The sequence below is a fragment of the Tubulanus polymorphus genome, chromosome 6 (genome assembly GCF_964204645.1).
Source record: "Tubulanus polymorphus chromosome 6, tnTubPoly1.2, whole genome shotgun sequence".
NCBI lineage: Eukaryota > Metazoa > Nemertea > Palaeonemertea > Tubulaniformes > Tubulanidae > Tubulanus > Tubulanus polymorphus.
The window spans coordinates 11,772,545-11,916,723 of record NC_134030.1 but is presented as its reverse complement, the minus strand read 5'-3'; the positions used below and the strand labels follow the sequence as shown (position 1 = coordinate 11,916,723).

Sequence of the window (144,179 nt, the reverse complement as noted above, 5' to 3'; positions counted from 1 at the left end):
TTGTGATCACTCAAAATTAACCATAAGTTTGAATTCTCACTGATCTACTACATCTCTATAACAAAAATGTATTTCATATCAGGCAATTAGCTTTGATCTGTGGTCAGTGGACAGCAGCTACGAAACATTTAAAACTACTACATTATCATTCCATCTATTCATGTATTTATAATATGATATGATATCTTCTTTGTTCAGTTTGAAAGTCTTGATCGTAAAAGTTTGACAAGTCTCGCATGTTGGTACCGATACGCACGTTCATGCGAGTGAAATGTGCACGTTACAGGCTCAAATGCGCACGTTACAATTACAAATGGAAACGTTGTTCGTTCAAAACCCTACGTAAAAATCATGCATTTTAGCGGAATTTCAAAGTTAGCTCGCTACATACAACAAAAATCGGACAAGACTTTTTCAAGCGACACATTTAAATGTAAGAGCTAGTAGTACCAACGAAGGATTCACTAAACATATAAATTACTTATGGGGGTTCTGGTTAGCACTGGTAACTGGTCAGTACTGGTCAAGCATTGGTCAAAACAAGTTTTAGATTAATGCCCACATCATATCTAGTTATTTGACACCAAACAACTTAATTGTTTGCAAACAAATAATTTACTATATGGTCAGTACTGGTCATGCATTGGTCAGTTAAAAGACCATGGTCCACGCCACATTTGTTACCAAACATGATTGGATTGTGTCGTTTCGAAAATTTATCTGTTGGGCAATTTATGGTCAGCCCTGGTTCGTTAGGTTCTTATTTTGCGGGCATTTTATCTCGAACCGACGAAAGACCGAATCACTAATTAATTCACCAGATCGTTAATTGCTGAAAATGAAGATTAGTGTTTAACTAATAGTCCTTGTCTGAACAAAATGTCTCTGGTATGGGTCCTATGGAATCATGTCCTTAACTGTACACCGTACTGTATCTTTGTACTGTATCTTTTTATGTTCACTACTACCGTAATTGACTATGATGTTTTCAAGTGGTCTTAAGTACCGCCAATAGCCGAAAGTCGTTGATTTATGTGAAATTTACATACAGCGCCACCCGTTGATAGTAAAACTAACCCGAGCAATACGGGTGTTAAATAGATACGCTAGCAAACCGGCATTCTCATAATGTATCTTTTCCCTGAGGAGGAATTACTTCCCCCAATATTTTCGTATAACCCGATTATATTGTTTCAGGGCGAACCCTAGTAGCAAACGCCTATTTTACGTATCCAACACTAAAAAGAAACACGCTACCCAGGAGAGAAACGCTACACTTACGTCTACGACTACGACTACGTACAGCCGGTACAGGGTTCCGACGGGTTGGCCATATCATTTTCAAAATGGCCCTGGAAATGTTATCTTGGCAAAAATTAATGGGGGCGCGGGCCGCTCCTATCTATATACCACTGACCTTTAGGTTGTCGAGGCGCTCTCACCACGCTGGACTGACTGCGAAACCGCGCGCCTGATACGGTTTGATACGCAAAAGGTTGAAAGCCTGTTTTGGTCGATGGCTAGTGACGTCATCAAGATCGCCTTTTTGTTACTCCCACAGCTAAACAACTCACTTTTAACGGTTAACCGCTGAATTTGAATTTTCTGTCAAGTGTATTCTTGCTGGCTGTTGATTAAAAGATTGTGAATCATGTTTTCCGAACGTGTTAAGCTTGTCTCCGGACCAGTTGGTGGGAATATTGGTTTGAAAAAAGAGGTAGATTGCAAGATTATAAAAAACTCACTGGGTAACACTGGTGAACGCCGCGAGGATCGTACACGGTGGTGCAGGCGAGGCGTCGCGACCGCGCGGCGGCAGGGCTTTTTAATTTTGGCTTTTGCCAGTTTTGGAGTCTTGTTATTGCCACCACGGCCACGTTACCACCACACTCACATTGTCGCTAGGCCTACTGTACTGCCACTACTTTACTTGCTTGCTACTTACTCGGCTAAATTAATTTGTCTTCATCCACGCTTACTTCCCCCCTCCCCCCCCCATGTTAAAAAGTAATTTCTGCCAACCGAACCACCAGTCGCAGTAGCCGTAGGCAGTATACTATAGTGCAGTAGTGGGTACCCAGTGGCATGCCATTGCCATGCCACTGGGTATAGGCCTATGTTGCCCGTACACAGTCACCACCTACTAGGCCTTAAATATTCCAACAACCATTCCAAATCCAGCAACAAAAAATAAACAATAAATTTTAAGGCCTCGAAACAGAAGAATGGTAGTTCCCTGTATTCAGAGTCAATGAAAATGTATTTCTTGTTGCAGATAGATAGCCTAACCAATTTCAGGATAAGTACTTTTCATTCCTTTATTTATATACGTAGCCTAACTGTTTAATCCTGGCCCTGGCCACTGAGGGTGTATGCATTAGGTCTGGTCCCAGTTTCACTGAGCTAGTTAGCCAACAATTAAGCTGAGAAATTTTGTTAAGTGGCAATTCAGGGGCAGATCAGGAGAGTATACAGGGGTGTACACCCCTTAAAACTTTTAAGTCGCAATGAAATTTAAAGGAAAAATTAAAAATATCAACAAGTATTTTTAAAAAGCTTATATTCCAAAACATGTTCTCTGTAGGCCTACTTCCAAAATATAGGTATTATGTTTTCTGATGATCTGGTGCCCTTTTGATTTTTAATTATATATGATACTGATATGTATGCCCTATTTTGGGCTGCACCCCTCCCTGAATCAGTCTGCCTGCAATTAAGAGGATGTTTATAGATAATTTGATTTAGAGGAATCTTTTAATTTAGTGCCTGATGTTAGGCCTTCCACAGCCTGGTAGAGGTGGTTTAGGTGAACAAGTTAGTCTTCACACTGCAGGACTTTTAGGTGAAGGTGAAACTGGCCCTTGTTTATGCATAGGCTACTGTGTGTGCACGCTTATCTTTATGCTTATTCAATTAGAATACCCATGTAGCTACCAAATAAGCACCGCTTCAGAGGATTTTAGAAATTTTCACTTCAATAACACTGTGTTCTATTTTTGGGCACTAGCTACTATTATGCACAATTTTTTCAATCAATTCTATCACATTGATATACATATATGTGTCACTTCTTTTGCATGTAGTAGGGTCTTACAGTAACCAGTGTGCTCTCTCACACCTCCCTGTGATATTGGCCTGAGACTGACAAATAATCTTTTTTGTAGCGTATTGGTCTCGTAGCAGACAGCATTTTAAAGTATGCTGGGCTAGATGGTGTAGGCTTATTTGAATGGACAAGGATCGTGTGCCCCGGAGGAACCATTGAAACATTGATGGAAGGTAATTTCTCGGTTCAGTACTGATTTATATTGTTCATTTTCATTGGGTTACTGATTAGTTGTATATTACAGAATTGAAAAAGGTGAAGATGCTGAATGTGGAACAACTAATCGTCCATGTTGGAACAAATAATATGACGCGTGATGTCCCGCTTGAGATTGTTCTGCGAAGACACGTTGAATTAATTCGATTGTTGCTCTATAAATGTACTGGGACCATCATTGTACCAGCTCTTTTTCCTCGATGTGATGAGTAAGTATCAAGAATAGATTTTTCTTGAAGTACTATATTTATGATCGATGTAATGATTTTTAAATTTCTTTCTTTTTTAAAGTTTCGATGCTGACACAAAAATATTTCATTACAATGAAATGCTGCACCGCGAATGCTTTACACTTGGTGTAAAGTTCGTTGATTTTCACTTCTCAAGAGATCTCCTTTCACCGTAAGTAATCGTTTAATCTTAATAAGCCCAGTAGGTTATGTGCATTTTTTCGCGATTTAAACTAACTTGTTTTTTTCTAAATTTTGTGATCTAGGACTGACTTGTTACACCCCAGCCGTAAGGGAAATCAGTTCATAAATAACAGGATAATGGAACTACTGCTATTGAAAAATGAAGATGAAATGTACGTAGAATTGCATTATTTTATCCAATTACCAGGTATGCAAACTACATAAATTTTATGATTGTACTGGAAATAATGAATGATTCTTAATCAGGTGCCCTCAATACTTTCCATATGAGATTGAAAAGATGCAAAGAAGTAGAGCAGTCCATCGACGAAAGGTAATCATTTAGCATTGATATCCTAGAAAATGAATGATTTGCAATTAGTTTTTATAACTTGAATACGAAACCACTTTATTCAAAATCCTTGCATTGAATTAATGAATCATATTGATAGCTGATAGCAAAAAACAAATTGAAGGATGATCAAGCAAGAGCATGGGATGATTCAACAATAGTGGTAAAGTTGTTTTCCTAAGTGATTTGTACGTGATTTATCTTTATAAAGTTAGATATATTTTAACAGTTTTTTGTATCCTTCAATCCAGTATAGCAGTTTTGACGTTGCGCATCATACAAGGAAACAATTCTGTTGTGAAGATCAAAGAGCCTTTTTCACATTCGACCAGGTACATATCATCTCAAGAACTTATGATTTAATATTAGTTTGGTCACTTTTATTTCACAATTACCTAAAGGCTGTGCATGCACAAATCTGTCTTTTTTTTCCAGTACATGACTAAAATTGATGTGGCTGGTGTTGCTATTTGTTTAAAGCCTCAATTATTTACTCCTTTTTATCAGACTAAGAACGTGAGTAATATGTTTCTCGAAATGAAATTATAGAAATTCATTGGTATTGGTATGATTTATGCTGTAAAGCTTTGTTTTCATATTCAGGGATGCTACAATAGAAGTTGTCACAATACTAAAAGATTTAACAGAAAAAGGAAGTCAGTGGAACATGTAAGTTTGATGCCCTTTCTGCGAGACGCGGGTTCATTTTTGTTATTTTTGCTTAGATGTTGAAGCAAAAACAGATTAATGTGCTCTTCCACATTAGGTTATTCATCCACAGACGGATCCTGCTGACTCGACATGTTTTTGCGGAGTTGAATTCACCAATTGGAAAGATCTTCTAGACCATGTTAGTTTAAACCATACTGAAATGTAAGTACAACATAATTCAATTAATTTAGTACCTACAAATCTAAATGACTTAATGCAAATGACTCAGAGATACCCATGTTTTATGTTAGGCCTATATGGGTAATTTCATACTCTATCTATTCATATGTCTAAAAAAAGTGAGTTGATAATGTGTATTTCAGGCGGACAATGGAGGAAGAAGGAAAGGACGCGGCTTGTGACAATTTCTCGGAAGGAACGATAGAGGAAGCAGAAAAGATGCAGGAAGATAGTTCGAAAGAAAGGATAGAAAGATTAAAGATGCAGGAAGATAGCTGGATGGAAAACAAAAAACAGCTAAGTATCACAGGTGGTGGAGGTATCGAACCAATCATAATTGATGATAGTGATGAGAATGATTCTGATGATGAACATGTATGTAGAAGAAATTTTAGTTACAATCCAACAGAAATGTGCCTCAATGACTATCAGTTTTTGAAAATTCCTCCTGTTATGCCATCAAAGGTCACGTCATTCAGAATTTGTGACATGTCTAATTCATGTCATTTGGCTGATGATGCCCCCACTATGCCCCACAAAAATCAGTTGGAGGACATAAAAGCACAGATGCAGTCAAGGATTGTCCGTGACCCTTCCATTAATATCCATGTGAGACTCGATACAGGCTGCTATTCTATTGATCAGATTAATAGGTTTCTTTTCTTACATTATGCTAAAACCAAACAACAAGATCTTTTTGCCATGAATCTTTGGGTAAATAGTAAGCCTTTAAGCCCCACTGATTCAGTCGATTGGGAACAGATTCAAGCATTTTCAAATATGCTCTTTTCCTTAAAACCCTCTCAACAATTTCCAGTTGGTAATAATAATAGCGTATCTGTATCAGAACTTCAGACGATGACTAATCAAAAATGGTTTGAAGGATCTGTGTTAAATGCTTTTGCATCTATGATAAATGAACAGTACTGTAATATTCATGCATTTATGATGCCACTTACATTTGATGCTAAGAAATATGTTTCAAATTTATATAAAAGATTCGGTCCTAATCCACTCATAAGTTGTGATAAACTAATTTTTTTCCTGCATGTTGGCACCCAAAACGATTTCGTATTTCTAAATTCTTATGGACATGTTGTTGCCAATCATTATGCACTAGCAGTTTTTTACCCAAAAAGTAACAAACTGTGTTATGCTGATACACTAGCATGGGATTGTCCAAGGGAATTTAAAAATCATTTAAGATCTGTTTTGAAAGGTTTGAATTGCCCTGATCCTGTTTATATCCACCTCCATGATCCTCATTTTGTTACTGAAAATTCAGTGCATGTATGTAGTAATAATTGTACTAGTTATTACCCACTCCAATCATGTTCATCTGTCTGTGGCCCTGCTACATTAATTGGTGCTTGCATTGCAACCTATTATGAAAAGGATATTTCAAGTGTATTTTCATCTCCCAATGAATTATCTTATCTTAAGAACATTTCTAACTATTCTGATTTTGTTAGATTGATATTGATTAATTGGCTTATGAAACATCTAATTGATATTACTCAACTCTTCTCAAAGTCATCTCAACCTACTGCTAATAGTACTACTTTCTCTAAGATATCACGATTATCTCGCAGACAGAGACATAAACGATCAACTGAGTCAAATAATACACTAGCTAGTTCTGAATTAAAGATGTCAGACTCTTATATTGCCCCTAAAAAAAGCAAATCAGTCTTAACTACAGCCAAATCTAAATCTACACCAATTTTGAATAATGAATCAACACTTGAATCTACACCAATTTCGAATTATGAATCTGCAGCAATTTTGACTAATGAATCAACACCAATTTCAAATAGTGAATCTGCACCAATTTTGACTAATGAATCAACACCTGAATCAACACCAATTTCGAATAGTGAATCTGCACCAATTTTGACTAATGAATCTACACCAATTTCGAATAGTGAATCTGCACCAATTTTGACTATTAAATCTACACCTGAATCTACACCAATTTCGAATAATGAATCTACACCTGAATCTACATCCTCAATTTTGAATCCTCAATCCTCATTAACTCTAAATTCAGCTGAACCATTAACTTCCCATATTAATGGTTCTAAAACTACTATCTCCCATCGCATCAGGAGAGGAAAGCATTATCTTGAAGTTGCTTTTCATTCAACTGGCAGTAAGACGAAGTATAAAAGTTTTCATTGTACAGACCAAGGTACAAATGACCAGGTAGCCATTGACACTATCAAGAAATACCTCAACAACCAGAATCCACTTAGTGATGAATGGGTTGAAAATGGGGAAGTAATGACTGGTGCTGACACAAAATATTATTTCGATAGATTCACTTTTGATTTTACAAAAACAGTTCGTCTGCATAAGAATGTGCGGCCTTCATTTGTTGGTAACCAGACAACGATGAAAGCTTCCTTAACATTAAAAAAGAATTGGCAAACCCATAGATTAGATAATAAATTTGAATTTATTGAGCCAATTGTTGAGGATACTTCTCAATTTGTGGCTGCAGAAATGCTCATAAAATGTTCGTCAAAGTCTTCAGTTTGTAAATCATCATGTGGATATTATCTTTCAAAGTTGAATATGTCCAGTAACATCACTAATTGTCCCTCATGTCAAATTGACGTTGTTTTAAATGATAAACAATGTATTCATTGCTCCATTACCATGTCTAACAAATGGAGGAAAAATGCTGATGGTGAAACACTTTGTTCCAACTGTTACAACTATAAGCTGAAGAATAAACGTGATCGTCCTGTGAAGTTAAGGCAGCAGTTTGAGCCAAAAAAATTAATTCACCCTCATTTTATGTGTTATTGGGCAACGAAACTTGTATTATTTAGTACTGATTTATCCAAGTGGAGAATCTTCAGCAAACCACTTAATGGTCAATATCATGACAATATTCCTTTACAAATTAAAAAGCGACCTAATTTATCTACTAGAGATAGATGGGATGAAAATAGAGTCATGATGAAAGCCACAGCAATGAAGGTTCTTTCTGCCACCAATGCTCACAATAACCTTCATGTATCAAATGTAAATGATGGCGCCGGTCATGACCATACCCTAGATCAAATTTCAAATAGATTGAAATATATTGATAAATCTTCGATAAAATTACATATGAAATCTCAAGACGAAATACCTATTCTAAGTTCTGATTGGAGAAATACTGAAAAATTATTAGAGGGTAACTATGAATCTGTCCTTTTATTTCAACGAGGGGATGCCACACTCAAACGTAATTATCACATTATTCTCTCTGATCCTCGTTCTCTGGAACATTTATCCAACTTTGGACAATCTGTCATTGGTATTGACGTGAAACATGATTTCAATTCGTGGAAATTCAAAACTTCATTTGTAACTTTTGCAGACAACAAAAATGAAGGACGTATTGCTGCTGCATCAATTAGTAGTGATGAAGGGGGGGCTACTCATGCAACTACCATCCAGTTAGTTCTAGCCAATACACCATGTAAAGACGAAAAATGTAATCATCCATCTGAATTCTATATATTTAATGATGGCAATGGTTTTTTCAGAATCAAGCCATGTTCATCAACATCTAGATTTTGTCCTTTTGTACAACATGATAAAGATGCAAGTCTAAAGCAAGGAGCATCTGACAATAATCTTAAATCAGTACTATGTAATTTTCATGTCCTGCAGTGTATTCGTCGCTTCATGAATGAAAATCAAGAACTTCGCTTATTTTGCAAGCCTCTAGAAACTGGTTTCAAATGCATTATGAGATCATGGGATGCTTCCTCTAGAACTGATATAGCCAATTCATTTATTAGTTTTATTGAGAATGATATTTCTTTAGACCTTATGTCGCAAGATACAAAAACATTATTTATTGATTACCTAAAGAAGAATTGGTTTAATTCCCAAATTTGGTCTGGGGCATTCAATGCTGAATCAATTTATCAGTCAGACCAATCTAACAGAAATAACCCTTTGCTATTAACTGATAATATTACTGAGCGCAAATTCAAACAAATAGATGATGTCTACTTAAGTGGACACCTAAATAAACTGATATCATCTTTTGTACGATTACTGTTTGAAAATGTTTTTAATGATGAGATCAAAGCGACAAATATGAACAATCTCCAATTTAAGCAACTTGACCAACGAGTTAAGAATATACGTCACCTTGAAAAGATAGAAAAGTGTTGCAAAAGAGCCTTTGATTTATTACAGAATAATGAGATTTTAAAATATGATGAAGAAACTAATTGGTTTGTTGTGAAGAGTTCTTCACGAAAGAACTTAAATAGGTTAGAAGATAATGATAATTTTTTCAATGGTGATACTCAATATACATTCAATCAGCTTGATGTTTTAGAAGAAAGATTCCCCGATAAAGTATCAATATCCGAGGAACATTCATATGACATTTCAAAAAAATGCCGAAGGTACATAGGAAATTTAGATTCAATATCCAGTCGTATCTTATTCAATTACGTTATTACAATCGTTCCTGAAAATTGTCTTTCATACGTAGATGGTAATTGCCATTTAATCAATTTGAAACTAGGTATATGTACTTGTGAAGCTTTTATAATGATTGGACAACCATATTTTTGCAAACATCTTTTTGCCTGTTTTGCCCAAAAAAACAATATAACCACAACGAAGGCTTTAATTGATGCATATAAATTCCACATTGTGGAGCCTCTGCCAACTTACAATTTTACTCGACAAAATATTTCTGTTTCATCTACCCTCATTGATAAGTTAAAAGATCATTCCCACATTGCTAGCTCGAATGATATCAATGCTGCTCGGAAAGGGCACATTCTAAGTATTTTACATAATGAAAGCCACTGTGGAATTAAGTTAATAAGCGGACGACCTGCCAAACGACAACCTCACAATATGGCTCATAGGCGTGCTGAGGGTCCAATCAAGGACAATCAGGTTGCCATAAACCTTCCTGAACTTGAAGTGATAGACCCTTACTGCCCTAAGGTTACAATGCCTAAAGATGCTGAGAATGCAAGACACGGAGGGCGAAAGATAATTAGACCTGCTAACAGAGGTGTATCCTTTTCTGCTATGGTTGAAAATGCTGCTATCAAACTAGGTAAAAAAGCTAAAATATCAGAAATTGAAACCATAGACTCCACTGATCCAGATCCTGGCAATGATATCGAATTTTCAGCAGATATTTTAAGTCAGAATAAATCATCCTTACCAAAAAAATCAAAAGATACCAAACCAAAAGATATTAAGTCAATACCAGTTGTTAAAAATGACTCGAAGTCTGTTTTATTTGAAAAAAGTATTGTCTGTTCCTTTTGTATTAAAGACAAAATAAATCCTCCATATCTTTGTTCATGTCGCAGGGAACTAGATAGGCACATATCCACTTCTCATTCATCTTTGAAACCTATCTCATGTGCTATTTGTTGGGCAGATGGGGTTATTAATTCATATGCAAGTGAAACATTCCTTCAAAAGCACATTCGTATTGAACATAATCATCATAAGAAAAAATCTATTGTAATCGATTATAATAATAGAGATGATTATCTCAACAGTTCTCCTATTACAGAAATCAATAATTCCAATTCTGAAAAAGAATTAGAAATTCTTATAGATCAACCTGGAAATGCAGGCCTCCAAAACCTAGCAAAATTGAAACTAGATAATCTTTTGTCATCAAAAGTTGAAAAAACCCCTTCTCAGTTAGTTGCTGAAACCTGCCCTGTCTGCCACAAAAAATGCAATGCTAATCCTAAGAAAAAGTCCACATTCTCAATTGAATGTGATAATTGCCATAGATGGTATCATTGGAAATGTGCTCCAATCAATGAGGCTCCTCCTGAACATATCAGGTGGTTTTGTTTTCATTGTGACCCGATTTCCTAAATAGTTTGTATAGAATATTATTGATCGGGTTTCGAATGAATCCCTGACATTAGAAATATTTTCATTTCCCATGGTGAACGTAGAAGCCTATAATGACCGTCACTTAGTCACCTATATATTTACTCGATTATATATAAGGTTAAGAAGCGATGTATATGCACTGGTGTTTATAGTGCTCTATTTCAGGTTTTTTCTTTCAGGAAAATATATTTTGTGAATAGATTACCGCTTGATTTTTTATGTTACAGGTTACTGCAAAATCATCAGTTATTGTGATGCGTGCCGATGTCTCTGGATGATTCTGACCATGTCTAGAACTTCAACATCCTTGACTTATCATCAATTGGCAGCAGTATACATACATGCATGTTCAGAGAGTGTATGAAGAGAGTGTATGGACACATCAACCTCGGTTCAAGGCTGTCCCTGATTAAATTGTATAATCCATATATAATATATATAGATTGGTCCCATTTTAACTTACTCAACTGCTTGAATGTCTTGTTTGTTATTCGTAAATTTTCACTTATTCATTGATTGTTTCTGTAGAATTTTATATGTGATATATAAACGTGGAAACCAGGGCCCATTGCACTATGAAAGACACTTGACATTTTTTTGGGACAGATCTTTCTATATGTTTATGTCCTCGAGGCATCTGAAGTTAAGAAAATTCCCTTTGAAAACTGGAAATGACATAATGAAATAAGTTGTGGAATGTTTACAAATGACAAAATGAATGAATTTTGCATTCCTAAGGCCCTATATATTTATTGCAGTTAGTCCTGTATGTCTTTTTTATCGCAATTTACTGTGGTTTATTCCTGTTTGTCCTGTATGTCTTTGTGATCGCGATCGCAATTCATTGGTTGCATTGTTTACTGTTAGTCCTGTATGTCTATCGCAATTAAGTTAGTCCTGTATGTCCTGTATGTCTTAGTTAATCGCAATTCATTGGTTGTTGAATTGTCTACTGTTAGTCCTGTATGTCCTGTGGTTTAGTCCTGTATGTCTTAGTTAATCGCAATTCGTTGGTTGAATTGTCTACTGTTAATCCTGTATGTCCTGTATGTCTATCGCAATTAAGTTAGTCCTGTTTGTCCTGTATGTCTTAGCTACGAGCAATTATCAAACTTGATAATTGCTCGTAGGTCTTAGTTAATCGCAATTCATTGGTTGCATGGTTTACTGTTAAAGCTGTATGTTCTGTATCTCTATCGCAATTTCATTGGTTGCATTGTTTACTGTTAAAGCTGTATGTTCTGTATCTCTATCGCAATTTCATTGGTTGAATTGTTAACAGTCCTCTGTATGTACATGTAAAAATAATTAAGGTTCTGACAACAGGTTTGTAAAGTAATCAGCTATCTGTTTTGTCTATCGTTGCTTAAATTGTTAACTGTTGTTTTAGAGTTCTGTATGTCTTTGTCGATCATTTTGTCTGCACTCAGGGGCGGATCCAGCATTTTGAAGGGGGGGGGGCAAATGAAAGCAACAACAGATGGCTGTAAGCCATTCCAGAGCAAGCACCGATAACGCGAAGACCCTTCCTAAAAATTTTTTGGAAAAATAGATGCAAGCAGGTGCATTCTGAGCATTACTTAATAGAAAGATTTCATTCGGTTTTTACTCAGTAACGCATAGATTTGCGGCTACATCGGTAAAAATAGAGGGGTGGATCCGCCACTGAATAGCTATTGTTTTGTGTAGGATTGTATCTGTGAATTAAGTAAAGTTACTTACTCCAGTCTGATGTTATTGCTTATTGCTCGTATTTTATTGTTTTAAGTGTGCGAATACTTTTCTTAGATTTATGGAGATCAGGATGACGAGGGTTCGATTTGAACCAACAAATAAACAAAAACATTCAAACCTCAAATTAATCCGTTTACTTGTCTTTATTTTTGGGGAACATTTTTTTACCTAGTTCAGATTTGATAACACAGTAGTCGCTTGTTCCAAAGCGATGTGCCGTTGAAGACAGACCTGAAGGTCTTTGCCGACAGCGATGCTATCCAGGATTTCAAAGGATGTGAAGAAGGTGCATCTTCGACAACCATAGTTTGCAGTTTTAACAATTTAAAACAATAATAGTTTCATTAAACAACTTAAAATTTAAAGATTTAGTGGACTTACTGTTTAACCAGGGCAGGGATTTCTCGCAACCGTACATGATATATACATACACTAGCAGTAAATACAATGTACTTCTAACCCTTATAAAACTTAAACTATTATTAGTTATTTTACAATTATTAAACGGCAACGTTGAAATGCGATGTGCGCTCAGAGCGGCCGTAGTGATTTTGGCGTATTGTGGGATTCGAACCGCTCGGAATTTGTACTAGTGACGTCACTCGCCATCGACCAAAACAGGCTTTCAACCTTTTGCGTTTGATACACGGGGTCGGCTCTCCACACCGGAAGTGTGCACGCGCACCATTCATGCGTTGCATGCAACACTCACCGAAAAATCACTCGCGCCTAAAAACCAAAAATGTTATAAGAGCCTAAGACGGGAGCCCTTTTTACAATTTTCGACTTATTAAGTCGAAATTCGACTTATAAGCCTCTGTTGAATTTCGAGATAATAAGTCGAAATTGTAAAAAAATTATCGCGTAGGCCTCTCTCTTCTCTATGTTACCTACTAGCCTAAGGCTAAGGGCTTCCGTGAGCCAGTTAAGGATGATGAATAATATTGCATTCGAGACCATTTTTACTACCTTCACCTATTGAATATCGTGCCTGCAATCAACTACGGCGTGCAGGCGAGCCGCTTCAAAAAAAAAAAGAAAACGTAGGCTACACGAAAGTTTAATGACGCGCCTTGGCTTGACTGTTGACACTTTTTGTGCCCAAGGCTTAAAATTACCCACCACCACCACCACCACGGTGACTGACTTTACCGATCCAGATTTTATTTGCGAGGGTCGCCGTCGCGGGATTCGAAACCACTTTAGTAGTTGTGATAAATCGATAAATGGAATCAACGCCTCATGTCAGTGAACGGTTCTCTCGTTCTTACTTCACCAGCGAAATAGGCCTACTGTAGGCGCCTATGCCAAGCAATTTTAATTAAAAAGAAGGCCAGGACGGAACCACGATGGACGTGATTCTACGTAAATATTCATACTGGCTTCAGGAAAATCCAGTTCTTACAAAATCAGTTTCTAGGTACGGTACGCAGAAAGTTTCTAATAATTTAGAATTGATTAAAAACTAACTATACTACTACTAGTTTACTACAGGTTTGGGTCACCTATCCACTGGGGGGGGGGGGGGGGTGGCTAGTTAGTTACCTAATCGTTGGTGGTAAGCTTTTTATAATCGGATGGGCTTATACCAACGTTAGGGATGACAAGGACCAAAACACGGTTGAAAAAAGTAACACTTCAAAAGTATACTTTCTATTCACTTCAGTCCACAATTAATGGCTTAATTCACAAACTAACACAGGTACCTTTCGAAATAATCCAATTTTATGTATGTTTCGAGTGGTTAGTCAACATTATTTTGAGAAATTAATTAATTTCTCCACCAATTTCGCCATTGGCCGCCATTTCTCTGTATTGCACATGTGGCATGATAAGACAAGGGGACCTACAAGGATTTATATAAAACTTCCGAGACGAAACGACAATTTTTATTTTTGATGGTTTTCCAACTTATATTTCAAATCTTCGTGTTTTCCATAATAAATAATGAAATAATAAATTCTGGTAAAAGAAAAATGTGAATAAGTGTTGATTTCTTAATTTTTTTCAATTTCGTCGTTTCGCTTCGTTAGTTTGTGCTGTTGTCCTCGCCTCAGTCCACAGGTGCCAGCACCTCCAGTAATTTTCAAAATGGCAGCTGTTGACCCGACGGAAATTTACTCTCACTTTACGGCCGATTTGCACATGGATTAAGATCGTCAGGTGAGGTGTTATAGGTATCAGACAAACTACGAATCTGTTGTGCGTCGATTACAACAAAAAATAGACGGATATCTTAAGAGACAATGAAATGCCAGGCAAATTACTCGTCAGTCAAATTGGCTGACGAAGATTTCATACAAAAATGACCTTCCCATTCCTGACTGTGGTTTGTGAAAATATCCGATTGTGAAACTAAACCACAGACAGGTTACTGACTAGGGGGGTGGCCATAGTGTTATTAAAGAATAGTGTTATGGTAAGGTTAGGTACATAACCATTAGGGACACCTAAACTGCAGTCATACCGCCAATTTGAGACGATATCCGGCAAAATATCGTTCAGAAGTCAATGACCGGATCCGGCAAAATAACCACTTCCTATCATAAATAGGCCTGGTACAGGTGACAAACATTAACCCTTTTACTTGGTTCTATGATTGTGGTGAGTCATTATTGGTTTTTAGCCAACTTGGGATTCTTTGACCCAGCGTTCCATAGGCATACGGGATATCGACAAATTAAAGTTCTTGAATTACTAGATGGCGCTAGTCAGAATTGGAATTTTGAACCTAAATCCGCCATGTTCTAGTTCATTTGCAATGAAAATCTCTCGCTTCAAGTTTTCATGAGCGATATTTTACCTGGTACTTTTCATATTTTATTATGAATCTACCAGTGTAGTCCTTCTAAAATCAATTTTATTTCATTATTTATCAGTGTAGCCTGCAATAAATTCCCCTTAAAGTCTTGAACTCAACAACAAAGTGATGTCACCCGGCACCAGTCTTTACTTCCGTTAGCTGCTTCGAGCGTCATCGCTAAATTTGTGATTTTGGGTAATTTTTTGACATTTTTAGTGGTATTGAGCGTTCGAAGTGAGGTTTTATCGAACGCAACACATTGTCAGGATATCATACTTATAGGATTGCGCGTGACGGTGTATAGTAGGCCTAAGTAAAATATCGCTAACTAAAAACTTGATGTGAGAGATTTTTATTGCAAATGAACTAAAACATGGCAGATTTAGGTTCCAATTTCCGGTTCTGACTAGCGCCATCAAACAGGAAATTCCAGAACTTGAATTTGTCGATATCCCATATTGCATTCACTTTTCGTTCATCCGTTCGTCCATCCGTAGACAAAATAAAGTTATTTTGAGGAGGCTAAAAGACGCTTAATGTAGGCCTTATGTCTTGATATGTGGTTTACAAATCTATCTACCGAGACATGTCTTCATCCCCAAAACTGGCCCTGTCAGATTCAAGATGGCCAACTGGCAGCCATTGTGTTTGCCAAAATCAGCACTTTTTACCCATTTTTGAAGTCGACAGAAATTTTGAAGATGCTTTCAGCGGTAACCTTGATTTTTAGCCCACTTGGGACTTAAGTCCCAGCAGGCTATTGCGATCACTTTTCGTCTATCATCCGTCCGACCGTCCATAGACGGAATCCTGATCCAGTTATTTTGGGAAGTTTTGAAGAAGCTTCTTAATCTATGTAATGTCTTGATATTTGGGTTACACATGTATCTATCCTAGACACATCTTCAGCCCAAAAAACTGGCTCTGTCAGAATCAAAATGGCCGACTGGCAGCCATTGTTGTTCGCCAAAATCAGCACTTTTCACACGTTTTTGAACTTTTTGAGGGAAATTTTGAAGACGCTTTTATCAATTGCCTTGATCTTTCGTATATAGCCTATTTGAATCCCCCCAGGGCCCATCATCGTAACAAAAATTTGGTCGGTTGGACTCAAAGTGGCCGTCCTATGACCTTTTAAGTGCCCAAAAATGTTAATTTTGGCCCGAATTCTGAGTCCTGTAGCTTCCTACTGGTTTGCCATTTCTCATTGCAATTGCTGATGGGTATTTTTTGGAAAAGGATGTTTTATTCCTGGGACAGGTATTTTTGATCAGCCAATTATGACGCAATTGTTGGCCATCTTGGTGTCATCAGTATTCATTCGTAGGTGGGAAAGGTTTTCGACATTTATATTGATACCTAAGCATATTTTGTTACCATAATGAATTAGAAAGTTGTAGCTTATAACGTGCTCTATGATTGTGGTGAGTTTCAAGGTCATTGGTTTTTGTATATGGCCACCAGGGGGCGTTGAATAATACAATATCTTAGTATTTCTATATTATATTTGTACCAATGCATATTTTGTTACCACAATCAATTGCAAAGTTGTAGCTCTTGACAAGGTTTATGATTGTGGTGAGTTTCAAGGTAATTAGTTATTATATATGGTCACCAGGGGCGTTGAATAATAGAATAATTTAGTATTTCCTTATTATATTGGTACCTAGGCATATTTTGTTACCATAATCAATTGCTAAATTGTAGCTCATGACATGTTCTATGATTGTGGTGAGTTTTAAGGTCAGTGGGTTTTGCATATGGTCACCAGGGGTGTTGAATATTCAAATTGTTAGATTGAGCATTTGAAACCACTTTCCAAGTGGGCATGGTGTCCCTGGACCCCTGATTTTGAGCAAAAATGGCTCAGAGCGCCTCTGCGCATCCAAAGAACCAAGATCGTAGTTGTTGATCCCACAGAATTTTGATTAAAACAATATAAGTGGTTGATTTTGCCAATCCTCAGCTTAATAGCATTAACCTATGATGATTATTAGGCCCATGACGTTTCGTTGAAGATTCCTCATTACCGGAGCTCTATACCTCATAACATCCAATAGGTGCTACGCGCACCTACAATGGGGGAATATTACTGGGAACATGCGGTCTTTCACTAACAGGAGAGTGTTGCACAAAACACAAGATCACTAGCAGTATCTGGCAGATTTTTGAGGGATCTGTATTCTCATTGCCACTACCCGCTACAGTAGAACTATACAACAAATCTATCATTGCCTTACTATTGAATTACAGTGCCACTATTGCTGCTGTAGGAGATCTGATAGCACAAATTATAGCCATAAAAAAGAATAGACGTTCATTTAAGATAAGGAGTACTGCTGCCTTTGCAATATTCGGGTAAGTCAATTTAAAGTTTCATTATGTTGGTAGGCTTCCCCTTTCAAAAATGTTGTTCCATTGTTGAAGTGTTTTTCATTGTCCATCAATAAGATGTTGTTTGAAGGCCCGACTTCCAGTACAGTAGGCCTACATTTATCTCGAGTAAAATTATCACCTTACTCTTAACACAAATATTTACGGTAAGTGCATTCCAACAAAATCTGAATTAAATTCCATTATCTTAAGATATCACCTCTAACAAAAAGGAACAGGCAAATGATTCAAGTGAGGGAGAGAGTGTTTTATGCAGGAGGAGTCAATTACAACTCGGCCCCCTGTCCACAGTCAATCGACACAACGCTCTTGTTATCCCATTGATTTTCAATAATGTGCCACTCAGACCTAGATTAATTTCTCAGAATTGCTGTATCAATAGGAGTCATTTTCAAATGGCTACCGCTCCATAACCATAAGAGATATAGCTTTTCCCAGTCAACATTTTTAGTTGGCCCGACGTCCAAAAAAGTCGGCAAGATTGTCAGCCCTTAGTCGGTGTCGCAGTCCTCCCGTCGTTGGGCGTGTTCATCGGGAAGTGGTCGGCCCGACTTCAGTTTTCGTCACTTTGCCGACGTTTTGCCGACTGCCTAATAGTATGTCCGTCAGTTCCCCGACCGTTTGCCAACCTCACCCGACCCTTTTCTGACCATACCCCGTCCATATTTGTCAATTCCCCGACCGTTTGCCAACATCATCCAACCCTTTTCTGACCATACCCCGTCCATATTTGTCGATTCCCCGACCATTTGCCAACCTCATCCGACCCTTTTCTGACCATACCCCGTCCATATTTGTCGATTCCCCGACTGTTTGCCAACGTCATCCAGCAACTGTAATGAGTTTGAGAAACCTCTTCCATAAGATACCTGAGACATCTATAGAGAATTACATGTACAACTTTTCCTTTAGTAGCAAGACAAAAATCAATACCTTATTTTAAACAGTTTTCATAGATTTTGAGATAAACTATAAAAGTAATAAAATAGAAATTTACTGTCGCCATTTTTCAACTTGATAACTCGCTGATCATATAATATTTATTTAATACCAAGTCGTTTGAAAAGCATTACTTCGATTGATAACAATGATTTTGAACTATCTTTAAGACATTATTAACAAATAAACAAAGCAATATCTGTATGATTAATGCCTGGATAATATGCACACATCATCTAAGTGTTTTTTAAGAATTTTAGAAAAATCCAAACTTTTACTTTCTATTTCTAAGTATCACATTATACAAAACTATATCCTTTCATACTACATAGATAATGGCATGATCTGTATTGAAGCAGGGGACATGCATATGAATTTTTATGTATACAGGTTTTAACTGCTGTTTAATTCTTTGCCAAGACTACAGAATTATTTGGATTTTAGCATGTTGAAGCCAAAGTTTGATGCATCCCCAATTCCCTCATTCACCGCTCAATCATTGTTGGAGTCTTTTATGAAAAGGGATCATCCGTACAGCTTCTAAAAATGTCACCAGTAAATAAGTCCTGACTGGATATCAACGAGTGAAGCTTCGGGAAGTGATAGGCCGGTAGGCCTATATCACACTCTTCGACGTTGTACCGTTTTAGAACATGCGCCAACATCATTTCCTCACGAAATTTCTCGATTGCTGTGACAAGCCTAAAAGAAATATAAACTGGTATAATAATTGTATTTATAAATTGTATCAACTTCATAGAGATCATAGTAATGAGTCAGTTTAGGTCTAGCTTAAGTCTATTCTTTTTGTCTGGGATCGCAATTTTTGGGGATATTTCTCATTTTCAGTCCAACGGCTTAGGCGGTAGCCTAGTAGTAGCTCAAAATGCCCTAAAACCTGATGATCTATCCATGATATCAGCTATTAAACCTGAGACAATCAATTTGTAATCATTACAACATTATAGTACTAATAACCTAATCATCATTTTAAGTGTTATTTTAGCAATAAAATGCATTGAATTTGATGTCGCTTCAAATAGGCCTTAAAATTGAAGCAGCTCAGCCGCAAATATGAAATACCATGTAAATACAATAACACTTACCGAACGTAACACTTGTAATAACACTTGTTACAACTAGAAGACTGATGAATAGCGATTTTGATAACCAAAGAATACGAACGAAAAAGCGAACAGAATGGAACCAAAATGGCGGCGGAAGATCTGCGCACCACGCCGGCCTCATTATAAACAAAACTTTCAACTCTTTATTCAGTTTAACAACCTTTTTTAATAACATATAATCAAACGTATATGTGTATCATTGATTAATAACTGAGGTATTGATATCGTCCTTATTTAAATAATTCACAAATGGGGCAAAAGAGGGCACCACCATCTTGGTCGGCATATGCTTAACGGGCCAACGTTGGCCCGACGACGAAAAGATGACCGTATCAAGAATTAATAATTTTGAAACAAAACTACCGGGTACGCTACACAAATACCTACAAAATATTTACTATCATATATTATGCTTAAATTAGAGCGAATGCATCAGAAATAAGTATTTGCCCCGCCGGGGTCGGCGTGGAAACGTCGGCCTGACGGCTAAGCCGACTCTTTGCCGACCCACGTCCAAATGCCGACTTGGTCTGACTCAATGCCGACGTCGGGCCGACTAGAAATGTTAACTGGGTTGTGTCCATCGAATGTTTGGTAGGTATTGTATTACCTTTCAAATGATGTACATGAACGCTTTCTGTTTAGGCTGTAGTTGGCCCAGTGGGGGTCATTATAGTTTTTTGACTCACTTTCACTTCCCGGAAAGAATATGCAAATACGTTTCTAATATCGGTGTTACTATACCTGTCAGTGATTTCAATCAATGTAATGGCAAAAAAGTTCATGACTACTTATCTGTAGTGAGAAATACTTTATTCTCTCTGGGCCCCTTGTGGGCAGTCACCTCCGCGTTCTTATTCAAGCCGTTTTGTACCAAAATTCTTGAATTGCAACATATAATTTTTGCAACATATAATTTTTGCGACGGCATTAAGTGGTTACAGTTAAAAATCCTCAGATGATAAAACGCTTTTATCAATTACCTTGATTGTTCGTATATATTTGTATCCCCAAGGGCTCATCGGCATGAGGAAAATTTGGTCGATCAGACTCAATATGGCTATTTTGGCCTAATTCTGAGTCCTGTAGCTTCCTAATGGTTTGCCATTTTTCATTGCAATTTGTGACGGGTATTCTTTGGAAAGGGATCTTTTATACCCGAGACAGGTATATTTGATCAGGCAATTATGACGCAATCGGCGGCCATCTTGGTGTCATCAGTACTCATTCGTAGGTGGAAAAAATTTTTCCACATTACATTGATGCTTAAGCATATTTTGTTACCACAATCAATTGGAAAGTTATAGCTCATGACATGGTCTATGTTCGTGGTGAGTTTCAAGGTCATTGGTTTTTGCATATGGCCACCAGTGGGCGTTGAACAATTCAATAATTTAGTATTTCTATATTATATTCGAACCTATTCATATTTTGTTACCACAATCAATTGGAAAGTTGTAGCTCATGACATGGTCTATGATTGTGGTGAGTTTCAAGGACATTAGTTATGCTATAATATGGACACTAGGGGAATAGTAGAATAATTTAATATTTCCTTAATATATTGGTACCTAGGCATATTTTGTTGCCATGATCAATTACAAGGTTGTAGCATATGTCATGTTCTATGATTATGGTGAGTTTCGAGGTCATTGGGCTTCGCATATGGTCACTAGAGGGCGTTGAATAGTAGAATAACTTAGTATTTCCATATCATAGGCCTATTGGTAACTAGGCATATTTTGTTACCACACTTAATTACAAAATTGTAGCAGCTGATAAGTTCTATGTCTATAATGATTGTGGTGAGTTTCAAAGTCATTGGATTTTTTCAAGTTCATTGGATGGGGCGTTGAATATTGAAATTGTTAGATTGTTGAGCATCTGAAACCACTTCCCAAGTGGGCATGGTGTCCCTGGACCCCTAGTTATATTTGTACCATGTAGCTAATGGGGACGCTTCGATTTCTTATTTGACATGTCATAGCGTTATTCAGATTTTCAGTAACTGGTCCACTTATTCATCAATTCTACATCTGGCTTGATCAATTGGTGCCTAAAAGAACAAAATACTCAAGTGTGTTGCGAGTACTCATCGATAGAATGATATTCGCCCCTCCGTACTTATTGCTTTTTTTCTACATCGTTGCAGTTTTGGAGGTAAGAATTCATTCTTTTGCAATGATAGATGTGAGTCGGTACTGATATCTGAAAAAAAAGAAAAATTTACTAATAAGATTTTTTATTAGCACTTCAGAAAATTCATCCATGACAATTATGGAAGGGAAATTACTTTTTCTCTAGCCGGCTAGTTGCCATCATGATTCATTGATTCTGTAATTATACATTTTGTTCATCCACTCGAAAGGTTTTCTAGAGAGCTTTCATATATCAACTGGTGATCTATCATGACCAAACTGAGGTAGTGATGTCATCCAAGACAGCTGACTGTGACTTAACTTAGTACCTGACCAAGATGGCTTAACACAATCCGTGCTGGCTACAAATATTATTCTTACTGCCGGTTCCATTACAAATATATTTGTAGCTGATTCTTCCTATTCACTGTCAGATATTTGCACCCCGGCTCAGGGGAAATTACACAGTTCCTGATTGGTTGGCAATGTTAACAAACTTGGCTTCATTTTCGATGTTCTTGATAAATCAATTTTGAGCTAAGGTTGACTATGTAATTACTCCAGTGCTGACCTACAAGTATATTTGTGCGGCACTTGGGGGTGGCACTGTATTATCAAGCCGACAGCCAATGTGTTAAATGCATTCACATCTTGTAGTGATATCTGTCTGAAAGTCTATTTAATATGATAACAAATATGTACTATGATAATTGTCCAAAAGTCCATCCAAGAATTATATTAGTAATTATGGTCGGAGACCAGGCATCGTAGCTGTTAAACATCCTGCCGTTCATCGAACAACACCAGTAGTATCTCTACTGCCATGGATATAAACCCATAACGCTGTATTGAACTGATAATCCGATAGAAAAATGCCCGTAATACGTCATTTACCTGTATCCATGATTCTAGCTATATGACCACCATAGCGTGTTGTATTTAGGTTCTCAAATTTATGATGAAATTGTGGAGGGTTTTAAGGCGACAAGAGGGCCTACCTGACATTGATTGGTTTATTGTCAGTTTTACATTGAAAGTAAGCCATAACTAAATAGCATGTTTTGTGGTTTATACTGACTGGCAGGGGATCTGTAAATTATTCATTGTCACTGCAGGGTTCGAAATAAAAACTTGCCTGGATTTTATTTCTTAAAAGCACAGTGCTAGTTAGAAATTTTCTCCATAAGAATAACAAGTAATGCCTTCATCACATTATCTCCGCAAACTGCGCCAATCAAAGATAATGTACTCCCAGGGAATTCCCCGAGTTTTACGATGTTAGTAGTATGGCGTTACGATGCTGTACCTATGCACGGCGAGGTGAGCGGCGTCCCTGCTCATGTATCAGTAACATAGGGGTGACAAACAAAATGAAAAAAATTTAATGAGAAACATGAGTTGTTCCTTGTGCGTCCACTACTGGTCAATTTTAGACATAGGTCACCGACCATATGGACTTAATGGTCCTCTTGTTTTTCTATTATCAAGGGACACAGTTCTAAATATGCCATAAGGAAAATCAAAGACACATTTTGGACTGCACTTAAGATGAATTGGAAAATTTGGACAGTATTTCAATATGTTAATGTTAACTACATTCCTCAGCAGGTAAGTGCATGTCACATTTTTAGTCCACCTGGGACATTAGTCCCAGTGGGCTATTGCGTTCACTTTTCATACGTCCGTAGATGGGATCCAGTTATTTTGGAAAGTTTTGAAGATGCTTCTATGGATTGTCTTGATCTTTGGTTTATACATATTTCTCTTTAGAGGGGCTTTCTCAGTGATGTCCTTTTCGAGAACATAGTATTGATTGTTCTGCCATGTGCTAATGACTCATTGAGAAAACCTGTGTATATCATCAAATTTGAACATGTTTACTGCACAGTGCACAATGATTTCATCTTCAGCTGTTTACATTATTGTAAATCAAAGAACAAATTGATTTTTGTGCTCAAGTAAAATGTTCTCAGTTGATTCTACCGGACCCATGGTCCTTTATTCAAGTTTTCTTGATCTTTTATGTATGTTTGTATCCCCATATGGTACATCAATCAACACAAGAAAAATTTGGTTGATCAGACACAAAATGGCCATCCTATGACCTTTTTATGCCCGAATTTCCAAGACCTGTAGCTTCAGAATGGTGTGGCATTTTTCACTGAAAGTTATCACAGGTATACTTTGGGAAGGGATCTTAAACATTTCAGACGGTTTTTTTGATCAGTCAAGCGTGACGCATTGGGCTGCCATCTTAGTGTCCATCAGGTAGGCCTATAATTTTTTGCCCACCCTACTTAGAACATATTCCCCAAAGCCCTGCATGTCATCATACTTACGTATCGCATCATATCGTCGTTTACAAAAATTATTCCTGACTTTTTTGTCAGCAATTTTTGCTTAAAGTTCTACAGCATTTGGTATATGGCTATATGTCTCTGGAAAACATAAATATGCAGTTAGTAGGTCATAACTCTGCCTTTACCTGCCTATTTATCGCTATTTAGAAATCTTTTTGTTACCTTCATGACGTAGTTGCGTTTGTCGTGTCGCCACTTATAACTTGTTGGTGGGAGTTCAGAGGAAGATTTGTCAAACGAATAAATACTTTAATCTTATTAATGCACAGTGTGAAATTTCGCTTTTTAGCCCACTTGGGACTTTAGTCCCAGCGGGCATTTGCGTTCACTTTTCGTCCGTCGTCTGTCCGTCCGTCCGTAGACGGAATCCAGTTATTTTGGGAAGTTTTGAAGATGCTTCAAGGTAATGTCTTGATATTTGGGTTACACATGTATCTACCCTAGACACATCTTCAGCCCAAAAACTGGCCCTGTCAGATTCAAGATGGTCGACTGGCAGCCATTGTTGTTCGCCAAAATCAGCACTTTTTACACATTTTTGAACTTATTGAGGGAGATTTTGAAGACGCTTTGATCAATTACCTCGATCTTTCAGATATAAGTGAATCCCCCCAGGGCCCATCAGCATAACAAAAATTGGGTCGATCGGATTCAAGATGGCCGTCCTATGACCTTTTTAGTGCCCAAAAATGTTAATTTTGGCCCGAATTCTGAGTCCTGTAGCTTCCTACTGGTTAACCATTTCTCATTGCAATTTGTGATGGGTATTCTTTGGAAAGGGATGTTTTATACCTGAGACAGGTATTTTTCATCAGCCAATTATGACGGCCATCTTGGTGTCAGCAGGCGGCCATCTTGGTGTCAGCAGTACTCATTCGTAAGTGGGAAAAAGTTTTTCCACATTATATTGATTTAAGCGTATTTTGTTACCACAATCATTTAGAAAGTTGTAGCTCATAACGTGTTCTATGTTTGTGTCTGCTGCAGAACTACAAATCTTTTATTTTTTCAAAGAATGTTAAAAGAACAACTGCCTACTTGGTCACTTAATGGATAGAGAAGAGGGAGAAACAAGGGATCATTTTTCCCTAATTCACAGGTATACTTACAAACTATTATTGGAACAATTAAATTATTGCTTTGTTCCTTTTCATTTCAGTATCGTGTGCTTTTTGCTAGCATGGTGTCTCTAGTGTGGAATATATACATTGCCAGTCAACGGATATGATCGAATAATTTGTATTGATGGGTTTGTTTGTCTTTGTACATAATTCGAAATAATATGAGGTACAATCAAGAAGGTGCTTTACAATAAAAAAGATTTATTTTCATTGAATTAAACGTGATTTTGTTTAGCCTGTTGTACTTCACTATGTTGACAACTTATTCAAATGACTTATAATTAGTTTATTGATCTGGAAATACAATTTAAGACTCAGAAAATAGAAACCACTTAACTAATACATTGACCTGTCTGATGCAGAGTCCATATGGATTACTGTTCCTCACAAAAAATAACATGTTAGGCCAAACAAAAAATGTATTCTGTTTCTGGTCAGTGAACGCGTCGATCTAGAACCCCCGCGTCAAAATTTTTTTTGGAAAACAAAAATCGACTCCGAAATTCGTGCACCGTTCGCTAGCGCCATCTAATCGCCAATGCCGTTTAAAACGCGGAAGTTTAGACCATCTATTCATTGCTATTGATTGATTGTGAATGAAAACCAAAAGCATATTGATATCGATATCAATTTTGGAAGGGCCGGCTACTATACGTCCGTTCGGACTTGTTTCTGTCGACTAATCCATCATACTTGACAGTCAAATGTAGGAACATAAAAAACCGCATCACAGCATCATTTTGTGCTAAAGGCCTGACTAGAATGCCACTGAAGGTATTCGTATCGATTACATTATGCAAATTTTGTCATGAAATACACATCCTATCCACCACAATAAACTATGTTGCAAAAATATATACACTAAACCTTGGCTAACAAAGTGCATTCCTACTTGCTAGGGTTTGATAACCGCCCGCTGAATCTCTCACCAAAACAAATCCTTGCCACAGGCCCTACATTTGTTCATTACAGGCTTTCACTCACTGTGGCAAGCGTGGAATCTTCCAACCAATGAAAACCACAATTACAAATCAAAATTGCGTTGCCCATATTTGACATTTTGGGCTTGTTTGACGTTGAGATGCTGTTTACAGCAGTGTTTTTAGGCCTCATAGTTATTGCGTTCACTTTTCGTTCGTCTGTCCGTAGACAAAATCCAGTTATTTTGGGAAGTTTTAAAGATGCTTCAATGTAATGCCTTGATATTTGGTTTACATATGTTTCTACCCTAGACACATTGTCAGCCCAAAAAACTGGTCCGGTCAGAATCAAGTTGGCCGACAGGCAACCATTGTTGTTCTCCAAAATCAGCACTTTTTACACATTTTCCAAGTTTCTGAAGGAAATTTTCAAGAGGCTTTGATCTATTACCTTGATCTTTCGTATATATTATTATCTCCAAAAGGGCCTATCAGCATGAGAAAAATTGGGATGATCAGACTCAAAATGGTTGCCCTATGTCCTTTTTGTGCCAAAAAATGTAAATTTTGTCCTGAATTCTGAGTCCTTTAGCCTCCTACTGATTTGCCAATTTTCATTGAAATTTTGTGATGGGTATTCTATGGGCAAGATATTTTTAATACATCAGAAGGTATTTTTTATCAGCCAATTGCCACGCTATTGGCAGCCATCGTATATGCCATCAGTACTCATTCGCAGGTGGAAAAAAGTTTTTTGAGGAAAATATCAAGAGGTTTAACTTATAGTCTTGATATTTGATGGTAATTAGCACTGTCATAAGATACATCCCCGCACATGGAATTGAAATCACCTAATTATTTTTCTTGCCACCAGGGAAGTTAAATATTGAAGGATATATAATTTGTCTATTTGTATTGGTACTTATGCATATTTTGTAACTGCAATCAATTGCAAAGTTGTAGCTCATGACATGTTCTATTATTGTTGTATTACGTACGCATGAAATTCAACTTTTCAACCCCCCTACCCCTGTATGCATAATCGGCCATTCATAAACATTAAGCATTACAGTACGCAATTGCACTTACTCTTCCCCCTCCCCTGATGCGCCTAGTTGTACATGAATGATCCTATATGGTCACCAGAGGCATTGAATAATTGAATAACTATGAACTAAAAATATAGTATTTGTCAATTGCAAATTTGTAGCTCGTAACATGTTCTATAATTGTGATGAGTTTCAATGTGTTTTTTTGCATATGGTTACCAGGGGGCGTTGAATACCGGGTAATACAATTACTTAGTATTTCTATATTATATTTGTACCTATGCATATTTTGTGACCACTATCAATTGTAAAGTTGTAGCTCATGAAATGTTCTATGAATGTTGTGATTTTCAAGGTCATCATTGGGTGCTGCATAATGGTCACCATGGGGCGTTGAATAGAAGAATAACTTAGTATTTTCACATTGTATTAGTACATAGGCATATTTTGTTACCACATTAGATTTCAAAATTGAAGCTCGTGACATGCTCTGTAATGTTGGTTAGTTTCAAGGTCATTGGTTGTTTTATATGATCACCAGGGGTCGTTGAATATTGAAATTGCTAGATTGTGAGCATTGTATCCCTTGACCCCTAGTTTGTTTGACGATTACAGGACTGTGAAGGAGGCATTTTACCTCAAAAATGAAAATAAGATTAGACCTCTCTCGTCTCCGTAAAAAAGTAAGGAAATCATTCTTATTTTTAGATTTCTCATTTTAAAAAGTTGATAAAAATGAAGACTAGGAATAAACTTTGACTGGCGTCAGATACATGCAGTTCACATAGTGAAATTTGCGTGACAATTAATCAGAGTGACCGCAATCTGCAATGCACTAACAACTTGCTCGACACTAAGTAGCACCCACAAACGCGAGTCAGAATCCAGGAAGAAAGACACTCTAAATATTTGGATGGATATATGAAAGCTGTGGGTACTGGAGTGTGTAATGGGTAGTGTAGTGTGATCGGTGTGCATTTGTGGCCAGCACACAGATCACATTGTTCATTGGGGTTTGGTCCAGGACTCACGAGATTTTCAACAACACGGAAGTAACGTGTAATAAATGATGACTTGAATTGCATGACTACCTACCACCCCTCATTATTGTTGGAAAACTAAATGTTCGGCACTGACTAAAAATTAGTAATAACATTTTAGAAATGGCCAGAATTTTAACTTAGGTTCTATCTCATTTTTATTTTACAATTGCGATTGGTATAATTTTTTTTAAAACGGCCGTTAAGGCTTCATGTTTCGTCTGCAATTCACTGCAAATAGTTACGCAACTACGCACATTTCAGTGTTTTTGGCTGCTGTACACTCAATCGGCACCGTTCGTGACTAGCTTCACTGCGGAATTATCACTAATTAACATCGCCATATCACATCATCAACTTATATTGTGCCTTAAAACCCTAACAGCCGAAATAGTTGAAATGCACACACGATTTCTATCATTGAAAATTGAGAGAGTGGCCATGTGTTTGCTGCTTCGCGTAAATCCCGCACGGTGGCGCACCCGCGCAGAGTGGGGCCGATACGAAACATTAATTCAGTGAATTAGACTATCCAATTAACTATCACTCAGTACATACAGTAGTGATGATTTCGGAAGGGTTGTATAGACATTAAAGCTAAGCTCAGGTCGACTTACGACCCGATCATCTCGTATAAACGGCCAGCGATTTTTTCATCGGAAACCTTTTCGACATAGGTTTACTTACATCCGCGGTGGATTGATCACAGACCCATCGTAAGACGAATCGCAAGGATAGAACAAGTTCTATTTCTACGACCCTATCAGATCGTCGAAGCCAATCAGCGACGAGTCATTCCTTCGTCACATTAGACTCGGTGATCAAGTCGTAGTCGACCTGTGCTCTTAAGGCTGGCTTTATGTCGACAAGCAACTCGACGCCATCCGACTCAACTGAGAGCAACCTATGGGCAGCCATCCCCGCCAAACAGACGCTAACGTCATCACGTGAAGGATAAACCCATAACGTGAAGGTGTGATTGCATAATACAAGACGCGACGTAAAAGAAATTACTCCACATTTCGGTTCGTTTATGTTTTTCACTACCAGTATTGGGGCAGCAAGCGCTAAACGGTCAAGATCTGATACTTGCTATTTCTACACACCACCTATACCTAAAAACCAAATATATAGATGGCGTTTGATTTAACTGTACACAGACAGAAGGATACGATATTATCAAAATACATGTATTACATATGTTTTATTCGAAACGAATTTCCTTAGTATCAAGATGGCGTTATGAAAGCCATCCTCATTTCAAGATTTCCAATCGATTAGAATTTAACGTTTACTCATTAAATCATGACAGCAATTTGTAAAACGTATTTTCATTTTATGTAATCAATGATATTATTGAATGACTCATTTGAAGATTTTAGCTGGACGAACGAAGTGACCTAACGGGAATTTATGCTCGGGGCTGATCTATTAAATAGTACTGAATACATGTAGCTACGCCATTCTTACATCTAAAAACAAACCAGGAAGCCAATGTAAGCTGGAATGGATGGGATGGGAGTCATTAGACCAAAAATATTTAGTTTGAGCGACGCTTCTTACAGCCACATTCTGGACTCTCGGGGGGGGGGGCGATTCAATTGGACACCACGCGGATGCCTCAACAAAGTAACAAAAAAATGTTCCCCGTATCGGAAAAATGAAAATATCGATGCGCTATAGCGCTCAAATCGACGTGAAAAGCACATTTCGACGCGAAAACGCCGTTCAGCGCAAGAAAAGCCGTTTTCTTATCAAGTTTTCTCCGTAACGGAAAAATGAAAATGTCGATGCGCAAAAGTGCTCGAATTGACGGGAAAAGCACATATTTCGACCCGAAAACGTCGTTCATCGCGCGAAAAGACGTTTTCTCATCTACTTTGTAGGCATTGTCGACGAGTAAAATCGGTCGACAATCGGGATTGCAGACATTGTCGACGAGTTAGAATCGGACGACAATCGGGGTTGTAGACATTGTCGACGAGTAAAATCGGTCGACAATCGGGGTTGTAGACATTGTCGACGAGTAGAATCGGCCGACATTTAGGATTGATAGATCTCTACTTTTACCTGTTCTGGAGTTGAGCCACACGTCCCTATGGCGTAATGTCGTAAGATTCAATCAGTCCAATATTGGCGGATTAATTCCAAATACCAGTCCAATGTGATAAGTCTCTGCTGGAACTATTTAATGCTATAGTGGACTTGAGCCAGAAGGTCGATATTCAGTAAATTCATCGTACGTATGATCCCAGAATTACGAGATTATTAGAAAGGGATTACGAGACTTATGTTTTTAACATGTCATAATCGTTTAAATTGATGGCCACCATTTAACCATGGACTCCACAACGTTTTAGAGTCCATGATTTCACCGAACACAAAATCGTCGCTAGGCTGGACGGACTGCATACGACAATTCCGCAACTGCGCCGTTCATACTTCAATAGCGGGAAAAATCGGATCCTAAAAACAAGCTTAAAAGAATGCTCCCGCCAAATATTGTACAAACAAGATTGGGATTATAATGTCAAATTATCCCCATGAAAAATGTGATGAAATTAAAAATGTCATTAAGGATTTCTTGTCACAAATCTCAATGTTCAGTGAAATGGCGGTGCGCAGTCGGAGACCCCTTTGGCGCGTAATCTCAAACTCTAGCGGTTACAGGTCAGTCGTCAGGAAAGATATTTAAAATATTTCAACGCAGGCTAAAATTACAAATAACGCTCTTTAACCTCAGCAGAGGTGGGAAATCTAGCTTAAACCACTTTCAAAATCTATAAAAATCGCAAATTTTTTTGACGCGCGGTTAAAAATATGCGGTCCTTGGTTTCACTGCATTCAAAAATTCCAAGAATCGCCAGCATATATCTGCATTTCATTTCCTTTAAAATGGTGTATTGATTAAGTTCATCGAGCAAAGGAATGCAGAGTTATTTGATATTCAATCTTAACTTATGTTTTAAAAATGAATGCAAATTATCGCAACAATGGGGACCTCGAGGGACCGCCACAAAACGGCGCCTAGAAACTGGACACTTCTTTAATAAAGATTATGATTTTATGTTGTGTTAATTTTGTCAAAGTTGTGAAAGTTGTACTTTGACAATAAAGTTTATATATATTTATATCGCTCATAGTCTCGTTTGTTGACTATGGCATTTATAATTGCCCAATTAGACCACCGTGTGATGATTAAACAGTCAATATGAATGGTATGTTACTATGTACGCATATGGGATGATACACAATTCCGGAGACGTGAGTGGCGCAATGAACACGTACACGGCTGTCTTGGTGGTATTTTTAGCTGTATCGCTTTTATCGTGTGCGGTATGTATATAATATCACATTTTAATAAACAAGATGTGTTCATTACTTAACATTTCTAGGTGAGTTAATGCATGCTAATGCCATATCGCAGTATCATAAATAACTCTGAAGTGCAAAAGTTCTACATACAAAGACAAACGGATATCTACGAGAATTTGTTTTGGCGAGGTCATTTCAAACCGGCGAACAACCTCTACGACATCACCGTATCAAAGTCCATAGTGAGACTCCACAACCCCTTCCTTGATCGACAAATTAGTTCCCGTCGACATCCAGTATCGCTATTGAGTATTTCAACTAGTTTGATCACATAGAAGTGCATAACTACATGGATCGAAGTACTACTAGAACTTTGAATTCATCATTGATCCTCTGGAAGGGGTGCTATTAATTGCAATTAGCAGAAGAAATCTAGATATCTGTTTAGTTGGAATTTGATTCGGCTGGTGTGCGAAAATATTTTTCATCGTGATAATTACCATACCCACATAATGTGCTGCACAAATTAATTTCTTTGCTGATAAAGGTCATCTTTATAATATATGCGGGACCTATCAACCGAATTATGCATATGCAATCAAATGTCTCCATACCACCAACAATTTTGGCGGTGGAGTATATGTCGGTATTTTGGAGAGATCTTTAATTAGTTCCATACCAAAGATGCTCCGTCGAGCCTTATCGAGCAGTTAGTGTTCCCTGGGTTCTAGGGCGGGTTTATGGCAAATTCTGTAACTTACAGAAACACGAGCACAGCAAGCTACACGTCAGTCTTTGAAAAGAAATACATTGCAGAAATTATTAGTTTAAAAGAAGACAAACTTGAAGTTTGGCAGTGGCTTGAAGCGGGTGTTTTTTGAGCAAAAAAGTTCAATTGACCAAAATCAATGTCGATGATAGAACAGGTTGAAAGGATGATGAATGTTATTGGTGGTACGTATCAGAGGAATCACATCAAAACCAAATAGGTTGGAACGACATATCACCACAGCACCGGAAATGGCCAGATACAGAAAAGAAATAGACATGATATCAGTCAGAAATATGAGTGCTCGTACGAGGAATAAGCACCATAGAGTTTCACAGGGCTTGAAATATAAGTCAATTTGGTTAAAAAATAAAATAATTTCATACTAGGAAATATGTTTTTGAGTGAGTCAAATGAATAACACAATATCATCACGAAGTTATGAGTACCAGAAGAAATCGAAGAAAGTAATTTGTCGTGTGTAGAAGTTAAGTTAAGTTAAGTTAAGTTTATTTACTCCACAATTATACAATTGCACAGAGCACAAAATTAATTTACAATAGACATTGCAACATTTAACATTAGAAATGTATTAAACATTTGCGTATATACAACGCCAATTTTTTAAGAGTTTGGCAATTTGAGTTAAACAAATCATACAACTTTACGTTATTGGGGAATCTCCAATAACGCTCCGGGATATATCTAGCTCTGGATTCCTGGAAGTACGGGCAGACGAGTAAAAAGTGATATTCAGAGAATGGAAAGCACAAAAAGTTACTAGTTATAGTTACATTTGTCATGTTGCCGGATGTTTGTGAGCCCTGGAGTTGGTGAATTCGGATACCCTTATTGCATTGGTCGTTGCATATTGAGAAAATAGGTCATTAAAGGAAGAAGTAAGAAAGAAGATGAAACGTTGTATATATTTACGTTTTTATAAGTTGGTTTAAATATGAATAACATGCAAATCAATGAATGAATTTTAAGCAGACACTATAGAATCAGGCAGAGTCTCGAATGCCCCCAGCCTAAACATCACCGTCACACGTGAAGTTACAGGTTCTGAGGTGAATACGTTGGATATAGATACGTGGCCGCAATTATGAATAATGTTAGACAAAATGTGTACGAAATTTTAAAAAAAGCCAACAATTGCAGCCCTATAGGCTTTCTTTCCCCTTGGTGGTCATGATTTGAGTCGCATCGACCCAATTCTAAATAGGGTTCTGCCCCTATTCTGCCCTATTTGTGTACCAAGTTAGAAAACAATCGATTGACAATTGCGACCTCTAGGCTGTTAACGTCGTTTTTCATGTCAGCCCCGGGGAGCTATAATTTGAATCGTGCCAATATTAGATAGGGCTATGCCCCAAGCGATGCTCAAATTGTGTGTACCAACTTGTCACCTTTTCATTTTGACCTTCTGATGGCAATAATTTGCTTGAATCGGATCTCCCGATTTTGAATGGCGTTCTGCTCTAAGTGATGCACTACTTGGGTACCGAGCTTGAAAAAATCGTTCTACAATAGCGGCCTCTAGGCTGATAACGTTCCTTGCGCGGGTATGGTTAACCCTAGATGTGGGTAAATCTATATGCCCCTTTCCGCTGAACCGGGGGAATAAAATGTTAGGCTGGGGTTGTTTTTAGACCGCGGCTGTTGGTTTCCATATTTCGTGTGTGCTTCGGTCTCATGTGTGTTTTGGTCTCCAGCCCCGGCACGAACCTTTGCCCGATTAGCCTGAGTGCACAGGTACATGCGTAGCTGTACGAAAATATGCGTTGCTAACATTGCCTGCTGTACAATCGCTGACACAACCTTCATGGATAACTCGTCGTTAATGTATTGTGGCTGATTCGGGCCTCAAAACTTTTGGTTTTCTCGCGAGAGAAAACAAAACATTTTTGTTTTCTCGCGCGAGAATTCAAAAAGTTTGGTTTTCTCGCGCGAGAATTCAAATCTTTTGGTTTTCTAGCGCGAGAAAACAAACCATTATAATTCAAAAAGTTTGGTTTCCTCAGGCCAATGTGAAAAATTTTTATCGTTGCTTTAGTCTTACTGAAAATTTTTTTAGTATGGCCCGAATCAGCCACCATATTAATGGGATAGCCCCAATCGAAATAAAACGTGATTTCTGATTGGCTAATAATGACATCAGCTGATCTGCGCGTGTACCTGCGGGGAATAAGAACATTCACCTATGGTCTTTAAAGAAAAGTCCGACGGCTCTTGACCAAAACGCTCTAAGTCCACTTTAACCAACTCCAGAGCCAAATACCATAAACAAATGTATCAACAAAATACATGCAACGGTATATTCCAAGACCCACACTCAATGAAGTTTCAAACGAAACCCTAATATCACTAACTCTTTCAAAGCTATCCAAAGAGTACTATTTTCTTTTTCTTAAACTGCAAATACTGATCATTCTCTATCTTATGTATTTGTTCCGCTCTCGTTTACTGCCAAAGTAAACCACGTTACGTTTTACTGAAACATCAGGAAAAGCCCGCTTAAGTGGTCTGGCAAACACACGACGTTTGACCTAAACGTCAAGCCCCAACTCGCTCAATTTGCTGCTCAAGTAAACGCTACTCAGGATACAAGGGGGATCCAGCGGTGGATCCTTTTTTTATCATTCATATTATGTCCGTTTGTGTAGGCCTAAATGGTACCTCTCTTGATGTTTTACACAGCCAATCGGGTTGATAACTCGCTGAACACCCTCTCGACAGGCTCTCGCCAAGATCAATACCATGATTATACAATGATTATTTCGTATTGAAAATGAAATAATCATTGTATAATCATGGAAAAATGAGTATTGCCGGCAATGAGAAAGAACCGGAAATTAGTAATCCGAATCTGGAAGCTCCGAATAAAGTGATAGCTTCATGCAGGTCAATGAATAAATTGGATATATGTATCAATAGATATGAAATAATTGACCTTAAGATTGTATCTACTTAGACTGCATTCAAAAGGAGGGGGATTTTTACCTACTTTGAAGAATTGGGGATTTTTACCCAGGGGATTATTGCGGAACGCGAAGTGAGAAGGCCTTAAGCTGACGGTGACTGTTTATATGTGTTTTCAGATACAAAGCCATCGTGTCGATGAGTTAATTGATGAAGATGAGTATAATGAAGAAACTGATGATGGGGAGTATGAGGATTATATTGATTACGATGAAGATTATGATGAAGATTATGAATATATTGACGAAACTGACATTGACGAGGTGATCGAGTCGGAGCAATCAATCGACGAAATTATCGTCAATGCTGCAAATTCAAGTAAATAAATTTGATAAATGACCATTCCTTTGAAAAATCACCAAAAAATTAGTTTTAAATCCCAAGGCCGAGTATTTCATCATGAGCCAGATAAAACTGATCCAATTAGCTTTGACAGCGTTTGTTGATAAGTATAGACTTCTTTTCATTTGACTTCCTTCAATTTCGACTTATTACGTCGAGTTTCGACTTATTATGTCGAAATTCGACAAAATAAGTCGAAATTGTGAAAAAATTATCTCGTATGTCATTTAGGGGCTTCCGTACCTAGGGTCTTTCGTAGTTAAAGGATTCAAATCGAACGACTTTCTTAAGACATCAAAAAAGAAACAGCTTGGGCGAAAACAAAGTTTACACCAGTGAACTCAAATAGTCTCCCTATATCTCTGGGCCCGATTTTATATACTGATATCAACTGAACCCTAGGGTCAGCCGAATTATAAATGAAGAGTTATCCCCCGGTTTAAATTGATTACCAGTGTATAAAACTGGCCCCTGGTGTTTAGGTTTCCGTGATATCTGATACACATATGACTTGAAAGACAAATGAGATATTTTCTATTACATGTCAATTGTTTAAAGGCACTGCAATGGACTTCATAGAAGATGAAAACACTGTTCTCGTAGAATACGATATATTGTATGATAAAGAAGAATGGAATAATATCGAAAATTTGTAAGTAGTGGATTATGCCCGCTACCAGTTTTGAACATTTTGGAAGATCTCTTCTGCGAATAGGGTGGACGCCCCTGCGAAATAACAGGCTGAATCTTCGAGACTGCTATCTTCAGCTCGAGAACACTAACAGGCGTATTTCATTCTGAAAATTTTTGTAAGCTCATAATACATGGCTATAAGTGTAAATCAAGCATAATCTTAATTTGCACATGGAATGTGTCGGGTATTCTGGTTCGCATTCAAAGTAATAATCCCTATATGGATGTTGCTGCTATTTGTAGACTCTAAGCCATGGTTTATTCTCAGAATACCCTTCACGATCATGAAGATTAAAGGTAGAAGCTCAGGCTCGTAGCGTGTGTGGGATGGGATTACGGGAACCACTAAAAATCCGATAAAGGTCCTCATATGAAAAATTAATTTTTTTTCCTTATGACATTGTGGCCCTATCATTAATATTCACTGTAGCTTGTACATTGTGATTTATTCTAATACGTCGTTTGTTTTGAAGTGGAAAGCTGTATGGTGAACAGAGAAGACGTTTGTTGAGGCAAAAACGCAAGGCCATTCATAATAAAAGATGGCCTGGCGCTGAAGTCCCGTACCTGATTTCAAATATATTTGGTACGTGTACGGTATATCATGTAAAACGTATGCGATGGTTTTTACCGAATTTTGATGATGTTACATCGCATTGTAGCGCAAGACGATGTAACGTTTAGGCCTAATTCTTGAAGTAACTCTCGTTCTTTTTAATCGAGGGTAAGCTGGATGATTAGAGTAAGGTACGGGTTCATGGTTAGTTTTATGGGTGAAGGTACGGTTTGGTAATTACCATAAGTATTAGAGTGGGGATTGGAAACATTCGAAGATCTCGATGCCTCAGTGGGCAGAGCACTACGATATCGAGTGCGTAGAGTCCGAAACTTCGCGATCACGGTATTAAATTTCCTTAAAGCTGGATAACTGACGCCATCGACATTCTCAAACATTGAATTTTCGTATTTCCGACTACAAAATATTTAAACTATTCTGTGCATGCGAAGGTACATTGTTAACAGGGTAATCGAAGTACACATACGTGATCTAAAGAATTCAAGGCTCTGTCAAACCCGTGAAAATTAGGATTGGATTCGAACACTATGCCTCAGAGGGTAGACTGATGTCTTCGTATAGGTTAGATGATAATCTCACAATTAATCGTTATAATAATGATTATATGAGATTTCTAAATTAAGTATAAACATGTCGTAATAAACATGTTAGACAGTCACTCAAACAGTAATCATTTCCCAAAGCTTAGCCTATGTTATTTTTCCATTAAACACGTTTCTACATTAAAAGACCCCGAAGACATAGTTGAAACAAGGAAGGCTATGAATGAATGGATGAAACACACTTGCATCCGCTTCCGAGAATCTAGAGATTCCGACGTAAATCGCATCATCATACAAAATGGTGGTGCATGTTCCTCGAAGGTTGGCATGTCTGGTGGTGACCAGGGGGTTAATCTAGCAAAAAAATGCAGAAAGGTATGTAAATATGTTGCGTTATACGAAGTTTCTTTCTACTATGACCTTATAGATTCACTGTTTATGGAAGTAACTTTATGGCATGAATATGACGGATTGAAGACGTCAACATTTGGCAACGCAATTATATCAATTGATATTCATGTCTATTATAATTTCGGTCTTGATTTCTTTCCAAATTCAATACGAGAAAACACGTGATATTCGAGCACGTTTCCCCGAAAGATAAGGGATATCGTTGATCGGATTTAATCAAAAGCAAAATAAAAAACATTGCGTGGCCCATAGTACAGGCTGTGAATTCGGTATACGGAAATAATGTCGCGGGAAAAAGTCCCAATTCGTTTAGTGGCAAAAATGTCCCAGCCATAATTCTTTTATAAATTCATTATACAGTTTGAAGTAAATCAGCTGATACTGATTAAACTGATCTTACTGACTAGATTTACATTTTGTTTTTCTAGAAGGGAGTTATAATGCATGAATTAGGCCATGCATTAGGTTGGCATCACGAGCACACTAGACCAGATAGAGACGAACACATTGAAGTTAAACTGGAAAATATTGCACCATCATTAATTAAACTTAATTTCCAACGTTATGACTGGAACGCAGTAAAGGATTACAGTGTTGGATATGACTATATGAGCGTCATGCACTATGGAGAACGGGTAGCTAGCATTTTTAGTCTGCTAAAAATGAACTAATGTACAAATGTCTTGCGGCCATGTGCTTTTTCGTATACCATATTAGTTGGCAAATGCAAGACGTGATTTACATGATAGATCCTCGACGTTTGTAAATTATGTGATTGAACATATGGATTACATCACGTGGACCTATAGTATGATTATGTTATAACCAATGAAAATTGTGAAATTATATCTCGTTTACTAACAATTTTCATAGTACTGCAGCGATATAATCATCGTGATGAGAATGGTTCATAGTTTGATATTCCTTTTTTGACAAGATACCGTCAATTCCTCGCATAATCTTGAATTAAATTTTTCAGGCATTTTCCACTAATGGTCAGAAGACAATAATAGCTAAACAATCTCAATACCAAGAAAAGATGGGCCAACGGAAGGGATTTAGTTTCAATGATGTAAAACTAGCAAACCTGATGTATAACTGTCATGGTATGCTATTAGAAATATATGGATTTATTGTTTATTCATTGCATGATATCTTATCCTTACCTTATTTCTCAAAACAAGGTCACTGTGGTGACAAGAAATGCCCAGAAAATGGATTTATTGACAAAAACTGTGTTTGCCAATGTCCCGGGCGTCCAACGAAGGTTTGTGGCACTACTGACAAAGACGGTTCCACAGGTAGTGTAGGAGGAACAACTAAACCTACGCAAGGTCCAAAGGGTAAGGAATCTTTAGTTATTCAGCACATGTCTCTCTGTCAATTAAATATTCATACATAATAATAATTCATAAATGAAACATACAATGTAGCTTTAATAGCCATCAAATAGAAAATGATATTCACCTTATGGATGAATATCTCATGGTATTCTTGATATCCATATGGAATGACGTTACACATGGCAATACCCAGTTTTCATCGATCTGGCATGTGCATTGGCATTTTATTCTTTCGAAAGGTCGGTTAACTAATTAACGTGGATACCATGATACGTTTCGATCTCAGACATTCAGAGGGTTTGTTGATGCAGCCGAATTAAATGAACATTGACCCTTCTCAAAACCAGAATTTATTTTTTCAATCAAAAATATATAAAAGACACGACGTTTCGATCTCACCCTAGAGATCATCGTCAGGTGTGAGATTAAGATTAAAAAGGGGGTATATATACAGAGGAGGACAGGTTAATTGAGAAAATTGGTGAGTGAGTAAATAATTAGTGTTTGGCAAGGCATGAAGTAATATACTTAGAAAGAAGGGAATTATGCGGAGAAAAGCCATTATTTAAATTGGTACTAATATCTGAGTGACGAATAATTAGGGCAGACTCAACTATGTGGCGTTTAGTGTGATTGCTGGAAGTATAAATAATTTCGGCTTTATCAAAATTAAAACGATGACCAGTGTTCCAAACGTGATTGGCTACGCCACTAGCCGGTTTTTGATTTATTATATCCTTTTTGTGTTCCGAAATTCGAGTTTTTAAATCACGACCAGTTTCTCCAAAGTAAATTTTATCACAGCCAAAACAAGGAATTTTGTAAACTCCGCAGTCCAAAGGTTTAGATTGATTGTTTTTAACCAAAGTCTTACTAATTTTGTTTTCATACGTGAAAATGATTTGTTTATCCAATAAAGGGAGAGAGTGACGAAAATTTTCCAAAACAGGTACATACGGAACTACAATGAACTCTGAAATGTGTTTTTTATTTTTCTGGAGGTTTAGAATTGAAGAAAGTACGTTTAGCCTTAGAAATAGCGATTTTCAAAATGTGATCAGGGTAAGCCAATTTTCTAAGAGAGTTGGATATATGTTCAAATTCAGCCGAAAGGAAGGTTTCATCGCAGATCCGTAGTGCACGGAGAAAGAGGCATTGAGCGAGACCAATTTTGATAGATTTAGCAGTAAACGAAAAGAAGTAAAGGTATGCCTCGGCGTTGATAGGTTTACGGTAGACTGAGAATATCAAATGAGAAAATTTATTATGAATTAGAACATCTAAAAACGGAATTTGGTCATTTTGTTCCCATTCAAAAGTGAATTTCAAAGATGGATATTGGGAGTTGATGAAGTCGATAAAAGAGGTAAGATCAAAATTATCAGAAACTAAGCACAGAATGTCATCAACATATCTAATCCAAAAGTTAGGTTTAGAGCCAGTGTACTTAGGGAGAATTTCGGATTCAAAGTGTTCAAGGAAAAGATTAGCCAAAATGGGCGATAATGGGTTACCCATAGCGAAACCGAAAATTTGTTCATAGAATTTGTCTTGGAATTGGAAATATAGATTGGTTGTACAGAGTTCCAAAAGTTCAAGTAAACATTCTACGGGAATTGGGAGATCAAGATTGGAGTCCGGGAGTTTTCTTCTTAAGAAATTGAGAGTTGGTTCCAATGGTTTATTTGTGAACAAGGAAACAGCGTCGAAAGATATAAATTTTTGTCCATTAGGTTTGAGATTTTTGAGTTTGTCTAAAAGATCCATATTGTGCCGAATGTGAGAATCAGAAAAAGTACCCAAAGCCGGAGAGAGTACTTTAGCCAGATATTTGGAGAGCCGATATGATGGAGAATTGATATTAGAAATGATCGGTCTTAAAGGTGAATTGGGTTTATGAATTTTGGGAAGACCATAAGCATAAGGAAGATTTGGAAGCCGAGAGTTAAATTTGGAGATAAAGTCCGAATGGTCAGGAAATTTCTTAGAGATGTTTTTTAAACCTAAATTAAAAGCTGATTGCATCTTTTTCAAAGGGTTGTTTTTGATGGATTTGTAGAAATTGGAATCACCGAAAACATTTTCAACACAATGAAAGCAAACATTTTAGAAACATTTCTCTAGGGTGAGATCGAAACATCGTGTCTTTTATATAATTTTGATTGAATAAATAAATTCTGGTTTTTAAATTCTTTTAATCTGTAAATAGTGGGATTTTATCTTATTATCCGTTCACCACGTTTGAGTGTGGTTATCGTTCTATTGACCCTTCTCCATTACACTTGTCATATCTATTCGTAGTGTGCAAAGATTATTCACGAAATTGTGCAAGATATGCAGCAATGGGTTACTGCAGTGGTAGTCATATCTCTTTCATGAAAAGGAGATGTAAAAAGACCTGCAAATTTTGCCCACGACCAACTTCCCGACCTTTAACCACGGAGGCGCCACGCACTACAAGACGACCTGCTATTATAACTACGAGACAACCAGGTATTGACGTTCATGTAAAATTCATTGGATTGAATAGTAAGGAACAACAATGATTGTATGACTTTGGCATTTTAGTTGTAAACAGATGTGAAAATGTCCATCCACAGTGCTCAAACTGGGCAAGCAAAGGCTTCTGTAATGGCAGGTATGCCATATACATGAAAAAATCATGCAAAAAATCGTGCAATCACTGTTCTGAAAGTGAGAGGTCAAAAGGTGAATATCACATAAGTACTTCACGGATGATTACATATATATTTTGTCGGATTAATTCACCTTTATTCAATGAATTATTCAGATTGTGTGGATGGTAACTATAACTGTGCAGCATGGGCAAAAAGGGGTGAATGTAAGAATAATCCAGCATATATGTTGTTTTACTGCCGCAAGTCTTGCAATGTCTGTAGAAAAACGCAGGTTGAAGTCATCCAAGGCAAAGGCCAAGGTAGGACAGATGCAATTCAGTGTCATTATCATTATTTCAAAATTGATTTTATATTCTTGGTCTTTGGCACTTCAGCGCTTAGGGTATAGCCACATCTGACTATTACGTTAACTTTTCGTCCATCATTTCATCCTTGATTAGAAGGAATCATGTTACTTTGAAAAGTCTTCAGCACCCTTTGGATGATACACAATCTAATGAATCTATTTGTCACATTGAATTGACACATCTGTCTGCAAGGGAAACATTTTAAATGAAATGAAATGCAGATATTTTCCGATGATTCTTGGATTTTTTTGAACGCAACGATTAAGAGCAGTGACGATGTGAAACCAAGGACCGCATATTCTAACCGCGCGTCAAAAAAATTGCGACTTTTATTAATTTTGAAATATCTTAGTGGTTATGAAAGCTAGATTTTCCACTTTTACTTAGGTTAAAGAGCGTTATTTGTAAGTTTAGCCTGCGTTGAAATATTTTAAATATCTTTCCTGACGACTGATCTGTAACCGCTAGAGTTTGAGATTACGTGCCAAAGGGGTCTCCGACAGCGCACCGCCATTTCACTGAACATTGAGATTTGTGACAAGAAATCTTTAATGACATTTGATTTTATCACATTTTTCATGGGGATATTTTGACATTATAATCCCAATCTTGTTTGTACAATATTTGGCGGGAGCATTCGTTTAAGGGATCCGGTTTTTTCTGCTATTGAAGTTTGAACGGCGCAGTTTTGGAATTGTCGTATGCAGTCCGTCCAGCCTAGCGTTGGTTTTGTGTTCGGTGAAATCATGGACTCTAAAACGTTGTGGAGTCCATGGTGAAATGTTGGCAATCAATTTAAACGCTCATGATATGTTACAAACATAAGTCTCTCTCGTAATCCCTCATTCTGGGATCGTACGATGAATTTATTGAATATCGACCTTCTTGTTGGAAAACATGACCAGAAAACCTTACTGATATCAAATTCCAATATCAATTTCAATTTCAATTTCAATTTATTCATCATAAATCCAAAGTATTAGATTGTGAATGAAGAAAACAACAATAACAACAAACAGACAAAAAACAAAAATGTGTGACACAAAGATGTGCACTAACAGAAAAATAATAAAAGGAGAGAGAAGTAATACAATGTCTAATATATATATATATATATATATATATATATATATATATATATATATATATATATATATATATATATATATATATATATATATATATATATATATATATATATATATATATACATATACATATATATACATATATATACATATATATACATATATATACATATATATATATATATATATATATATATATATATATATATATATATATATATATATATATACATATATACATACATACATACATACATACATACATACATACATACATACATACATACATACATACATACATACATACATACATACATACATACATACATACATACATACATACATACATACATACATACATACATACATACATACATACATACATACATACATACATACATACATACATACATACATACATACATACATACATACATACATACATACATACATACATACATACATACATACATACATACATACATACATACATACATACATACATACATACATACATACATACATACATACATACATACATACATACATACATACATACATACATACATATACAATATTATTTAAGTGATATTTACAAGCCCATGATATATGAATTTCGCAATATGTAAGAAGATTGGTTTATTGGGATTAGTAAAGGCCGAAAGAAAAGTGTCTAGGTTTAGATTTACAATATCATATTTAGTTCTTAAATTATCCTGCAGTTTACAATAAAAAAGAAAATGGGATTCATCGCCGACAGCGTTACAGTGAGGGCAAATACGATTTGGTTGAGCGATGCCGAGTCTCCTTCCTTTTACAATTATAAGGTAATGACATGACATTCGAAGTTTTGCTATTGCTGATTTTAGAGAGTGGTCTTTTAAGAATAATAAATATGGTTCTAGCTGAAATTTAGATTTCATAGGTCTATAAAAGTTATACCGGCTGTGAGTTGGATCATTGATCTCTGAATTCCAAAAAATAAGAAAACCCTGCTATCATGAATATCATGTATGTCCCCCATTTAATATTCTGTTTTAGAGGGTCAACATCCATTTTTGCAATATTCAACTAAGCCACATATTCAAAAACATATCAAAACCTTGATTTTGTGCTATAGTCTCCAACCATGAGCGGTACATTCTGTTCAAACGCAAAGATAGGCTCTCAACTAGGTCACCTTTGCAATCAGCTCAGAAAGTCCTTTCAAGAAATCCTTTAATTTCCGACGCTATAAAACTCGTACTCCTCAAAGCACTCAAAGTCTATTTTCAACCATATGAAAATAAAGATAACGATTAACCTTAAGAAGCAATATTGCTAACTACAAACCAGTATAAAATTGTATGTTTGCCATTTCCTTTCCCAAATCTCAATGTTCGGTGAAATGGCGGTGCGCAGTGTGGGAGACCCCTTTGGCGCGTTATCTCAAACTGTATCGATTACAGGTCAGCCGTCAGGAAAGATACTTTAAAAATTTCAACGCAGGCCAAAACTGCAAATAACGATCTTTAGCTTCAGTAATAATGGGACATATATCTTTAATAGATATTTCAAAATCTATAAAAAACGCAATTTTTTAGACGTACGGTTGAAATATGCGGTCCTTAGTTTCACGTCGTCACTGCTCTTAATTGTTGCGTTCAAAAAAATCCAAGAATCACTGGCAAATATCTGCATTTTTTTTCCTTTAAAATAGTGTATTAATTAAGTTCATCGACCATGGGACAGTAGAGCTATTTGATATTCAATCAAAACATTTTTTTAAATGAGCGCAAATTATCGCAACAATGGGACCTCGAGGGACCGCCACAAAATGGCGCCTAGAAACTGGAAACTTCTTTATTGAGATTGGAGTCTTGCTTCAACTCAGACAAATTAGAAATCGCGATGGAGATCCCGTAGCGTCCTGAAACTTGTCCAGATTTCATGCAACGTTAATCGTTTTTGATAAATTGAATTCTGTCAATCGGTCGCCTAAATTCTGAAAACGTCCGGTTTTTGCATGTTTTTTTTCGGGTTTTATAGATTTTGAGACGGCCCCCACCTGGATCGAATCACGTTGAAAAAATAGTTCTGCTAGTCTACTCACGCTCATGGTTGCATAGTTTTCTTTTGCAACATGATTATTTCATTTGTTCCTGATCTTGAATGAGTTGTATTATGATCATTTAAGCCTAAAGTAGACATTTTTCACAAATTTGGTTTTGTTTGATTGCGCATTAACACGACGCTACTTCACTATCTTCGAGTTATTCATTACCGAGAATATCAAGCAATATGTCGTGATATTGCTTAGTTTTCTAGTAAGTTATCCTCAATGAAGGAATTGAATGTTGATATGCCCAATAAGTTGTACTTACGAGCGCACGTGCTGAAATTTCCGATTTAAAAGTCATATTTCTCAGTTAAGGCTGAACTAAAATTCGAATCAATGCCATATTTTATCATTTGTGAATGTATTGCTTTATAGAATAACTTTTACACGATATTCGATTTATTGGCATGCGCCCTTTAAATCAGTTGCGGAGGGCGCGTTGAATAGTTGAATTGTATTTGGTGACATGATATGTTTTTTTGTGAGGACCAACTGTCCCTGGACCCCTAGCCCCTCTTGAGAAATTATATCGTGATGCTTGTTTTATCATATGAACGCACACTCATACTGCCAAATGCTGAGCGTAAGTATTGCAGCTATCAATGTATACCCCTTCTTGGCCGAAGACTGTCGTGGATCTGACGACATAGATTCCCCTTATGGGAAAATCTTAAGTTAATATCCGGGGTTAACTTTTTCGACATGGTGATAGAATGTCGAATCCTGAGCGTAAAAGTTTTTTGAACGTGTCGTCTATTGTCGAATGCGTGACATAGGGGGTCAGAATATACTCGGTAGCTTCATTAATGCTGCCTCCGCCAGACTTGCATGTAACTAATGAAGCATTAGTAACTTAATATTACCCCCATGTTCGCATAATCAGTCGATTGTCTAGTCTCTTCCTTGAAGCTGCATTCCTACTTTTCAGAATGGTCCCTATTCACATGAAAGACAAGTTTTGCGCCAAACCTTTATTTCTTATCTTTTATGTAGGCCTCTACATACACCAGTATTATATCAATTTTTTATTCATATTTCTTTAAAAAGGTGCATGTGATGACAAAGAACGGTTTTGCTCAGTGTGGGCACGTCGAGGAGAATGTCGGCGGAACCCAGCTTATATGATAATGAATTGTAAAAAATCGTGCAATTCGTGTGGACAAGGTAACAATGAAAATCATATAATGCATATAATATTATACATATTATATTATGGATATTATATGCATTATAATATGCATATCATATTATGCAATTATATACGTGTATTATATGTATATGTGGTTTTAATGTGAGGAAGCCCGTGATCTTTTCATCAAAGAATACCAGTGTATTATCGTCAAAACTATCATTGATCTTAGAGGCTGATTGCACGAGTGGTTTGGAAGTGATTTCAACTCAACGCTTCGTACTCGCGCGTAATGCACTGAACTATTGATTGCCCTCCCCAAAATACGATATTTCCAAAAAAAACTCGCAAACCTACCAGTGATAAGTTACCCTGTATATTATGAATTGGCTCCATAACTCAATCCAACAACAGCGCTGTTAATGCGATACTAGGTTCATGTAATTTTAGGTTTTGAATACAATGTATATGTCTTACTCGGGGATATAATCTAAGATTATGCAAACTGTTTATTGGTGAAAAATAGTTTTATTTAATCACTTGTTGCCTTTTCAAAGATGGACGAAAATGTTTTGAGTGTGAAAGATGCAAAAGCGTGCCGGAAAGTAGGCCTATGGGAAATACTCCATGCATCCCAATTTTCCAATACTTCTGTTGGAGGATGCCTAGATCAACCGCTATGGCCCCTATGATCAGTTTCAGAATTGCTATCCAAAGCAGTACTGGATACGCTCCTGATGGCATTTAGTGCTAGCAGACCCAGGTATGGCTATATACAGTGATTAATGAGCTTTGGGTCAAGAACATTTTACTTATCGTGCCCAGGGCCCAGTTGTACAGTCGTGACCTAAAGTCAAAAGTGGTCTCAAAGCGGGTCGTCAGTTAATAGATTGCCAAGACCTACGTAGACTTGCCATAAATCATTCGCATCTGTCCCTCGATCTCCATCCGAAAGACAGATTTCCAGCGTTTAAATCATAATTAATGTGATCGGATACAATATACGAACTTGAGAGGTATCTCGTAGCTGCACTCGCAGAAATTACGAGTTCAATAATACTAAGTTTGTTTTCTCAGTTCTTTCCGATCTTGAAAACTTATGAAAACGCCAAAGATGACTTATTTTCCTCCCGATTGCCTCCATTGCGATCACATCCAAAAACAAAAGAAATGTCGAAAAACGAGTGAAACTACGATGTGAAAAATAATGATTTGAATTCGCTCAAAAATAACTTTCTAAGAAATTAATCCAATTTACTTATATTCGTCGTTTATGTATACTGTAAAGTCGTCGATAGTTCGAAACACATTTGCGGTCGGAAATTTAAGTCATCTTTAAAACGTTTACTGCTAATTCACATTCCAAAAAGTATCGCATGGTAGTTTCTGCTAATGCCACGCCAAAAAGAAATCCGATTTCTCGGGCGGGGCAATCACCAAAATGGGTAGGTAGGGATATTTCTTTTTTACAAGAAAATTCGGGATTCTTCTGACAGTGGGTAGGCTGCCGTAAATCATTTTTTACAGGACCAGATTTCCAGTTAAAAATATGACTAGCAGGTAGAAGACCACGATGATAAAAGGAAGTAAAGGTTTTTGTACGATAAACTATAAAAAAAACTATTATTTTGAACATATTTCACATGTTAAAACTATTTACGAAAAGAAAGAAAAAACACCAACATTTTGAATAGGCATATGATATATGTAATACGGAATTCCTGGAATTTTACAATCTAAGGTCGCCATCAATGTCTGATTGACTAAGTTGTCTGGGCACAGATGTACCATTTCCAGAATCAAATTGTTAAATCCGATGTAATGAAATATTTTTATGATATCGATCTCAGTGCCAACATCACGATTTGATTAAACAGAAAAGAATATTTACTAGAATGGAGAGCTTTGTAGTCTGTCGGCTAGATATATATCTTTGAAATAAAATCATTTCATCCAGAATTTTTAAATAGTGTAGGTGAGCAATTTTGTTTTATTTCGAAAATAGTTATTTGAAATGAAAAAATATCGGGTCGAACGGGCTGGAGAAACGGGTTTTCTCTTGGTGTGACCTAAAGGTCCTTTATTCACGAAGCAATTGTATTTCATAAGTTACGAGTTTAGCCAACTGGAAGCTTTTGTTTCGATCATCTCGTGATTATTTGTCTTTTTGTAGCTTTAACTAATTTTTCATTATCTAGGAATAAACACTTATTCTCTTACATTCTACGTAATTCAATGTTCTATATTTTGAAGCTGCCTCGGCGCGGTGCATAGATTATCAGACGAACTGTGTCTACTGGAAAAACCGTGGTTTTTGTCGAGCCGGACGATACATTTCTTACATGACGACTAACTGCAGGGCATCGTGTAACTTGTGTGTCAAATCGGCACTATCACCAGTCAATCCTGATAAAATAACAGGTCAATTTAGAAAATAGTCATCCGATTCCTGTGGCCTATAGCCTAATTAAGCAAAAATCTGTAACCAACTGCTGACAATGAACCAAAGTAAGGCCTTTTCCGCTTTTTATTCTAGGCCGATGTAAGGACAAAAATAACTATTGCTCGTCTTGGGCAAGGAGAGGAGAATGTAGCAGAAATCCAACGTATATGAGTAAGAATTGTAGAGCATCGTGTCGATTATGCACCCGTGTTAACCAAGGAAGACAAGCGGCTCCTGCAACGACCCATCATTTGAGTAAGTAGATCATGCATTGCGGTCACCTCCGATAATGCGTGAATACACTGTTAATATGTGTAATCGGCTCATTCCGGAGAAGTATTCGTACGAATAGAACTTAAGTTAATTTTCTCCTCTTCTAATCAAAAATGAGAAGCAATAGCTAGATTTCCGTAACAAATTTTAGGAAATAATACTTGGAAATACAGTTAAATGCTTTCATTTTTAGATACCGCTAACAGGTGTTACGATATTCACCGGCAATGCAGTCAATACGTGTCTATGAGATATTGCTACGATTATCGTTACAGTGCATTCATGCGACTTAATTGTCGAAAATCATGTGGTTTCTGTAGATAGGAAAATAAATCAATCGTGATACATGTAGTCGGTCGTCCAACTTTTATCCTTGCGGTCTTTAAATTGGCTTTTCACATCGACATACGTTCAGTCGTACAAGTTGGGCCCAATATAATTTATTCGACTTCAACGATGTACGACTTGTCAGTAGTGGAGTATTTGGGAATTCTTACGAAATGCACGACATCGAAGTTAGTTCAATATTGACATCGACTGCTTCATAGCCGCCGATCACGTTTGATAGATAGGCTAGGGCGTAATGAAATCAATACACTACGTGAGACAACATTAGGTGTTCATTTCGCGTCGTCTAAATGCCGTAGAATATCGGTATGATACATTCCAGAGCTGTGACTTAAGACGTATTGTATTAAATAAAGAAATGGGACTACATTACGTGGCGTTTATACGACATACGAGTTAAAGACAGATCTTTATGGTTATTGGAGAAGAAATAAAACGGGATTTTAAAATTTGTGCGAGGTTGACTGTATATTCTGTCTTCAACGAGTACTTACTGATACATCGGCCACCTTCCCTGCATTCGCTGCTTTAATAATTCTGATGACATTGGATCCCTGGCGAGAGAACATGTCCGTGGTGCACAAACCCAAATAAGAAAACGTTTGGACTGCCGAATATTGAATGATAATTAATAATTCTTTTGATATTATGTCTCATAAACTGAATAATATCTGTCTGGTTTTATGTTGCTCGATATCGGTATTTTTACAGGTGAACTATTTTCGTTTGTATGTGGATATATTTACCATATAAGTCTGTATGACTTTAGTGATGCATAAATAATAATAATAAGAAGAATAATAATGATAATGATAATAACAATAATAATATAACTATATTAAGAGACAATGCCCAAGTCGGATCCGATCAATTCGGATGTATTTGTGACATCATATATGAAATACATAACATTCAACATTTCTAAGGTACCACAAGATCCGACTTCAGCGAAGTCAACTGTACATTCTAAATCACCCTAAGGAACTTCTCTATATCCATTGAATCCAGACTCTAGCTATTAATCGACACGATCCTTATCCTACGTATGTTTTCTACTCCTCCACTTGTATACACCTGATAATGACCATTCCCAATTGAACTGCTGGATTGAACTACTCTCTGAAGATTCTGGAATCCTTTTGTAGAAAGAACCAGCATTCCTTAAATTATGGCTCTATTGCTCGTGGCTCCCTTAGATTTGGCAAGGAACAAGCAACCCAATGTTATAGCCGATCGCTAGGCCTACCGTTTTTTGTTACAAATAATTTCGCCCAAATGAATCGCCATTCAAAAATAATTTTGAAAGCTTATTTGCTGAACCTTGGAGTAATCATCGGACATGTCAAATGATTACTCCAAGGTTCAACTTACTTTTTCTTCCAACCCTCTTGTCGGGACGTGTTATGAGGGTTAACATCACTGAAAGAACACCTCTTCTCCGCGTACAAGTAAAATAAACTTTGGACAGCTAGTAATAATATTCAAAAGCAGGCCCGTAGCGTTGGTATATAGGGACGCGTATATGCTTCAACGATTGGTCCTTACGTTCGTTCGTCCATTCTAACAACTTTATCTGCAGTTATTAGAAAAATTCCCATGAGCTGAACGAGACGCACGTGGTTTAAACTAATGCCTCGCCTAACTCTAGGTCCATTGGTAGGGGTTCAACCTGACCAAATTGTGTTCAACTTACTTCCCCATTTTTGTATTTATTTATTTATTTATTTCAGAAATAAATTGCAACAATGTGTACAATGTTATTGTTAATACATAATGTTGTAATATAAAACTGGGGTTTCAGAAAAAGCAAGGCTTGTATAAACTGAAACCCTGAAAAGGAATGTTAAATATATAAAATGTAGTAGTTGGCTAATAAACTGCTGTTTTAAATTAACTGCGATAAATACAGAGATTTACGAGAAAATACACTAGTATGCTAAATAAATATAAAGCAGCTTAAGAAGGATCAGCAAAAGAGGACAATCAATTAATAAGTGGATATATAATGGCGTTTCATATTTGATTTGAAAATATTCAAACTTTTACTGGTTTTTATTGACTGACTAATTTGATTCCAAAGTTTTGGACCCTTTACTCTCAATGAAAACTTTTTAACATTAGTACGGTAATGACTTAAGCGAAGGTTAGTCCTCGATCTGGTATGATGATTATGAATTGATGCATTTAACTCAAAAAGATCAGCGAACGTGCGAGGTAGAAGGTTGTGGGAATGACAATACACAAACTGCCCAACAAGAAGATTGTTTATATCATGGAGTTTTAAGATCTGAGTGGCTTTAAATAACGGGCCTGTATGTTCTAGGTAGTAACTTTTGCTGATGATTCTTATCACTCTTTTTTGAAGTTTGAATAACTTACCTAGAGCAGAATCGGAGTTGTTGCCCCAAACAATATTGCAATAAAATAGGTGAGGGTAGATAAGACTGTAATACAGTTGTCTTAGTACATTACATGGTAAAAGTTTTGATAATTTGTAGATGATACCAATATTTTTGGCTACCGTCGTTGAGATAATACTTATGTGTTTTTTTCCAGTTTAGTTTTTCATCAATTTGAACGCCTAAGAATTTTGTGTCTTGAACCCTGGATAGGGGTTTACCATCTATAGACAAGTTCATTTGAATATTACAAGGCCTTCTATTAAAAACAATGTAATACGTTTTTTTTAAAGATTTAACGATAATTTGTTTGCTTTAAACCAATCTACAAGTTTAGCTAATTCTGTGTTTATAATGAGTTCAAGATGGCTCGGATTTGAGTGGCTTTTGAAAATATTGGAATCATCAGCAAACAACACATACTGGAAAATTGGAGATTGAAGCATTAACGCAATCATTTATGTATAGTAGAAATAGAATTGGGCCTAAGACAGAACCTTGTGGCACTCCGAGACTAATTGGACTAAGAGAAGAAGTATGTTTATCAATAACAACTGCCTGTTTTCTGTCCGACAAGTAACTTTTAAACCACAAAAGAGGTAAGCCTCTGATACCATAGTGATCCAATTTGTTAGATAATATTTTGTGATCTATAGTATCAAAGGCTTTTGACAAGTCTAGAAATATTCCAATTGTAGTCTCACCTTTATCCATACTTTCAGTAATTTTATCAGAAATAGTTGCAACTGCTAGGGACGTAGAATAGTGTTTTCTGAAACCAAACTGATACTCACTGAGAATTCCATATTTTTCTAGAAAACTAGATAAAGGAGTAAATATTATTTTTTTCTAGAATTTTGCTAAAGTACGTGAGTAGTGAAATAGGCCTATAATTACTGAAAATATCGTCTTCTCCCGATTTGTACAAAGGTTTTACCCTGGCAATTTTTAAAGCAATAGGAACAACACCCGTAACCATACTGCGATTGGATACATGAGCTAACGGAACAGAAATCCGATCAATGACTTGTTTGATGACACGTTGGCTTATGTCATCATGACCACAACTATCTTTGAGTTTGAAAGCTTTGGCAATATTTTGGATTTCGAGACTGTTAGTCGGTAAAAAGAATAAATTTTCGGCAAGAGGATGTCCAAGATAGAAGCTGGGATCATGTTGGGAGGGTGGTTGTCTTGAGCAAGTGACTTGCCAATATTTGTATAATAGTTGTTAAATCCGTTACTAATATCTGCAGGGCTACTAAGCGTGGTTGAATTTGTTTTAAAGACTAAGGGGTATGAAGCTCTATTACAAGTGGTTTGATTGTTAGAAATTAGCCCACCAATAATTTTCCAGGTATCTTTAGGGCTTTTACATTTTTGAAATAAACCTTCATAAAACTTCTTTTTTGACGTTTTAATACACATGTTAAGAATATTTTTGTATCTCGTATACTTGCTCTTGTTTTGAGGCGAGCTGTTAAGTAAGAACCTTTTAAATAATTTATCTTTACGTTTTACTGAGTCTTACAATCCAGAAGTCATCCAAGGATACTTAGTGTCCTTGTACTTAGAGAAGTTCCTCGTTATAATTGGGAAACATTCTTCGTACAAAATATTGAACTTCTCAAAAAACCTATCGTAAGCTGCATTTGCATCATTTGTATTTAAAACATCAGTCCAATCACAAGTTATTAATTTTCTCCTGAAAGATGTAATGGTTTCTTCGCAGATTTTTCGATAACTTATTTTCTTATTCTTAGTAACTTTGCAAGGGTTTTTCTTGGAGGAAATACTCGTAAAAATAGGCAAGTGATCCGATATGTCTGTGAGTAAAATACCATTATTGAAGGTGAAATCAAGATAACAATTAGTAAATATATTATCAATCGAAGATGAAGAGACATCCGTTATACGCGTAGGGTTATCAATGAGAGGTATGAATGAGTTCGCTGTTAAGCTAGTTAGAAAGTTTTCTGTGGGTAGGTGGGAATCTGATTGCAGAAGATCAATGTTAAAGTCACCTAGTATAAAACATTTTTGTGATGATCCGTTTATCTTGTCTAGTAAGCTGGAGAATTCGGATTGAAAATCATTTAGACTGCGACCAGGTGGTCGATAAATTACACCAATTAGGAATTTTGAGTTAATAGGACATAATTTCTGCGAAAACGCTTTCAAAATTTGTACTAGCGATCATCAAGTCCGGGCGACTTTTGAAATTGAAAATATTGTGGAGATATAAGGCGACGCCACCGCGTATGCACGTACAAAAAAAAAACTAACTTGAAAGTGTATTGACGCCTTGAAGAAAAATGATAATAACGCGGTGCCGTCTTAAACCCGGCCGCAGTCGAACCCAGTTTCCTGCCTTCAGATCACAGATCAGAGTGTATTGTAGATTTATTCAAATGAAACTCAGCCTAACAGCAAAAATGAAATCAACCGTGAAAGAACTCAAAGATTGTAGGATCTGTGCCATTGATACACTTTATTCATTTAGAGCAATAATTCGTATGATGGATCTGTATGTGAACCCACATAAGTTCATTTAACGAAGTATCAGTTCAAAAAAAAAAGAAAAAGGTTGCAACAGTCCGCGCGTATCGGCCCGGTTATTGGTCTAATAGAATAATGAAGTGGAGAGGCACGATCGGGGCCATGTATCAGGTAAAGCCATGTTTCAGACCCTCAGGTACCCTCTAATATCTGTTAGCTTTCGCTTGACGCATCATTGATGACTACTCTGACGTCACGTGCATAACCTCTATGCGACGCCCTGATTACTATTAAATTGATAAATGATATTAAATGTGCTCAATTAGAATACCAGGACGTTTAATTATCATTGTAAAATCTATAATCAAATTACGCAAATCTTGCATAAGATAAGATCAAAAACTTGCCGTCTAAATTTGAAATTGACCGCTATATAGACGAAAAAATTCAATGCTGAATCCATTACTACAAGAAACAAGCCGGTTTTTCTTATATAGTTGTTTTCTGCATATATTGTTTGCTACAACATTCGATCGACAAATGGCAAGGTTTCACAAATAGTAAAAATCAGTAAAATCGCAGTCACCGTTCTATTAGCACGTTGACTACTAGTTCTCACGGAATCGACGTATAATATATCAGCTCGGGGTCGATTTGAAGATCAGCAACTCTAAAAACAAAATCTCCATATTGACCTCTGAATCTGAGATTTCTGACGACGAAAAACAAGCAACAAACGAACAGAAATACCAGGTCACAGGATGCGAGGAACATCAAAAGTTTGACGGAAATCAGTGATTCCTTTTCGGCACACGAAGATATTCAGTGTGTTGTTGACAAAGCCAATAAGGATCCAAGAGCCGATTCCATAGACGTATATACGATGTACTTAAATATAATGGTCGGTGATATCGAAGGACAAGTGATGTTTTCCATCTACTTGACTGTCGTTCTAGTGTAGCACATTCGCCAACATCCTTAGAATTGTTCAGCGAGTATACTGATTCATTTCCACTTCATTGATGTACCACAGGTCATACTCTACCCGTTAGGATCACACACGCACAAGATACCAATAGCTCTTGGTTGATGACAAATTAAATTATGTTGAAAAACCAATGAGAAGATTCGTGGAGTAGCCGCGTTAACCGGGTTTAGAATAAATAACGAGACGAGTAGCACTTTAAAGGTTAACTATTTATTTGACGACTCATTCACCTGATGAAGCTTCTACACATTAGTAGCGAAAGCTCGTGCGTCAAATAAATAGTTAACCTTTAAAGTGCTACTCGTCTCGTTATTTGTTGAAAATGCAGATACCCGGGTGTGTATAAATTGAATTGCAATGCAATTTCTAAATAAGTCGAGATTATACGAATAGACTCGCTGAATTACGTTCATATAAAATGTCCACATACATTCGTAACATTTAAGCTGGGCAGCTGGAAGTGACAGAGAACGCTCATTTTTAATATAGCTGCAAAGTGGCGATAACGGGTTAACTGCAATCATGATTCCGAATAGGAAGCAATGTACCCTTATTTGATTGATGTGTCCAAATCGTAGTCGTTGTAAGTGAAATGATTTTTCCGCATGGTAGTTCGTAACTTCGTCTTGAAATTGCAAAACAAATTTCAAGAACCTGCCGCCATCAACACAATGGTGGGCCGTTCTAATGTACAAGGTCCCAGAGAAATCGCGACATAGTCCGGTCTCTTTATCGTTTTGAAATGTAAATAAAAAATAAAATCGAAAATCGAAAAATGTACGTATGTTAGAGCCCACATTGTGACTAAATTCACTTCTAGTTTTTTCTTGTTATTTGGTACCGGTGACAATATATCATTTGAAAACGTGAATATGCAGTCAGTAGGTCATAACTCGGGTCTTTCCTTGCCATTTTATATCAATATTTGGAAATTTCACTACACCGATGAGTTATCCCAATTTAACTACGCCATGTTTTACCCTGACCCAATTTTATGTACGTTATAAGGTAGCAAACGAGAGAATTATTACAATTCCGTTAATCTAAATGGAAATGTTTACTTTTTGATGTTCTCATCCGGTGCATTCACATCCAGTTGAAGTTAATCGCAATTACAAACTTACAATGAAATTCAATTCAATTCTGTTCAGCAAAATTCTTCCAATGATAACGTCATGATACTAGCATTAAGAAGTCGGCATTATCGCTTAAAAGCTTATCGTGCGTAATTTTGCAATTTTGGCAGATCTTGGCAACCTATCGATTAGATTGAAAGTTTGCAAATGCATGATAGCAAAATACTTTATCGAAATTTAAGGTACAAAATCTATATACCGGTACATCTTATTTTGACCACCTTGTATGAAACAGTTCTTCTGTTGGAAACATGTTTTTCGACTGCATGTTTTTGCCGTATTCACGTACAAAACTGTTTTGGGTTTGTGTTCCAGTGTGTGCTGCACTCAAAAACAAAGCGTAATAACACGAATATTTTTCCCCCAAATTTTTTTACATATTTTCTGAAAGTCGAAATGGATTTTTCGCTCCACCATGTAGGCACATCTCCATGACTAGATATTGTGCCGACAATTCGTTGAAATGTGCGGACTTTTAAAGAATCTATTTGAAATCTCATCGGATCCGGTTGCTTATCCATTTTGTACTTTGTAAACTGCTTTCAAATTAATGGGAAGTTGGGGGTGAGAGAAAATAAGTAGAGGGGAACGGGCGGTTATCTTCCAGTTAACTGTATCTTAACCATATTACAGGTTAAACACATGTCTCAAATATGGATTATCTTAATGACATATTATCACGGTACTAGTCTACTGTTTTGAATAACATTATCATTAAGATATGTATATCCCGATGTGCAATAATTGATTTCGCGTTTTCTGGTTGGTTAGGGGGAAAATAATGCATAAAATGACACCATTAAAAATCCGTATTAACATTATGTAAATGCATCTCAAATGAGGCATCACGGTGGAATAATGGCCTTACCACTCTTTCGAAGCTTGGAGTCTGATCAACCGCCGGCAATTATCGGTTTTGCTGCGCATTAATGCAGGGCAGTTTGAATTAGCGTTTCGACCGTTTAAGCAGGGATACATTTATTTCAATAAATTGCCTACCACTGATAAATGATGGAGCAGATACGGAGGAGAGGTCAATGACAGGCCTATTAAAGTAGCGAGCGCTGCGATAGATTTTGCCTTTATTCGCCGGTCATTCAATCATTCAATTCGTTCGTAATGACTAATCTGTTTTTATCGGCCAGCTTGAAAGACAACTTTAAACGTTGAACTTAGTTAACATCCGCATAACCAACCTCATATTTTGTTCTTAACGTTGACCTGTTTATACTGAGCCGTATATGCATAGAATCATGATAGTGGCAAAAATTATTACAACGGGACGTAAGTCTTACAACCGACAAACTAAACAAAAACAAAATTATTAAAGTCCCTTCCAAACTAAACGTTGGGCCTAATTCAGCCCATCGCGAATTGGTAACAAAATTTATTTGAATTCGTTCCGCTGAGTACGATTTGGAACAGCCATGGTACCAATTTCTGGAAAACACACACACGCAAAAATTTAGTCTAATTTAGCCTGGGTTCGGTATTTTAGGTCGCTCCAAATTAGACCGGTCTTAAATGGACCCTACCAATAGAACGGACTATTTGCATGTGCAAACTTGGTCCGGTTCAAATTTAGACCGTTCTAAGAAATGTCGTCGTGTGAACGCGCCTTATTCCTACGATCCCATCAAAACAAACGTTTTATATTCTATGGCCACAACTTTAGTATTCAAATCAAAGTATTCAAATCAAATGCTGTTTCAAATCATGTTTCTTCGCCTTGGATATCGCCAATGAATTCTTTCGTACTGGTACACAGGATTGTTGAAAACATTGCATGTGCAATGTCGGCACATTTTGATCATGACGGGAAATAATATTCCTAGCTATTTTCATCGATAAGACATCAAAACAAGACCAAATAAAAAATAAATATATTTATTCGATATAGATTGTTTTGACTTTTTTACCTGGGACCCAGCGCACCAAAGTTCAACCATATTCGAAGAAGTGGCTTGTCGAGTACATTAACGAGATAAGGGCAATGATACAGGTGGTTTTTGAAACGTGATTGGTATCGGCGATTTTTCAAGATCGTCGACCATGGTCGCTTGAAAAATTATCCTCATGTGGGCATTAATGTATCTAGCCATAGATTAAAACACACAACTCATAAATTCTAACAATCAACAAGATATCTATAACAAAACTTTAAAAATCATTATTCTTCAAAAGGAAGGCAACAATAATGCTTTCGACGTTAAATATGTACACTCAAATTAACCCATGACAGGACTTGACATGTTCCCCACCGCGACTGCAGCAAGTCAGTTTAAACTGCCTGGCCATTGCGGAAAATATGAAATATTCTATCCAAAGTGGTTTTTGGTATGACAGTAACACAAACATACCCACACTCTTGATTATACTCTGCAAAATTATTTCTGCAGTGTTTGTTTCCATGCGGGAAAGTTAAGAAAAGATTTATTGGCATTCAAAAACGTAAATGTGTAATGTAATTTGCGCAACTTTAACGTTTCTTTAGTTCACGAGCTAAGGAGATTACTATTGGATTTCACACAAATGCATTAGCACATTATATTTCTTAAATATTCTCGACAAATATTTCATTCTCTGTATAAGATGGAAGTCGACTGAAGTTACGTACAAATAGAATATTAGAAAATACATATATACATTTATATACACAATATATTCTCGAAGAAACATTATACTTTCTAGAGCTGAAAGAAAATATATGGCCTACTACACATGTTTATGTACTCCCTATGCCTGGCATAAAAAAGTACGCCATGAAATGTCTAGGTGGATTTCGTGAGGCACACCGTACGCTGTAATCATTTGTTCCAATAGAGCCTCGTGAAAAAGAATTTTTTATCTCCATATTTGCAATACTTCGGCACTTCGTTTATCCGGTAAATTTGCATAGAGAGATCTGTAAATGTTTCTAAGAGTTACGGTTTGTCTCATGCATTTCACGCAAGATGAAACAAGTGTTCGATATGGGCAGGTCGTATGATATTAATGCCCCATATTTACATTGTACTAGATACTGATTGTTAATTTGACACAAGTTTTTATAAATGCCATCAACCCATTTAAAACGTAAGTAACATTAGTTTCAGTGAGTCACTTAAACAAACTATCAAATTTGCCTTAAACGTCATACTGCCAATTTTCTACACGCCTAAATATTATTCCGTAGAGCATCACTTTTTCCATATCAACGCTTTTCGCAGCTTTGTATCATACACTTTCTGACAAATTAATGCCGTCGTCATCTATCCTGGCACTAACATAAACACATCATAAGTCATTCAGTGATAGGTTAGTTCGCATTGACCCTTTTCGCTGAAGAGTAGCTTCTTTTACGGTCATTTTGTCTTTTTGGAGTGTTCCTGTAAGGACGGACGCCAGGGAATTATTACTGACATATTTTTTGGTCAAGTTCATTCCCATTTGTGAAGCAGGGTCCACTGAGTACAAATTCTGGTGCTGCGTGCGATCAATTTTCTCGTTCAGTCTATTATGTTTCTTTTCTAGAGCATGTTCCCGCATATTTTGTATATAGATATACAACAAAACCGATAATATAGCACCCAGTGCAAAGGCTATAATACCTACGATGACTAAATGAAAAATTTTGAAAGGGCCTTTTTCTTCGGCTTGCACTTCTTCCATTCCAATGTCGATTTCCCCTAAGATAAGGAGACATTTTCGTTATTAGTCTATAAACTACTAGAAGTTTAGTGTAAACTATCGACAAAACAAGAACGGCTCAAGTATAAAATATGGAAAAGTAGTCCAATGGCCTTTTTACCTGACGTATCGATACGCACAATGCTGACCAAAGATCTGCCATCTTAACATTCCCGACATACCGGCACTCCCGACATACCGGAACTCCCGACATACCGCCACCCCCGACACACCGGCTGGGATCATGGGGCGTTTGGTTCCTAATATTCTCCTGTACATAGGTGCTGGGATCGTGAGGCGTTTGATTCCTAATATTCCCCTGTACATAGGTACTGGGATCGTGGGGTGTTTGGTTCCTAATATTCCCCTGTACAGGGATGCCGGGATCGTGGGGCGTTCGGTTCCTAATAATCCCCTGTAGAGAGGTTCTTGGTTCGTGGTATGTCGAATGTCGGGTATGTCGGATTGCCAGTATGTCGGAATGTCGGGATTACTGACGTTATAATTTAAATACAGAACTATAAACCGAATCACTCATTCATTTTGTCTTAAGCTTCCGCAATGAGGGACTATATTACCATATTTTATACTTGATCCACAAGAACAACGTACCGCATTGTCTTGATTGAATGCCATCACCGAGGCATTCATTATTGATAGGATTTTGTATGTGGCAGTGCCTACGCCTTTGTTGTTGACCATCGACGCATGCAGTCCATTCTGTCCATTCGCGCCAACCAGCATTGAAATTGTTGCAGGATGGCATCAAACAAGCCTCTTCACTATGATCACTTCCTATGCAAGGTAAGGTAAACTGTTTGCCGGATACACTCCCAAGACATTGTCTCCTTCTGTATCGAACACCTCTTCCACATGACGCTGAACATGAACTCATCTCTGACCAACATGACCACACACCTGGAAATGGGCGGTGACATGTACTTGTGTTATGTGCCATAATATCGAATAGCATAATGCTCACAATTTACCTTGACAGGAATGCGTATTACAAACTTTTGATTGGGCGTTTGCACCATCACAATCTTTTCCATTGCCACTGGGTTCGGGATTCGCGCACCTACGTTCCCTAAACATAAGTCCACCACCACACATCACGTTACAAGGTGTCCATACCGACCAAGCTGACCATTTTCCATCAATATTAACTGCTTGTTTTGCTGGAAAAAAAACCATTTCAAAATTCGCAACCACTGCAAAATGCCAGAATTTAACATTATTGATGTTCGTTGATAGATTTATTGAACTTCTATAAGATTATGTGTTATGAGAGCGTATTGCACCTATTTTCCGTATATATCAGTGTAAGGCTGAAATCCAATGACACCTTGTTTCTCCTAATCGGTCGGGTCATTTTGTAAACTGAAACTAATATTCGTAATTATAGTTTATTTCTATAACTGCCAGGTAAGCTTGATATTATCTTTAAAAAAAGAAATGTAGATAAATGTAATAGATAGACGTCCGGTTGGGTCAACTTTTAACCTCAGCAGAATGGAGAAACAAGATATCATTTTTAGCTTAAACTGTAGATGGGTGAAGCAAAACCTACGGAAACTATCAACAAAACATATACACTTAAGGAGTTACAACAGCCTTAGATTTATCACATGAGTCGGAATAACCCGATTGGTAGTCAATCAGCAATGCGTCAGTCAGGGAAATAAACAATAAAAAGATTATACAAAGTCTGAATTAGATTTAGAATTCGAGAATATCGAGAAAATAACTCGACTAAATATCGGCAAAACATTTTATCAATGGTAAACGATTTCATGTTGAGATACAACTGGAAAAAAATTCTCTTTTTTTATAAACGATGTCCCCGACGCTTCCGTAATTAAAATCCTGTGTTTTAAAATCAAGCCATCGTGTTTCATCTTCGATATTGCCGCGTGCCGCGGAAAGCGTGTAAACTTACTGTCATCAATCTTATCATTGCAATTATCGACGTCCTTTGCACAGAAGCGCGACTCCCATCGCGGGTGACTAATGTATAGCATATTACTTTCAGGAATGTTTGCCTTGCATATATATCGGAAGCGTTGATGGTACGTCCCTTCTGCGGTGATATTATATGGTAACCATTGCGTCCATGGAGTGATCTTCTTATGCTCTACAAAAATTCATTCAAAAATTTAGTTGGCATAAATAGGGACTATGTTATGATTCTAACGTTTGGAGATGTCATATGACAGTGATTACAATTATCGGATATCAAGGCTATAAATAGGCATATAGAACTCATGCATATATTCCCTCAAACAACTTTTCCCCTAAATGACCTCTGATTGCGTAAGAATCGACTCATCAAAAAGGCGGTTGGTTAAGATCCTTTCTCAACGTATACCAAGTTACCTCCAGTTTCGATGTTATAGAGGAAAATAGCCATTTTAGCATAAAACGCCACAAGGCGTTCTCACAATCTTTCTTCCGAGCGATCTAATTTGTCATGATTGGCCGTAGGGGGATACATATACATAGCATAAAAGGTTAAGATCAAATTTTTGTCCCTTGAAAACTTCAAATGTGCATAAAATGCAGATTGTGGCGAACAACGATGGCCGACAGTGGGCTATCTTGCTTTTCATCGGGTTGATATTTACGTTTTAGATTTATCTAATTAGATACGCGTTCATTTTGTATATAATGTATGCTTTTTACCTGGGCACAATTCGGTATTACAGTTTTCCCATTGTATATTATTTCCAGGGCAGTATTTTCCTCCGTGTTTCGGGGTAGGCATGTCACATGTTCTATTGCGAGATCGTATACCACCTCCACAGCGTTTGCTACATTTCTTCCATTCCGACCAGGCAGACCAACCTCCAGGAATTGGAGCAGGTGTTGGTACTATACAATGAAAACATCATTTCACGAAGTTATATCCACATGCATATATATTGCATATATAACACATAAAAATTGTTCACGTAAAGGCACAATGAAGAGTATTTACCAGGACAAGGTGCTAGGGCACAATGCTGTTCATCTTTAGCAATTCCAAAACATGTCTTCCCGCCAAAGGCAGGTTTTGGGCTGCTGCAAGTTCTCTGCCTCGTTCTAAGTGATATACCACAAGTTTGGGAGCAGGCTGACCACGATGACCAATCGGTCCAAGAACCATCGACTAAAATTTAAGTAAAATCACAGTAATAGTCACACGGGAGTCAATTGAAGAATTAATTACCTCCACCTCATTGAAGTCTTTTTTTCAAATGGTAAGCGATGGCGAAGCAAAAAGTACTTAATCAGAATATAGGGCCTTGTCAACCTAAAAGTTCTGATGAATTATTTGATATGATTTTAAGATGACTGTGTTTACAATATCCGAAGAACGGCGGAAATGTCCCACAATTGAAAACCCTTGGAAAATTTAACGTTAGTTGTGTACTTTTCAATTCATCGCATTTTGGTGATCAGATTCTGGTGAATTCCACTTACTGTGGAGGTTACCCCGCTGCAATACAAAACAATTGTACGGTTACTGGCCTAGAAGTCTTACTTGTACAGTTGGACACCTCTATCCTATGACCGGGACAGTCATTTCCTCCGTTTCTTGGCGTGGGACTAGAACAAGTCCTTTCACGGCACAAACATTGACTACGGCCTTTTTGATGACAAATATTCCAGTGGGCCCAATGTCCCCATCCACCATGAACTAGACAAATTTAATGAAATAGATTTAAGTCAATCATCATTAACAAGCTCATTGTATTACAAATATTACTACGTACCAACTTCGTCCAGCGTTGGGCATTGTAAGATAGGTTGATGCCAATAGTGTAAATCTGTATGTCCATTAGGCGGTGGTGTACATATCCTATTTACATTATCCCATCCACAGTATGGATCCATTGCCTTTTCGCACGCACTGAATACAACAAATGAATACAATAATTGATTCCAGAAAATTTTGTAATGAATATCAGAGGCCGGATTATGGATCAGTTTTAACTAATAATCCGACGATACTTTAAAAACGCAAGTAAGTTTAACAGATCTCAAAATTCGTCCTCGCATTATCATAATAAAAATCGTACATTCTGGTATTCCACCTGTGGCAGCGTTGAACTGGTACTTTCATCACCTCATCATTGGTAGTAACATACAACATTCCCTGTAATATCGTATGGGTGTAGATAGATTTCAATTAGGCCATCTGATTAATTCAACACTTATCTTATATAAACAAATTATTTCTTATCACTGTATCCACTCATATCCTTACCTTTTCTTTGGAAATGATCATATTTGTTATGACTTTTGGTTTATAATCAGGAGTGAGATTGATTTCTTCAGCAAGACAGAATTGCTCTTCGTCGAGATATTTAACATACTTCCGGATTGTTCCGCCGAGACTAGCAGCGAAGAGTACAGTAACGACCTGATGGTGTTTAGCATGTACGTGATCAACGACGATTTTGCTATATCTAAAAACAATTAATAAAGTGATTGTATTTTAAATAGTTTCCAATGCCCATCCTGATGGCACAGAATGTTCAACCATTTCCGCTTAAACGAATGTTTTTGTTATCCTATGATAATCATTCATTTGTTAACAATTGTGAAATCATCATGTCGTATAAATCTTGTCTATGATATTTTTTTGTATCTACCAAAAACTTCGGTTTGATCTCGTTCCTCGATATGATATGTATCTATTACCTGTCATGTTCCATGACGAGTTCAGGTCTCTGATTTGTAGGTTGAATAGCTTCATTCATCATTTGGTACTTTTGTGCGTTAATCAACATGTGCTGCATTTGCAAAGAGCGATTCAGGACACGCCGTGCTTCACACTGAAATCGAAATTAGTCGTGTTTTACGGTACACCTGAAATTTATCAGATACGCGAGAAACGTTTTACCTTATAGGATAATAATACCTGCCAAGCATACAAACGTTAATACTGAACAATTTTCGCGTTAGCGAAGTCCATATTGTCGTCGACCACTAACAATTCCACCGAACGTGGTAAAATTTCAATGCATTGCGTTTATGCAATGTAATTTAAAATAAAGTTGTTATTAATTAAGAGTTTATTCTTATTACTTCGATTTTTGGCCCTCTAGTTCTATTGTGCTGGTACATCATCGGCTGTGGCTTATTGGCTATACCGCGCGGGGACAGTGGTGAGATCAGTCGAAACATTAATTACATCAAACCTTGCAACAAGCCCGCTTAATAGCCCGTGCCTAATTAGAGAGCGCGGTCACACGCAAACCAATCACTCGATACTAAACAATGCCCAAACAAAGTGAAGTGAGTCATTTCCGGTGCCAGTTGCAATTCAAACGCAATCATTTGTCTGGTGCTAAAATTTGGCTCGGGCCTAGTCCGACGTTTTTGGTCGGGCCATACGAACATCACGTCTAACGCGCAGGGCAACAAAACACTTGGTCTTAACACTGACCTGGGCTCCCTCTGGATGACTATTGCGGTGTCTTTGCCACGGCATTCCTGGTGCTCCGGGATACTTAAATGGACCGCTAAATGTAGCATCTAAACTAGTCATGTTGTAAACGCACACAGCTCCACCTAGCAAACCATTCCTGAAACAATTCCACGTTACTACATGACAGCAGGTTTATAATGTGATAACTGATTTTTGACATCTTTCTTACCTTTCAATAGTAAAAAGAACATATATGAGCTGTTTATCTTCAGAATAGTATGAACTCTGGACATGGTCAAAATTGTATGGAAATCGGCCTGGAAGCGAGCAGTTTAGTCGTCCTTTACGGTACGTCGTCCAATTATTTTCGAGAAGTAAATTCCCACCAGGATCATGCTACAAAATAATTCCAAGTTTAACGTCAAAATGTCGAAGTATAACATCAAATCATTTAACAACGTCAATATGAAAGAGATCGTGACACTATAGCCGCGATCACACAGAGACGATTTGGCCCAGGCCAAGGAAATTGGCACGGATCAGGGCCGAGTCAAGAGAATTCATCCTCGCTTGCCAGAACTCGAACTCGCTTCCACCAGCCCCCTGGCCTCACGAAGCGTGATTTTATTACTGGCGCTGTTGCGCATGACGTCATACATCGATTTGCGAAATACTTCCTTGTGCGGTAAAACGTTCGCTGATTGGTCCATTTAACAGGAAAGCCAACAGAAGCCCAACGTCGTTTGTTACAAGCGCTGTGATTGGTACGACTGGATTGTGGTCGGCTAGTAACGACTCCAACGACTCGTGAGGTCAAGGGGTTCGGGGAACAGCTTTAGCGTAGTGGGTTCGAATCCCTTGACGGGTGAAGATGAGTGAATTGAACTCGTCCACACGCAAACCACGCGATACAAATAATGCTTACAAAAGTGAAGTGAGTCACTTACGGAACCAGTGCAATTCAAGCGCAATGATTTGACCCATGAAAATTTGGCTTGGGTCTGGTCCAATGTTTTGATGCCAAATTGTCCCGGGCCAAACATCCACGTTCCCATTGGATATACATGTTCAGGGCCTTAACTGGGCATAGCTCAAAAGTTCTTGGGCGATCGCAGCTTATAAGTGCAAACCAAATGCATCTTTAGGGGATTAAAAGTTTTTTCTTAATTCCAGCAAAGCAAATTTGAGGCCCTTCGCGTGACGAACATATACTTAACCACGACGGTATACCTACCTTACAAACTCTTGCTACTCGAGAATACACTTTCTACAACAAGAAGAGATTAAGCTTTTGAAATTATAAGTGCAACACGATACACAATGCGAAATGTGGAGCACCATATGATACTAACCTTTTCGCACGTTTGTTCAAGGGCTACCTCTTGGAAGAATATATAGATATAATCACCGATTTCATGAGCCGATACAAAATTTGGTTCTAGAAAATATCAATGAATGGTTTATGAAAAAAAGTTTTGAAGTGCATGTGTATATGCTAACAGGTACCGTAATTATCCTCCCGGTAGAAAAAATCCTAGCGAATGTAGCTTGCACTGCATATTGCTTGCTAAAAGTCACAGAATAATGTCATAATATGAAATTTTGTAATGATTTAAATTACCGAATTCAATCAACCGATCAATCGTGCCCCTAGAATAGGAATTGTGCCTGAACAATATACTGAAATTGAACTTCGGTGTTCGTATTGTACATGTAATGGGCATAATTTCTGTCATCTGAAGTTAATGAAGTAGTGTAAAGAAATTTTGAATCTATCTATGTAAGTTTTTTTAAACATAAGAAATTGTGTTTATTAAAAATGTTAGATAAATCAAATGGGATTTTTACCATGGGGATTTTTACCTACACTCGCTCTGAAGCATTAAGAACATTTCGCAATAATAGAGATGAAAAAATCATCTTCTTCTGGTTTTTCTTTTCTTTTTCTCAAAGTTGGATATATGTACACGTAGTCTCATGAGTAAGTTATATCAAGGAATAAGTAGGTATAAGACCTACATAATTCTCACCATTAAGCCATTTCGTATTGTATTGCATTGTTCGTAGTGGTTTCGAGGGTCCCATGGTTCTATATATCGCGGGATCCCGGGCAGTAAAATCTGTGTAGGTTGCACTGTAAAGGTTTCCCTCGTCGGTCATCAGTACAGTTATGTTATGCGAAGGGTTTAGAGGGCACTTTCCTTGACCTTTAGTTTCCTCCAGAACTGTTCCTAAATCTGAAATCTGAATAATGTATAACCATAAATTATATATTTGTCAAAAATTTGAAGGTAAGGAAGCTCTCGTCGGTGAAAAAAGCCAATATTCGTAATATCAATAGGCCTATTAAACACATGGATGATTTAATACAAGTTAAATTTTCCCGGTTGACGGTCTTCATAACATTTTGAATTCCCAATTTATTTGATAAACTTTATTACAGTGATGAAAAATAAAAATGTATTATATGTACCATTCTCCATGTGCACGTCGGTGAGAATGCAAAAGTCCCACATGTAAATACTCTATTTTCTCGAACTATTAGGGTCCGAATATAGTTCTGGCATTTATCCTAGAATAAAAGATTAGGTTGGAGATGTGAAGGCAGTTACGCGCGTACATGTGGCATCATAACATTAGGATAGGGGATGGAGCGTTAATCCTTCCAGCCGTAATACGTAATTTCTATTACCTTATCTTGACCTCTGTTAATGCAATATTCAATCGTACCATCGTCTGCCGGCCAGTTTGTGACTTGAAGCGGTTTCAATGAATCGATTGATAAGCGCACTATATAATTTCTGAAATATGTAAATATGAATTGAACTCTGGTGGATACGAACCATTCGAGCAATTTCTCATCTTGCGATGCAGTAATCACTTTTCTTTAAATTACAATGGTTATGATGGATGCATCTGCTTTTACATTCGTTAATTCTATCTTTTCTATCCAATCCGCTGATCGTGACGATTTGCTGTTTCCCTTATTGATAGGAGAGAAGCTAGAGTAGAACTCTGGCGCCTCAACGATTAGAACCCATGAGCTGTGATCGACCGCTACGATCACTCGGCTCCTCAAGTTGTCTCATAAATTCAGTTTGAATGCATTCTTAGATAATGTAGCAAATTCGGGTAAGCAATCATTATATATGCGTTATAGATACGATGCGAAGGGAAATCGGATATCTAATGTACCTTGCTCCTACGATGATCTGTGATCCGGGAATGTCGAATGAAAGTGGAACGTATCCATCAATGTGGTTAAGTGAGAAGCGCGTCACGTCATTGAAACGATCTGAAATCACGAGGACAATCACAACGTAACTGATAAGATTGTTTTCAAATTTCAGATCGCCGGTCAATTCTATAGCAAAGCTATTTTGCTTTAATATACTTGCATCTTTAACCAACTAGAACTATTTGATATTTTGTTTATTTAGGGAGTAATTGATTCATCCCCTCTAACTATATGATAGAAAACTGACCGGTTAAGCATATTTGGAAACTGTCGCCTGCCGTTCCAACACATGTCAGTGTGTTTATCACTATTCTTTCAAATTGTATATAACTTGTAAGATTCAGAAGAATCTCGTCAAGTCAGCATTAGATGTGTGTGTCTGAGGTTCAGTTTTCCATATTTCCGTAACCTTATTTAACTTATTGTACGTATATATGTTACTACGTATATTAGGTTGCAAAAATACGAATATCATGTTATCCCTCGTTAAAAACACGAGTTTTTCGTGTTCATAAAAGGTTTGAAATACTTCTGATGTATCCTTGAAATGTGAAGTTTATAGACAAATGTAGTTTAACACATTCAGTCAACACTTACTTGTTCGTTTCCCAGGATAATTACCTAACTCTTCAATGCAGTTCTCTCTCAGACTAATATAATTGCTCCATATTGGACATGTTCACGTTGCTCGAAGGCCAAACCAACTTTACGGATATTTCCCTCTATGATATCTCATAGAATTTGGGATTGGTTATGATTTCATGAAGGAACTTAAATATAGTTTTCTTTTTGTTAAGCATGCACCAGATACGATATATATGAAAACCTTGAATGCAAAGGTTTTCTATTCTAAAAACGAACTTTTCGATCGAAGAGAACAAAACTATACGTACATATACGTATACCAAAAATAGCAAAAGATAACAACTGGTATTTCCACAGCGAGCTACGTAACACGTAACAAGCTGGCCAGGCTATGACTTATCCTGATAAAAACTTCGTAACGTTGTTCTTAACGTAGCATTCGTTATTATAGTAAACACAAATAAAGAAACCCCATGATTATGCTATAACGCACAACTTGCAAGGCTGGTTATAAGAAAATATTCACTTATTTTCGTAATGTTTACGAAAATGTGATAGCTCGACTGCATGATGACTTACGTTTGTTGAATCTAATATTGAACAACAGGCATCCCCGGTCAAAATCATTTGGTGATTTGTTTAACCAAAATGGACCTTCTACGGCTATATAGTTTTGACACATGTAAATATGGAATTTTACAAACTAAAACCAAATCTTTCAATCATTCAAACAACTATATACTAGCACATGGTAGAAAAGCGTTAAAAATACGTATATACTGCTCTAAAACCATTTTACAGTAAAAAGGTGGACCTTTTCCGGATTATGGATGGTTCGGGCGAACCATTCCACGAAGAACCATTAAACGATGACCAATGTCGAATTTATAGTAAAAACGTGACAACGTGATGATAGATCAATAAGTTAGTGAGTTATGTATAAGAAGAAATTAAAAGCGAAAATCCCACGATTGATAATTAAGTGAAATAAAAAACTGGAATATCTAGAATATCTTCATCGGATCATGTTGAATGGTGAATACAGAGAAAGCGATAAACATCGAACTGTAATTCAATAGATATTGTGTATATCAGTATCATTATGTAATGTGTATGTAAGTATAGCACTACCATTAGAAATTACAATTTTTATAATGACATCAGAGTTGGTTAAGTGTTTCGGTTGACACTTGATTTTTGGAGTTGTACAGTGTGCGTACGTGTGTGTATATATAGGCCTATTTCCATGAACAATCTGTGTTGGTCTATTTACACCGTGGCTAACGTATGACAAAAGTACCCTAATCATTACTGAGAATTAATCATTCCAGCCTTGCAAAGACGAAATGACAGTTTACCTGTAGGCCTAGTAGCACATTTGAAAGTTCGCTGAAAATACGATTCTTCGTCGAGCTTGGCGCTTCATTATCATGCAGTAAGACGTGGCCACGCGTATTTCGATTGAAAGTGATAATGAATTATGATATAGGCCATAGAGAAGCGCGAGTAATAACAAATTAGCTACCGTAATTATTGGTACGAAACAACAAAACAATAGTATGATTAGATCATATAGCCATTGCACTATAGTTAGCCCTATGTGTCTCGTGTACGGACCTTTAATAATATGCATATGCATTATATATGCCAATATTGTCAATACCTAAACGAAATGTCCGTACATATAGATAAAAGTCTGATAATAGGTCTACTGATAGACCTATAGAAGGAAACTAAACTTTACACGACGCACGGATATTTTTCGCTCAGAGAATAATAAAATGGGCACTGAACCCTCGACACGATCTGAAGTGTGGCCAGCGAAAAAGATTTCTAGAGATAATCGAAAGACTACCGGTATATTGTCAATGGAGTAGAAACAATTTGTGTCGACCGGTGCGTTCATGAAGAAAATTTGGTTTTAACGGAAACTCTGAGCAGAATCCCTTGCGTGGTTTGTCATTATTGAAAAAAATACGTGTTTCCAATATAATTGATAACATTCCTGATTATTACAGGAGTTCAGACCTCCTGCTTCTGCGTTCACTCGGTATCAAACTGAGAGCAGTTCAAAGGACTTTTATTTATGCCTGGTAATTGTAATGTCAGACATGGGACGCATTCATCAACCATATTACAGCCCGCCTCATTTTTCAGCGAATGCATCTATCTTTAGAAGTCGTAATCATTTTCTCAGAGGTATTAACGTATACATATATAAATATCGTCTTATCCGAATCTGACCAATTGAGATAAAGTTTACCTATTCACTTCAATATACTTGAACACATATTCGTATCACAAATGCCGTGCAAGTTTAAGAGTAAGTTCGATCACAATGATTGGTAATACTGAAATAGATAACCACCATGACTACTTACCATCAAATTCTACTATCCTAAAATCATTGGCATCGTGAGCCGTGCTTATCGTGCATATGATGAGGAGAGTGAAAATGATACGAATATAATAATGCCGGATCATGATTTCCAGTGATCCCGTTCTGGCTGCATCTTCGTAGTTCTACTGAAATGATAATGAAAATACGTTTCGAAGTTACAGTAGTGTGTGGAGGCGAGCTCGTGCGCATTGTTAGCCGATATTCAAAACTATCGCTTGTCAATAAAACTCAATGAATTTCAACAATTTCTGCATTCAAATCATTTTTATAGATGGTAATTGTGATACGTAAGATAATCACATAATCTTGTTATATAACGCCCATCGTTTTGAAAAAAAAATCAAACGCAACAAAGCAACTTGCGTTTAGCAGACCTCAAGGTCAATGTTAGATAAGTGGATATTATATCTACACAATAAGATTTACATCTATGCATGATGACCAATCATAGTGACCCTAAGCGACCTTAACCTGAGATCTGTAAGTACCTGTATCATCTAACGATAATTTCAAGTAGCAATTGCAGCACATCTATATAAGACTACTGGTCATCTAAATGTTGTGTATAGTATACGTACACCAGCCATCGTATTACGTATACTACATTTGTAATACGGTATCCTGTTTTTACCCTGGAATACTGCCAGGAAGATTAGAAAATAAGATTGTTATCGTTCTCCTAAACGGTACTTATGCAACGTAGCCTTGACTTGTTTTACGAGGACAACTATTGAAAACGTTCGAGATGGATGTTGTTGCATGATTTTGCAAATATGAACTTTGCGAAATACCCCTGAATTGAAAAGGTATACAAGATTCCTAAGTATATTACTATTTGTAACAGTAGGATGACAACTTGAAGAAAACCGTAATGTTAGACCCTAGTAATATCACACCATCTACACGCCCAGATAGGGTTCTTTTGACCTTATTAAGCTCTGGACCATTTTATGCTCTGTTAGCTTACCTCGGTGATGATGACAAAATTTTGAAAAAAAAATTCAAATTGAATCGAATTTGTTTGTATTGAGCTAATATAAATCTTGCCCTGTCTTAAAAATCAGAATCCATTCTTGTGATTGCTCATGTTTTTGTTACCAAGCTGTACTTTTCGCTGGGAAATGGTTGCAGTGTTTCGAAATACACTTCTGTGTGATTGGCGGCAATTCGACTGCTTATTAATTTACTGACTCTTAATCACTCATGATTGATCATTAATTGGTATGTAATCCATTAAATTGAGATTATGACATCAAAATCCTACATGCGTGTAATCTCTCCCCCAGTCATTTCGATTTTTTTTCGGTTCTATCGATTTTGTCATGGGGCTCTCAACGGAATGATTGTTTGCAGATCAAAATCCAATCATCCTCTCATCTGTGATGTTTCAACAACTTGATGGCGGGGATACCGACTCCAATCTATAAATGGTCCGACAACATGCGAGTAATTTGTGTACGGCTTTACGACTGACTGATAGGTTTGCACAACCCACAAGATGATGCCTCCAAAATCAGCAAATATCTTTAAGAACTGAGACACACTACGTCAACTAAATACACTTGAAAATGTGTTGTCGTTTTTCCTTAACGATTACCTTCATGTAAAAGAAAATAACGTATATATTGTCGGGTTCTGTCTCCAAACATAGGGACCATAGATTGTCGTTGAACCTCGATAAGGCTTATTTATAAATACTTTTATTATTATCATTTACTATCATTATTTATTTACTTACAGAGCGCCGTACTAATTGTAGTTAATCACGGCGCTTTACATGACATATATAAACAAAAGGATCATTAGGATACAATAAAATATATCGTGATAATAATAAGTAGAAGCAGATAATCACACTTTAAGATGATTAACGGGTGTTTCTATAGCGGACTGCCTGCATCGCTGACTATAGCCTTCATGGATTTTTGCTGATCCTGGTAAAAACTACGTATTAAACTTAGCATTAGTTGTTGTCATAGTAAACATGAATAAATGATGACCAAAGTGGACAAATAGACACCCTACTATTGTCAAATATATTGTTTGAATATAACGCTGATTATAGTACGCCGGTATATCATGTATTTCAGTCGCATAAAATCGGACGTTGCAATTTGATTTATTATATAGTTAGCATACTGTTACGGTAAACCTTGCGTTCTTTTGGGATCAAGTACAATTCACCGACTTGAAAAAAGGCTGGAGTTAGAATAATTCGGATTTCAGAAAACTACGACTTGAGAATTAGTTTCTGTAAACGGAAAAATTAATTCAACAAGAAATGATTTGAAAAAACTACATTTTCGGGTTTCGGTTTATCTTTCTATTCTAATACAATAACCACATCACTAGAATAACGACTGTTCACATGTATCGTCGATTCAAGCCAAGGACAGAGGTCGGACCATTCATCCGAAATAAACCATTATCCGACTTTCGCCGATCCGACTAACGTGCGGTTTTACTATAATGGTTTTGAGCCATTTTAAAGAAGCACCGATAAGGCTACGTATTAAATCCTACATAATGTTGACCTCAAGCGGAGTTCTATTCCATCAAACTACTTAATATGCAGCCGGAATTCATGTCTTATGTAGCATCCGGCAGAATCAACTTAACTCATTAACAACACGCATAGGGCCTAGAATACGGGTTGTCTTAAGATTAAGAAACAATTCTTTCTCTATATAATTCAGCTTTCTGCGGCATACGTTCTTCGATTAGCGAAAAACTTTATTCATGAAATTGATAACAAGATTACCGCTGGAATTCTTAAATTCCGTTTTCTCAAAAAGATATATAGCAGAGCATTATAGGATTCACTTTACGAAAGAATACAGAACGGTTTACTTTTTGAAGAATTAGAAGCTGACACCATCCCGATCGTTCTGCTATTGATTTTGTTATTCGATTGAAAATATGAATACGATTACTTACAATTATGTTTACGATGTCCTAGCTTTTCCGATCCTAACACAGTACTGCGTTGAATCGTTACGTGTTGTCAGTAAAGCGTACACATGAGAGCTTATAAGACAGGTTCTCTAAAGAGAAAGGTCATAACACAAAACAGAGAAGGCCTACTACCTGAAATAAATGATTACCGTGTTCAAAGGTCTATATCGACCGAGTATAATTTTCGTGACTATTCGCATTCAAACAAAAGATCGTGTTCATTCAGTCATATAGGGCTGGCGGCGGACTCGTTGCAAATGGTATACGATCTGACCCGACGGCGGTTTTCGGGCCTTCCTTGTGCAACCCTCCATTTGAAAATTGGAATTCGGGCTCCTTTTCGTGATGCAATGAATATTTGTTGCTCATAGCTTACGTATAGTAGAACTCTGACCTTTTTCACTATGTTCCAAATAAAAGGCCGTCTAATGTATTACAAAATGCTCAAACTAATGATTCGATGTTTCGTTTACTTTTCAATGTTCAATGTTCATTCTTGTTCCTGTCTTTGAATCCTGATTCTCTCTTTTTGTGGAATATATATTATGGCCCGATATATATTTGTTTCTTAAGAATGCGTTCCCGGGAATGCGTTAAATCGGGTTGGTTCTTTTTAAGTGACACGGAATCCAATTTTTTGTTAATGATAGGGCATTATATGAATAATTGAAGTTGCTGTTGATATATTTGATTTCATTTTTATGTCAATCAATTTCATATATTTGTTTGATTCAACGTTGACATTTCTTGGAAAAACCTCAGTGAATTTGGCGTTGGGCCATTTCAAAACAATTCTTCCTTGGGATCTTTTATCATATACGAAACGCTGATCGAAAGGAATTAATAATTTTCTCAGTACCTGGAAAACAAGAAAGACAATTAACCTGTATGATTCAGCAGGCTAGATGGATAACCATTGATAAACACCGTGTTTATGGGGATAATCTGTAGAGAAACTCACAATAAAGACGAAATATTCACGCAAGCAGGAAAAATAGGATAGATCCCACAATAAGCTGTAGGGATCTGTAGATTGTGGGATTCTCTACGGAAAAATATGTAATCCTGAAGATGACTATTGGGATGAAGTCGAAACGTCGAATAAACTATACTTCTAGTCAAGGACTATATAAATTTCTTCGTTATTGATGTGGGATTCTCTACAGGCTACCCCAGTGTTCCTCCTAATCCGCTTAATATCTCTCAAATCAGTCGATTTCTAATCGCCATGATAAAAATTTACTTTCCCTTAATTATACTAGATAATATCATACTAATGAAGCTGAACAATTTTTACATTTAGCCAACACACTTCTTGTATATAAAGTCGATATACGTGCGTCTAAAACAGAGAGGATGTCGGTAGAACATTTTTTGACGGCTGTCTGTAGTAGCTCAGGTATTTATTACAGTTGTGCAATTATACAACATCATCTGTTGATACATTTCAAATAAAAGATCTAAAGCTGTTTATAGCTCATAATGGAAAACGAACGAATGCACAACTGGATAATTCCACTGCATGCGCGTGTGCGTTATATGAATCATCTCAGATTCCCAGACCAGCCACCCTGTGTAGACACAATTCCTAATTCTTGTGTGACCATCATCATCCTTTGTGAAAGGCGGATCGAAGCGTCGGTATCAATTGAAATAAAAAAAGTTATTATTTTAAAGTATATTCATCGTGGCAGCTATCCCCTTAGTATATTTTTGGAAGAACACTAAGAAAATAAAGGCTTAGAGCGTGAATTCTATTAGAAGCTACGATGAGTGGTGAATTACGATATCTCATGTGTTCTGTATCTCACAGAATTTCATTTTCTGCATCTTTTTTCGTGGAGAGTTGCACCTGAGGCTGTCTATCATAATCATAAAATGATTCAAGAAAATAGTAAAAACTTTAAAAGATTTGTATATTTCTTTATATATTCATTTCCCTTTGATAAGCGCTTGAATTTACGTGATAAAATAATTCCTCAATTGATAACATTCATCCACGCACATCCCCATGTTAGCCTTGCTTGCCGTCTAATCAACATTTTCTGCTATCACGGTACGCAATAAAGCCATATTTTGGCTTGTTTTGAAGAAGAATGATAATAGAAGGTGATCTATGAAGTCTCCCAATGAAGCGCAAAACTTGTTCAGCTTAAAATTATGTCCTTTTTATCACAAATAACACGACATGTATACTGAAATAGCCTGCCAGTCCCACTCCAATCGGAAATACCACAGTCGTTACTATCCAATAATAGGCGACAATGCGCGCGCACGATCCGACCCGAAATTGGTAATGAAAATTGTAGTCGATGAGTTATGCTTATGTATTATAATCATGATATATTGATATGATTAATATGAGTATTAATAAGTTATAATACACCTTTGCTACATGCTACACATATTTTGATATCCCATGGAGGGAACAGGGTAGAAATACTAAATAGGACCCCTCTTGTTCCATTTAAGTTTCCACTTGAAATCTTAGAACGATTTTAGAAAAATAAAAGGAATCAATTGTATTTAATCGAAACCAAATGACATTAAAAGAAGGAACAACTTTTGTAATAGATCGAAAATCAGATGACATCAAATACGTAGATTAAAAGACACCATATCCGCACGAATTATTTTTTTCATAGGGGCTTGCAGTTTTTGGCGGAATTTCAGACGACGGATTCACATTTAAAGCCTAGGCATAAAGCCTATAGTTTCTTTTATCAGCGAACCCATTTGAACGATTTTTCCTTACTGAGTTCTGCAGCAATTATGGTTTATATGAAATCCTGAATCCAAGACCGTAGAAAATATGCCCATTCGATGGGCCGGGGCCTCGGCTTCGCCTCAGTTCACGAGAAACATTTCAGTAAAACTAATTGAGCCCCAGTGCAGTCCCGGGAGTGCAGTACGGTTTATCAAGGTGTACCAGTATGGGCCTGCAATATTCGGATTATTGACTAGTGTATAGCCTAACGGTGCGCTTTGCCGGGGAGGAGGGGCAGCTTGCCTACTGACAAAGCGTCCTAAGATTTGCGTGAGACTCGTTTTGAGAGCATTCTTCATCTACATGTCTCCAGATTGTGGCAAATATTCACGTTTGATGAGAAAGCTGTAAAATAGCGGAGGTAGCATCATACATTATTTTCACTAAGCTGAAAATTTTCTTCGATGAGAGAGGCAGGGCCGAAACCCCAGAGGCAGGCGTCTCCGTGTCCCTGCAACCAAACTACCAAGTACAGCAAAAATCCACGACTACTCGAATGCGCTTTGTGGAAGTGCCGGTTCATATAATAAGATAAGATAAGATAAGATAACTTTATTCATCCTGACAATGTCGTGAAAAACATGCATTAATGCGCTTAATGTAAAAAACGAAGTATTTAGGCCTACAGAACATAGGCCAACGCCTATCTTTAATATTCATTAATAATTTCGGGTCCTTCGTATTCAATAACCCGATAACTCGGTGTTGAATTTTCGCAAATAAGTTAGGCTTCTTCTCAGCTAGGTGTGAGAATGACAGATCGTTATATAATGACCTAATTCACCAAAATTACCGTTTACATATTGTACATAGCCTTTCTTCTTTCTTATTCGTATCCTTCTCAATCGATAAAAATGATTATTGGTACGGTATCGTTATGGTGGCTGATAAGGACCATAGCGTAAAATTCCTGGTATGTAAATGAGGGCGCCAGAACGCCAGAACGCCAAAACGAAAAAAACGTCCAATTTTCTCTAAGAGTTCGTTTTGGCGCGCCAAAACAAAGAAAATTCCGTTTTGGCGCCCCCGCCAAAACGAACTTTCATTTTGGCGCCCCCGCCAAAACAATGAAAAACGTCCAATTTTCTCTGAAAGTTCGTTTTGGCGCGCCAAAACGGAGAAAATTCCGTTTTGGCGCCCCCGCCAAAACAACGAAAAACGTCCAATTTTCTCTAAAAGTTCGTTTTGGCGCGCCAAAACGGAGAAAATTCCGTTTTGGCGCCCCCACCAAAACGAACTTTAAACCACGTAAAATAATTCTATATATACGTAAAATATTTTCATATATGCAAATTTATGCAAATTACACACAAGATCAACGCGCCAAATTGAAAAATAATTTTACCGTGGTTGAATGCTTGTTTTGGCGGGGCGCCAAAACGAAAATAACCGCGCCAAAACGGAATTTTCTCCGTTTTGGCGCACCAAAACGAACTTTCAGAGAAAATTGGACGTTTTTCGTTGTTTTGGTGGGGCGCCAAAACGAAAGTTGTTTTTAGCGGGGGCGCCCTCATTAACATACCAGGAATTTTACGCTATGGCCCTTATCAGCCACCATAGTATCGTAGCAAATAGTGACAGTATTTTGGTGGTAACTCAATAAGGTATTTTTCAAACTCAAATATCTTTTAATCATTCTATAATTAAAAAGGATGTCTTTGGTAGCCAATTCATCCCGCTACTGTTGAATAAGTCGATCTTTAAGGAATTTTCATAGTAATTTAACATCCCCTACTGGATCATAGATCATCCATACCCAGTACGTAATCGAAGTTGCAATCATGTTTTAATCCATTTGGAACTAATTAGCTGGTTTTTCTATAGGCCTATAGATTGAACAGAATATGCATAGGGTACATTATCTTAATGATCAAATCATTTTAACCGTTATTAACCAAACGTAAGTTTTATCTGAATGTTTAATTGTAATCTACCTGTAGGCCTTCGGGATCGTCCTGGGGACATTCCATTAAGAAACATTTTTGGAGGTTAATTCAGTTTGTAACTCGGAATGAACTGATTTTCTCAGTTAACAGCGATTTTTTGGGAGTTTAATTCCGAATTTGTTTCCCGGAATAAACTAGTCTTCTCAGTTAAAATCGAATTTTGGAGGTTTGTTCCGAGTTTGTAGGCTGAGGATATCGGAATGAAACTAGTTTCTCAGTTTGTGATTTTGCACTCGGAATTAACCTCCAAAAAATTAATCCAGTTGATAGGATTAGCTTTAATTGAAAATTATTCTGCAAAAAAGAAAATTACATGTAATAATTAGAAAGCATGTTTGTATTTTCTTTTAAAAATGTGTATTGACATAGAATCTGTAATTTCTTTTTCTAAAGTAGTATTCCGTAATATGGGTCATTTGATTTTAAAGGAGTTGACCTTTAATTGAGTATGAAAATGTTCTGAAGCAATATCATTTGAGTTTCTTAGTGTTAGTCTGAAATTTATGAAAACATCCCGAGGCTTTTTTTAATATGAATAGGTACATGAATTGTCCAATAAACAATTTAGCTATATCATCCAGTTTCAGTAATTTCAAAGATATAAACAAATTTTTTAACAGATATATCCCTAGGGGACGCTTCCGTATACCTGTTTCACCATAGTACAAACAGAAGTTGTCAATTTCTGATTAGACTGGTTGTCTGCACCACGTTGAGACCGATAACCAGTCTAGTCGTAAGTTAGACTGGTTGCCTATCATATAGACTGGTTGCCTGTCCCATTCAATATGAAGGTAGAGACCGGTAACCAGTCTACCAAGTAAACCGAAGTTCGCCGAACCCCTTGACCTCACGAGTCGTTGGAGTCGTTCCTAGCCGACCAGAATCCGGTCGTACCCAATCACAGCGCTTGTAACAAACGACTTTAGGCTTCTATTGGTTTTCCCGTTAAATAGACCAATCAGCAAAAGTTTTACTGAACAAGGAAGTATTTCACAAATCGATATATGACGTCATGCGCAACAGCGCCAGTATTGCCAGGAGGCTGGTGGAAGCGAGTTCGGGAGTCAATTCAGTTCAATTCAATTCAATTCATACTTTATTGATCCTTGTCGAAACATTACAACATCAGATATACAACAATAAAGTGAACACATTACAATTACAGTTACAAACAAGAGAGACAAGTTGAAAAGGAGAAGAAAGAGAGAAAAAAAAGAAAAAAACATATGTAACAAAAATACGATTTACAAGTAATGAAAAAAGGAACATTTACACGTTCATGATTCGAGCGATTCCCGTTTAATGAAGATATTATTCATAAATTTATTAATTATAGGAAAAATTTCTGTGTCGCCACGACCGTAAGACATAATACATTGAAATTGAGTATCTTCCGAAAGGTCCAGGAAATCAGTAAATTTTGATAATTTTGAAAAACATTTAGCACGTAGATCGCCGTAAACCGCACGTTCTATGACGAAGTGGAATTCCGACTCTACTTCGCCAGATTGGCAGATCTGACATGTCCTTTTTTCTGCGGGTAGTTTCGGATATTAATATCGGCCTGTTTCAATACTGAGCGAGTGGGCACTAATGCGTAATTTTGAGAAGTTCCTACGGGTGGCAGAGTTTGAACAGCGTAAATAATTTTCTGCTCCGAAGTGGGTTTTAAATAATCTATACGTGCGTAGCTTAGGGTTTGCATCAGAATCATTAATCTTCGATAGCCATTCACACATGTACCAGTTACAGAGAGTTCTATTGAGAATCTTAATAGCTTGTGTTAATAACTTAATAACTGGTGTTTTAGTGCCCTGATTTTCCCATAAATGATCAAGATGTACATGATACAAAAGAGTTTTCATAGGCTTGGGCCATGAGTTTACCTGGTCAGTTAGTTTTAAGTTGTCCAGATAGGCTTTTTTGACCATGGAGTTACAGTCTAATTTACAAATACGTAGCCAGTACTTAACAGATTGGCTTAAACAAGTGAAAAGAAGAGGGAATTGACTGCTAAATTAGAGGATTTCCTACCTACACTTAAAAGGTATTTAGCAAACTTAATTGCAATTTTTTTGACTGGACTTGAATCACATAATTGATTCAAGTTGCAGACTGTTTTACAGTTTATATCTATTTATATCTAGAGGGCTCCAAACCTCAGAACAATAGCGTAAAATGGGAAGGACTAGACAGTCGAAAAGTTTGTAAGCTTGTCCAATGTTTTTTCTGATGTTGATTGTTCTGAGGTTGAAGGACGCTTTATAGGCCTGGGTGATAAGTCTGCTACAGGCATCCTTAAAATTTCCAGATGCAGAAAATACAATACCGAGGTAGCAATATGATTTGACACAATTAATTTCTTTGACAAATTTGTTTCTGGTAATCAGTTTTCCACCTCTGTTAAATATAATGATTTTGGTTTTCTCCAAGTTGACTGATAGACCCCATTTATGACAATATTGTTTGAGTCGGTCAAGAGCTTTTTGGAGTCCAGAGGATGAGGTGGAAAGGATTACAAGATCATCAGCGTTCATTAGACACGACAGTGGTATGTCGTGCAAGTTAACAGGATCACAATCATTAAAAATACCCGGTAGGTCGCTGGTGAAAAGGTTAAATAATAAAGGACTCAACACGCATCCCTGTTTAACCCCAAAAGTTGAAATTATTGGTTCTGAACAACAACCATTGCTTTTGACAGAGTACCATACTTCGGTATACATGTTACGAAGTAATGATAGCAGGTTTCCACCAATATTCATTGTCAGTAGTTTATATATAAGGGCATTGCGAGGTCACAGGAAATCACAGTCGTCGGTCTGCCCAGGTAGCTCAACTGGTAGAGCAGTCGTCCGGCAAACGAAAGGTCCGTGGTTCGAGTCCCGGTCTAGGTGGTGGACTGTGCTTTTCCCGATGCCCCTAACTCTAATGCCTTCTGACAGGTGGGAGTTAGCCTGCTTTCCCGTTGCCCGTGCTCTAGTGGGGAACTGAAAAGAATAAATCTCGATTAACTGTTTCGGTGGGTTAATCTGAAGAACACATTTGTCCTTAATAATATTCAAATTGGTTCCCCGATTCTCACTACGTGGCGCTGCGGACATACGGAAGAAATCAGTTTGGCTTTGGTCTTCCTCGCTGTCGGAAGTGCTTTTACTGTTGTGGTGGTTCACAGTTTGGCATTGTTCTGCGACCGTGTGTACTTATGTTGAACTGTGTGGCTTCCTTTTTGTAGTTTGGAGCCTGTCGTCTGGGGTATTCCACTGTGTGTGGAATAGGGGATAGTCCACTGTGTGTGGATGGCCAATGTGTTTGGACTTTGAGAATTTTTGATTGCCCACTTCGGTGGTCGGATCCAATGTGTTTGGACAAATTCTATAGATACGTATATTTTGATTGCCCACTTTGGTGGTCGGATCCAATGTGTTTGGACAAATTTTGAGGCTACTGTGTGTGGCTCTTCACTCTGTGTGGACTAGAGGATGTGTGCCTTGCAGGACTATGTGTCCTGTTGCCTACTGTGTGCGGGCTGGGGGTCTGTGTGCCCCGGAGTCCGCTGTGTGTGAGAAAAGATTGGAAGAATCGTTACGTTCAAATAAAGAGTGATAATGAATAAGTGGATTTTAGGGCAGGGAAAACTCGAGCAGAGATAACTCGAGAGGTCAGGGTTGTTGGTTCTCCATAGTTAATGTGTGTTTCGGTATAGTACGTCCCACTATTGTGAGATTTATCCGCCAGGGAGTTCGCCTATTATTTCGGTTTTCTGATCCGTTCCGGTGATTTTATTTAGCGCATTTTCGTTTCCGTGGGGAGTTAAGTCGCGCTCAACGCCTGATTTAGTTTGCTCCGTTCGTGCGGGACGTGTGTCTAATACCTTACATTTTGCAGTTTTACGCGAGCACTCAGACCTTAGCATTTTCATATTTCTTGTTTACGCAGCTTCGTGTTGCGTTTGCCCTTGTATTCCACGGGGTTTTTTGTTGGTCAATTTGTCTTTTACCGTTTTCCGAGGTGGAAATGAAATTGCAAAAGATTTTGGCGTCTAAAACCTGTCGATTGTTTACGCTGGTAATAAAGTTAGGTCGTTGATCAGTTTCAATGTGTTGTTTATATTGCGTCCTGTTTTCAATTCTCTAGCCGCGGTCCTCTTAGTGTCAGTTGTCATGGCTTCGGTCATGTTGGCTGGGGGGTTGGTTGAGTATACTCCTTTTAGTTGCCTTGGGAATTGGTACGATCTGTTTTGAAGGTGTGGATTCTATTCTCGACGATTATGGTTACCGTTGGGTAACTATTGAGGGGTTGCTTTTCCTTCCCTCTGGTCATGTGTCCGCGGTTGATGATGCTTACAAACCATTGTACGTGTACATTTGAGCGTCTAGGGAGGTTCAGTCCCGTAAGGCTTTTACATACGATCTCAATATTGCTTCTGTGACTGTGCGATTGCCGTTTGATCTAATGTTTAACTCCCCTTTTATGGTTTGGGTTTGGGTTTTGGGATGTTAGTTTTGGGGTTTTATGGCTTGTCTATTCGGAGTGTTTGGTGCGTCGCTTGGGCAGTACCGGTTTTTCCCCATATCTATAGGCCTATATTTCTGTAGTATGCCCGCACAACACGGAGTGAGAATATTATACTATTCTCAGTACGTGGCGCTGCGGACATACGGAAGAAATCAGTTTGGCTTTGGTTGAGTTGGTTAGGCCAGCTGTGCTGTTGAGTTGAGTTTATTAGTCCAGGGGCCGGTTCCATAGTCATGGCTTAGACTTAAGACTAGTCTAAGACTATTTTAGTTATATAGCTAATCTAACAGCTTAAGACCAGTCTTAAGATTTAAGACCACTTTTGGACTTAAGTCTCGACTATGGAACCGGCTCCAGGGGAGTCAGAAAAAAAAAACTTTATTGTAGGTTGTCGCTCCATTGTGCGAGCATGCTGCGGTCCCGGTAGAGGTTGCCTAGTGACCATGGGGATGGAAGGAAGAATGAACATCTAAGCTTCATGTAACTTCTACATATTTAACAGAAACAACATCTTCCTGCCATCTAACTTAGCAGGACAATGTTAAATAATACACAGGGATTCTTCTGAATATTGCTTCAACAACAACGATCTTCCCTAAGAAAATCTGTGAGTGTTTAAAAAGTGAAATCTTTCATTTGTGGGAAATCAACCAAGCAACTTAGCAACCACCAGTCAGCAACCATTTCAGACAAGGGAAACCACGGCAACTAAGGTTAAGGGCTGTGACGAAAAAGGGCAAATACATGAAGAAGCTCTGAAGTTTGCTGAGAGTCTAGCAGAACTGGACAGTGATTGTGATTCAACACTAGAAGAAGATGATGAATGGGGAAACTATGTACCGTGCTCTGAATGTAACCGTCTGTTTAATTTTGAAAACGAGATCGTCCAGTGTTCCAAGTGCGGTCAGTCAATTTGTAATAACTGCTCCAATGCAGCTGAAAATGCTGAGAATCTGCCGGTTAAATATCTGTGTAGTCGATGTTTGACTGATTTTCAAACTGAGCAGAAATTTCAAGAGATGGAGACCATTAAATTGGAGATAAAGAACATGAGATAAATATTCTTTAACGCTATAGAAATTTTAGAATCCCGGGTTACCAAAATACATCAAGAAGTTTCTGCAAAAGAAAGCTATAAAACAAATAAATGCATAGCTGACATCAGAGAAAAAATCGAGACTCATAGCAGGCTATTGGATACGAACTCAAAAATCTCGATATTCTTTCAAATCAAATTAAGCAGATTGAGAGTGAAAATATGGTCTTCAAGAAATCTACCCATAAAATGGAAGCTGGATTTAACACTTCAACAAAAACATTGACTGAGGAAATCAGTGTTTCAAATAGCTCTTCCAATGATGACAGACGGTCACACATTATCATATATAACATACCTGAATCAGATAATAAGATTATTTGTGACGACACTTCTCGGGTGGAAAGATTTCTGAATGGTATCATTAAAATTGGTGCAGCCAACTTAAGAGACATCAGAAGAATTGGCAATAAAAATCAAACGAGACCACGTCCCATAAGAGTGATATTTACCAATGTAAATGATCGGGTTCAATGCGTAGAGAATTACATAAAATTAAAAAGGACCGAACCTGCAACACTCAATGGGATCCAGTTAGCTAAGAACAGAACAAAACAGGAGCAACAACAGCATGTCAAGAAGAAGAGTGGAACCCAACTACAGCATGGATGTGTACCAGAACAGAACAATTTATCAAAAACGACACTTAATTTATAATATTCATGCTATATCTAAATATTGATATCACATTTTTTATCAATGTGGAAATAACTGAGAAAAACTTATTTAGATAACTTGAGTATTGATAACTAATCTCAAAAGTCTTTCTCTAAAAAACTATTAGAACTTATTAACTATAAATAGATAACTTTACTATTCTTTAAAATCTAAACTCGAAATGATACTGATAGATTATTGATATCAATATTTCTAACTAGTCGTGTAATGTTACAATACTTGGCAACCATTCTAACTGATCTAAAGAACATTTAACACCCATCTTTAAGATGTGCTAGGTGCAGATCAAACTATGAGCATTGAGAAATATTTTAAATATCACTTAAATTTATGTAAATTACCAAACGAGCCGGACACCAATAGGCCTCAACAGGCCTCCATAAGTCCGTGATATTGATGATGATGATGATGATGATGATGAGGGTCTGCCCAGGCTGACCCCTGGCAAGCGAGGATGTTATTTGACATCGAAAATGTACCGGTAACCAGTCTAGTCGTAAGTAGGACCTCGAACATAAAATCTGCTCAACCCGATACGAATTAACTACCAGGTATCCATCAAAAACAAGATGCCGATTCAGAAGGAGACCTGGCTTCCTACTTATGAGGAATTAGAATTCCCTGAAATAAATGTTTCTACACCTGGATTAAGGGCTGCTTCATATCATTTCGGGAAATATTGTGACGGCCAAAGCAAGGTAAAAATATAGCAGTGACAGTGAGCTGGAAGAATCCCAATCAAATTCAATCAATCAAATTTATTTAGCCTACGTTGTTTAAATCTAGCAAAAGTAAGCTGCCAAACGGTCTTGATCTCCATGCAAAAAAGAATGGTCTGTCTGCAGCTGGACATCCACCATACTGTCTGTGAAAACCTCATGCAATGTTTTGATCTGATGTTCGTTGATATCAGTGTCCAAGTCAGTTACTAATGTCTATTTATTAATTGATGAGACCTGTTTTTCTGGGATATTTTGCTTACTTTTTGGGGCACATACCTCATTTATGTCTTAACAGAATGCCAAAAATCGCGGACAACAACTGAATATCCGATATTATTCCAGTTCTGTACCGATTAGATGGATTGGCAAAAAGACTCCTTAAGTCCAGTTGAATGAGAGAGAAAATCCTCCATTTTGTGAAATTTCTTGGATTTGAACATTGTTACCATGCCTACGCCACCCTGATTTAGTTGTTGAGACCCCACAAGAAAAATAACTTCATTTTGTAGGCATGGTGACAATGTAAAAATTCAAGAAATTTCACAAAATGGAGGATTTTCTCTCTCATTCAACTGGACTTAAGGAATCTTTTTGCCAATCCATCTAATTGGTACAGAACTGGAATAATATCGGATATTCAGTTGTTGTCCGCGATTTTGGGCATTCTGTTAAGACATAAATGAGGTATGTATCCTAAAAAGTAAGCAAAATATCCCAGAAAAACAGGTCTCATCCATTAATAAATAGACATTAGTAGGCTACGCACACAGGGGTTTGGCGATGGGCTTGGATTTTATTTCCGGGTTGTTGATAATCTCGCGAGAATGGCGCTAAATATGAACTGCGAATAAATTCAAAATATCACGGAAATACCTTGTGTTTATATTGTTTATTTTTCCGCTATAAAGTTCTGATAAACAATTGGTCGTTAAGAATCATTATCAGACGGTTGTCACGCTTTACTATATATATATATAAAATAACAAGGGATGAAACGCAGTTCAAGTCGTGCCAGCCAGAAAGTTGGGACAGTCACGTGACTTCACGCTTCTTAATTGACTGAATGCAAACCTGAAGCTTCTAAGATGGAAACTATGATACGAAAAATATTTGAGGATAATTTACATTCGAATGCATTTTTAGCCCACTTGGGACTTAAGTCCCAGCGGGCTATTGCGTTCACTTTTCGTACGTCCGTCCGTTTGTCCGTCCTTAGACGGAATCCAGTTATTTTGGGAAGTTTTGAAGACGCTTCAAGGTAATGTCTTGATATTTGGGTTACACATGTATCTACCCTAGACACATCTTCAGCCCTAAAACTGGCCCTGTCAGAATCAAGATGGCCGACTGGCAGCCATTGTTTTTCGCCAAAATCAGCACTTTTTACACATTTTTGAACTTTTTGTGGGAAATTTTGAAGACGCTTTGATCTTTCGGATATATGTGAATCCCCCCAGGGCCCATCAACATAACAAAAATTGGGTCGGTCGGACTCAAGATGGCCGTCCTATGACCTTTTTAGTGCCCAAAAATGTTAATTTTGGCCCGAATTCTGAGTCCTGTAGCTTCCTACTGGTTTGCCATTTCTCATTACAATTTGTGATGGGTATTCTTTGGAAAGGGATGTTTTATACCTGAGACAGGTATTCTTCATCAGCCAATTATGACGCAATTGGCAGCCATCTTGGTGTCACCAGTACTCATTCGTAAGTGGGAAAAATTTTTACCACATTATATTGATACCTAAGCGTATTTTGCTACCACAATCAATTAGAAAGTTGTAGCTCATAACGTGTTCTATGATTGTGGTGAGTTTCAAGGTAATTGGATTTCGTATATGGCCACCAGGGGGCGTTGAATAATACAATATCTTAGCATTTCTTTATTATATTCGTACCTATGCATATTTTGTAACCACAATCAATTGGAAAGTTGTAGCTCATGACATCAACTATGATTGTTGCGAGTTTTAAGGACATAAGTTTTTCTATATGGTCAACCAGGGGGCGTTGAATAGTAGAATTACTTAGTATTTCCTTATTATAGGGCCTATTGGTACCTAGGCATATTTTGTTACCATGATCAATTGCAAAGTTGTAGTTCATGACATGTTCTATGATTGTGTTGAGTTTCGATATCATTGGGTTTTGAATATGGTCACCAGGGGGCGTTGAATAGTAGAATGACTTAGCATTTCCATATTAAATTGGTAACGAGGCATATTTTGTTATCACAATCAATTACAAAATCGTAGCTGCTGACATGTTCTATGATTGTGGTGAGTTTCAAGGTCATTGGTTTTTGTAAATGGTCACCAGAGGGCGTTGAATGTTGAAATTGTTAGATTGTTGAGCATTTGAAACCACTTCCCAAGTGGGCATGGTGTCCCTGGACCCCTAGTTTGTCTATGAATTATATATTTGATCATAATTTATTCGTTATAAGGTTTTAATTCCATTGAATCATAATCTGACAATTGATATTGGTCTGTGAATATGTTAACTTTTCATGTTAAAGTTTTAAATGTGATGACATCATCACAATGTCACGTGACTGTCCCAACTTTCTGGCTGGCACAACTCTGAAGGCGTTTCATCCCTTGTGATTTTATATAGAGCGTCACGACCGTCTGATGATGATCCTTAACGACCAATTGTTTATCGGAACCTTATAGCGGATAAATAAACAATATAAACACAAGGTATTTCCATGATATTTTGAATTTATTCGCAGTTCATATTTAGCGCCATTCTCGCGAGATTATCAACAACCCGGAAATAAAATCCAAGCCCATCGCCAAACCCCTGTGGGCTACTGCTGTCCGTCAACTATGTCAGTCAGTGTCAGAGACACCTCTGTCCGTGGAAAGTTGAAATTGCGTACTTGGCTGTACGGTGATTTCCACAGGTTAGGAGTATGTTGGCGCATGCGTAATACAATAAAATTCTGACTTGCAATATTGGGATTCAAAACCAAACGAAAAAAAATCAGGTGGTATAATCCAGTGATTTACCCACAGAGCCACAGAAAACAACTGCAGGGTTGATGAAAGTTAATTTACATATAGCCTCACAGGTGTGTTTGAAGCAATTTTTGATGGCTGCGGCCAAATAGGCCTACCAATTTTGGACAGTTTCGAAATATTGCCGCAGCAAATTTACTTAATTTCTTCAAAAATGTGGTATTCAAAGAAAAAAAAATGTCATTCAGTAAATTATTGCCACAGCTTTCCCCGCTGCACTTCCAACGCCACTACCTCACCTAACCCTATTCTTTTACGCATGCGCGTAAGTAGATTATTGACGCATGTGCAGAGGAAACTCGTGTACGGTTAACCTGCTGAGATCAGCAACGGGTAACAACTTCGTTATTTAATCAGTTCTAAATCTAGCTAAAGTAAGCTGTCAAACGACCTTGATCTACCCTACCAAAAAGACACATCTGCGCCCGTGCGACGTTTTGATTGGTAATTTCATTAATAATCTATTGATCTACCTTTATTATGCACCGATTTATTCAGTAAGGAATTTGCATTCAGAAATTAACAACAATTTTTTGCCTCTAGGGGTAACAGGTCAAAATCCCCCTGGTAAATATCCCCCAGTAAAAATCCCCTAGGTTGGCGATATATAACTTAGTGGTATGAAAAATTTATAATTTGGGTATGGAAAAGGTATGGAAAATGATATTGGCCAACCCGCGGGAACCCTGCTAAATCCGTATTTTGCTAGTACAATATAAACTTACGGAACTTTGAAGTCACGAATTAAAAAGATTTTTCATAAACAACGCCCTTGTTCCAAACAAACTCTAGCTTTCAAGGTAAACCATACTTTGCCCATGGGCAATTCATTGTATATGGTCACCACATGGCATTGAATATTGAAGATTAGATTGTTGAGCATTTGAAACCTACTTTCCAAATGGGCATGGTGTCTCTGGACCCCTAGTTTCATTGGCAAATCATTTTTCAGTAAAACTATACCATGCACTCATTGGGGATGCCAATATATTTGATGACTTGTTTGATAAAATTTCCATTTCGGAGCCAAAAAATCCAGTTCAAAGTACATTGAAAATGAACTAATTTTCTCTATCTATACCCGAGTGCATTGTTGCATCATCTGGGGTGTGCCGGTACACCATTAGAAAAATGTAGCCCATGACATTTTTTATGATTGTGGCGAGTTACAAGGTTTCAGTATATGTTCACCAGGAGGATTGGATATTGAAATCATTAGATTGTAGTGGACATGGTGTTCTTGAACACCTAGTTAAGTTTAATCTTAATTGGTAAATGAAAATGGTTACAAATGTTATATTTAGGAGTTTATGTTGTGTGTCTCCGAGGAAAATGACCCGAGAAAATGTATCAAAGAAGGAAAAGAAGTTACACGCTGTGGTATTGAATTCTTCCATAAACTCAGAAACAATTGCATGGAAGAGTTCACCTCATACATGACATGTTTAGATGTGAAAAGTAAAGATCTCCATCCCAAATAGTAAGTTCAGATAAGTAACTGATTTTGAAGTTTTCTTTGGAAATTTTGTAAGCATTTACGTGTTACATGAAATATTAGGGCAATCAAATCATAGAGATCATCATCTAGGTGTCAATGAATTTGAAGAGTCATGTCTGATAATTTTAAGTCTGTTGGTTTGGTTGGACTCTAGAACTATTCTTATGTCAGCAAATGAACAATTTTCTCGATTTTCAAACTCAAACGGAGTCTCAAACATAAGTTTTAATAACAAAAACCCAGTGATAATAGATATCAACAATTCAGCATATGCTAGTCAGGGTACAGAAGTAGTCGTTTCCCTCAGATTCAACTTGTCCAGGCTTGACTGTTAGACTTTTGGCACAGGTTTTTCCTTCAGCAGTCCGTTAGAAATAGGAAAATAGAGTTGAGTTTTAAAACTTGCTTGTTTTATTCTGTTTAACTTTTAGTTTCATATCATTTAACCCTTTAACCGGCAAGTATTTTTCGGCCTATGAGAGATTTTGGACCTTGCAAGGGAAAAACTTAATAACTCAGTAGATGTGAGGGATAACCCAATACTGTATGTTTTTTATGAAAGCTCTTTTCACATGCTTTCAAATGATACCATGTTTGCGAACTTTGGGAGTTACCTTCAGGGTCTGATCCCAAGGTCACACATCCCAAGGTCATCCAGATTTTTGGGCCAGCCATAATAAAAAACTGTCATGAGATTCATCCCAATATGAATTATCATCAGAATCTTTCATTACTATGTCCAAAATATCAGCCAAACTCACTAGAGAACGTCTTTAGTGCATTGGCCATTACTACTAACGATATTCTCAATTTTGGAAATCTGACCCACGTGACATGTGGTTTCCATACCCCCTTCTACATGCCAAATGTATGATATATCACTTTCCAACCTTTTTAGACATTGTAGGCCGTCTGGTGTCGCCATCTGCTGATAGGAAAATGAGTTAGAATGCTTCACTGAAATCAATACTTGACTATTCTATTCACTATAGCTGGTCTATTCAAATCGGTCGCTAGCGACCGATTGCCAGTTAAAGGGTTAATGGAGTTAAATTAATTAACTCTGCGAAACTGGACCCTGTTAAATCTCTGTAACTCATAACACTAACTAACATTGATCGCATCCTCTGACTTCTGACTATTGTGGAACTGCTTTGTCAACGCAAATACTTTTGCAGGCAAAAACATATCTTTACCTATCCATTGCAAAAAATGGAATTTAAGTCTAATGCAGGTGTCAATGAATGACCTGAACCCCCGGTTGAGGCATTCGATTATTTCTATTTTCAATATGTCAGGCATACGACAAGGATTCACAGACATGGCTTACTGGTCAGACGAGCATACTATCACAATAAGACTTTGGTCGGTTTTTGTGCTCCGAGGCATTGAACATCTATACGTCAACTGCCAACAGAGATATAAGGCATTCAATGTTCTTACAGTCATTTCTTACAGAGGAATCGACATCGACCGGTCTCACTAATTATGTGTTAACAACCGACAACGAGTGTCAATGGGTCCGGTGCATCAAAAAGCGGCAATTCATATAAGCATTCTAGATTACAGATTATTATAATGCAGCTCTTATAATGCAGCGCCAAGAACTGCGGGTAATTGACGGCTGACCTATAATGTGAACCAGGTGTGCCACAGGTTATTTATATCACCTACAGTCCGACATTTATTCAATTTCATTAATATTCCGTCAGTACAGGATACAACATTGATACGGAAGTTCAAAAATCCGTTTCGTTAGGCAGTCTATTAAAAAACAATAATGAATTGATTCATGTACGGCAGGCAAATAGCATCGTATGGACATCGTATTGATCGTATGCCTGTCAATTGCCTCAACCAGGGGGTTCAGGTCATTCATTGACGCCTGCATAAAAGGTAAAACATTCCATAAAATTGGAGCTGCTGAGGCAAAGGTGATCATAAAATTGAGTGTTAAATGAGACAGAATTTAGTAAAATCGAATTTTAGATTGTAAGGATCGGGTAGTATATAATGTGATTAGATCACAAATGAAACAACCAAATTTTTTACAATTCATAGCTATTCATCTACACTGCTGTGCTTGCCGTGCCAACTCCTTCATCGCTGCTTTGCACAATATAGCTTTGAATATAGCTCTTTATTCAATCATGATCTATTTCTCATTTATGTTTCAGTTGTAGAAAGTCGCAGTCACTATACGACAAATGCGTTCTTGATAAGTTGGGATTGGAGAAACCGCCAGCCGGATACTTCGCGAAGATTCGCGTTCATGAAACTAAACGTGCAAAGCCATCACTGCCTCCACTCGATTTACCCGTGCCGACCCCAGGGCCACCCAGTCGAGAAAGTTTGAGTGAACAACCCACACCTAAATCCCTTGCCCATGGAACACGTCATGTGCTTTGAATATTTGTAGTGTTAGAAAGATGTGGACTTAAATTGTTAGGGATGGTCTTGGAAATGTAGATAGTTGATAATGATTTAAATGTGAACGTGGAGTTTATAGTGACCGAAATGATCTAGGCCTATAAGTACCTATTTTATGATTTTTGATCGAATTATCTACCTTTTGTGGTTGCTATTCGCTCAGTTTCAAAATTTACATCTGTTTCTCTGTTAGGGCCACCCTAGCTTTTAATTCGTACGGTATTTTGATGTGGTTAACATTTTTTTGCGCAAGTTGTTTATCTCAATTGGCTTAGGTCTAAATCAAATCATACATATGATGTAGTGTGAATTTGTAAATTAAATATAGAAATGGTTATTATATTAATTCATCGATTTATTTCTCTTCTGTTGACTCCCCCTATTTTAGACACTTGCATACAGTTGACTCTGCCTTATTTGGTAGCAATAGGTCAGTAAATATTTTGAAAAATCCAGTTGACCAGATTCCGAGTTAAGAACGGAAATTTTAGTTGAATTGAGTGATGAATTGACTGATTTGAGTGGTTTACCCAGTTGGGTGGTACTTAGTAGGGAATAGTCTACTGTAACAGATCGAATCATGAGAAATTGATGCCAGGTCAGAGCCGTCGGAGCCGCCCCACATTTTTGCTTAACCAAAAATTTTTTAATGCTTTTTCATAAGCTCGATGTACCGAGTAGCAGCTCGTTCTTTGTACTAGGTGGTTGCTCACGACTTCTCATGCTTGTGAATGAGACCGTGAAATGGCCCCAAAACGCATCTCCGGTGATTGAATTTTCAAAATTATTCTGGGGGAGAGCCCCCACACCCATTTGGAAATAAGCCTTGCCACTGAAAAATCCCTTCCGACGGCTTTGCAAGTGAAAACAACCATTGATTTAAATATATAGTTACTATTTGATGATAGACTTAGAAGGTGCTGAGCTCGCTGTACAACTGTTTTCGTCATAGGTCCTAGAATTGAAGGAATACAGTTCGTTTGAATAATCTATAAAATTCTGCCCATCTCTAAAATTCACTGCTTTCCGAGGCCTGCGACGAACCCTGGCAGTTGAATCATTTGCAGTTTCCAGGAAAACTTTAACTAGGCCACGTGCGAGGCGCGCTTTTCATATACATGTGCAGATAAATACACCAATAGCAGCAAGTCTGCAACGAGCACGTGTGTGAACCATGAATATACGTAAAAGGGTATGTGTTCTTCCTAAACGAAGTTTAGTTCCAACAACAAATAACTAAATTGATAAATAACCAATGGATTCCGATGAAGTTCAATGGGGTTAGAGCTTTCATTACTGCATTGAATGTTTTAAAGTTCCGAGGAGAAACTAAGCCTCGTTTGGAAGTTATTTTGTACCAAAGGAAAAAAATTTCTTATGCGATAACAAAATGGACTTCCCTAAAGCGAAAGTCCCTCAATATATTCTTTATATATCTGGCCAGCTGTGGGGCTTATGCTCAGCTCACGATAGTACATGACGACTGTCACAAAAGATTTTCCAGAATTGGAGTTTTCTTTCAGATGCGCTTGTTGAAACAGGCATGAGCAAATTGTAATCAGCTTTGATGTACTGTCAACAGGACACACAAACTGTTTGAAAAGTTAGCCACCAGGTATCAGCATTTTGAAATGAATAAGCCCAAGTACATGCATAATTCTATGAGATTTATTCAGCACCAAAAAGTTAAAATATAAAAATATTTTTTTTTGGTTAAAACATGTAGTCCCAGTCCATCCTCGAGATTAATGCAAGTATCAATTAAGCATCAGAACATAGGTGAACAATTAAGGGACTGGATAATACATACACACATATACGTTAATCATATATTGTGACAATCCTCATCATTTCTAATTGCATTAGGATAAATAAAACGAAGGAAATGATTTAATCCCATCATTGGTCTATTGAAAAAGGACACATCTAAAATATGAAGTGCCCGAGTACTTGGACGCATCATTCCAGAATTGATTCCTCTTCATTTTCCGAGGAAAAAATACATGAAAATTGTATCCAAATTTTTTAAAAAGCGGAATTCATTGGCTATCTCTGAACCCCTCCTCGGCATGGGCCTGATTTGTAGAAACTACTAGGTCCAGGGACACCATGCCCACTTGGGAAGTGGTTTCAAATGCTCAGCAATCTAACGATTTCAATATTCAACGCCCCCTGGTGACCATACACAAAAACCAATGACGCTGAACCTCACCACAATCATAGAACATGTCATGAGCTACAACTTAGCAATTGATCATGGTAACAAAATATACCTAGGTACCAATATAATAAGGAAATCTAAGTTATTCTACTATTCATCGCCCCCCTGAAAACCGCACAGAATAACAAATGACCTTGAAACTCATGACAATCATAACAGGCGCGGATCCAGAGGGGTGGGGTTTAACCCAAATATCTGTACATTACATTGAAGCGTCTTTAAAACTTCCCAAAATAACTGGATCCCTTCTACGGATGGACGAACGGCTGAAAAGTGAAGGCAATAGCCTGCAGGGACTAAAGTCCCAAAGTGGGTTGAAAACCACTGTACCATGAGATTTTAAACGAGGTTGACTGTATGCAGTATTACAGTGGCCCCTTTTTAATTTGGACCATTTGAAACCAATGAACATCAATTAATAAAAGCAAAATCTTTGGAAAACAACATATCTTTTTTTACATTAAAATAGGTAAAAGTAGGAAAAGGTGTAGACTGTACATAATATCTGGATTAGCCAAAAATTCAGATTCAACTGATCTGGATTAAGCAGGGTTGACTTAGGCCTACTGATTATAGGCCTACACCTTTTTTTTCCATATTAAACTTCGTTTTAATTCAAATTTCGTATTACATTATAGCACATTGCCTGAGCACCAAGGATTTTAATCATCCCATGAATGTTTTCTCTTTTTATTGATTCCTAGTCAAATATGTTCATATGCCGGTAGTCTGTATTCATCACCATAGAGAGCTCTGTATCTACAGGAAAACCAGAACAGTAGAAATGCCCATTTCTTTTTTCCACCTTTTTTTTCCATATTAAACTTCGTTTTAATTCAAATTTCGTATTACATTATAGCACATTGCCTGAGCACCAAGGATTTTAATCATCCCAAGAATGTTTTCTCTTTTTATTGATTCCTAGTCAAATATGTTCATATGCCGGTAGTCTGTATTCATCACCATAGAGAGCTCTGTATCTACAGGAAAACCAGAACAGTAGAAATGCCCATTTCTTTTTTCCACCTTTTTTTTCCATATTAAACTTCGTTTTAATTCAAATTTCGTATTACATTATAGCACATTGCCTGAGCACCAAGGATTTTAATCATCCCACGAATGTTTTCTCTTTTTATTGATTCCTAGTCAAATATGTTCATATGCCGGTAGTCTGTATTCATCACCATAGAGAGCTCTGTATCTACGGGAAAACCAGAACAGTAGAAATGCCCATTTCCACGCCATGAAGCACCATATACTTGCGAGGTAATAATTATGACCGTTTGGATGCAGATCTGAAAATAAAATTGAAACTTTATCAATCCAGTATACACACAACCAATAACTAGGGGTCAGGGGACACCATGCCCACTTGGGAAGTGGTTTCAAATGCTCAACAATCTAACAATTTCAATATTCAATGCCCCCTGGTGACCATATACAAAAACCAATGACCTTGAAACTCCCCACAATCATAGAATCTGTCAGCAGCTATGATTTTGTAATTGATTGTGATTACAAAATATGCTTCGTTACCAAATTAGTAAGGAAATACCAAGTTATTCTTCTATTCAACGCCCCCTGGTGACCATGAAACTCACCACAATCATAGAACATGTCATGATCTACAACTTTGCAATTTATCATGGTAACCAAATATCTCTAGGTACCAATGTAATAAGGAAATATCAAGTTCTTCTACTTTCAATGCCCCCTGGTGACCATATAGAATAACTTATGTCCTTGAAACTCACCACAATCATAGAACATGTCATGAACTACAACTTTGCAATTGATCATGGTAACAATATATCCCTAGGTACCAATCTAATAAGGAAATACCAAGTTCTTCTACTATTAAACGCCCCCTGGTGACCATATAGAATAACTTATGTCCTCGCAACTCACCACAATCATAGACGATGTCATGAGCTACAACTTTGTAATTGATTGTGGTAACGAAATATGCGTAGGTACAAATATAATATAGAAATACTAAGTTTTTGTATTATTCAATGCCCCCTGGTGGCCATATACAAAAACCAATGACCTTGAAACTCACCAAAATCATAGAAAACGTTATGAGCTACAAGTTTCCAATACATTGTGGCAACACAATATGCTTAGGTATCGATCGATATAATGTGGAAAAACTTTTTCCCACCTACGAATGAGTACTGATGACGCCAAGATGGCTGCCAATTGCGCCATAATTGGCTGATCAAAAATATATGTCTCAGGTACAAAACATCCCTTTCCAAAGAATACCCATCACAAATTGCAATGAGAAATGGCAAACCAGTAGGAAGCTGCAGGACTCAGAATTTGGGCCAAAATTTACATTTTTGGCCACTAAAAAGGTCATAGGATGGCCATCTTCAGTCAGATCAACCCAATTTTTCTTATGCTGATGGGCCCTTGGGGGGTACAAATATACACAAACAATCAAGGTTATTGATAAAAGCGTCTTCAAAATTTCCCTCGAAAACTTTGAAAATGTGTAAAAGGTGCTGATATTGGCGAACAACAATGGCTGCCAGTCGGCCATCTTGAATCTGATAGGGCCAGTTTTTTGCCTGAAGATGTTTCTAGGGTAGATACATGTATAAACCAAATATCAAGACATTACCTTGAAGCGTCTTCAAAACTTCCCAAAATAACTGGATTCCGTCTACGGTCAGACGGACGAAAAGTGAACGCAATAGCCCGCTGGGACTAAACTCCCAAGTGGGCTAAAAAGCCGGTATCAGTTCATATGTTTACAGCCCCTTCCTGTGTCTTGACATTTGAAATTGGTAAATTACATGCTGCTAGGTTTCAAGGACTTCAGGTTGTTCCAGTAAGATGTAACACGGACTATGATTTACCCGGTATCATGAAAGTGAAACTTTAGGTGCACGCACAGGCCAATCCCCAAACATATCTGATATTGGGATGATAATGTATGGCATCATTTCAAATCATCAAATTAGGGGTACCCGGAAGATTTGGCCCCATTTCCCAGTGGCGGATCCCCCTTTTTTTCGACCAAATGACCTTTGAATTTTGCCCTTAAAATTGGTGAAATTTTGAGCATATTTCATTGCATGTTTAAATCGGAAAATTGCTCAGAATACACCTAGATGCGGGTAATTTTTAAAAAGTTTTCTTTGGGAGGACCCCAAGACCCCCACTTTTGAACGGTGATGGTTATGTTACCTAACGGGCCACGAACACATATTAGTAGTTACCCAATATTCAATGAGCATCCCTCTTTTCCCATAAGTTAGATTCAACCCTGTTTCCTATAGGTCTAGGAACACCACACCCACTTGGTGAAATCCTTAACATTCTGACAAATCAATATTCAACTCCACCTGATAAATAGACGTAATTGACGCTGCTCGAAAGCATTGGGTGTAATTGACACCGTTCGAATGGATCAGCGTGAACAATGAAGATGGTTGAATTTTTCCTTAAATCTTACCTCTTGCGATTTTTCTTTTCATATTCTGGTCGGGTTCTGAGATATGTGTAAATTCGTTGTGAAAATGGGGGGGGGGGGTAGGGTGGGTCCGTGGACATCGACAACCAAATCAGACCGTAAAAGCGTCTAGGAGTATTGTTTTGTCGATCTCTGGTATAGCCTATTGCACTATAGCCTACAGAGTACTGCGCTATAAATAGTACAGCATGTAGCGTTCTAAAATAATGTAATCGACAGAAAATCGATACATGCGGTAGCGTTGTCTGAGTCTGTAGTGAAGCATAAACAATATGGATTTCAAGATCGTAGATAAAGAATCGTTGGATGCGGTAGAAATTAACAAAGATGTCAAGAACGTGTAGTGCTGGAGCGGACTTGAAGTAAGTCACAAAGGTGTTAAGCTTAGCGAATTTGTTCATAAAATAAATAAACCTGGAAAGCGATTTTTCTCTGGTGTGATAAACTCAGGATGGTGGGAAGAAATGTATCGTACAACATGCGAGTACTAAAAACCACCGAAGGATTTTAGACGATTGAAAGACCAATTATTGGCTTCCAGCAGCTGGCGATACATCGTCCAATAGTGCAGCTGCGACCAGTACTTCAGCGCCTGAATTGCCCCTGCCATCTCAGCCCAGAGTCCCAGTTGGTGAAAGGGTGGCCATTGCAAAAGCCACAATTCTTTGCTACCTGGCCGAGATGTCGACCCCTTTTACAAACGCTCAGAATATTATAAATCTGGCAAAATATCTGTGTCGAGATAGACATACTTTACAGCATCTCAAGATGAGTGCCTTGGCAGCGTCATACAAAATGTGCTTTGGATTGGCTAAGACACTAGATGAATCGATAGAAGGCGAATTTGGTGACTGTTTCTTCTCACTGAACGTAGATGAAGCTACGAGTAAATCAAACAAGAAAATTTTGACTATTTTAGCTTCGTATTACAGCAAGATTGAAAAGCAGGTCGTCGTTCAACATTTAGCATACAAAAACATGATAAAAGATGATTCCGAATCTGTATAGAAAGCATTTGTTGAAGTTTTCAACGATCGCCATTTATCATCACATCATCTGATGTCAATTCTTTTTGACAGTTGCAGTGTCATGCGTGGGAGTAAGACTGGATTTCGAAACAAGACTGCGATCCAATTTTGCCCCACACCTATTGGACATAGACGGTGATAGCCTTCATCGTGTTCCACAATGCTGCCAAAAAAAATACATCTGAATCTGATGGGTTTGTTGAACAAGAGCCCCAAGTGGCACTATGGCCAGCCTGTCAGCTTTTCATGAAATGGAAAATGATGATGCATTCTGTGGGTTAAATTACACTCCCAGCTGAGAGTCAATACCTAATAATTTACACAATACAATCATAGAATACGAAAGTAGCACAGACAGCAACTGGATCTGGCAGGAACAAATACCTCAGATAAATCTCTTCCCTTGGTCTTATTGATTTTAATACGGAATAGAATTTTCTGAAATTTGCTCAATAAAGCAAAATTGAATTGGATTTGATATTTTTTGCAGAATAAAATTTGATTGAATTTGTAGTTTGAGCACATGGCTAATTATCATATCAAGGTCATCTATCCGATTTAAGAAAAAGCTATTTTTTCCGGACTTTGCACAATGGTCAATGATATTTTCTGTAGTGCTAATAAAAATATATAATCAACATAATATAATCAATATAATATATAATCAACTAAAACTTTCACAGAAATCGATCTTGAAATACAATTTTAGATCTAAAAATAAAACCAGGAAGCAAAACGGTAGACGATACCGCTGACACCTGCTGATTTCTGCGGCTAAGCCAATCATAGAAGAGTCTTTGCTTTTTGATTGGCTTTTAAAAGCCAAAATTTTTGTGATCAGATATTCGCGAAAAAGCTCATATAATTTTTAATGAGGCCCTCTTTCAAAATTCAGCTATGTAGAGTTTGAAGAATGGATAATGCTTTAATGAATGATTTGTATGAATATATGCTCAGTTACACAGACAAAGAGCATTTGCTCTGGAAACCATGTTATTTAAATTCGCTCCATTTGTTTAGTAATAGGCTCAGCCTACGGCTGGCCTAAAAATTAATTTCGGACATTTGTTGTGACATTAAGTACTCGAAGGATATCGATGAATGGCTGTCAACTATAGCTAGAATTTTTTATTATGAATTACACAACCCAGGAAGGTTATGTCCCGACGAGGTGGTTGTCAGCACACGATGTGGCATGCGATTTGCTAAGAAAGCTCGACATCTACATTCTACTGTATTTCTACATTCTGTGTTGTCAAGAACCCAGCCGGTTGCCGTGGCACCGTTCTGGCAGTTAGGCACCTTTGTTTATATTTCTTAATCCTTACCACATGTTTGACCTAGCAACGTTACTTGACCATAAATATTCTACTCTAAATAAATCAGTTGTTAGTCAGAATCCATTGGGTTCAGTTGGTCCTTGGTTTTCTCCCCTATCTAGCTACACTTACCAAAAGCTTGAAGCTGTTTCTGGACCCCGCTTTTCACATGGTGCTGTGACTAGGATCTAGGTCCAGAGGAATATCAAAAAAGTACACAACGCATTGTCCAACGCCTACTGAAAATGACGACCAAGGCGGGAAAGAAGCAGATCAAAAATCAAGCTTGTATGAATGACCGGGAAATCTTAGTAGCGGCAATCGAGACTCAATACGAAGGTATTGCAGCGATTGTAACCGGTTCCAACGTAAGTCAAAGTGATAATCAAGAAGTTTGTGTTACAACCAATATTTTAAGAGATTTGTTCGAAGAATATGCCGGATTAAATGATAAATTGAAAGAGCTAATGAAAGAAGCGGAAGATTACGGAGCAGAGTGTCAGAGTATAGTTGCGCATAGAATCAAAGACAAACGACGACTGGTTCAGCTAAAAATTTTCCTGGAAGAGAACTGAGCGAGAGCCGAAAGATAATCAAAAGCCGACGCAGGCGGTGAAAACAGCGCAACTCCCATAATTGAAATTACCTACTTTCGATGGTAGCTTTACGAGATGGACAACATTTTGGGGCACGATTCGGTCTGATGACTTGTCAAGTAATTTTACTGACATAACTAGATTCAACTATATTATGGGTCAACTCGAGGGAACGGCACGCGAGGTGGTAAAAGGAATTCATTCATCTGGCGCTAATTTGACTACTCTTATCGAAATATTAAATGAAAGATTTGGACAGCCAAGGAAAATTATTCGCGCACATGTTTTGAATCTATTCGACAACACACATCCGAATCTCGATTACGCATCAATCAGCCACTTTTTTAACCAGATAAACGGAGATATGCGGTCGCTACAACATCTGCAAGTGAATATCGACAAATGCGCGCCAATACTCGTTCCTTTGCTGGAGAGGAAACTACCGAAAACCCTCCTAGAAAAGATGGGTACTTGCGGTCAAACTACACACTTTGACCTCAAATTGTTTATTGCTGCGCTCACGGAACAGCTGGAAAGCCTCAGTTACCGAATACAGCATATCCGCACTCGTCAACCCCTCGTTTTTTTTTAAAATTTAAATTGTCCGTTCTGCGAAAAACAACATAATTTGCCGAACGAATGCCATCTGAATGTGTGCGATCTATTGGAGAATTTTAAATCGAAACAGGCATGTTTTAATTGCTTTGGAAAAAATCACCATTCTCGCGATTGCACTAAGAAACTGGCTTGCTATGTATGTCACGCGAATCAACACACCTTCACCCACGATGCATTGAGAGGACAGCGAATTTGACAGATGCGTACTTGAATGTTATGGTGGATAACATTGCGAAACGTTACGTTTCGCCAGTTAAAAACCCGGACATCGCCCTCGTGGAGGCGGACTGCTACTATTTAGGTACCCCATTTTTGCGTTTTCAAGGACAGTGAAACCACACCCCTGCACATTGTTTTCGACTCCAGCAGTGGGTCGCCGAGCCTCAATTTGTGTTCATATGAGGGCCCCAACCTTATGAACAACTTAAATGAGCTGTTGCTGAAGCACAGCGGCAATGGTATACATTTATATAACGTGCGAGTTCATCGTACTACCACGTGTCAGTTCATACATTAGTATATATGCAAATCAGCAGTGAGCCGCGTACTGCGTGTATGGCTGTGTGTATAGTAATCAGCTGAGTGAGTCTATATATAGCACAGTCACTCGGCGATGATAGTATACACACCACTCTCACACATCGGCGGGCGCTACTGTCAGCCTCTTAAATCGTCAATTAAGACGAACTAATTGACAAATCAGTGAATTAAAATCTCTGATGAAGGGCCTCGGCTTATTGGGCGAAGCTTTATGAAATCCATGTATTTTAGGCTAAAAAACTGCCCTCGGCTTATTGGCCGGAAAATACGGTAGTGTTATATTGGTTACGATCGAATAAGAAATTAAAACAATTCGTACAGAATCGTGTGGATTCGATAAAAGGTTGCAGTGATGTCGGCAACTGGTACCACGTGGCTTCTAAAGAAAAAACAGCAGATATCCTATCATGCGGAGCCACTTACGATGAGCTTTGTAGATCAGACTGGATTAAAGGTCCAGCGTGGCTATGTTTAGACGAAGAGGCATGGCCAATAACCTCAGTTGGTACCAAGAACTTTTCTACTATACTTGCTGCCAGCGTAGAAGCGGATAACGAATTTTGTGTGAAAGTCCAGCAACCGGAAGCAGATATATCGGAGGTAATTGATGTCTCCGGATGCGGTTCATACTAATAACTAACGGCTTTAGTTACACTTGCATTCAGACCTTCGGAAAGCGGCCATGATGTTTTGACAGCCCGGGATATAAACAATGCAGAGATCACGTGGATTAAATCCATTCAAAACAATTACTATTGTGAAGTGATAAAATTCCTAGGAACGAGAAATTGAGCAATAAATACACCTATTCTAAACGACCTTCACTTGTAAACCAACTAGGTTTGGTGTTAGGTGATGATGGTTTAATCCCGTGTAGCGGGAGAGTTAAGTAATTAAGTAATGACTATCCTTTGATCATTTTGAATTAGTTGATGAATAGACTAATTTCTCACTATGGGAGTAGTTACTCTAACTGCTGGTAGGTGGCGTGACACAAATATGTGCTACCTCTATTTAGTGAACTCCTCTCTATAGTGAACATTTTTTCCGGAACTCCAAGCGTTCACTATAGAGAGGTTATACTGTACACAGATCATACTCTTTTGACAAAGGTCCATAATGCGTAGTACGTTATATACCAAAGGGATTCCAGGGGTTCTTAACCTTCAGAATTCCCCACATCGGCCTGCACCGCAAACGTGTTTACTCACCTTGATGGAATACAGCTCCAAGAGTAACATATGCAACAAATCCAACAATTGCAACAAGCATACAAGAACAACCAATTATGATGAAGTATTTCAAACGGTATGTCCATGTTTTCCAGATCTCCCTCATGTACTGTATATGGACATACAATGTCAGAGTTGCAAAAACACCTGAAACAATATAAAAAGGCTTGATGTGAAATCAGCCCATGCTCGGTTTCTTTGTACAACTGGTAGGCTAGGCCTATATGTTATGCACAAATCAGTGTTTTTTCAATAGCTTGGTTCGCGGAGAAGACCTATTCAGACATAGTTTCGGAGGAAATAAAAAATTCCCTTAGTGAGATGAAATCATTTGTGAAGGAAGAGGGAACCGTCAAGGGCAATATACATAGTCATAGGGCCTATTTTTAATAGCTTGGTTTACGGAACCGCCTCCCTAAATTTGAAAATAAGTCAAATGTAAAAAAAAATTTTTTAAATTCTATTTCCATCTGTGGACAATTTCATTGAAAAAACGAACAAAAAGAAACAATTTTTCACCTCCGCGGAAGGAGAATCCTGGCTTGAATGATGAAAAAATATTGAAAAACGTGAGGTTCTTTTTTGATCACAGTGTGCAGAATTCGAACTTTCCAAGAATCATTTGTTTGGACATATGTAGGCCTATATATTCCATCAAAAAGTGATTTTATCTCACTGAGGGAATTTCTTTAAAATTTTTATTTCCTCCCAAAATAATATTTTTATAGGTCTACCCTGTAAACCAAGCTATTAAAAAAAGGCCTAGGCTATGTACAGAAGACTCCGGTTACCTCAGATCTCTGGGGACCATGGGAAATTATCTGAGGTAAACGATGTCCGACCAGATTGATGTTCACCATTATAAAAAAGTTATTCTTATAGAATAGTGTAAAAAGGCTTAACCCTTTCAGTGATGGATTTTGCTAGTACACCGCACTGCGGTGTATTGATGTAATAAGTTTTTATCTCTATTGAAAGATGGCAGCACTTGTCAAACATAGTGAAACAGGGGCGGATCTAGGGTTTAATTAAGGATGGGGAGCAGGTAAAGTTAGGGCACATTTTGATAAGGGCACTCTAAGAACTGATTTACGGATGGTTTAGTTCTATAAAGAATTTTCCTTGAATAGAAAATTGAAAAAAAAATTTGTTTAGGGCACCTTGAAATTTTGAATCCGCCCGTATGAAATATTAGTAACTAACGATATACCGCGCTGCGGTGTATACGCACTATAGTGGTATTCCCATTATTCAACACAGTAGGGTGGAATTTTTCAAAATTTTCAAATTATCTCCAGCACTATAGGGTATTGATTAGTCAGCACTGAAAGGGTGAATACACTCAATGAATTACCTGTATTTGAATGATATGATTATTGTGATTTTTATCGTCAATAAACGGAATTTTGGCCAACAGATTTTCTTTCTTATCCTTAACCTCTTCGCTACCATAGGTAATGTAACGCCCCTCACCAGAGCATTTTCCCATATTCATATTTAGTTTCAATTCAGTTCAGTATTTGAGGCACTGATTCGCCATCTATGAATAAATAGTGTAACTAAATTGAAGCAGACGATCATTTAGTACGTCTATACACCAGCGGCGTAGTGACTCACCACACCAGCAATTGTAGTAAATGAATATATTTGGGACGTAAATATACGTCGCACATGGTGAGAGAAGGTCATTATTTGCGACGTAAATATACGTCACGCATGGTAGCGAAGAGGTAAGACATAAGGATAAATAAATCACATAAGATTGCTCAAATAAATCGAATTTTTGACACTTTTTAATTAATTTAATTAATTAAATATGAAAACTTTTCGCACCATAAATAAGAACAAATGACGAAATATATTTTTGCTTAATCTGTTCAATTCGCCCATTAGTAGTGAAATTACGGGCGTTTGAGTGTGCTAAAAATAGCTTTGAGCGTAGTGTATTAAGCATACGAATGATTATCGATCGGCCAGACCGTTGACAAAACCCGATTTTACAAAGCACTCTCAGTGTCCAAGGTGGGCGTTAAAGAGATTGTTTGTTCCAGTAAAAACCTCCGCATTGAACGATAATCCAACCCGATCGGCTCTGAGCAAAGCGATATATTTTAATTGAGAATGTGTTACAGAAAAAAGGGTATTTATTTTTTATCCGCGATGGTCGGCTCCGAGGCAACCAGAGTCTACTGTCCCATGTCAATTCTGGATTTGGTCAATAGCTATGCTTTATATGTCAACTCTCATGATCAATATTTCGTTATACCGCCACATTTGTAAAAATGCCAATAATGATTCCAGTGACAGCTAAAATCGAGTGAACTTTCACTCGACAGACTGCAGAGCAAATCTAGTCTAGTACCTAGCCATCGTTCCACAAACAACGTGTAGGTCAAAAGTGCTCATATCAGGTTAATTTGAGAGTCTATTTCACCCCTTAAAACACTATCAACTTACCTCAAACTGACTGTTCTGCAATCCGATGGAAATAAACTATTGTTTGGGCATAAATTTATAATCCTAAATAGCTTTTAACGATCGTTGTAACTCAAAACTTTTGACTAGTCGCCTCAAAAAATGGTTGAAGTGAAGCAACATAACAAATATGGCGGCTTTTCATGTTGCATGATTGGAGGATAAATTACAGATTTGGACTTGAACTTGGACTGACATTGATGCCAATGCAAATATTATTCTAGTTTCAAATTCTTAAGGTGAAATTCACCAAAATCAATGCTTTTTATCAACAAAAAATAACATTTAGAGTAATTTTAGAGAGACGTATGCCTATTGAATTTTCACATCTTATTAATTTCGTCCGTATTGGAAATCCCGATTGTGGCAATAAATTCAATTCATATCAAATCAATGAATTCTCCTGTTCCCGATTTAAAATAAAATACTATCTAAAATATTATTATAAACGCAGTGGATATCTTACTGCATACGGCTGAGTATTTATTTCCGCTATTTTACATCATCGCTGATCGGCTGATTCACACCACGCATGCGCACAGAGGTGCGCGACTTAGAAGATTCAAGGATAGTGTGGAGAATAGGGTTAGAGGAAATAGACCTGATAGAGCGAGACTCGAACCCGGGCCAGTAAATAACTAGCACAGCGTCATACCACTAGACCACCGAGCTCGCTGAAAACCAATCAAATGTTTTAACTATCTATAGTACTTCACCCTATCCTAAACCCGAAACCCTTACCCTAAACCCAATATAATGATTTTATTGTTATTTTATTAGTTAATACTATATATATAGTAATAATGTTCGGTAAAATAGCGGAAGTAAACACTTTGCCGTATACAGTTAAATATCCACTTCGTATTTATAAAAGGGTCCTCCTTATTACCGAGATGAACCGAGATCAAGATCACATGAAATAGCAGGCCTACAACATATTCATTTATTCCTTATCGATTTTAACACTTGAAATCATGTTATATCAGAAGTAAATACCTTTTAAAGTCATATTATACATATTTTTCCGGATATTTTGTTTAAAAAAATTTGACTTCAAATACGTGTGATCGACGATCTCATCTCAGTGAAGTTAAAAGTTATTTTTCTTGAAAAATATCTGACAAAATATGTAAAATATGACGCTAGCAGGCATTTATTACTGATATAATATGATTTCAAGTGTTAAAATCGATAAGGAATAAATAAATATGTTATATTTCATGTCATCTCGGTTCATCTTGGTTCATCTCAGTTCATCTCAGTTCATCTAGGGAAACTACGTCATCTCGGTGATAAGGAGGACCATTATAAAACAAGTTTTCAAAGTCAACAAGGTAACTAATTATCTAATTTAAGTACAAAGGTTTGATTTGACACTAAAATCAGTTGTTGCATTGCAAAAAACATGAGTTAACCTTTATATCGCACTTTTCCGTCAGACGTTATTAGAGGGAATTGTATCAACGACTCGTATTCAGACTAGGGCGAAACTAAATAATGCAACATCGTCATCAGCCTATCATCTGATCATGTAGGCCTCTAACAGTCAGGAACACTTTCCAAAAATGGCTTATTCTGCCAATTTCGGCGTTTTCCGCCAATAACGGCGTTTTCCGCCAATAACGGCAGAATCAGCCGTTTATGGATTACTCAGTTTTAAACTGCTTCTGCCGATTTAGCTGAAATCGGCGTTTCCTGCCATTTTTGGCTTTTCTTAAATAACACCATTTCCGCCTTTTTCAGCTGTTACAGTTTTTAAAACTACATTGCTAGAAACAGCGTTTTTAGCTTAGATAGTTTACAGGTGCTATTAATAGTGCTTACTTCAATGGGAGTCCCTATTATGACATCATTGCTTTTCTGCTGGCATACATTTGTATATTTGCGCCGAAAAATTAATCTCATTGATCCATTCCAGGCTTCAAGAAAGAATTAAATATAAATGTACAGAATTTCCGATGGCAACTGTATTGAAATTCTTTTCTTTCTGTATACCTGTTTTCTATGTAATAAATATATACATACATGTATCCCAAATTGTTTCGAAAACGTTTGTTGTATTTTGAAATGAATCTAGATACTGCTGTATTGATTTTGAGTGTTGTACTGTCATGGGCCATCAATTCATTCAATCACTACCCATCACAAGTCCAATTAGCTGGGAGGCATCCATGATGTTAATTACCTTCAATTAACCAACATCTTATGCAGTCCAATATATCCCTCAACCATTCTATGCTTTATTATTATTATATTTATTAATGCTTTATTATTTTATATTTATTATTATAAGATAGACCATGGGCAACACTTATTAACTAGATTTTTGATACACTAGTTTGATTTGTCTTATGACAATGATAATAATAATAATAATTTTATTTTTAACATATATTTACACATCCGTTCACCTCAGCAAATCAATTATTTTATTCCAAAAAAAGTACCGCGTAGACACTAGGGAAAACGTCTAAGTGGGTGGGGGAATCCTCATATATAACAAGTTGACTGCCAATAATGGCGTAATAGTTTATGGTTATAAAACAAACTACACCATAAACGGAGGAATACCCCAGAAATAGCGAATGTTTTTATGTGTACCCATGGCAACGTTTACTTGAAAACTTTATAATAGTTTTTAAAACTAGTTCCCACATTTATTCTTAACAAAAATCATGATTAATAACTTTGTTTCATGCTGTAGTAGTTTTGAGAGTTTCCCTGAGTTTTTGGGCTTTATATGACGTAATCATTTAGAAAAACGTAAATTTGACCACTTTACCTAGCTCAAAAATTTCCATCCTAGCGTCATATGAAAGCTTATCGTCTGCTCGAGATTATGACGTAATCGGCAACATGCGCTAATTGAACCGCAAGTGCACGAAAAACTTGAAAACTTAGTGAGCTGTAACTGGCCGATTAAGCCTAGTCTGAATACCAGTCGTTGTTACAGTTCCTTACAACGTCTGACGCTAAAGTATCATATAGAGGTTAACTCCTGTTGATTGCAATGCAACAACTGATTTAAGTGTCAAATCAACATTCAAACCTTTGTACTATAATGAATTAATTAGTTACCTTGTTGACTTTGAAAATGTGTTTGATAATAAAATTTTTGATGATTAAAAACGCGAACCGGAGAATTTATTGATTTGATTTGAATTGCTTGCCACTATCGGGATTTCCAATACGGACGAAATTAATAAAATGTGAAAATTCAATATGTCTCTCTAAAATTACTCTAAATGTTATTTTTTGTTGATAAAACGCTTAAATTTTGGTCAATTTTAACCTTAAGAATTTGAAACAAGAATAATATCTGCATTGGCATCAATGTCAGTCCAAGTTTAAGTCCGAATCCGTAATTTACACTCCCATCATGCACCTCGAAACGCCGCCATATTTGTTACGGTATGTTGCTTCACTTCAACTGTTTTTTTGAGGCGACTAGTCAAAAGTTTTGAGCTACTACAATCGTCAAAAGCTACTTAGGATTACAAATTTATGCACAAACAATAGTTAACTTCCATCTGCTTACAGAACAGTCAGTTTGAGGTAAGTTGATGGTGTTTTCAGGGGTGAAATAGACACTCAAAGCCTCATCCCTCGAAATGAGGGACGAAAATTAACCTTATATGAGCACTTTCGCCCTAAACGTTGTTTGAGGAACAACGGCTAGGTACTAGACTAGAGTAAGTCATTAACAACTGTGAAAGTTTCAAATCTGAGTGATCCATAAATGGCTAATTCTGCCGTTATTGGCGGAAAACGCCGAAATTGGCAGAATAAGCCGTTTTTGGAAAGTGTTCCTGACTGTCTAACAAAAAACCACACAAACAGCACAGGGGTTTGGCGATGGGCTTGGACTCTATATCCGGGTTGTTAATGATCTCGCGATTATGGCGCTAAATATGAACTTCGAATAAATTCAAAATATCACGGAAATACTTTGTGTTTATATTGTTTATTCATCCGCTATAAAGTTCCGATAAAAAATTGGTTGTTAAGGATCATTATCAGACGGTCGTGACGCTTTATATAAAATCACAAGGGATGAAATGCCAGGCCTCCGCTGTACTTAAATTTTCAGCCAGAAAGTTGGGACAGTCATGTGACATTCTGATGATGTCATCACATTTAAAACTTCAACATGAAAAGTTAACATATTCACAGACCGATATCAATTGTCAGATTATGATTCATATGAAATTAATTAGGCTACTTATAAAGAATAAATTATGATCAAATATATAATTCATAGACAAAAAATGCATTTGAATGCAAGTTATTCTTGAATATTTTTCGTATCATAGTTTCCATCTTAGATGCTTCAGGTTCACATTCAGTCAAATAAGAAGCTTTAAGTCACGTGACTGTCCCAACTTTCAGGCTGGCACGACTTGAAGGGTTTCATCCCTTGTGATTTTATATTATAGTAAAGCGTCGCAACCGTCTGATAATGGTCCTCAACGACCAATTTTCTATCGGAACTTCATAGCGGATAAATAAACAATATAAACACAAGGTATTTCCGTGATATTTTAAATTACTTCGCAGTTCATATTTAGCCCCATTCTTCCGAGATTATCAACAACCCGGAAACAGAATCCAAGCCCATCGCCAAACCCCTGTGACAAACAGTACTCTGTGGATGGTTGATTAATGATTTTAAAAATGAAATAGGCCTACAATGTTACTGTGAGTTTACCTGATACCAAGCCCCATGATCCAGCGTGCCAATTTTGGAATTTGAGTCCAAAAACTAAAAATGACGAGATTCCAATTACGATTCCCGTCACAGCTAAAGTCAAGTGAACTTTCACTCGACAGAGCGACGGTGCAACATCCACCATATTGATGGCCCCGACCTTATCTCAACACCTTTTCTAGACGCGATTGTCTTTTCAAATGAATAGTTTACTTTGTTGCATAACCAGATAACAACGACTCGTTGTTAATAACGTCCAAAGTTGAGAAGTTTAATGACGCTTAATATGCAAAAGGTTGAAAGCCTGTTTTGGTCGATGGCGAGTGACGTCACTAGTACAAATTCCGAGCGGTTCGAATCCCACAATACGCCAAAATCACTACGGCCGCTCTGAGCGCACATCGCATTTAAACGTTGCCATTTAATAATTGTAAAATAACTAATAATAGTTTAAGTTTTATAAGGGTTAGAAGTACATTGTATTTACTGCTAGTGTATGTATATATCATGTACGGTTGCGAGAAATCCCTGCCCTGGTTAAACATGAGTCCACTAAACCTTTAAATTTTAAGTTGTTAATGAATCTATTGTTTTAAATTGTTAAAACTGCAAACATGGTTGTCGAAGATGCACCTTCTTCACATCCTTTGAAATCCTGGATAGCATCGCTGTCGGCAAAGACCTTCAGGTCTGTCTTCAACGGCACATCGCTTTGGAACAAGCGACTACTGTGTTATCAAATTTGAACTAGGTAAAAAATGTTCCCCAAAAATAAAGACAAGTAAACGGATTAATTTGAGGTTTGAATGTTTTTGTTTATTTGTTGGTTCAAATTGAACCCTCGTCATCCTGATCTCCATAAATCTAGGAAAAATATTCGCACACTTAAAACAATAAAATACGAGCAATAAGCAATAACATCAGACTGGAGTAAGTAACTTTACTTAATTCACAGATACAATCCTACACAAAACAATAGCTATTCAGTGGCGGATCCGACCCTCTATTTTTACCGATGTAGCCGCAAATCTATGCGTTACTGACTAAAAACCGAATGAAATCTTTCTATTGAGTAATGCTCAGAATGCACCTGCTTGCATCTATTTTTCCAAAAATTTTTTAGGGAGGGTCTTCGCGTTATCGGTGCTTGCTCTGGAATGGCTTATAGCCATCTGTTGTTGCTTTCATTTGCCCCCCCCCCCTTCAAAATGCTGGATCCGCCCCTGAGTGCAGACAAAATGATCGACAAAGACATACAGAACTCTAAAACAACAGTTAACAATTTAAGCAACGATAGACAAAACAGATAGCTGATTACTTTACAAACCTGTTGTCAGAACCTTAATTATTTTTACATGTACATACAGAGGTCTGTTAACAATTCAACCAATGAAATTGCGATAGAGATACAGAACATACAGCTTTAACAGTAAACAATGCAACCAATGAAATTGCGATAGAGATACAGAACATACAGCTTTAACAGTAGACAATTCAACCAATGAATTGCGATTAACTAAGACATACAGGACATACAGGACTAACTTAATTGCGATAGACATACAGGACTAACAGTAAACAATGCAACCAATGAATTGCGATCGCGATCACAAAGACATACAGGACAAACAGGAATAAACCACAGTAAATTGCGATAAAAAAGACATACAGGACTAACTGCAGTAAATATATAGGGCCTTAGGAATGCAAAATACATTCATTTTGTCGAATTTAAACATTCCACAACTTATTTCATTATGTCATTTCCAGTTTTCAAAGGGAATTTTCTTAACTTCAGATGCCTCGAGGACATAAACATATAGAAAGATCTGTCCCAAAAAAATGTCAAGTGTCTTTCTTAGTGCAATGGGCCCTGGTTTCCACGTTTATATATCACATATAAAATTCTACAGAAACAATCAATGAATAAGTGAAAATTTACGAATAACAAACAAGACATTCAAGCGGTTGAGTAAGTTAAAATGGGACCAATCTATATGGATTATACAATTTAATCAGGGACAGCCTTGAACCGAGGTTGATGTGTCCATACACTCTCTTCATACACTCTCTGAACATGCATGTATGTATACTGCTGCCAATTGATGATAAGTCAAGGATGTTGAAGTTCTAGACATGGTCAGAATCATCCAGAGACATCGGCACGCATCACAATAACTGATGATTTTGCAGTAACCTGTAACATAAAAAATCAAGCGGTAATCTATTCACAAAATATATTTTCCTGAAAGAGAAAACCTGAAATAGAGCACTATAAACACCAGTGCATATACATTGCTTCTTAACCTTATATAAAATCGAGTAAATATATACATTCAGGCCTATAGAAAATCGTACAATAGGCCTACAAACTTTTTAGTTAGGCTAAACAAAAATGATACCTTGTTTCTCCGCAGCGGCCGGGTCATTTTTGTAAAATATGATGAAATTTATAAACAGTTCATTTCTATAGCGGCCGGGTCTGTTATGGTAAAATTGATCACGATTTAAAAAAAAGTAATGTATAGGGTAGATAGGTGGCCGGCATATTTAATTAATATATAATAAATTTTGTAAACAGTTCATTTCTATAGCGGCCGGGTCTGTTATGGTAAAATTGATCACGATTTTTAAAAAAGTAATGTATAAAGTAGATAGGCGGCCGGCCGGGTCAACATTTAAGCTCAGCAGAGCGGAGAAACAAGGTATCAATTTTTTTTAGCCTTAGTTATTCTATATGGTCACCAGGGGGTGTTGAATAGTAGAATAACTTAGCATTAGAGCCCACAGATAGAAGAACATATACAGCCTACAAGTAAAACTACAGTCAACCCCCACGATATACTGCCCACATCGATGCAGAACAATATTGACGGTATAGAGAATATAGGGGGTGTATCGGGGGTGTATTACTATGTATTGGTATTGAGATATTACATTGAGAAAACCTGGCAGAAGGCGGGGATGGCAGTAAATGGGAGGGCGGTATATCGGGGTTGACTGTATAAAGAAATTACCAGGCAAAAATGTTCGAAAAAAAATATTCATACAAAAATTAAGTATTCAGAAATTTTTTCCCCATATTTTTCACATGCATCTTATCTCTGCTAAGACAAAGTACATTGTATGTTACCTGTTTTTAAACCTGGAATCACTATTATCTTCAACAGGCGAATGGACAGAAAATTGGGAAAAAGGAATGACCAACTTTTCCCATCCACCATGTAAGGATTGCGGACGAGTAGAGCAAAATGGTAAAGGTGCACGCCTAATCATTTTAGATGCAGGAAGTCGAAATGGCTTTGTGCCAGGTGCAAACCTGGTTTTTGAAGCAAAAAATGGTTCTGGAGATTATCATCACCAAATGGATGGTAAATATTATTAAGTCTTTGTTTTCAATATCCATATTAATGTCTATTTCAACTTGGCTTCAGAGCATATCAGATTGCCTAGCTCAGTCAGTTTTGGTGGTAAATATCTGGTAAAGGTCCTATTGGTTAAGTTTGAATTATTGTCCTCGTTGAAAACATGACAACCCTGATTGTAGACCATTTTTACTCGTCGACAATGTCTACACACCTGATTGTAGACCATTTTTACTCGTCGACAATGTCTACAACCCTAATTGTCATCCGATTCTATTCGTCGACAATGTCTACAACCCTGATTGTAGACCATTTGTACTCGTCGACAATGTCTACAACCCTGATTGTCGAGTAAAATCGGTCGACAATCAGGATTCTAGACATTGTCGACGAGTACAAATGGTCGAAAATCAGGGTTGTAGACATTGTCGACGAATAGAATCGGATGACAATCAGGGTTGTAGACATTGTCGACGAGTAAAAATGGTCTACAATCAGGTGTGTAGACATTGTCGACGAATAGAATCGGATGACAATCAGGGTTGTAGACATTGTCGACGAGTAAAAATGGTCTACAATCAGGTGTGTAGACATTGTCGACGAGTAAAAATGGTCTACAATCAGGGTTGTCGACATTGTCGACGAGTACAATTGGTCAACAATTAGGGTTGCAAACATTGTCGACGAGTAGAATCGGTCGACATTTAGGATTGTAGACATTGTCGACGAGTAAAATCGGTCGACGGTTAGAATCAGTCGAATACAGTCCATGCGGATTAATTTCAAATACCAGTCCGCTGTGATTAGATTCTGCGCAGATCTACTTTTACCTGTTCTGGAGTTGAGCCGAAACTTTTGTGAAACTAGGCCCAGGGGCCGGTTGCTCAAAAGTTGATTTAAAACAACCTTTGAGCAGCCAGCCCCTCCATAGCATAAATTGCTCTGATTGTGTGACAACTGATATCTCAAAAAAGTATACCCATCAAAAATATCACTCTCTAATAGTCGTATGAAAAATGCTGATCGCCTACAGCCTACATCAATCATCAATTTCGCAACTAATCATATTCTATGTGCTTTTCAGGAGACATATTCGAAACATGGCTCGAGGACCAATTGATTCCAGCATTAGAGGAACCTTCCCTTATAGTCATGGACCAAGCGTCATATCATCTCTGCTTAGTAAAGGAAAGTCAGGCTCCAAAAAGCTCAGAGTAAAGAAGAGATCAAGGTATTAAAAAACCTAGATGGCCAGTTTTGAAAAATTGTTTTCACAAATTCAATTTAAAGACATATTTTAGCGACAATGTGAGTGTGGTGGTAACGTGGCCATGGTGGCAATAACAAGACTCCAAAACTGGCAAAAGCCAAAATTAAAAAGCCCTGCCGCCGCGCGGTCGCGACCTGCACCACCGTGCACGATGGCGATGCTCGCGGCGTTCACTAGTGTTACCCAGTGAGTTTTTTATAATCTTGCAATCTACCTCTTTTTTCAAACCAATATTCCCACCAACTGGTCCGGAGACAAGCTTAACACGTTCGGAAAACATGATTCACAATCTTTTAATCAACAGCCAGCAAGAATACACTTGACAGCAAATTCAAATTCAGCGGTTAACCGTTAAAAGTGAGTTGTTCAGCTTTGGGAGTAACAAAAAGGCGATCTTGATGACGTCACTAGCCATCGACCAAAACAGGCTTTCAACCTTTTGCGCTTAATATAGGCAAAAGGTAGAAAGTTTCTTTTGTCCAATGTCGTATAGCGCCGCTGCGGTCGAAAATCGAACTAATCTGTCAAGTCGATAATTTTCTAAGTGAGAAGACGCCGCGTTCAGTTCGCGGTACACTGTACGTACAGTTTTTCGATACACTGCTGTTCAACAAATTTGTTTTGAAGTTGAAGTTCACAGCGCGCTATTCAGTTTTCAGAAGTAGAGGGCTAAAATAACATCATTCGTAAGATCTCAGATTGAATATTTTCATCAGATTCAGAGCTCAGTTCATTGTATAAAATGTGTTATTTCATGTATTAGACAGTTACTTCTATTACTCTGACAGGAGTTTTTATGTCATAATTTTTTTACCTCATGTGTAACTCAATTATAGCAGAGTTGATAGTTTAATTACCAATTATTAATTTATAAATAAATTAGTATTATTAATCTAATTATTGGATTGATTATTATTAAGAGATATGACATTATAAACATATATATAATGCACAGATATGGATGTTATATATAATGCAAAGATAATGATAATGTATTTCTACTCGCATAGAAATGAGACTAAAGTTTTCCTGTTTGGATATTCTAAAAGCTTATAAGTCCTTTGCCAAGGATATGAATGGTTTGTGATGATATTATGTTAACTAAATTCATTTGTTGGTTGAATGATTTCAATTAATATCGCAATATTTAGCATTCGTGATATAATTAATATGATAGAGATATGGCCATTTGTCTATTGTTTATGTTAGCAAAAGATTGCATTTGATATAGAAGGCTTTAAAATGTTTTGATGTATGGTTGAGATTTTCAAAATAAATGTTATGCTTACATGAGATAATTGGAACTAGATGTTTTATTTCATTTTTATCAAGTATCGATGGATGAGAAGTCTTTCGACGATGTGCAGTTAGCCCATTAGAGTTTGCCTTAAAATACTTTTTACTCTCAGTCTAAGCTGAATTTAATTCATACCGCCGTTACAGTACCATAAAATTCACACAAAATCTTTAGCGTCATTGGAATAGGACGTCCCCTGTTTCACATCGGGCAGGTGTGTTGACGGTGGTTAAGTTTAATAAGGTACACCAAATCTATTAAAACGATCGCTATTTTAAAATCAAATCATCCCGAAGAAATTGGGGATTCGAACCTATCGGATATATACTGGTACTCGGCGTCTTTCCACTTAACAAAACATCGTCAATAACATTAGTTCTTATTATTGCTAAGTAGCGGCGCTACCGGTACTGTCGATCGGACATTAGAAACTTTCTACCTTTTGCTTAATATAGTTTTGAATTGAATTTCTCCTCTTGACCTTCAACTCAATTCAAATATCAATATTAAATTTAGCGTTTTTCAGAACATATTTTTTTTTCGAATGAAATGAAATTATCAGAGGCAAGTGACAGATATGCGGGCGTTGTGGGTTAACGAATTGACAATGAATGCCTCGAATCCATTTTACCGTCGCATCAAATATTTTTCAAAGCAATAAACCTGAATTGAATTCTCTTTTAATTTTTGACACTCATCAATTTCGATAATTAGTACGATATACGTCCAAAATCGCGACCCGGCAAAATGTCTTTCCTTACGGATTCTTGTATTATGTTTTTCTCCCAGGTAAATTCACCATGTTTGAAATAAATGCACTCTATTTGCAGCAGTCATTTTGTGGAGAATAGTATTTAAGATAGCTATATCCATAAAACATTCAAATATCTCCAATCTTGAAGACTTCACTTTCAGTAAGATTGGAGATATTTGAATTTTTTTGGACAGTGATTTGAAGTGAAGTGAAACTGAAAGAAAGCTTGTTGGAATGTAGTCTGAATACCACTCGTTGTTGTTACGGTTCCGTACAACGTCTGACGCTAAAGTATCATATAGAGGTTAACTCCTGTAAATTGCAATGCAATGCAACAACTGATTTTGGCGCTATTGCACTTTCGTACCCCCTCCCAAAAATTTTTATTTCAGCATATTTATTATCAGAGAGGTCGAGGGATTCATAATCAGTAACTTTTGACCCAAAAAAACTTACTTTTTCTACGTCGAAATTTTGATATTTTGGGCCCTTAATCGCGTGTAAATTCGCCGATTCGCGACGTCAACGACGCCATTTTATTGGATGTCAATCAAAGTTTCTAACCCTCCACTGAAATGTCATGACATTAAAACTTTGCAAAAACCATGTTTTTAAACATAACCATCTCTGAAAATGACGCGTATGTTTGCATTTAGTCAGTAACCTGTCTGTGGTTTAGTTTCACAATCGGATATTTTCACAAACCACAGTCAGGAATGGGAAGGTCATTTTTGTATGAAATCTTCGTCAGCCAATTTGACTGACGAGTAATTTGCCTGGCATTTCATTGTCTCTTAAGATATCCGTCTAATTTTTGTTGTAATCGACGCACAACAGATTCGTAGTTTGTCTGATACCTATAACACCTCACCTGACGATCTTAATCCATGTGCAAATCGGCCGTAAAGTGAGAGTAAATTTCCGTCGGGTCAACAGCTGCCATTTTGAAAATTACTGGAGGTGCTGGCACCTGTGGACTGAGGCAAGGACAACAGCTCAAACTAACGAAGCGAAACGACGAAATTGAAAAAAATTAAGAAATCGACACTTATTCACATTTTTCTTTTACCAGAATTTATTATTTTATTATTTATTATGGAAAACACGAAGATTTGAAATATAAGTTGGAAAACCATCAAAAATAAAAATTGTCGTTTCGTCTTGAAAGTTTTATATAAATCCTTGTAGGTCCCCTTGTCTTATCATGCCACATGTGCAATACAGAGAAATGGCGGCCAATGGCGAAATTGGTGGAGAAATTAATTAATTTCTCAAAATAATGTTGATAAACCACTCGAAACATACATAAAATTGGATTATTTCGAAAGGTACCTGTGTTAGTTTGTGAATTAAGCCATTAATTGTGGACTGAAGTGAATAGAAAGTATATTTTTGAAGTGTTACTTTTTTCAACCGTGTTTTGGTCCTTGTCATCCCTAACGTTGGTATAAGCCCATCCGATAATAAAAAGCTTACCACCAACGATTAGGTAACTAACTAGTTTGCATTAATTTCATACTTAGCTATTGATTTAAAGATGTTCTGATGTAGAAAAGTTATATGCCCAAAAACGAAATTTTGTCAATTCAATTCAATTAAATTTATTGAGATATATTTATTCAGATGTTTTTAGGTGGTAATTAGTGCGGAAATATGGCCGACCTGTCGGTTTGAATCGAGGAAATCGGCCCCAAATTATCAGAATTTTGGCTTGGAAAAAGTATTTTTTTTTTGTCAAAAGTAATTTATTTTGACTCTACAGACCTCCCTTATCAATAATATACAGAAATAAAAATTTCTGGGAGGGGGGTACAAAAGTGCAATAGCACCCTGATTTTAGTGTCAAATCTAACCTTTGTACTAAAATAAATAAATTAGTTACCTTGTTGACTTTGAAAACTTGTTTTATAATAAATTTTTTGATGATTTAAATCGCAAACCGAAGAATTTATTGATTTGATTTGAATTGAATTGATTGCCACTATCGGGATTTCCAATACGGACGAAATTAATAAAATGTGAAAATTCAATATGTCTCTCTAAAATTACTCTAAATGTTATTTTTTGTTGATAAAACGCATAAATTTTGGTTAATTTTAACCTTAATAATTTGAAACAAGAATAATATCTGCATTGGCACCAAGTTTGAGTTCTAATCCGTAATTTACACTCCCATCATGCACCATGAAAAGCCGCCATATTTGTTATGTTGCTTCGCTCAAAGCCTCGTCCCTCAAAATGAGGGACGAAAATTAACCTTATATGAGCACTTTCGCCCTAGACGTTGTTTCAGGAACAACGGCTAGGTACTAGACTAGTTGGAATGGGGAGAGCTCAAAGTCATAATATGTAGGCCTAATAGATGAAATCTAAGTGACGGACGCTTCGTCACAGCTTGATTTAATTTTTTATACTAACAAATCATTTCGATTCGAAAACAACCTCGTGTATATTGATATTGTGTATTGTGCATGTATTGTGTATTTTGAGTGTATAACGAAATACGCTCAAAATATTGTCAGTGACCAGGAACACAGACAATTAATTGTTGTCATTCCCATGGAACTGGAAAGTAACTTTGATCAATTTTTTTTCATATTGAAATTGTACTTTGGGCCCAAAGCATATCAATTCTTAAATAAAACTTGGAAAAATAATGCCAGAGGGTTTGGGGAGGAGGAAGACGATGAAACTGCAACTTAAGTTTGATTCATTTCTGGTTATAGAAAATTTGGGCTTTTAAGATAATGAAATTCAATTTTCTGCCAGAAAAAAGACGACCTAATTTCCCAACTGAATTATTTATTGATATTAATTTTTGGTCTTTGGCTTACCCGTGGCACTGTTTGTCACTACTATTTCGATTTAGATTAGTGTATCAAGAATTATTCGATGGTTTAAACCACTTCACCACTGTAACCCGACTTTTCGAAGTGAAACTGAGTCAGACTGAGACTGGTTTTTTGCAAGATTGAATTTTGACCTGGTTGTTAATTTAGAAATTAGCACCATTCGAAAACAAAAGGACAAGAAGATAACTACGAATTTTGCCGTCTCGACGCCTGTAAAGTTTTTCCTATACGCTCACGCTTCATCAACTACCTTTTCTTTTATATTACTAAAGACCTGTCACTCAGGTCTATATTGCAAATTGATTTGAATATACCAATTATGAATATTATTATTTGCTAAATGAATTTTAGTAAAGAATAGCAGAAAATAATACTAATAATAAAAGGCTAACTAAATAATAATCCATTTGCTTTGTTTTGAGCTAGATTTCAACAATATTTTATATATAATTATTATAAGTATTCTTTAAACTTTTTCAAGATATGGGTATAGTCATCATCATCTTCCCCTTGTGCGAAAATGAAGTTCCTACTAACCTCTTGAAAATCCGGTCCCAAAGCATGATACAAAATTTCTGTTTGAGTTTTCGACGCTTTATTTTCAAGATCTGCGTCGCCAAAATAGAATTCTAACTTGTTTCTCCAGCAAATTATCGGCAGCAAAGAGGTTAAATGTTGCATTTTGATAAGTTGTACATTTTAATTTGTGGCCTGTGCTACTATGACCTTTTAGGTCAGCTGTGTTGATCTTGTTTTCAATAAAATGCAGTAGTCTATTTCTATAAGATAAAGGCAGTTTATGTTTCATTCAGTAATTCATTCGTTTGCCGGGTTATCTTGGACCATCTTATCAAAATAAGAATCTACAGTATCTTATCTTTATCCTATACTCCTAAGATTTCAGGAGGTTTTGAGTCATATCATCTGATCAGTGCTTCATCTAGCCAAAAATAGAAGGGCGGTCCGCCCCGCCCCCTAAAATAGCCGCCCTTGTGCCCTTGTGTCCCATGCTCGCCCTTGTGCCCTCATCACTTGCAGTAGGTCTGCCATCCTGCCCTTGTCAGTCACTAGTAATAAGTCAGGCCTTTCAAAATAAGCCGACGCATCAGACTGTTAGTAAGTTTCCTGCAACGGCTATGAAATATCTCGTATGATATCAACGATAGTAGCTCATGTGATCAGTGGTTATATTCAAATGTACTGCAGTCAGTGTGCATCGTGTGAAAACGTGCCTCAGACGCGTGGCCTAGTTTCCAGGAAATTGGCTGACTTCCAAACTACTGCCAATCATTCTAGCGACTGCCGTTGTAAAGCTGGTAGTGTATATTGATGGATTGTTTCGTTTTGAACACATCGTGATGCTCTGGATCTTTTTATCTAGACTATTAGACAAATTCAATATACACAAGGTGAAAAACTTTGTTCGGTGAACTCACAGAGAGACTCGCACAGACAATTAGTTTAAGTAGCCTAATAGCAATAATGTGTTCTTAAGCTGGCTGCTTACCAATTATCAACAGTTACTTGCCAATCACTAACACTATCAATTTAGATCAATTAATTTGATATTTCTAAGATTAAAAATATGCAATTTAATGTAAGCCTATACACTATTGCTGGCTCTTTTTCGCTGTATTTGCTACTTGAGATTGCTTTTTTCTGCAATTTTTTTGTCTGCAACTGGTTTTCCAAATCATTTTGAAAGCCCTATCTAGATTAACTTTTGACCGGCATAGGTATAAGGATGTACTGTGGTTAAGTGTGTCACTCATGGCAAAATCAGAGTTAAACATAGTTTCTAGTCCTCAATCATAGTAGGGGGTACCTCGATTCTATGCAATAGGGAACATTACAGTTTGCCCCTAAAACAGACGTGAGCGCGTTATTATGTGCCCTGGCTCCGATGGAATCACGCACAAAAATGCCCTTATTTGAAATCAGCACCCTGCCCTTTTTTAATGCTAGATGAAGCACTGTCAGATGGATATATTCATTTATATATCGAGGGTTATATTATGAGGTTAACACATGTGGGTTAACAAGCTCTCATTGCACACAAAACAGTGAGGAGAGAATCCCACAATGATAATAAAAAGTCCGGACTTTTTATTATCATTGTGGGATTCTCTCCTCATCGCGTCAACACGGATATTGTGTTCTACCTATCGTGCACACAAAACACTTCTGATGGATCTGATAAGTCTTTCCCAAACACCTCCAATACTCGAAACAGCTGGTGGGTTAAACTCCCATTTCCTTTTGCAACTAGAAGTTCTGAATTTTATTTCGAATCCAATTATCGATGGTATCTTTCAGATTGTGTTGAACACCCTTGAAATTAGTTCCATTGACTTCTGATTTTCTCTGGCTGACCCCTCTGCTCATATGCCCGGAAATAAAGCAGTCTGTATCCTGGAAGTGGCATACTGCTAAGTGAACCCGAAGTGACTTGCAATGCAAGATACAACCATAGCGTTTCAGACACTCACGGCCACATTTAACAAGAAACTGACCAAAATGATAAGTACATGAATTCATAAAAATTAGTTTGTCTTAATTAGTGCCTGCCGATGTGCGAGAGTGCTGTGTATACATTGTATAATCATTGAATTCACTGTGCTATAGACTCGCTCAGGTGACTACTAACTGGCATAACCGTACTGTAACCTATATTCGCACACACGCGGCTGATTGCTGACGCTCGTTTACAAATGTATTAGCGACGCGGTATAGATTGACCGCATTTTACTAGTCAGAATCCATCCATCCACGTAATGTCAAAAAATACAAACATACCGCTTTTTTATTCATATTGAAACTGAGCAGAGTTCCCAGCAGCTCGTATTTGCGCGGATCTACTAACGATCGAAACCGAGCAGTGATAGCCGAGCAGCATGTATTTGCGCGGATCTACTAACGATTGAAAAGGAGTAGAATGCCCGAGCAGTACACCGAGCAGGGCAATTGCTCGGCGGCGTAAGTTCTGAGCAATCTTTTGAAAATGGGTATGTTTTATACCTGGTAAATGAGACATCCGGTATCGTACTCTTCAGCAGTGCCATTTGGACACTGGACGTATTGGCCCCACTTCACGCGGTGGCGCCCCTGCGCTGGATTTACGCGAAGCAGCAGAACACAAACAAAGGCCACTCTCTCAATTTTCAATTATAGAAATCGTGTGTGCATTTCAATTATTTCGGCTGTTAGGGTTTTAAGGCACAATATAAGTTGATGATGTGATATGGCGATGTTAATTAATGATAATTCCGCAGTGAAGCTAGTCACGAACGGTGCCGATTGAGTGTACAGCTGCCAAAAACACTGAAATGTGCGTAGTTGCGTAACTATTTGCAGTGAATTGCAGACGAAACATGAAGCCTTAACGGCCGTTTAAAAAACAATTATACCAATCGCAATTGTAAAATAAAAATGAGATAGAACCTAAGTTTAAATTCTGGCCATTTCTAAAATGTTATTAATTATTATTACTAATTTTTAGTCAGTGCGGAACGTTTAGTTTTCCAACAATAATGAGGGGTGGTAGGTAGTCATGCAATTCAAGTCATCATTTATTACACGTTACTTCCGTGTTGTTGAAAATCTTGCGAGTCCTGGACTAAACCCCAATGAACAATGTGATCTGTGTGCTGGCCACAAATGCACACAGATCACACTACACTACCCATTACACACTCCAGTACCCACAGCTTTCATATATCCATCCAATTATTAAGTGGCTTTCTTCCTGGATTCCCATTAGCTTGGTCTGTGGAAAAGTCCATTTACCCGAATCAGTTTTAACCGGCAATTATTGCCAATGCCATATGCTGTGATTATGTTGAGTTTCAAGGTCATTGATTATTCACCTGTAGTCATTGGAGGAATTGTCTCATTATTTAAATCATCTCTATTTTGACTCTAGTTTGGTATTACTTATTGTTTTCAATGTCATCATTTGTTATGTCATCTGCAATATTACGATCATCACTTTATATCAAGTTCATGCGTAAACAAAGAATCTGTTACCATAATATTTGTTATTATGAAGATCCACTGTATATTTATTTGTTCCATTTCAGATTCTCTTCTTTGGAGGAGGATGGGTTTTCTTTCTGAAGCAATTGTTTAGGGACTATGAGGTAGGAAACAAAATGAATTTTTAGATTGAAAAATGACTTACAAGTTGTTCTCATTATGACTTAAGAATTGTCACAATAGATTCAGATAAAGCGCTAAAACAACTCGTGAAATCTAAGATTTAGATAGACTCACTGTGTGTCCAACAGTATTCCAGCTTGTAGGCCATTAAGAGGTTTTTCATATGGTACAACCTATTTTCATTTTTGCTCCTCCCTCCCCCTGTCAAGAAACACAAGCAGTATGCCCCCCACCACCAAAGATTACGTGACCAAAACTAATGAATGGATAATCTTAAAAGAACCAAGTATGAACTGGAGATTACTAATTCTTATGCTAACTAACTTTCTAGCGTCATATTAGTTTCAAAAAAATGCATATGGTGTATGAAAAAAGTGATGATACATGTATTGTTAGTCTAGTACCTAGCCGTTGTTCCTGAAACAACGTCTAGGGCGAAAGTGCTCATATAAGGTTAATTTTCGTCCCTCATTTTGAGGGACGAGGCTTTGAGCGTCTATTTCACCCCTTAAAACACCATCAACTTACCTCAAACTGACTGTTCTGTAATCAGATGGAAGTTAACTATTGTTTGTGCATAAATTTGTAATCCTAAGTAGCTTTTGACGATCGTAGTAGCTCAAAACTTTTGACTAGTCGCCTCAAAAAACAGTTGAAGTGAAGCAACATAACAAATATGGCGGCTTTTCGTGGTGCATGATGGGAGTGCAAATTACGGATTCAAACTTAGACTTGGTGCCAATGCAGATATTATTCTTGTTTCAAATTATTAAGGTTAAAATTGACCAAAATTTATGCGTTTTATCAACAAAAAATAACATTTAGAGTAATTTTAGAGAGACATATTGAATTTTCACATTTTATTAATTTCGACCGTATTGGAAATCCCGATAGTGGCAATCAATTCAATTCAAATCAAATCAATAAATCCCCGGTTCGCGATTTAAATCATCAGAAATTTTATTATATAACACGTTTTCAAAGTCAACAAGGTAACTAACTTATTTATTTGAGTACAAAGGTTTGATTTGACACTAAAATCAGTTGTTGCATTGAATTAACAGGAGTTAACCTCTATATGATACTTTAGCGTCAGACGTTGTACGGAACCGTAACAACGACTGGTATTCAGACTAATGTATTGTAGTCTATTACTTAGATACCATTGATACTAAAATTCCTCAGGAATCACTTCTTCAACCTCTAAGTCCTTCAGTTCTCTTGTTTTGTTTAAAGTAGATGGTAATCAAAAGTCTGGGTGATTTCTCAAGTCTTAGAAACTAGATATCTTTTTAGGCAAGACTGGTCAACTGTCCATCACTGGATATGTTGTATCATCTTAATGTGCAGTCTGGGGTTTGTTGTATAACAAAGGATGTAAGTTAGGTCTATTTAGAAAATGAAACTAGCTCCCTTGAACCAGATATTCGAATGACTGTGCTGTTTGTCAAAAATTTGGTCAAAGAATCCTAAAACATAGTAAGAGTTGATGTAATAGATGAAAGCATTTCATGATAGGCCTAATAAAAAATCCCTTTTATAGTCTATGTATGGTAAATTATTCTATTCAGAATCTTTAACTATAGTGTGATGTACTCATGATATTTCTCAAAAACATGTTTGTAGTAAGGAAGACATTTTTAGCCAATTTAGAATTGACAGATTGTCAACCATTTCACCAAAAATCATGGATTTCCTAGATCCCTAGTTTCCTTCTGCAGTAGAAATTTAAGCAGACAGGAGGCTAAAGATTAATGGATTATTAATTTCAATTTTCAGGTTCACCAGTCTATTGTGGTTTTGGTATTTAGCATCACCTTTTCATTATCATGTACAATGTTTGAGTTAATAATCTTTGAAATCCTCGGGGTATTAAGTACATCGTAAGTATTACAACAATTTTCATACACATTACGAATCTTGGTATGATGATATACGATACAGTCCTAATACTACCTAGGATCTGTTCATGAAGTACATACCCAAGCCATACGTCAGAAACGTATGATCTGCATACTTAGCTATCCATTTGAACAAAACATACATACTTAATGTATAAAAATGTACCTAGTTGTAATAAGTATATGGCCTTATTTATATGACCAGGTTCAATTCAAAATTGTGCTTATTTCACACTAGGCTTTATGTTTAAAATAGGCAGGGGCGGATCGAGGGATTTTGAATAGGGGGCCTAAAACATCCGAGGCCTAGTAATACACAGGCACTTAGTACATGACTGTGAGCACAAAAGGTTTTAGATTGCTCCCTCTTAGCATATTTCTGAAAAATGCATTATTTTCTTAGCATCTAGAGTTGTTCAGGAAAACAATGACTGGCAAAAGTTTGCCTCTATGGCAAGTTGTGAAAAATTATGAAAAAGTTATCTTGGCAAAAGAATTAAGTTTGCTGGACTGCTTTGTTCCCCTTAAATCTGTCCCTGATTAGCATTGGTGTAGTGCTCAACTACTGTACGTAATAAGGAGGTCATGGGCAATATAGTATGATGTGCGAAAAGAATATAGGACCTCGATAAATTGCTCTAAATTTTTGCGTATGTACTTAATGAATGGTTCCTTTTGTTATAGATAGATATGATAATGCACACATTTTCCTTTTCAGGTCTCGCTTTTTCCATTGGAAACTCGGACTATATGCTATGTTGCTTGACCTGATAGTTGTTCTTCCATTTTACATAGCTTTCTTCACCGTGAGCAACATTCGTTATGGTATGTCTGATAAATCATTTCCCTCACATTTGTACGTGAACTGTATTTCAATTTGAATTTTGTATTTAAACAAGAAGCGTCTGAGCTACTCTTTTACTACACCTTTTTTCCATGTTATTAGCATTGGTCATAGTCATCAACCGATGATAAAACGTGAAGAATAATAATGAACAGAATTATTCATTATTTCATGATATCTCTGTCCTTTGCTGATCTAATTTATTAGGCCCACTCTATGCTTTGGTCAGGAGTTTACATGATTCATTTTACAGTTCCTCGGGAGCGTCACATCCGTGTGTTTATGACCTGTTTAACCTGGTTGTCGTTCCTGTATTTCTTTTGGAAAATTGGAGATCCATTTCCAATTTTGAGTCCTAAACATGGTAAGTCATCATTATTTCAATTCAGTTCATTGCTTGTTAATTGTTAACCTTCCTCAGTACATGGTGCCCCACACATCTGGGAAACGAAAAATCTTTACTTTTGGGTTAGTTTGAATATCAGTCAGAAAAAGTTAGATTTGGTGATTTTCCTTCCCTAACTCATCTTTTTTACCCACATTTTGAACGTAGCCATGCAATAAGCAGGTTTAGTTCCCGAGTGTAGATGACGCTAAATTGTCACAATGATATCATCAACTGGTCAAGTTTTGAGCTATTGGCCCAGGATGGTATGGAACACATTCCTGCATGACAGCTTTTTTCACATAGGCAAAATTGTCTCGCACCCAGTTTTCCATGTGCTTGGTATCCAAAATAAGAAATTTTATGATTACAAAAATGTGTACATGTATTTGCAATTCTTGTATGCTATGCAGCCATCAAGGATATTGCTGCCAAGATGATAAGACCCTGATGACCCAGGCCTGTCTAGATTTTTTTATTTATTTATCAGTATTGTTTTAAGCGTTCAGTGACTGCAGTGAATAATTTGTTTCATAACTCTTATTTTCAGGTATATTATCAATTGAACAATGCATTGGTAGAGTAGGTGTCATTGGTGTCACACTAATGGCTTTTCTCTCTGGGTTTGGTGCTGTCAATTGTCCTTATACATACATGTCATATTTTGTGCGGTAAATATTTCTATAAAGAGTACATTAGACAAACACGCACTGATGGAATGTCTATTCCCAAGATTCTTGTATTTGATATGATTTTCAGGGAAGTTACAGATTCTGACGTGCAAGTGCTTGAAAAAAGACTCATGCAGACTATGGACATGATCCTCATTAAGAAGAAAAGGTAATTTGATTTTGACTTTTCTCTGTGTTGCTTGCTTATGAAGCTTTGAACATGAATTTGTATTGGAGATTTGTTTCTGAAGAACTCATTAGATATCGTGGGTATCACCATTCTGTCCCCGAAGAAGTCAAATTTTCTGTGAAAGGCTGTTCAATGGACTAGTGTTTGATTCAATAAGAATTATATTGCAAAAGGCAGGTCACTAGCTATTGAAATGTGCATACCTACATCCTGGTACATTCAAGTAGTATCTTTAATTACTCCAAAAATTCATTTTGTTTGACTGATTCAGATTTGAATCACTTAATTTATACAGACAAATTTCCTTGCCCAGAGGCTGCTTGGATCGGTGTAGATACTTTCTTTTTAACATGGAGTTTTTCTTGAAGAGAGTAATTCCTGATGCTTTGCCTCGAAATGCAGCTTTTTCTTAGAATTTACTTCTAAAGGAATTATTTATGTTTCATTGAATATCTAGAATAGCAATTGCTGTGAGAGAAAACCAGAGTACCAATTATGCGAGTTCTAGTGGTGGCATATGGGGTCGTATCAAGAACACTGTGACATATTCAAGTTCTTCTGAAAGTATCCTTTATTTTTAACTAGTTGTGCTTGAGAACAAAATGTTATTTCAGTGACTGATTACCTGATGTATTATATGTGTAGAAGATGACGAAAAAAAGATTTTTGACTTTTGAGATTCACCTATATCCCACTTCTGAGGAATAGTAATGGAATAAACTCAAGATATCATGTCTTTCCAGTTGTTATTTCTTTTTACGAAATATTACCTAGATGTAAATCTATTGAAACAAGAAGTAAATGCTTTAGAGGAATTGAGCCGACAGTTATTTTTAGAGATTGCAGACTTGCATAATACACAGGTATGTATGTATTATACACAACATAGCTTTTGATTGATTCAGTGTCCCCCTAAAAATAAAGAAATTTCAAAGAAAATCTTTACGAATCAGATGAATTCATTTTTCTTGATTGATCAGCTAGTTTGCCATAGTTCGTAGCACCAGAGGGCTATTGCATACTCTTTCATCTTTTGTTGAGGCTTCCGTTTTGTCGTCCTTTTTTAAGTTTTCAGGCAGCTTTGATGGAGTGTCTTATGCAGCTGCCAATCTACTGTCTGTATCCACCCCTTCAAACAATTGGCAGACTATCGCTATCCTTATGAATACTGATCGTCAAGACTTCGCCAGAAAACACTCACACCCACACACACCTTCGCTTTCCTCACAAAAACCGATTGTCGAGGCATCGACAAGGGTGACGTCGTTCGTCTGAGGCGGTGGGTAAAGACCAGATTGACAGTTACAATAGCATTTGTCACATTTATTGATATTCAATAATTATAACCATCAGAGCGGTCATAGAACATTACTCCTCACATGGAATTGTGGTAACCCAGTTTTTTGTCCTCTCCTCTAGGGGAGGTGAATATTGAATTATAGGCTAATCAATTTTTCCTATTTATATAAGTCCCTATACATATAACCACAATCAATTGCTAAGTTGTTGTTCGTGGCATAATCAATACTCATGATCAGTTTAAGGGAGATATTCATTCCTGTGTACATGGAATAATCGAAGACGGGCCAAAGTGCTGCCCCTCCCTATTTGTTGCATTTTTTGCCAAGAAAACTTTTTCACAACATTGCTTGAGAAAATTGCATGGTACAGTGGCAATTTATTGTCAGTCATTTTGTTGCAGAAGCATAGATAATGTTCCACCTCTTGCCCACTTGGGACTTCAGTTTGTTTTGAAGATGCTTGTGTTTTGTTGTGATATTTAGTTTATACTAGTATCTACCTTGGATACATCAGCAGCCAAAAATTTCTGTTGTCAGAAACAAGATGGCCGACTGGGGGCCATTGTTGTTTGCCGAAAATCGCCACTCAGAGGCATTGTCAAGGGAAATTTGAAGACGCTTTAATCAATTATCATAATTTTTCATATATATTCCATATATGTTTTCAAATCAATACATATATGAAGCTTTGGGAAGATTGGAGACAAGATGGCCATCCTGTGAGCTTTTTCTGCGCAAAAATGTAATTTTTGGCATGTATTCTGAGACCTGTAGCCAGCCTTCTAATGATTTGTCATCTTTAGAATCAACTATATCCATATAGAATGGTCCTGAGAGTACCTTTCTGTGGCACAAATTGTAACCACTGGATGTACACAGCTGATATTTTGTGATAAGAGGGAAATAGCTGTTGGAAATGATAATGGTAAGTTTCATCCATCAGCTCTAAGCGATTGGAAGTACTGGGAGAAAATGTTCAAGATGAATTTTTCCCCATTTTACCAATCGATGCTTGACCTTGTTTCTCGATGATGACATCATGAGGAAAGCCTGTCAGAAAGGCATCACTTTGAAAGCCCTTTAGAAGGCCCTTTGGTTCTAACATGTGCTAGTGAGTCATAGGGAAAACCTGTTACCATGTAGATCGTTTGTTGAACATGCTTACTATACAGTGCACCATCATTTCATCTTTATCAGCGGATTGTCTTTATGTGGGCATTGTGTCTCTAGACCCCTCCAATCCAGTGATATGTTGATACTTTTATATTTATTTTTATTTTTAGGAAAGAATGGAATACTCAAAGACATTCAAGGGGCGATATTTCAATTTTCTTGGTTATTTCTTTTCCATCTACTGTGTTTGGAAGATATTCATGGTAAGCACTGCCATTCATTGTCGGTGTATGTTTTTTACTCAAGTGTATCAGTATCTTAATCTGTATTCAAACTTCTAGTCAATCAGGAAACCCACTGGACCCTGCTATACATTTAAAAGCTCTCAGTTGCTGTCACCATTAAATACCATATTTCATTGTTGATTATCTTTTAAGTATTAAAGAAATAAAAACTCATGTTTTTTTCAGAACCATTGTGTATCATCGATATTGAAAATTCTCCAATGTATGCCCCTATATTTGAAAGGTAACATATTTTTCAATATTTTTAGGCGACAATCAATATCATATTTGACAGAGTTGGTAAAACTGATCCGGTCACCAGAGGTATTGAAATTGCTGTGAATTATTTGGGCATACAATTTGATGTAAGTATAGCATTTAACTTCTCACTTAAGAATTGTTTAACCAACTCGGTACATTGCACTCAATTATCCAACCTTCGATAAACTGCCAGTCTCGGCATCTGCAATAAAGATATACGGTCAAGTTATTGATGTCCAATTATCTGCTAAATTGGGTAACAGCCATTTGCCATTGTTTATTTATTTGTTTTAAAGGGCCACAGACAGGCTGCACAGAGAGTATATAAAATATTCATCAATTTTTTGTGCACAATGACAAAGCTTGCAAAAGGTGCCTATCTTTTGCTACTGTTACCATATACTTAATCTTAATATATCGTTAATTTGTAATAATTGTGGCATTTAAATCGGTAAAGATTATAGATCAGGCTTCACACTACAATTTGGACAAATTGTTGCCATTGTAATAATTGTGGCATTTTAATCGGTAAAGATTATAGATCAGGCTTCACACTACAATTTGGACAAATTGTTGCCATTGTAATAATTGTGGCATTTAAATCAGTAAACATTATAGATCAGGCTTCACACTACAATTTTGACAAATTGTTGCGAATGGTGGTAGCACGGATAGAATCAGAGATGAGAATTCCCCGCGGATCCGCGGTTTCCCGCGGATTTCAGTATTGAAAAATATCAATTTTCCAAATAGTCCAAAAATGATGTAAAAGTAATGGGGGGGGGGTGATGATCTCACTCAATTGGTCCGGCGCGATCGGTAATCAGGTGAACCGTAAAAGCGTTCAGTGCCTGTTTTACTTATCGTCACGTAAAAGTATCGCATTTCAATGCATATTCATTGCAACACAGTGATTTTGTATGTACATTTGTACTACGATGAGTTTGTATGTATTTTATCGATCGGCTGCAGACACGCACGCACAGCAACAGTAGTAACGTATATAGGTCTACTTACTGTTGCTGCGTGTGTGTGGCGAACGCTTTCGGATATTATACACTACTTGGTGATGATTTTTAGTGAGCATTCATCGGCGCATTTTTACTGCAATAATTCAGGGCTCGACCCGTAATGCATGAGATGCTGAATGTCATCAAATGAGGATATACCACATTGGAACTAGCCATTACCTTCCAAAATATAATAGTCGTTCATGGGTTCGAGATCGCTCTAAGTGCTCGGAAAACGTATTTAATTTCTAAAATTTTCTTGGGGGAGGACCCCCAAACCCCCCCGAAATAGCTTCGCGCCTTCGGCGCTCGCTAGTGGTGACGGCTACGCCGTCAGCTGGTTCGCGTATGTCACTCAAGAAAAATAACCCGCGGATTTAACAGGTCGGCGTTCTCATCTCTGTAGAATTCTGTAATCAATTGGACAGGCCTATGAAGTACAATTTAGACAAATTATTTAAATCAGAATTTATTGTTTGTAAGTAACCAAATCATCAATACGGAAAACCTGTAATCATTGGTTTGAGTATTGTTTTTTTTCACCGGTCCCTCTTACTCAACACTTTTGACCATCATTTTTAGCCCACTTGGGACTTTAGTCCCAGCGGGCTATTGCGTTCACTTTTCGTCCGTCGTCCATCCGTAGACGGAATCCAGTTATTTTGGGAAGCTTTGAAGACGCTTCAAGGTAATGTCTTGATATTTGGGTTACACATGTATCTACCCTAGACACATCTTCAGCCCAAAAACTGGCCCTGTCAGATTCAAGATGGCTGACTGGCAGCCATTGTTGTTCGCCAAAATCAGCACTTTTTACATATTTTTGAACTTTTTGAGGGAAATTTTGAAGACGCTTTGATCAATTACCTTGATCTTTCGGATATAGCAGATAGGGCCCATCAGCATAACAAAAATTGGGTCGATCGGACTCAAGATGGCCGTCCTATGACCTTTTTAGTGCCCAAAAATGTTAATTTTGGCGCGAATTCTGAGTCCTGTAGCTTCCTACTGGTTTACCATTTCTCATTGCAACTTGTGATGGGTATTCTTTGGAAAGGGATGTTTTATACCTGAGACAGGTATTTTTCATCAGCCAATTATGACGCAATTGGCGGCCATCTTGGTGTCACCAGTACTCATTCGTAATTGGGAAAAAGTTTTTCCACATTATATTGATACCTAAGCGTATTTTGTTACCACAATCAGTTAGAAAGTTGTAGCTCATAACTTGTTCTATGATTGTGGTGAGTTTCAAGGTCCTTTGATTTTTTATATGCCCACCAGGGGGCGTTGAATAATGCAATATCTTAGCATTTCTATATTATATTCGTACCTATGCATATTTTGTAACCACAATCAATTGGAAAGTTGTAGCTCATGACATCATCTATGATTGTTGGGAGTTTTAAGGACATTAGTTATTCTATATGGTCACCAGGGGACGTTGAATAGTAGAGTAACTTAATATTTCCTTATTATATTGGTACCTAGGCATATTTTGTTACTATGATCAATTGCAAAGTTGTAGTTCATGACATGTTCTATGATTGTGGTAAGTTTCAAGGTCATTGGGTTTTGAATATGGTCACCAGGGGGCGTTGAATAGTAGAATAACTTAGTATTTCCATATTAAAGTGGTAACGAGGTATATTTTGTTATCACAATCAATTACAAAATCGTAGCTGCTGACATGTTCTATGATTGTGGTGAGTTTCAAGTTCATTAGTTTTTGTATATGGTCACCAGAGGGCGTTGAATATTGAAATTGTTAGATTGTTGAGCATTTGGAACCACTTCCCAAGTGGGCATGGTGTCCCTGGACCCCTAGTTGGAAATAATTTTACAAATTTTCTGGAATACTGTAATTACATGAATCTGCAAATCTATAAGCTTTACATATATTTTACAGGTTCGTTTTTGGTCTCAGCATATATCATTTATATTGGTCGGGATCATAGTAGTAACTTCTATACGTGGGCTTCTGTTGACATTGACTAAGGTTTGTAATCATACAATTAGTGTTCAGCCAAATCACATAAATATAAGTCAGTTAAAGATTTGAATTTAATGGATATATATGAACATATGAAATCATGATTATTGAAGGGCAAAAAAGTATACATGTACCTCAATTGCATTTGCATCATTGTAACCTGTGTGTTTTTCAAGATACATTGTTGGAAACATTTTTCAGTCAGAATTTTTGACGTAATTCCACAATTTCATGTATTCAGCTTCACTGTCCCTTTAAATCTTGTCTAGATATGTACTAAATTCAAAGTTAGCCATAAACCACACTGGTTACTCTTCATAATTTTCTCATTTAATTACTTTTTTAGTTTTTCTATGCGTTAGCAAGCTATAAATCTTCAAATATCATTGTTCTTGGCCTTGCGCAAATAATGGTAAGTCTTGCTTATGAATGAATAAATGAGTTAGTCATTATGGATAATTGTTAACTCTTTCAGTCCTGTGCTCTAAAGTGATGGAAATATTTCAGCAACAGGATGATATTCAAAACAAAAACTGACTTCTTAACTTGGTATTTCCATTCTCCATGTACACTAATTCTCTACAAAATTCTTGAAATTCAAGCTGAGATAATGGTATATCAAGGTTGTGGACTCTGTAATTATATTTTTTACAACTGCTGCAACATGTACAGAACAACATTGAGGTCAGCAGACATTTCTGAGCTGCTACTGAGTATACTCAGTTATGGGACTGAAAGATTTAATGGTCAAGAACTCAGATTTTCAATTTTAACCCATTCCCGATTCTTCGTATTGATAGAAAAAGGATATTTCCTGCATACAATGGGGTACCCACAGTGCTACTGTGACAACAGAAGATTCCACGTATGGCAGGCGAGGAACAGCCAGGTTGGCTAGTAGATAGGTGCTCGTCTGCGTTTGATTTCTTCTACATTTAAATTTTAATCTGAATCAAATTTTCTCCCAAATGAATCAATGTATGAAAACTGTACTGATAAGCTAGTAAATAATGATATCAGATAAGAAAATGGATAACATATTGTCAAACATTTCAATGTTCCAAACCCAATATCAGTAACCTATAAGTAACTGCATAACATAAAATGAACACTTCTAATAATAAACATCCAAAATCATGGAACAAAACCTAATTCAACACGGCGATACTGTCACTCTTGGGCTTGATCGAGATCTTGGATTCATGTCTCTCTACAGAACATAATTCTATTTATTATATCTAGACTTATTCCTTCGGACTTATCGTTATTGTTATTTGTTGCTCTTAGGAACGTTCATCTCTCATAATTTATTTTACTTTGATATTTTTTTCATTGGTTTATTTTTCTTTTATTTTGTTTAATTTTGTTGTTCTGTAATTAATCATATATCTACTTACTTGCCTAATGACGGTGTTGTCATATCGCGGAATGACGGAATCGTGGAATTTTTTAAAAGCACAGAATTTCTTCACTTTCACTATAATAGTAACCGGGTTTTCCTGCGAGATATGCATAATGTCTATCTGTTTTCGTCTAACATCGTTCATTTTGGGATTTTCTCTTGACTATATAAAAACATACCTCAGTTTTGGTCTCAATACGACTAGTGAAACAGTCTAAATAAACCATTGTTTTTATATCCATTTTACAATGCCGTATTTATTGAATTAGTTAAAGGTTTATTAATGGTAACATACACAGAGCTCGTAGATGCGGTTTCACCCGAAGCACTGCCTTGGGTACAGGCCCGATGCATAAGTTACGGTGATAAGTTGCAGTGATGGGGTCAGCAGTCAATGTTGATAGATTGGTTGCCTACGTAGATTCTTCATTTTCCCGTTTGGAAGTATCGTTAATTTGTTTAGTGACGATAGTAAAAGATTATCACATAGGCCTACCAGGTACCGGTAATGAAAACATGCATCCCCACCGGTGCCTTGTCCAACAAAGGGTATCCCGTGGAAAAACACGGTAACTATCTTTAGTGAAAATAACGAAATTTTGTGTTTTTGGAAAATTCCGCTATTCTGTGATTCGGCGATATGACAACACCGACCTAATGACTGACAATTTGTAATTACCTTGCTCACTCAGTTCTCTCTAATTATTGTCAGTTTGCCTAGAAATACTGTTGTTTCTCCATTTACTATACTCATTCACCTGATGAAGCTACTATACATAAGTAGCGAAAGCTCGTGCCTCAAGTCAAATAGTTAACTATATAGTACTACTTGTGTGTTAAGATAAATATGTATTGTCTTACCTGTGTATTGTGGTTGTTAACTCCTTTTTAAATGCAATCTAAGCAATTATTCATTGTTTACCTTCTGGAATTATCTCTACATAGTAATTTTTGTATCAATTTGCACATTCCCTTAATTATTGTTCACTCATTGACCATCGTCACCTACCCCCAGTATATTTCCATTGACCTCATGCTGAGAGCTAAATTGGGCGTTTAAGCATTGCATGAACAATTGATTTCATGTTCTTGTTGTTGACTTTCTGAGGTCCAGTAAACCGGACAAAACACAATATATTTAAAAGAACATATGATGTTTATTTCTGCTTGACTATCACTACAATGTAGCATACAGTACACGTATACAGAATCCGGTTTTCAGTAATATATGGATAAGGTTACGTCAAACTAGCAATACGAATATGAACTAACTTCATCAACATCCCCCTTTCCTAAGATATTATGACCCATGCAAACTATCAAGATACAAATCTCTAAATTCTAAATGCAAATTAATCAAATTTATGATTGTCTTCTTATCATAACACAATATCTAAATCAAAATACTAATATAACTAAATTAAGCATGCATAGGTGATTGCTAACAGCAACTGTAGGGCTTATTACATATCGACTTGATGCATACGGATTAAAATAATAGTCCTTCAAGTACTGGGGTTGTCTGCGGATACGCTGCGACCGGGCAGATACGGTTTCCAGAGTATCATCAGGAATCTCGCCAGCCACAGGGTTGTCATTTTCGCGATCAGCGGGTGATACAGTCGTTTCGCGATTCTGAATTTCAGACTCAGATATGGAGGAGTGAGCACCACGGCTAGTGTCACCTGCTTTCAATTCCGCGTGCTTCGGAACTATCGAACGTTCGAATGATACAGTTTCGCTAGGATCACCGGACACGGTTTGACACAGGTTGGGCGGATATGCACACTGTTTCTGGGATACACGCCACCATTTGTAACACGCACATCAGTGATTTCACCTAAAACCCATCTTTTTCCCTCCTTATGCACCAAAAGACACTATTTGACCAACTCGGAGAGGGCAGAGATTGAAAGGACTTTTGTCATGGTGATGTTTTACGGTTGCTGTATGCTTAACTCGCTTCTCCGCTGCGCGCGAATCCAAGGTTCCATGGGCGTTTCGCCACAAAGATGGAAGCAACGAATGAGTACCACCACCGAATAACATCTGCGCAGGACTAAGATCGGTGTCCTGCATTGGAGTGTTATGCTGCTCCAAGAGAGCAAGAGATTGGTCAGTACCATCTCTGAGCGCTTTCAGCATCATTTGTTTCATCACTTTCACAGCAGCCTCGGCTTTTCCGTTGGTTTGAGTGATGACAAGGTGAGGACATAACGTGAATGATTCCCCACTGCCGCGCAATTTTCGCAAATTCCGACGCAATAAATTGCGGAATGCCGAATCTGGCAAAATGCTTCTTTAATTTCTCAATGCCTGAAGACAATTCGGTGCAAGATTTAATGGTTTCTTCAAGATCAACGCTAACGGCTTGTGGTCATTCTCGACTGTGATGCTACGGCCATATGTATATTGGTCGAATCGTTCCAACACAAATACGAACGACAGCATCTACTTCTCCCAATTACGTTCAGCAGAGGTTAGCCTATGAGAGGTATATTCAACGGGATGTTTGTCTTGTAGTAAGAAGGCTCCGAGCCCATCCTTGCTGCTGTCCACTTAACAGTACAACCGGTTTAGCTGGGTCGAAGTACGCCAATACAGGTGTGGTCGTCAATTCCATGGGGCATCATTTCTGGTCAGTGCACGAATGGGCTCAAGGTCACGTGCCAGGTTCGGCAGAAAACGAGCCAGGTCCTGCACCATATACAACACAACCGTTTGATACCGGTGACATCTGTGGGTGCAGGCATCTTACATATTGCCGCAATCTTCGACTGTTCTGCCTTGACGCCCTCATTCTTCAACAGATGACCATGTATTTTGATCGCTGTCTTTCCGATCTCAGCTTTGTCATTGTTCAGAATTATATTTTCTTCTTCACAGCGCTTGTATAGTTTTTCTAGTTTCCCTTGATTATCGGTAGTCGCTTCTGCCATCGTGTTGCCGCATCCAGCAACAGTCAAATCATCAGCGATCGAGAAAACACCCGCAATACCGGACAGCGCTTCATCGAGCCGCCACTGCTGACCTTCAAACCAAATGGTAAACGCGCCCATCAGAATTGGCCAAAAGGTGTGATGATTGTGGTTAGCAGACTCGATTCCTGATTGAGACGAACATGGCAATAAGCTTCTTTCACATCTAGCTTACTGAATACCTTCACATTCCGTAACATGGGTAGGACATCATCTACCGTCGTCAGCTTGTAATGTTCGCATTGTAACGCATCGTTTAGCGGCTTCGGATCAATACATATGCAGAGGTTACCGTTCGGTTTACGGACCACTGCCATCTGGCTGACCCATTGGGTTGGTTCGGAACCAGCACACCACAGTCAACTAATCGTTCTAGTTCATTCTTTACATCGGCATGTAGGGCTAACGGTATCTTCCTACACGAGAGCTGTCACGGGTGAACATCGGGATCTACAGTCAGGTGGGCTATGCCAAGATCACCCAGTGGTTCGGGGGGCTATGCCAAGATCACCCAGTGGTTCGGGCTCTGTTTTCATTGCAGAAATGAAGTGATCATTATTCACAGTTATTAAATTCATGTCTTGTATCGTTTTGAGACCAAGTAGACATATAAACTTGTTCGGCACGACGGTAAATCGGACTCGGTGTTGTGTTACGCAGATTAGTCACTGTCAACGTAGTTTCACCCAAAGGCTTCATCTGAGTGTGGTTCCACATTATGAGATTCTTCGTTCTTTCACGAACTTGTTCTTTTCGTACGAAACGTTGGCAAATAGTATTCACATTTGCGCCGCTATCGACTTGAAATTTGATATCGCAATCATTCACTTGCATCCGTGCTTGTTAAACCGCTTTCGTGTCAGCCTGCACGGCATTAAGCCAGCAGTCGTCTCCAAAGTCGAGCCGTTTTTCACTCGAAATATCGACTGCATGTATTTTCGACTTACATTTTGCTTTAAAATGATTCTGACCGTCTTTCTTTCTTTTCCGGCTGCATGTTTGTAACCACAGAAATCGCAGTCTGTAATTGGCTGTCTTTGATTCTTCGGTCTTCCCTTTCCTTTCGCAGCATGTGCAGCTCGTGGTTTGGAAACCATCTGGTTCGTACTGATTCTGTTTACTTTAACCCCATTTCCGGATTAAACATGCGCATCATGGATTTCTCTCGCATGAGATAACGATTGTTCATATGCTCTACATATGTCGACCGCTTTCTTTAGGTCCAGCATGTCCTCTCGCAGGAGACGTTCTTGCAGTTTTACTGGAACAGAGAAAACGATCTTATCTCGAATCATGCGATTTTTCTCCTTAAAGTTACACCAATCGGCTCAAGTTCAAAGCTTGGTGAGAAAAACATCGAATGGTTCCTGCCATGTAATTGACCAGAAACAATGAGTCATCAGTTCCTCATTCTGTCTTGGGTTGCAATATTTCTCTAATGTGCTCGGGACAACATCTGGTTTTAACTCATCCTCTTCGTTTTCCCATTCAAACTGGTCATATATCTCGTTGACCTGCGGTCCAGCACACTGCTAAATTATGGCAGTCTGTCTCGCAGGTGGTTTCTCTTAGAACGCACCACTCGCTTGCAAATAAATTTCTAACCTTCGTTTCCTCTTTCGGAAATTTTCCGCAATGTTCCCCTCCGCTACATTTAGATATGTAGGGGGCTGAAATACAGCAGCAGAATCAGCCATCATCTCTTCTCTCCGATGACGATCTCAGCAAAACAAAACACTTGTTTTTGTTATAATCAAACCGAGGACCAGCGATTGATTACCAATTTACCATATAATACGTTCTGACTTACGCTGCCACCATGTTGACTTTCCGAGGTCCGGCACACAGGACAAAACACGATATATTTAACAGAACATATAATGTTTATTTCTGCTTGACTATCACTACCACGTAGCATACACTACACGTATACAGAATTTGGTTTTCAGTAGTATACGGATTAGGTTACGGCATACTAGCAATACGAATATGAACTAACTTCCTCAACAATTGTGTTTGGTTTATAAAGAGTGAATATTTGATTGAGGTAATTAAAATTTAATTTCTAGGGAATGTATTTTGTGTCTTCGGTTTTACTCATGCGGATGAACATGCCTTCAGAATATAGGTGAGTGTTACGTACGGGTACTATGTATGAAGTTCTTATCTATTTTATTCGTGATTATTATCTATCCACCCTTGTAAGGTAATATATAACTATACAGTAGAATCTGCTTAATTCTGATGATTAGGGACCAACAAAATTCATCTGGATTAAGGGAAATCTGGATTAAAGATAATTTTCTTATATATAAAGGAAGTTTTAGACAGCAAATATTGTTCGGATTAGACCAAAATCCCAATTAAACCAATATGGATTAAGCATGTTTCACTGTATATAATTAGGGGTAATATATGATGCAAGTTGAAGTAATTTTAAAACAAAGCCTGAAACTCGAGTGATTAAAAAGCACAGAAAAACTAGTGGGCAATATCATATACTTTATTTCTTATCTATAAAATTTATAAATAGTAATGTTTTAATCATACCACGTCTAAGTGTGGCTATCGTACGACAAATCTCCATTGTGACAACGATATTCTCAGGTTAACAAGGTCTTTGGGCCTCTGGTCAAAATAACAACTTTGCCAAAAAACTTAACATACGTAACTCATGCATTGGCTTACATCATATTGATTTTTCAGGTCGATAATAACAGAAGTTTTGGGAGACCTACAGTTCAACTTTTATCATCGCTGGTTTGATGTCATATTCCTTGTCAGTGCATTGTCCAGCATTGGCTTCTTATATATTGCACATAAACAGTCGCCAGAGAAAAATATTTCGCAATATTCAACGAGGTTCTAACATATGTCCATAAATAATTATATTTGTTTGAATTTGAAAACTTCAGTAATGAAAATTGGGTGTATCTATAAAGTGGCAATCTTTTTCCAAATACAATTTCGTCCTTTTGTCTCCGGTTTTGTAAGATAGTAAGATGTAAGATGCTGGCTTGCCATTTGAATGAGAATACACATGTACTGTGTTCTTTAATAGGAGTTCTTTCAAAGACAGTTGCATAATCAGCAGCCAATGTTAGCAAACCATTAGAAAAGACTAAAAAAGCACTCTAGATGAACGTATATCATACAGTTACAAACAACTTCATACAATTTTGCTTATTCAAATGACTATCTTTGTCGCACGAGATGTCAAGATAGTCATCCATTTTTGCAGTGTGCAGTGGGCATGGCTGACCGGAAAATTAATGTTGGTCAATTTAATGTTGGTTGAGAAAAACTAGCTGGTGAATTGTTTGTTTTACCTGATATGTAAATTGAGAAGAAAAAAATATATTATTTCAGTGGAAACATCTTCAGTGTTATGTTTTGGTTAAAATGTTAAACACCAGTTAAGAAGGTGAATGTTAGTTTTGAATGACGCTGCACAAAACAGGCTTCTGCGCTAAGAAAGGTAATAACAGTAGACTCTCTTTCCTTGGAACATGCAGGATCTAAAGATTTCGTTAGCAGCAAGCGAATTCCTGGGAAGTCGGAGGATGATAGTGCACAAATTGAAAATGATTAAAAGCTTAAGGCCATTCAAATCACAGAATGCATCATTTGCCACATTTATGAAAAGCTAACAGGCTGGCCATAGTGTATAAATTTGTAAATTTTCGCATTAAGATCCTTATTGGACCCCTATTATCTGTATTTATTTTGTTAACTGCGGCACTGTGATGAGAATACTGCGTGTCGATTCGTCCGAGTACGAGCGCGTCGGCAATATTGCTTCATATACACGCAGCGTTCGCTGTCTATGTATCAGTATTCGATAACACCTATGATAGATAACGCGCGACTTGAGTTCGTGCACGCGGTACAACCCACTGACACTTACCTACACAACTACAGTCAGTCAATAAATGTTCCGTCAGTAACGGGCCTGGTTAATTTTTACTGGCCTGAAATTTGAAGAATTTATAGCAGCATCTGATTAGGTTTATGACTGTGTCCGTATGATTTGAAGAACCGATGAGTAAACAATCAGTTAGTTTGTACCGCCTTGTACGAATTCGTAAGCTTTTTCTCTTAGTTTTAGTTGCTTATGTCA

The 144,179-nt window shown here is 37.3% G+C and overlaps 7 protein-coding genes across 20 annotated transcripts; 5 read left to right on the top strand and 2 right to left on the bottom strand.

The window, feature by feature from the left end:
* Positions 1-1,510: 1,510 nt before the first annotated feature.
* LOC141906750 (uncharacterized) lies at positions 1,511-11,339 on the top strand. 4 transcript variants are annotated; one of them, XM_074796072.1, is made up of 12 exons: positions 1,511-1,717; positions 2,276-3,279; positions 3,351-3,531; positions 3,614-3,724; positions 3,819-3,908; positions 4,003-4,069; positions 4,188-4,250; positions 4,339-4,419; positions 4,523-4,603; positions 4,691-4,756; positions 4,854-4,960; positions 5,122-11,339. In XM_074796072.1, exons 2-12 carry the CDS (start codon positions 3,273-3,275, stop codon positions 10,856-10,858), a joined length of 6,591 nt encoding a protein of 2,196 aa, XP_074652173.1. In that variant the 5' UTR covers positions 1,511-1,717; positions 2,276-3,272; the 3' UTR covers positions 10,859-11,339. The 4 variants fall into 4 exon arrangements, with proteins under 4 accessions (XP_074652173.1, XP_074652174.1, XP_074652172.1 ...); XM_074796073.1 differs by lacking the exon at positions 1,511-1,717 and having other exon boundaries at positions 2,079-2,842; positions 3,165-3,279; XM_074796071.1 differs by lacking the exon at positions 1,511-1,717 and having other exon boundaries at positions 2,079-3,279.
* Positions 11,340-13,835: 2,496 nt separating this feature from the next.
* Positions 13,836-25,699, top strand: LOC141907160 (peroxisomal membrane protein 2-like). Its single transcript, XM_074796733.1, has 5 exons — positions 13,836-14,033; positions 17,670-17,774; positions 21,874-22,036; positions 23,503-23,622; positions 25,534-25,699. Exons 1-5 carry the CDS (start codon positions 13,963-13,965, stop codon positions 25,600-25,602), a joined length of 528 nt encoding a protein of 175 aa, XP_074652834.1. The 5' UTR covers positions 13,836-13,962; the 3' UTR covers positions 25,603-25,699.
* Positions 25,700-31,771: 6,072 nt separating this feature from the next.
* LOC141907149 (uncharacterized) lies at positions 31,772-49,929 on the top strand. Its single transcript, XM_074796724.1, has 15 exons — positions 31,772-31,840; positions 35,690-35,888; positions 36,471-36,564; positions 37,079-37,191; positions 37,912-38,099; positions 38,564-38,770; positions 39,115-39,241; positions 39,320-39,478; positions 41,780-41,971; positions 42,047-42,187; positions 42,270-42,416; positions 46,698-46,814; positions 49,033-49,200; positions 49,316-49,477; positions 49,689-49,929. Exons 1-15 carry the CDS (start codon positions 31,781-31,783, stop codon positions 49,817-49,819), a joined length of 2,205 nt encoding a protein of 734 aa, XP_074652825.1. The 5' UTR covers positions 31,772-31,780; the 3' UTR covers positions 49,820-49,929.
* An 8,877-nt stretch (positions 49,930-58,806) lies between these two features.
* LOC141906939 (semaphorin-5A-like) lies at positions 58,807-75,217 on the bottom strand. The gene is made up of 21 exons (XM_074796436.1): positions 75,112-75,217; positions 72,155-72,299; positions 69,146-69,245; positions 68,643-68,751; positions 68,424-68,522; positions 67,981-68,194; positions 67,303-67,388; positions 67,185-67,217; positions 66,180-66,346; positions 65,969-66,107; positions 65,221-65,354; positions 64,784-64,985; positions 64,596-64,672; positions 64,290-64,426; positions 64,058-64,213; positions 63,512-63,682; positions 63,217-63,405; positions 62,474-62,668; positions 61,524-61,712; positions 61,147-61,452; positions 58,807-60,533 (listed from the first exon to the last, which is right to left on the bottom strand). Exons 2-21 carry the CDS (start codon positions 72,255-72,257, stop codon positions 60,142-60,144), a joined length of 3,198 nt encoding a protein of 1,065 aa, XP_074652537.1. The 5' UTR covers positions 72,258-72,299; positions 75,112-75,217; the 3' UTR covers positions 58,807-60,141.
* Positions 75,218-86,659: 11,442 nt separating this feature from the next.
* Positions 86,660-94,139, top strand: LOC141906925 (NADH dehydrogenase [ubiquinone] 1 alpha subcomplex subunit 8-like). The gene is made up of 3 exons (XM_074796420.1): positions 86,660-86,835; positions 91,186-91,361; positions 93,557-94,139. Exons 1-3 carry the CDS (start codon positions 86,707-86,709, stop codon positions 93,786-93,788), a joined length of 537 nt encoding a protein of 178 aa, XP_074652521.1. The 5' UTR covers positions 86,660-86,706; the 3' UTR covers positions 93,789-94,139.
* A 1,339-nt stretch (positions 94,140-95,478) lies between these two features.
* On the bottom strand, positions 95,479-112,340 carry LOC141907551 (heme transporter hrg1-B-like). The gene is made up of 3 exons (XM_074797232.1): positions 112,031-112,340; positions 104,827-104,994; positions 95,479-97,325 (listed from the first exon to the last, which is right to left on the bottom strand). The coding sequence occupies exons 1-3, from the start codon at positions 112,173-112,175 to the stop codon at positions 97,177-97,179; spliced, it is 462 nt and encodes a 153-aa protein (XP_074653333.1). The 5' UTR covers positions 112,176-112,340; the 3' UTR covers positions 95,479-97,176.
* A 6,340-nt stretch (positions 112,341-118,680) lies between these two features.
* Positions 118,681-143,429, top strand: LOC141906796 (Golgi pH regulator A-like). Of its 11 annotated transcripts, none has more exons than XM_074796171.1 (16): positions 118,681-118,751; positions 123,885-124,092; positions 125,648-125,707; positions 127,506-127,609; positions 128,346-128,452; positions 128,725-128,835; positions 129,407-129,527; positions 129,616-129,696; positions 130,175-130,281; positions 130,492-130,580; positions 132,302-132,394; positions 132,685-132,780; positions 135,596-135,685; positions 136,026-136,091; positions 142,129-142,187; positions 142,766-143,429. In XM_074796171.1, exons 4-16 carry the CDS (start codon positions 127,563-127,565, stop codon positions 142,926-142,928), a joined length of 1,230 nt encoding a protein of 409 aa, XP_074652272.1. In that variant the 5' UTR covers positions 118,681-118,751; positions 123,885-124,092; positions 125,648-125,707; positions 127,506-127,562; the 3' UTR covers positions 142,929-143,429. The 11 variants fall into 11 exon arrangements, 8 of the variants coding, with proteins under 8 accessions (XP_074652272.1, XP_074652270.1, XP_074652271.1 ...); XR_012619416.1 differs by lacking the exon at positions 123,885-124,092 and adding an exon at positions 136,480-136,584 and having other exon boundaries at positions 118,682-118,751; positions 142,766-142,819; XM_074796174.1 differs by lacking the exon at positions 118,681-118,751 and adding an exon at positions 120,028-120,044.
* The last annotated feature ends 750 nt before the right edge of the window (positions 143,430-144,179 follow it).

Coding starts and splice junctions, on each gene's coding strand:
- LOC141906750 (XM_074796072.1), top strand. Junction 4,251..4,338: donor GGGATGATTCAACAATAGTG/GTAAAGTTGTTT, acceptor CCTTCAATCCAG/TATAGCAGTTTTGACGTTGC. Junction 4,604..4,690: donor CTTTTTATCAGACTAAGAAC/GTGAGTAATATG, acceptor TTTCATATTCAG/GGATGCTACAATAGAAGTTG.
- LOC141906925 (XM_074796420.1), top strand. CDS start 86,707: ATGCCGATTCAGAAGGAGACCTGGCTTCCTACTTATGAGGAATTAGAA. Junction 86,836..91,185: donor ATTGTGACGGCCAAAGCAAG/GTAAAAATATAG, acceptor TGTTATATTTAG/GAGTTTATGTTGTGTGTCTC. Junction 91,362..93,556: donor AAAGATCTCCATCCCAAATA/GTAAGTTCAGAT, acceptor TTTATGTTTCAG/TTGTAGAAAGTCGCAGTCAC.
- LOC141907149 (XM_074796724.1), top strand. CDS start 31,781: ATGAACACGTACACGGCTGTCTTGGTGGTATTTTTAGCTGTATCGCTT. Junction 38,771..39,114: donor TCATGCACTATGGAGAACGG/GTAGCTAGCATT, acceptor TAAATTTTTCAG/GCATTTTCCACTAATGGTCA. Junction 46,815..49,032: donor GTGCAATTCGTGTGGACAAG/GTAACAATGAAA, acceptor TATATTTTGAAG/CTGCCTCGGCGCGGTGCATA.
- LOC141907160 (XM_074796733.1), top strand. CDS start 13,963: ATGGACGTGATTCTACGTAAATATTCATACTGGCTTCAGGAAAATCCA. Junction 22,037..23,502: donor ACATCGTTGCAGTTTTGGAG/GTAAGAATTCAT, acceptor TCTATTATCAAG/GGACACAGTTCTAAATATGC. Junction 23,623..25,533: donor TTAACTACATTCCTCAGCAG/GTAAGTGCATGT, acceptor TTTTCATTTCAG/TATCGTGTGCTTTTTGCTAG.
- LOC141906796 (XM_074796169.1), top strand. CDS start 118,710: ATGTCTTTCCTTACGGATTCTTGTATTATGTTTTTCTCCCAG. Junction 127,610..128,345: donor CTCGGGGTATTAAGTACATC/GTAAGTATTACA, acceptor TTTCCTTTTCAG/GTCTCGCTTTTTCCATTGGA. Junction 129,528..129,615: donor TACATGTCATATTTTGTGCG/GTAAATATTTCT, acceptor TATGATTTTCAG/GGAAGTTACAGATTCTGACG.
- LOC141906939 (XM_074796436.1), bottom strand. CDS start 72,257: ATGATCCGGCATTATTATATTCGTATCATTTTCACTCTCCTCATCATA. Junction 68,752..69,145: donor CAGATCATCGTAGGAGCAAG/GTACATTAGATA, acceptor TACATATTTCAG/AAATTATATAGTGCGCTTAT. Junction 64,214..64,289: donor CCCAACGCTGGACGAAGTTG/GTACGTAGTAAT, acceptor AAATTTGTCTAG/TTCATGGTGGATGGGGACAT.
- LOC141907551 (XM_074797232.1), bottom strand. CDS start 112,175: ATGGTGGATGTTGCACCGTCGCTCTGTCGAGTGAAAGTTCACTTGACT. Junction 104,995..112,030: donor ATCATGGGGCTTGGTATCAG/GTAAACTCACAG, acceptor ATATTGTTTCAG/GTGTTTTTGCAACTCTGACA. Junction 97,326..104,826: donor TGGAGCTGTATTCCATCAAG/GTGAGTAAACAC, acceptor TTTTATTTTCAG/ATCTGCATCCAAACGGTCAT.